This window comes from Mustela erminea, chromosome 6 (assembly GCF_009829155.1).
Source record: "Mustela erminea isolate mMusErm1 chromosome 6, mMusErm1.Pri, whole genome shotgun sequence".
NCBI classification, from domain to species: domain Eukaryota; kingdom Metazoa; phylum Chordata; class Mammalia; order Carnivora; family Mustelidae; genus Mustela; species Mustela erminea.
The window spans coordinates 45,445,964-45,573,745 of NC_045619.1; the positions used below are offsets into that span (position 1 = coordinate 45,445,964).

Genomic DNA, 127,782 nt, shown 5'->3' on the forward strand with positions numbered 1-127,782 from the left:
ATCCAAGTATCTTAAGTTTAATTAGCCTTGATATTCTTTTTCCATGGGACAAATCAGTGGCCTCCAGATTGAATCTCAGAGAGTCACTTAGAATCCAATTAAACCCTTCCATTGAGCAAGTTTGCTGACCACATCTTACCGGAAGTCATACCGCTTCCAGCATTAGAGAAGGATAAACAGGTCAGACATCCCAGACTTCTATGGCACAGAATAAACCAAAAGGATATAAATAGTACTTCTCCAGGAAGCTGTGATTTCCAAAACCAAGAGGAAAACTGTGAAAAAAAAAGCACGTCTAAAAATCTCCTGCCTCTCCTTTTTGTGCTTTTATCCTAGGCATGAGTGCTTTTTTTGGAGCCCATGGCCACAGCAGGAAAATGAGAGCAAAGGAGGAGGGGCCATGCATTAGCTCACAGACCTGGCCAAGTCCAAAGGTACATCTTAGCTTCAGGTGGAGCTAAATCCAGGAGCTTGACAATAGCATTAAGACATCATCTCTATCTCTTGCTCTTGGTCCTACATTCTCTGCCTGGTGGCTCCTAGAAATTCTAGACTCATAAATTACCACCTTCTAGTCATGGAAGAAAGACAGCAGCACGCCTCTTTCCCAAGAGTTCCAGAAGAGGCCAGGGTTTGACTTTAATTGGCCCACCTCAGGTCATGGCCCCTCCCTGTACCAGTCACCATAATATATCTCACTGACAAAGCCTTGGCCATAAGCCCATCCCCAGAACTGAGAGAGTCAGCTTTACCCAAGGAATGAACAGAGTGTCGTGGGGGTGTTCACAAGAGGAAAGGGAGAGCCACGGTTACTGGTAGAAGAGAGGCAAACAGCAGCTGGCCAGTGTAAGCAGAGCAACAACCATCCTCAAAGGCATAGTTGCAACATGGAAAATCCTCTGTCCAGGCTCCATAGGAGTCATGGGGACTTTTCCCCCTGTTCCCAGGCAGAAGCTCAAGAGGCAGACTCATCCTGGCAATTAGCTGTCAGCTGATCACCAATCCAACGTGCTGGAGTGGGCTATGCTGATGATCTGTACTTGCTGTAATCATTTGGCTGGGTGAATCAAATTATACTTTCCAATGCCACTTCAAATCAGGATTTCTGTGTCTGCACTGGTTTTCAGCAGTAAGTATTACCCTGCAAGTTATTTTCTTTGATATTGACTGTACGTAGGGAAAGGGAGGAATTTCAGCTTCTTTTAAACTGTGTTCCATGGGAAAGACCCAAAAGTTTTAGAGATTTGTGAGGAGGCTTAATTAGGATCCATTCCAACTTAATGGCTAGGCTTTCACACTGAAATGGATAGGGGAACATGTTCTGCCCTGGCAAGGTAGAGATTTTTCTTCCAAGTACCTATCTGACTAGGGAACCTCATTCTTTCATAATGCCATGTGCCGTGATCAATCAGATGTAATGATCAAACGGAAGTTTGCCTCGATCGATCCCAATAACAAATAACTGCTATAGTGGCAAACCTAATGTGTTCTTCACTTCAAATTCACTTGCCAATAATTGGCCTCATTAACGTCTGTGAAGTTAGCTGTTCACTAAAATTGGGCAAGCTGTACATTAGATGTGTTCAGTGGTTTTCAATCCTTTGGGAATAATAGACCTACTGAATCAGCATCTTGCTAGTTCCATGAAAATTAACAAGCTAAAAAGTAGGGACTGCAAGGGATCTGGATGGAGTGAAGGAGGCGCCAGGAAATTCCCACCACCTTCCTATTATTAATATTATCTTTCCTAACCTAAAAATGAGGGCTAGGTTTGCATCTGTTTTAAAGATCTGATTCTGACAGAAAATGAACTTGATTTCTCAGTGCCATGAGCTTTGAAATTACCCTACCCACATCTGTCAGATGTTTTCGTTGTTCAATTATAAAAACTGTATCCAGACTGGATTATGAGAATGCTGTTTGCAGGCATATCATGACCACAGATGCCCTTAGGTCAAACATCAGGCTCACTATGATCTTCCCCGAGAAGGAAATATACACCCAGCTGCTGCACCAGACCCAACCTTCTTGGGGAGAGGAAGAAATCACGGTAAGGGAAGCTTTCTGGGGTACCTGAAATATGCATCTGGGGAGATGGGAAGCAGCAAGAAGAATGGAAATAGACAACTGACTCACTTAGACTTCCATGGTCCACTCCCAACCAAATGGCTGGATGGCATGGTGAACACAAAAGTTCAGTGTACCAGGAGATGAGGGAGCTTTTTTGTCCTGAATTATCCTAAATGTCAGCACTACCCATCAGCACCAAGAATGCCTCATTTTCTACTTCTTTTTTACTTACGCAATTAGTATTTGTGATTCACAAGGGGAAAAAAATTGGCATGGCTTTTTATCCTTAAAAGTTGGCCATGGAAAGTGTAACATGATGTTGCTTTGTCAAAGGAAGCTTTCCGTATTTGCGGAAGACACAGGATATCATTGGATATCTGCTTCCCTGGTCAAATGATAATCCAGGTACCAGTTACGGCAGTTTCCTAATTTTTCATCTGACAGTTCTAATCCACCCACTCAATTTAGTAACTTGTTTAATCACAACATCTTTTAATAGTGTCCACCATGATCCAGCAAGACACTGTATTGCAATGGCCTCCTAACTGGTTTGACCCCACACTCCCATCACATCCCTCTTCAATTCACTTCCACACCACAGCCTGAGTAACCTCTTAAAAATGTAAATCAGGGGCGCCTGGGTGGCTCAGTGGGTTAAAGCCTCTGCCTTCGGCTCAGGTCATGATCCCAGGGTCCTGGGATCGAGCCCCGCATCAGGCTGTCCGCTCCGCGGAGAGCCTGCTTCCTCCTCTCTCTCTCTCTGCCTGCCTTTCTGCCTACTTGTGATCTCTGTCTGTCAAATAAATAAATAAAGTCTTTAAAAAAAAATGTAAATCAGATCTTGCCACTGTCTTGCTATGCCCCCTCCCCCCATTACTTTCCACCCCATTTAGAACATAACTGACCTCCAAGGGCTCCTGAGTGGGACAGTCTGCTAAGCAACACACTCTTGGTTTCTGCCTCAGGTCATGATCTCAGGATCATGAGATCAAGTCCCCTGTTGAACAATGTGCTCAGAGGAGAGTCTTCTTAGGATTCTCTCTCTCTCCCTCTGCCCTTCCCATTTGTGTCCTCTCTCTCTCTCTCTCTAATAAACAAATAAATAAATAAAAACTTAAAAATCAAAAACCCGATCCCCTCTGGAACCCTGTATTATCTCATCCTTGCCTCCCAGACTGCCCTCTTGTCCTTCCTCTGAAGCCTTTCCATGGCTATAATCTCACTGCCCCCTCTTCCAGAAACCCTCTTTCCATGGGTCTCTTCACGCCTGGCTTCTTCTCATCCTATGGTTCTTAGTCAAATGCCATCTGCTCAGAAAAGCTTTCCCTGACCACCTTACTCCTTCCCCCTGCCCATTGCTCCTTATCCCTCCAATTATTTTCTTCATAAAACTTGCCATGGTCTCAAATAATGTTTTTTTTTTCTCCTGTATCTGTCCACCAGAACATAAGTTCAAAATGGGCATAAACTTCTCTGCCTTATTTACCACTATATCCTCAGTGTCTAGAAAAGTATCTCAGATAGTTCCCGATATGGTCTAAGCCACTGAATAAATGTTTTGAGACCCCAAGTCATATTATAAAGCATCACTGTTTGAAGTTCCAGAACTAGTTTCTTTTGAACACACGTAAATCTTATATTAGAAGAAGTGTAATAGTCTCACTATTAATTCCCTTGCCTCTTCCCAGAATATGTCAATCTACACAAGAATCATTTCCCAAAATAAGAGAATGCCTCTGGAAATTGACGAAGGAGAAAAAGAAAAAAACAAAACAAAAACTCAGACACACTAGAAAACTCTGGGCTGCTTTCTTTTTCATTAAAAGTAAGACAAGGTTCATGAGAGTAAGCATCAGTGTTTGATTCTTTAGAAGTTGAAAATTAGATCAAATGAATTGGAGGACAACTACATCGAGTGTTAATGTTTTCTTTCTCGAATGAAGAAAATGAGATGATGTGAGCCATGACTCCATTTGAAAATGAAACGTTGTATTTCTATTTGCTCCCACGTTAAAGCACACTGTTTTTCATTTTAGACTTTTCATGTTGGTAAATGTTGCAATACTTTACATTCATTAGGCTGAGGCCCATTTACTACGTGCAAGCAAGACAAGCACAAATATATCATCCCTATCAAGCATCATTTCTAAATTACACAGTAAATAAATGAGACTAAACCAGAAACCCAAGTTCCACAACCTTTACCACTAGTGTAATAAATAAATAAATAACAACCTTGGGTCAAAGTTCCCTACTTTAAAACATGTAATTTATGGGGCACCTGGGTGGCTTAGTTGGTTAAGTGTCTGCCTTCGGCTCAGGTCATGATCCCAGGGTCCTGGGATCAAGTACGGCAACAGGCTCTCTACTCAGCAGAGAGTCTGCCTCTCCCTTCGTCTCTACCCCCTGCCTGCACTCTCTCTCTTTCTTTCTTACTCTTAAATAAATAAAATCTTAAAAAAAAAAAAGATGCTATTTGTGAACAATCTATTGAACTCTCATTATGCCAGATAAACTGATCATCCAAGAATGTATTGGATGCCTGATCCTAACTCATAACAGAAAAAATGCTCAAAAAAAAAAAAAAACCTGGACTAATCATATTCCGGCTGTCTTTTGCTAATTTGTGATGCATAAAAACCTGGTCTTACTAGAAATCTCTTGTCGATTTCTGATTAGCTTGTTATAGAATTTAGCAGCAAAGTCAAAATAAAGTAGCAATGCACAATGAGACAACAGTGAGCAAGTGTCTTCAAATTTATACTTGTCCTTGATTCTATTTCATTTAGCTTGAAGTCATGAGTCATAATGGAGACAAATGGTTACACAGAGCAGGTATCAAATATGATGAGAAGCTAGCTGTGATTATCTTGTTGTACGATTTCCATTTGGGGACTTTTTCTGCCAACACTTTTCCTACGATGGCCATTAAATTTTATAGGATTTTTCCCACCATTAGTTGTAATGGCATTTGTGTGTTAAATGCTCACAACAAATGAAAACCATGATTCCATTGTTTCACACGGTGAAAACCATCATTACTGATTTTCCAAATGGAGAACAAGTCTAAAAAGAATCAAGTAATTCCTCCACCGTGTATGATACCTACATAAGCTCTGTGGGAAAGCCTATTTACTTTGCAACTCTTCTATTTTTGAAACAACATAGATTTTGCACATATTAAAAGAAAAGAAAAGATGCCACTACAAGCCAAATCAGAAGATAGCTCAAACATTATTTTTGTTGAGGGCGTTTGTTTATAATTAATTATAATTCTTCTTTCAGTCCACTTAGCTGAAAACCTCCCCTTTCATGGGGCTGGAAGGGAAAAAACCTAATGGCTATTTACAGCTTTTTTGTAAGGGTGGGTAAAGCAAACCCAAATTACGTAAACAACATAGAAGGCAAACAATAAGAGTTTCTCAGCCAATTTCCTTCTTTGAGAAAATTCAGCAACTAGTTCTGGAAATTTCTGGATTTATTGTTCTGGGTTATTCTAGGTTAGTATTTATAAGTAGATAATTACTCAAGATCATCTAAATCTAGCGAACAAGATATAAAAAATTATGTATTGGGGGACCTATAAAATTACTGAAATGCGCAACTACTAGATCATTCTAGGTCCTCTTGGTTCAGCTAGCTCAACATTTCTCTAACACCAATAATTTTTCAAGGCACCATCTCTTTCATCTAAAATAGCATTGAAGTACTAGGTGTTATACTTAACTAATGAATCAAAAACTAATTATGTACTATACGGTGTCTAACTGAACATAATTTACAAAATTGCATTTTAAGTTGCATGACTCTCACTTTCTGTCTACCAAATCCCCTTCCAAAACTCAGTTGTTCCAAGAATCCTTCAGAAATGAAAGATCCTCCCTCAGGAGTTAAGGAACTTCTATTATAAACCTCTGATTTATTTTCATCTACCTCTCTCTGAGTCATATTTTTACTCTTTGTCATGTCTTCCCTGAGTATATGTAGTCCAAAAGTTTCTGACTCCAAATGGCCCCGTATGAGTATCAATTAGTTTGAAATTACATGCAATTTGTTATTAAAAGAACACCTTGGAAATTGCATAAGCAAATATTTTAGAGCTGTTAACTTAAAAACCATTTGGTCATCTTTTTCTTCTCTTCTTTCCCCCAGCCCCTCTTCCCCCCACCCAGCATTCTGTATGACGAAAGGAGCGTGAGAGGAACCGTGGTTGTTTTTGTTCAGAGAATCAGAAGAAACTTATTCACGCATTCAGTCGTTTTTTATTTGTTCACTTAATCACCTGATGATACCTCTTAGGGCAGAGATAACCAGACATGTGTGGTGTATCACTACCATTGGCCCAAATCTGCCCAAACTTTGGGCAAACCGGACAAGTCCTCAAGAGACCTGGCTTGGCTTGGAGCTGTGGGGGGAGACAGCTGTACTACTGGCAGCCCTTGATCACAAACCAAATCCTCTTTAGTGAAAAACCTTAGTTGTGATAAGTATTGGTTTCCCTTCTCTGACTACACACAAATCCACCAAGTTGAACTTCTCAGCGATCTAAAAGTGGGGTGCAGCAGGCTGTAAATGTTAGTGCATGCTGACTGTGCCTAGCACTTCAGCTCTCTGAGATCCATTTCCACAGCTCTGAAATCAAAGCTCTCTGATATTAGTGTTCTCTAAGAGAAATGGGCTAAACAATTGAGCATGATAATCTACTTTATTCCAGCATAAAATTCATAGTCTCAAGATTTTTTTGCCCACCGTTTAGTGTTTCCTAATGGCCCCTCTGGAAGCATTTTCTTCCAAAATTCTTTGGAAAGCATGTCACCCCTCAGTTTCTACATGGTCAATGTCCCCTATCTGTTCCATTTGTAAGATGTTCTCTTTTCTTACATTGTATAAATACTCAATTGAAAACCCATTCCAACTAGTGTGCTCACTAGTTTTCCCTTTTGAAACAGAATACTGAATCTTTTGTTAATGTGGTGGGAGGTTTCACACAATTCTGGGTTTATCTCAAATAATGCTGTGGAAACACTGGGGCTATAGAAACAGTTTCACTGCTATTTTCATTTTATCTAATGAACATAGGGGAAAAGCTCAGATCTGAGAAGGAAAAAGTAATAAGCTAGAATCAGAAGAGGGCTATTTGTTACCAATTTTAAAGAGCTGCAGTTTGGTTAAGGACACCAAGCAGGAAAGGTCAAATCTATTGAAGACGTTTAAACAGGTTACATTTCAAACAATGAGTGGTTATCTGTAGTCACTGGGTTCCTTATGATGTTTCACACATTAACATAGTAAATTACACGTAGATAGAGATATACAGAATTGCATGCTTACTAGCCAAGCCATGACACAACACAGAAAGTCATCAGTGTTATATGACATTGACTGAATTGCTGCTAAGCCCCCAAAAGATCACACTGGCAATGACACTGGTTCCAGGCATCAAATCCCCAGATACTGGTTCATTTTGTTCAAGGCATCACACACTGTGTTCAAATCACTGCGAAGGTCCTGCACCACATTTTCAATACTTCGGGTGTCTTTCAGAATTTCAATACTCTGTGTGTAGGGATTGAAGTACACGGAGAAGGGACGGGTAATTGACTTTGCAAAGTCCCTGCAAAATAAACGGAGATAGAAGGATATGCGATCAACTCTCACAGGTAGAAGAGACACAGAGAGAAGGAAGGAACAGAGCCAGAAGAAATAAAAAGTTATTTTCTGTAGATGGAAGAAAAACAAGTCTACCTCATCTTTTCTTTGGCTTCTTCAAAACTTTCTGAAACAAAGTAGGCTTCCTGGAAAGTGGTGATAAGGCATTCCTGTAAGCAAGTTGTCTTTGGGTCAAAGGCTTTCACACATGCCTTGTCAGAAAGAGCATGCTGCAAAACATACCACAAAACCTGTTAAACTCCGTAATGAGACTTCCAAAGTGCCATGATGTCGTGTTTCTACAACACAGATCAGTATTTTTACAGAATTGTTCAGTTGCTAGTCGGCCATGAAATATGGTACTCTCTCTTACACAGGGTAAATTGAGTGTTTGCGTTTTTGTTTGCTTTTGTTCAAGTCTGTTAGAAGCTGGGGGGGTGGGGATGAGATTATGGTATTACTTTATTTATTATCAGACAAATTCATAGGGAAGGACAGTTTGGAGCTATATCCCAAAAGAAATGGAATTTTAAAACTATGCTACGAATAGAAGCAAGGAGAGAACATAAATATGGCCCTCAATTTATTGCCATAAGCAATGTACTGAAATTTCACTCAAATGGCAGAAGTAATAATTACCTGCGTGGAAAGGTAATTGGGACTCTGACTGAACTATTTGTGGCCTCATTATGAGACATTTTAAGGCCAGGTACTGTGTATCAACAGAGTCTGGAGTGGGCTTGATATTTTAAGGATACTTGCAAAGCATTCATTTCCCTTCCAGCAAGCAGAGCAGAGCAAAATGCCGCAGATAAATATTGTCAGGTAGGCAAAAAGAACTCATATTAATAGTTATAGTTATGCTCAGACCAGGCGTTAGGAAAACAGGGAAGTCAGTGCAATTACTCTTTGAACCATCATTAGCTCCATTCAACTTACTACATGACTGGCACAGAGAACAGCAAGGAACAGTGAATGATTATCTCCTCGAGATCAGTTCAGCTAGGCTAAAAGTGAGTGGTCACTTCCTGCCACGTGCCACCTGCCTTTTTATAAGCCCTGGGTTAATGGTTCTCAACCCTCATGTGCGGAAGAATGACTGAGGGGCTTGTGAAAAAAAAAAAAATACAGATACCCGGCCTCAATTTTATTTAGCAGGTCTGGGTAAGTCCCAGAAATCTGCATGGTAGAGGCATCCAAGGTGATTCCAACCCCAGCGGTTGTGAAGTCTATTTTGAGAAATACTCCTCTAGATGTTGTGTTTTCCTGAAAGGTTCAATTAGCTGGGGGAGAGTGGCGGACTGAAAGAAGGGGCAGCAGGAATCTCCCTGATCTGAGAGAAAAGGGGCTTCACTCGAGATGTTGCTGCTGTCACGCTGGGTAACTGCGCCATGGTCTTTCACCTCTCTGTGCCTCTGTTTCCCTAACTGTAAAGGAGAGGCTTGGGCGGGATGATTCCTGAAGACATGGCATTCCAGCTTCTGGATTTCACCCTAAGTACTTTTCCACCTTCCAGTGTAAGAGGTGCATTGCTGAATTAACCAGAGAAATGCCACAAACCTTTCCCGTTCCATTTCTTGGTATATTCCCCAACAATTTCAAAATGCACGGCATGATTCGCACCCTTCCACGAATAAGGCTGCGGTTCCCTAAGTCTGAAAATGTAACTGCAAACCAAAAAACTGGCATGTCTGAGAAAGGGCACGCGGCCCTAGCCCACATGTGATTTGCATTCCCGCAAAGTTGTGTTATCCACATCGATGCATCCGTGCATCAGGGGACGTGGAGGGCCTCTGGGAATGAACACATTCTTTTTGGCCCACAGGACAGTTTCATTAGAAGTAGAAGGTCACTACACCTGCAAATGTGTTTGTGCTAGATTCAGTCCAGGGCAGTGAACATCAGGGGATTTGGATTCCACGTGACTAATAATTCTGTCTACATTTTATTTTATTTTTTTTTAAAGATTTTATTTATTTATTTGACAGAGAGATCACAGGTAGGCAGAGAAGCAGGCTCCCTGCTTAGCAGAGAGCCTGATGCGGGGCTCAATCCCAGGACCCTGAGATCATGACCTGAGCCAAAGGCAGAGGCTTAACCCACTGAGCCTCCCAGGTGCCCCCTGTCCACATTTTAAAAACAACTTCACAGTTTCGAGAAACAAATGTCTTTTTTGGAGAACTGGCTCTGCTCTGCAAAGAACAGGCTTCCTACCAACTTGCTGTGGTGCTCAGAATTAGAAGCGGCTTCCTTCGCAGCCGAGGAATCAGGGCGTGCTTGACTTCGGTGCGTTGTTCTAAGTGTGCGGTCCCCCACCAGCACATAGGAAAGGAAGGACAGTGACTGACTCAGTGTCCTTGATCTTTCTGTTTTCTCATCCTCACAATCAGGGACGTGGGCAGAGCAGCAGCCAGACAGACTGTGAGAACACTTAAACCACTGCTGATGAGAAGGAGGTAAAACTCATCTGCTTGGGTCTGAGATGCTTTGATGGGCCGTTAGCAGGCTTGGCAGCCACCATGTATAACAGAGGCCTCCCGAATGTGTGTCTACAGCAACAGGGACGGAAGTCAGTGCAGCTGTAGAAAGAACTGTCACGTGACATTCCACTGGATACTCAGATGAGCCTGTGTAGTCATTTTAACTAGTAAAGAGGAGGAGAGTGGACCAGGAAAGAGCCCAGAGGGCAGAACGCTCTGCCCCAGACTTCAAGGACAGTCAAGGACAGGCTTCAAGAAACCTGAGGCAAAGACCATCAGGCAATGCATTTCACACTTGCCGAATGTAATATTCCAAGGAGAAACTGGGAGCTGAGTGTTGCAAGCTCTCAACAAGGCAGTCTACCCTCGGGAGCCTGCTGGGTCCAACATGCTAACTACCTACTGGGGACCCTCCACCCATGGGGTGTGGGACCAACGCTGCTCGTCGGCTATTACAAAAGGGAATGATAGTGGTACCTGTATTAGCCTGGAGCATGACAAGAGCCTGGAGTTCGGGAGGCAACCGCCGAGTGAGGCCGACAAATGAGGGGGTGCTCACACCTGTGAGGGGTCGCATTTCCCCGACAGTGAGCTCTTCTGCGGGCTGCCTGCCAGGGACATCCATGCAGCCTGAATACTAGAGTGTGGCCTCAAGGCTAGGAAAGGTCCATGTCTCTACTGATGCCCCAGGGGGTGAAGCCCTGTTGAGCTCCTGTCATGTCTCTCTCTCCGCTGCCTCAACTTGAGGGAGCAGCCCTCCCTTCTGTGTCCACAGTGGATTCTCTATAAACATTGAGCCGCACTGCTTGATGTCCCCAGGGAACTCTGTGGTGACTCCTTCCCAAAGTGTTAACAGTCTGGTATCCTGAAGTCCACAGGAACTCATCCGGCTTCAGCAGACAGAGGCCTTCTAAGGCTAAGAGAATGTGGCCGATGGTCCTTTAGTCTTACATCACTTGAAAAGTGCAGGAGTGCTTGAGCGTCACCTGCCATCATCCAAAGTCTCTCTAAAAAGACTATTTTGGATTTACCCAGAGTGCTAAAGTCAAGTAGGCAGGACTGGGAGCTGTGATACCCGGGTCCTAAACACATTGTTCCAGAGGCATGATATCAGAGGAGTGAAACTTCCCCAGGTGGGGACAGAATTTCCTCTTTCAGAAACTGAAAAGACCGATCTACATGAATTCCAAAGCTCTCCTTGCAGTATCATTTGAAAAGGGCCTGCAGATACATTGCATTTCCCGGCCTCTCCTCCCTCTGCCCCAAGTGGCCCAGACTGGCCGTGGCCGCCTCTCCCACTGGCCTCAGCAAGGCCTTCCCATCCTTCCCAACAGAGGTGGCCATTAGCAATTAATCGGCTTCGGTGCACAAATTAAGGCTTATTTGTCATTCCAGCCTTTTAAATACAAAAATCTTTTTGCAACATCAAGTTGCCTAGAACCAGTTGTTATCTAAAGTTTCTGCATGACTTTGGGTAAGTTATCCCACCCTGTAAGTCTAGTCTAGTATTCGTCTTGGAAATGGGGGTATCTGTAAGCCAGGGTTGTGGTAAGAAACGAGGGGCGCCTGAGTGGCTCCGTCAGTTGAGTGGCTGACTCTTGATTTCAGCTCAGGTGGTTGAGATCGAGTGGCACATGGTGCTCTGCACTCCACGGGGAGTCTGCTTTTCTTCCCCCCCCCCACCCCGCCCAGTTGCTCTCTCTCTCTCAATAAGTAAGTCTTTAAAAAAAAAGGGGGGGGGATTAAAAGAGGTAATGCATACAAAGCACTTGGCTCATGGGAGTGCCTGGTTTACTAAGTGATCATGGACAGTTCAGCCTGGAGATGATGGCATTCAACCCCGCCTGTCACCACTGGTGTGGCTCTTCTCCCCCAGGGGTCCAGAACCCACAGAGAAAATAACATGGCCCCTGCTATGAGGCTTCCAGGTTTCAGACTACAACAGTGCCTCCCCTAAGTTCAATTTAAAATCTTCCTTCCTCCCAACCACCTGCCTTTGCAGGCACTGAGTTACTACCTCAACTATTCTCCATGGAAATCCTGTGATCATCACCCTCTATATTAGGACTGGTTTAAGTTGGGAAAAAAGTCAAGTGTGAAGTCAGGTTTAGAGGTAATTTGGGCCCTAGATTCTAAATAAGAATTTGCAAACACTCCCATGTTCACATTGTAATCTTCTTTTCTCCATCATAACAGAAAATATATACATTTATATATGTACATATGCATGCATGTAGATAATATTTTTTGAACTTCCCTCAAATGTCCCTCCTAGTAACCAAGTACAAAGTGACATCCACACTGCTATTGCTCAATCTGGTGATAATGGCATCACACCTTTTTTTTTTTTAAATCAGTGATGTTGCAAGTTTCATCAATTTGAATAAGCTGCAGGCATAAGGGGAAAAAACTCCCTCTTCAAACAATCTCTTTATAAAAGCTAAAGACCTGTTTCCAACTCCCCATGCTCCAGAGTTTGCTCTGTCTTTACTAACAGTGCTGGTTTCAGGAAAAGGTGGGTGGTGGGGAGGGAGTTATGAGCCATCTGTGCAGGGAAAAAGTGGGAGAGCTCTGCAGTGGTGAGTCCTAACTCTAGCCATACCGCTGACAGGATCCACAGGTGCCTCCAGCCTCTTCTATACGGCCTAGTGGGAATTCTAGCCACTGGGCGGAGCTGCCGCAAATGGCTATAAACATGAATGATTGTAATAAACACAAGTCTGTTCTCTGAATGCTAATTAGTCTATTAAAAAGACAGTATGATAAAGTCAGTGTGCAAGGAGGTCCTAAAACAAGAGCTGAAAAAATAATAATAATTAAAAAATTTAAAACTATCAGCTTTGTCAAAACCTGAAAAGCAGAATAGATGGATTGGTATGTACTGTTTCAGCAACTACTACGGGGTAGGTGCTAAGGCTGTTTTCAAAAAAATCTAATCCATGCCCTTAAGGAAATAGAGAACTAGACTTTACCTTTACCCATAAAAAAAGGAGAAATTGCCTTTTTGCTTTTTAGACGTATTAACGTTTTAGGATAAGACTCAGCCGTTTCATCAGTTAGCAATCATTTCCTACCACCACCAGGAACAAACGTCACTGTTGCTTGCCTATGACGCTTGAATTCGACAGCGACGTCTATCAACCACTTTCTTAGAATCTCCCTACTAGAGACTCCAAGTTCCTTGAAACATTAGAACTTTAATTGTAGCTTTGTTGAATAAAGTGAATAAATAAATGAGTGCATAATAAATTTAAAAATGAGACATAATATAGTAGGGTCAATTCTGAGATAGAAAAAGTGTGAAAGACCTATGCTATGGATAAACACCAATCAATCATCCTACTTTCAACCTTTTTTTAAAGTCAGACTTCCAAATGAGTTAGCTCATTATCAGCTGCTCCCCAGAGTGATGAAGGTATGGTAGAGGCCCTACCAAAACACACTTTTAGAATTCCCAAAAATATATCACAGAACAGAGAAGAGAGAGGGCAGCCACTGATGAGGTTAAAAGAAGTCTTTGTGCTATCAGATGTAGCTTGTACAAGCTTTTCCATATTTAGGTTCTCTCTCCAAAGACTGTCAAAAAACAAGCATTCTAATCATTGAAAAAATAAGAGGGAAAATGAAAGTTATCCTCCGAACTATACATACACCCCTTGGGAGTACTTGGTCAGCTCTGAAGTACAACACCTACACCCAGGAAAATTTAGCCTCTTAAAGCAAATTTTAAAAAGTGTTCTGTTCAAGGAAAGAAGGTGCATTATGGATATTTATGTAAAAGTAATAAAGATTACACCAAAACCTCCCACAGCTTAGCTGGGACCTACATTTAGGCTACAGCTGGAAACAAGAGATCTTCCACTGCAAAAGGTAACTACTTTCGAAATTGTTAAGTGTGTTTTACACAGGAATTTTTATAGTGCTCTCACTAAAGCTATCTCCCTATCCTGAGTTCAGAATTATCCTGTGTCCGTTCAATTAGAAGTTAGACAAAAGTACTCAGAAGCTGTGAGAGAGTTCTGGACATTTGCAGAGATTGTAGCGGAGATTAGGAGAGGGAAGGAGGTATGGGAAGCATCTTGTGTTTTGTATTCTCCGTGAGTCACCAGGAGATACTTCTCATAGCAAGAATTTCTGAATTGTAAAAATGGTCCAAAGTAGCAATCACTGGGAAGTTGGAGTGGAGAAGTTTGAGAATGGAAGAATGCTAATGACCAGAGGTGATGGACCAGAACAAGATTCACGGCAGACAATGCCCTTTGGTGTACGTAGCCCTGGCTGATTTCCATTTCCAGACATTTCTGTCCACACCAATAGGAACAAAAACAACACACTCAACCCAATGCTGCCTATACATGCCCCATTAACCCGATTAGAGGACCCTGTCGAAAGTCAGGGCAATGAGAGAGATTTGTTTCTTTTGTTTCTGGCATCATTTATAAACCTTCTGAGAATGTAAATAGATGTAGCTCAAGAGCTAAATCATTTTCTAATTCTTTTCTCATGGAAATCAAGAAGCATTCTACAGAAGGCATGGGTCTTCCAGGGATATGACATCATGCTATTGCTGTGGGCTTTGGCCGCTGTACTGAAATCAACTCCAAGTGGCTTTTTTGTTGCTGTACAGAACTTTGTTTAAAAAAAAAAAAATCAACACATTACATCAGGCTTTTGTCATGTGAAATGTTATCATCTATTCCAGCTACATGGAGCTCCAGCAGCAACCCAAACAGGCCAGAATTTGACAAGAGCACACATGCTGCTGTCCACTCAACTGTTCTGTGCATCTCATCCACTCCTCATTCATCTTTTCCACTCCTCAGGAGTCAGCGTGGGCAGCAAGGCCCTTGTCCGGAGCCTTCCCCGGCATGACCCAGTAAGTGCCAGGCCCATGTGTCACACTTGGCATTATCCGACTGGCTGCTTAGCCCTTGCACTAGAAAGTAAACCCTCTGATAACAGGGACCCCAGGAAGTACAGCCTACTGGTTAAGGGCTGGGATCCTGCAGGGTAGACCACCTGGCCTTGGGTCCAGCTCCAACATGCATTAGCTGTGTGATCTTGGGCAAGCTCCTTAATCTTTGTGCTTCCGTTTTCTCATCTATGATAATAATACTGATTATCTCATAGGGTTGTTATGAGAAATAAGTGCATTAATATGTTTAAAGCACCTACAATACTAATTGAGGTCTGCTTAAGTGTCCACTTAAGTGTTCTTCTTCTCCTTCTCCTTCTCCTCCCACTCCTCCCCCTCCTCCTCCTCTTCTTTCTCCTCCCTCTCCTCCTCCTCCTCCTCTACTCCTCCTTCTTCATTATTTATATCCCCAGTGACTGGCACAGTACATGGCACATAGTAGGTACTCAACCAAATGTTTGAGGAATTAATGAATGCCTGAATGGAATCATAAAGTGAACACTCAATAAGACAACAGTTAACACTGTACCTTTCAAGAATATAAACAACCAAAAAGTTCCAATAGTCATCTATTTGCCAACTATATTATATAAGGATAAACAAGGCCCAAATAACAACCTCCGCTTAGTCAATAATCCTGATCTTAGTCTCAGTAATCAAAGAAAGATTAATCTATGTTTAGTACCATTTCCAGATTATACATCATACTGCATTCTAAATTCACCAAAACTTGTTACCTTCCCATGGTATGCACAGCAATTCTTAAGTAACCAGGATATTTAAATTATCAAATGATCCAGGCCCCAACACTTCTGAATAAATGACCAATTTACTGCATTTTAACCAACTGAGCCACCCAGCATCCCTTTATTGTCTTTTAAGACCAAAAAAAAAAAAAAAAAAAAATAGCATTCCTTAGGCATTACTATACCTATTAGCTACCTTTCTGAATGTAGGTTCATTTAGATTTTTTTTTCCAAATTGTATGTGTCCACAAATGTTTTAATACACATTAATTTTGAAGAGGCTAAAATAATCTCAAATTTCTCTTGGAGGAGTAAATTCTAGGGTATCCATGGGAGCCACGGGGATAACAGAAGTGAAAATACCCAAGATATCCTTGCAAGGAAATTTCAATCAGGAGGATCACTGCTAACTTGGCTGCCCACTTTTCAGCACTCAGTTTAGGCCAGTCATATGTTATCCAACATTTGAGCATACATTCGTCCTTCCTGTTGGTCTGTGCACATGGCTGCTCGACCATCTGAGTCACACCACAAACCTAGAAAGGCATGACCCATTTTCAGAAGTGCAAAAAGTTAGGTCAGTACCCACATCTGAGGTGCCAAATCCTCTGTATTAAATATTTATGGGGTACCTACGAGTAGAACTGCTCAGACAAACAAATCAATATTTCCATGACCTTGAACCAGTTTGCCTGGGAAGGATGTTTTCATTCACAGCTTCATACCTTTAATTCTCCAATGGAGGAAAGGAGTCCTGCTCCATATGCCCGCAGTTGCCCTTCTTGCTTGCAAAGGCCAAACTCGATTGTGAAAAAATAACACTGAAAAATAAAAAAAAAAAAAAAAAGAAAAGAAAAAGACATGGACATACATCCAGAGAACTAGTCAATGTTGTTCTTCTATAGAATAAAATGGCACCCAAAATAAAATGGTGCACTGGGCATAGTTTCTTCAACAGTGTCAATTTAAACACATTTGAATTAAGAATATTCATTGAAATCTATTCCCTTGCTTAATAATCCCTCCCTAGGCTAAATGTGTATGGAAAACGTATTCATTACTAAGAGATTTATGCTTAGCAGATTCAGAAACCCCATAAGTCAAATCATATTCCCAGCAATAATTTTTTAAAAATCACAGACTTAGAAATAAATGAATATGTCACAGTCATAACACTGTAAGAATATGCTACTGTTGGGGCACCTGGGTGGCTCAGTCTCTTAAGTGTCTGACTCTTGGTTTTGGCTCAGATCTTGATCTCATGGGTCATGGGATCAAGCAGCACACAGGGCTCCATGCTCAGCAGGAGTCTGCTTGGACATTCTCTCTCTCTGCCGCTCCTCCCATGCACACTCTCTATCTCTCTAAAATAAATTAATTAATCTTAAAAAAAAAAATAGAACATGTTACTGTTTACCAAGTTGTGTTTCAGCTAACATAAAAAAGTTCATGGAAATGTGGAAAAATAACTTGGAACCCAGTAATTCCAAACTGATTTTTGCAGTTTGTTTATTCATTCAGCAAGCATTTGGTGAGTACCTACCAGGTGCCAATGCTAGGCAAAGAATTGTGGTAAAGAAACAAGAGAGAGACCAAAAGAGCAAGTACACACTTACCAAGTTACCCAACCAAAATTTTAGTATGATTTTTTTAGCAAGATCTTACATGTATATTTACATATGTTACACACATAGATACACGTATATGTGTGTATATGTAAAAAAAAATATATATATATATATATATGTATACATATAGTAAGAACCACTTCATTGACTGAGTTTTGCCAGCATCAACTACTACAGCTTTCCCAAGACACTGAAGTCTATAACTGTTTCTGTTGATTTTAGGAAACCAACCTAGACAGACAGAAACCTCTGCACAACCAAAAATCTCAGGATGCTCTTGAGAGAGGCTGAAATCACACTACTCTTGCCCAAGAGAAAAGTGAGAAGTTGACAATGAGCGAGCGAACTGCATCAGATTAACACTGTCCTGCATGAGTGACGACAGAGCACTGACAGTGTTGAGAAGGAAGAATTTACACACCCCTGGAAAGTGGAAAATGGTAATTATATCTGGCCCACGGCAGTTTGCTCTATTTTCATTTGGAGGTTGAGATGTCCCCTGGTTCAGAAGGGTTTTGTACTTTTTAGGTGTGAGGAGGATCTGGGAGGTCGAGTGGGATGACCCCGAAGGACTGGTTTTTGCAGGTCGTGGCGCTCAACCTCTCGAGGAAAACTTCCTTTCCTGATTCACCTTCGCAGAGGGCTAAAATTAGAGTCCTTCCTACCCCCATCAGTACCCGCAATGCCCGTCAGCTCTCCCGCTTACCCTGCTCTGAATGTTCTCTCTTTTCCATCATGCCCTCTTTTTGACATGGTCTTTAATTTCCGTATGTATGTTCCCCATAGTCATGTGTCTCCCCACCCTAAACTCTGTGCTTTGTAGGACAGCACCCCTGACCTCCACCGACGAGATGTCAGCAGCAGCCCCCACCCTGCTTGCAACAGCTAAAAAGGTCTCTAGACATTAAAAAATGTTCCCAGGGGACCAACTCTCTTCTGCCTCAGAACCACTGATACAGAATTTTGTCTGAAACATACCAAGGGTGCAATAAATAGTTGGTGAATAACTAGCAAATGAGAGAATTATCTCTAAGTCAGGTTTGCTGTGTGGCAGTGTGACCAGGAAGAAAGACAGGAAGGGACCTGAGCTCTAGTCTCAGCCCTGCTTCTTTTTTTTTTTTTTCTATTAATTAACACATAGTGTATTACTAGTTTCAGGTGTCAAGTTTAGTGATTCATCAGTTGGGTAGAGCACCCAGGGCTCATTAAATCCCATGTCCCCCTTAATGTCCACCACCAGCCACACTCAAGTTTATTCCGTACAGTTAAGAATTTCATGGTTTGTCTCCCTCTCTGATTTTGCCTTATTTTATTTTTCCCTCCCTTCCCCTATGTTTATCTGTTTTGTTTCTTAAATTCCACGTATGAGTGAAATCATACGATATTTGTCTTTCTCTGACTGACTTGTTTCACTTAGCCTAATGCCCTCTAGTTCCAGGTTATTGCAAATGGTAAGATTTCATTCTTTTTGATGGCTGAGGAATGTTCCATTGTGTGTGTGTGTGTGTGTGTGTGTGTGTGTGTGTGTGTGTGTGTGTATACCATATCTTCTTTATCCATATATCTGTTGACAGATATCTGGGCTCGTTCCATGATTTGACTATTGTGGACATTGCTGCTATAAACACTGGGATGCAGTTGCCCCTTCAAATCACTATGTTTGTATCCTTTGGGTAAATACCTACTAGTGCAATTTGCTGGGTCATAGGGTAGCTCTATTTCTAACTTTTTGAGGAACCTCCCTACTGTATTCCAGAGTGGCTGCACCAGTCTGTGTTCCCACCAGCAGTGCAAGAGGCTTCTCCTTTCTCTGCATCCTCATCAACATCTGTCAATTCCTGCCTTGTTAATTTTAGCCATTCCGACTGGTGTGAGGTGGTATCTCACTGTGGTTTTGATTTGTATTTCCCTGATGCCCAGGGATGTGGAGCATTTTTTCATGTGTCTGTTGGCCATCTAGATGTCTTCTTTAGAGAAATGTCTCTTCATGTCTTCTTTGGCCCCACTTTTAATTAGCTCTGTGACCATAACCTCTCTGGCATGTAGTTTTTCTACCCATGACATCCATCCATTCATTCATTCATTCTATAAACACTCCTTGAGCACCTATTATATTCCAGAATTTGCTTTAGCTGCTAAGGATATGCAATGCACACAGCAACAAAGTCCTTAATCCCATGAAGCCTATTTGCTACTAGGATGATATATAACAACAACAAAAATCGATATACGGGATAGTTACAGGTGGGATATACTATATAAATAATAAATCCACATAATGTGTCTGGTATTAAGCAGCAGAGATGACTGCTTTAGACAAAGTGGTCAAGGAAGGCCTCTCTGAGGGAGTGATATTTAAGCCGGAATCCACTTGAAAAGCAGCCCTTTGTGCAAGATATTCGAGAAAGAGCATTCCCAGCTGAGGAGGCAGGTGCAAAGGCAGGAACAGATTTGTATTTCTAAGGGCAGTGGGAAGTCATGGGAGGGGTTTCAGGCAACAGACAGACATGTTCTGATTTCATTTCAGAAGATTGTGCCGATGCTGGGTACAGAACAGGCCGTTGGTGGGGCAAGAGTAGAAGCAGAGAGATCAGTGAGGAGGCAGAGGCAGCCAAGGAGCTAGGAGGTGAATGACTTGGAAAAGGACTTGGGCCAGGGGGTGCAGGGCTTGGGGAGAAGTCAGTATCACAGAGACCTCAGCAGAAGAACCAAAATAAGAGATCTGAGTATGTGTCGAAAAGTTAAAATACAGCCCTCAAGTCTGTCTCCCCATCCCAAATTTTGATATATATATATAATGTTTTTATTTTTTAAAGTAGGCTCCATGGTCAGTGAGGAGCCCAACACGAGGCTTGAATCACAACACTGAGATCAAGACCTGAGCTGAAATCAAGAGTCGGAGGCTTAACCAACAGAGGCCCTCAGGCACACCCATCCTCCAAAACAGTCTTGCACAATCCTGGGCACAATGAAGAGAAGTGATTGTATTGTCATAGAACAAGAGTTCTGGAAGTTCAACCTCCCATTTCACCAAAAGGAAAATTCAAGTTTAAGGAGATAAAGTGATTTACCCCAGGACAGGTCTAGATGGTGACATTTAAGAGATCCAGAGCTCCAAATTTGAAAGAGCTCGACCTCTGTCACATTGGAAAGTTTCTAGATAAAAGATTAATAGATGCGTGGTTCTCCCTTACCACCAAAATGGAGAAATAAAAGTCTAAAAGAGGAAAACTAGAGTTTCATGGCAACTTCTTAGTGTGTTTTTGGTTGATTTCCCTAATATATATTCCATTTATAGTGCATGAGGTAAAACCCTTGGAGGCTTAACATATAAATACAGAAGAGTTTGTAAAAAAAAAAAAAAAAAAAAGAGAGAGAGAGAGAGAAAGAAAAAAAAATAAAGAAAGAGGGAGAGAGAGAGCACGCTGTCATGTTCAAAAGCCTCCAAAATAGCCATACGGAGCCAGCTACAGGAGCATTCAGGTCAGCCTAGTAAGGGCATTTTTACTTTTCCTTATGCTACATCAGTACATACAGAATGATCTAAATCAAAACAGGCTGAGAGAGCCTCTAAGAATGTCTGGGGAGCCACACGCACGGTCTTCACATAGATCTGGCATCCCTAACCTATTTTAAAACAGGAATTTAAAGGTCTGCATCAACTCAACTAAAGGTTCAAAGTTACATCTATCAGTGTGTCTTTGGTCCACGTGTTTCTAGAATCAGGGCAAGCTCAGAGGGAAGAGCCACTGTGAATCTTCCTTCGCATTATTCAGAGTGCTCTCTGGCCCCATACCTGGTCTGGGAGTCCTTCCAGAAACTTTGACTTTACAAAGCTCCATCTGTTCTTTTACTCTCTGTTGTCCTCAACCAAGGAAAGCCTACATGCTAACTTCTACAGCCTCTTCCCCCGAGAGAATTAGACCTTTGGCTTTAAGACGGTTTTCCATTTGCAGCTCCATGTGTGGCTAACAGATAAAGAGAAATGGCAAAATGTACCTGAACCTCAGATGTTGGCAAAATTTTAATTATGGACGTGCTCAGGACAATTCTTTTCTGTTTTCAAGACTAGTGGAGATCTCACAAGACTGTGCCCTGGGAGTGATCACTGACGGAGAAGCCAGGACAGATGCATCTTTCTTCTGCCTGGTTTTGAAAGCAAAGCCTGCTTAGAGTTGGACTGGCTGACCCCTTGGAGACCTTTTGGAATTCAAGGATAACTAATTGCATCCCCAAATTTTAAGAAAATACAATTTGTTTTCTTTAGAGCATTCTCCAGATGTGGATCTATAATATGTTCCCTAGAGATTTGCCAAATAAATATCCTACCTATTAGTAAAACAAAACGAAAACAACAACCACAAAAAAAAAAAAAAAAAAAAAAAAAAAAACAGGAACATTACAAGAACACCTGTAAAAAGAGAATTGCAGATTCTTGGCCACTAATGTCTTTCAAACAGAAACAAATAACACTGAGATTATCACCTCCCAATTAAGAGGTACCTTTCATCAAAGCCGATGTTCATGAATTCCAAATTTTACATACCACTAATATATGTAATTATTTCTAAATATTTTACTTGAATATAATTACATATAATCATTAGCTGAAAACCAAAACATGAGTGATAGAGCGGACCTCTTCCACAGAAGAAAAGCAGAATAATTTACATACATGCAAGTCATTAAGCAGAAAAAAATTCTGACTGACAATCTGAAATCCAAACACTGCTATGGAACAGAGCTACAGAATGTACCAGGCAGAGCAGGTGCTTAGGAAAATGAGATAGGGCACCCAATGCTGCCATCTTCAGGTCACTACTGGTAGTACACCACTCTCTCAACAGATGAGGTCTAGCCACACGGGCTATGAACTTGAGGGAACCAAGTTCATAGACACTGGACAGACCAGCAAATACACACTGGCCTGGCATGGTGACTTCCAAAATCAAATGCTGCAACATATTTTTGCTGTCTGGTGTTAGGCACCTGAAGCTTTTGCTAAGGCACATATTCCAATCAGAGAGAAATACAACTTTTTCAAAGAACTCTTTTTTTTTTAATGATTTTATTTACTTATTTGAGAGAGAGCGAAATCACAGAGGGAGAAACAGACTTCCAGCTGAGCAGGGAGCCCAATGCGGGACTCGATCTCAGGACCTGAGATTATGACCTCAGCAGTAGGGAGATGCTTAACCGACTGAGCCATCCAGGAACCCCTCAAAGAACTCTTGATGAAAAAGACATTTAGTATTCCAATTGCCTTCCTAAAGGGCCCTTTTGCCTCCCACTTCCCCCCACCACCTGCATCCCTTGAAATAATTATATCTCCTCTTCCTGAGAGTCATTCTGTATTCTTAAATTGGATTGAAAGAGTGCCCACAAACTTCTAGAAAGAAGCCCAGTTGTCTACTTCTTTCACTTTCTCCAGGAAAGTGGTTTCCACACCTCACTTAGTAAGTGCCTGAAGGAGGGAGTAAATGATATATTTTCTCTACCACTTTGACTAAAAATCTGATCTTTACATATAGGTAGTATATATTTTTAAATAATCACATATATCCTTCCACATATAGAATTCAGTTATCCACATATCCAGGACACAAGCACAAAGCTAGCAAAGAAAGTTTAGAAAAGCCCTGAGATGTGTTAAACATAGCAAAAAGTTCCATGCTAAATTCGAATTGCTTTACATCTAAAAGAATCTCAGGCCCTCACTGAAATCTTATTTATCCTTATCTTGTACACAGTCCAAAGTTTACTTATGTAGTGTTAAGCCCATACCCTAACATAACAGGAGAACATGAAAAAAATACATAAAATTCAGACCAAACAAATCAGAAAACACAAAAATATAAAATTTGACACTTGAGCAGACAAACCTAAACATTTCCATACTCGAAGTTATCACTAAGCAGTTTAGCAATGATGCTAAAACATCAAGATAACAGGAAACTTAGCCAGATGTCCCAGTTTAATGATGCATTCTCATGGATTTCACTTTACTACGAACTCATGATCTTACTGTAACTTGAGATAGAGCAGTTATTACTACATGTTCCCATTTTATAGATGGGAAGACTGAGACTCAACATTCCAGTGATTTTCCTAGATTCCACAACTTGTAGTAGGCAGGGCTAGGAATTAAGCTCATTTCCTAACTTCAAATCCACAGTTCTTTCTCCATCAACAAAGCACACTTATGAATGTAGGGTGCCGGTCAGTCAGTCACAGGGGCAAAGCAGTTCCTGCTGTTGAAATAATGAAATCCCAGAGTGGGTGTAGACCTATAACTCCGCCCTCCCCAGGTTCCCCACTCCCATGCTGCCCCAGCTTCTAGGTTCCATCCTCACACCCTCCCTACACCATCATCACCACTGCTCTATAACCTGGCACATAATACTCAGTGCCTGACGGAGTGCCTGGGTGACTCAGTGGGTTAAGCCTCTGCCTTCAGCTCAGGTCATGATCTCAGGGTACTGGGATCAAGCCCCGAATCGGGCTCTCTGCTCAGCAGGGAGCCTGCCTCCCCCTCCCACGCCTTCTCTCTGCCTGCTTCTCTGCCTACTTGTGGTTTCTGTCTGTCAAATAAATAAATGAAATTTTTAAAAAAAATACTCAGTGCCTGACTATAGAGCTGGGACCTCAGAACCCCATTCTTGTACAAGTGTTGCATGCATCTGTTCTATTTGGTGTCTGGATCCTAACAAATGAATAAAGGAAGAATGCTCTTCAAAGATGTTCTAACATCAGGGTCTGCACCTCTAATAGGTGCAAAAAAAAATTCTTTTTAAGCCCCCAATTCACAGTGCTTTCTCTAACATCTCTCCATCTTAGCTCAAACAAGTAGCACATCAAAATACACACTTGAGGACTGCTTGAAAGGTGGAACCATTCCAGGTCTCCTCAAATTCACCCCTCTCCCACCCAGTCCCCGCTACTGGGGTTTGAATTTTAGTTCCATCAACCTTTCAGTTTATAAGCAGCAGCAGGTAACTTCTCTCCTTTGGCCCCAATTCCCTTCATCTCAATTAAATTGCAAATGACAACAGGATTGGGACTGGAATGAGGTGTGATAGCTAAACCAGAAGCTTTGGGACAGAAATGTCAAGACAATACAAATCACCATCGGCGATCAGAAGTGAACACAGGGACTGCACTGTTTCAGCCACAGAAGAGGCTCAAGTCCCTGAAATGTGTCCCCCGCCCCAATCACCAGATCTCTGTTTCTGTTGTTTCTTTGACCATTTAGTCTGCAGACACTCCCCAGAGTAGCACAGAAAGCCACATCCCACTAGGAGGCTGTGACTACCGCAGGGCGGTGTCCCCAGAGCAAGGTGTCTGGAGTGGGGAAGGGCTCTGGGACGGAGCTTCAAGAGACAGCAGAAAGGCGGATTTCACGTGCTTTGATATTTGGCCCCAACTAGTCCTGTGTAAAACACAACTGTAAGAGACACTCAGAACTGAGAGCTAGAACCCATCCGTTGGTCAGCTGCAGTCCTGGGGTTACAGGCACATCTCAAAGCCCCTCCAGCAGAAGGAAGCCGCTGCTCCCATGTTCACAGACCTGGGGGGGCAAAGGTGGGCAGCGCAGTGGCTGTGCAGATTCCAAAGACTACTGTCCTGATGCCTTGTGTGATGGTAGCTACACCCTGATCTCTGCACATCTCTGTGGCTCTTGGCAAGCCACAACCTACTCCAGACACACTTTCTGAATTGATATTTACTCAATTTTCCTGTGCTAAACTCCAGGTGAGACTCCAAAAATAGAGAAAGATGTGATCCCGGTGCTCGAGAAATGTGCAATATGGCTGGGGAGACCAGATTAATATAAAAATAATAATTAAAGAAAACCTGCTGTTTTTTCTCTTGCTGCAAACTCACTCTGTCTTGAAACTAACTGCACTGTGCTTATCTGTCTCAGAGCACAAAGAACATGAAGTCTGTACTGGACTTTGAAGGATTAATAGAATCTTAGAAGGGCTTTGGGAAGTGTGGAAGTTAGCAGAAAGAGTCGTATCAAGAGGCTGGGTCGGGGGGGTGACTTCTGGGGACCCAAAATGAGCATCAAAGGAAGGTAGAGGTGAGTCAAATTATGGAATGTACTAGATCATAGGATCCACTTGAACTGACAGAGATGGCTTCTTTCGCCAGGGGTTCTCCTCAAATCACGACAGACAAAAACAAGTAGAGAAAAAGAGGACAGTTGAGATTTGAGTAGCATCTTGTCAGCTAGAAAACAGTGATCCTGAGTTGTGGAAACGGCGTATATTGTCTTAGGTTAAGAACTGCCATTGAATGAATTAAAATGTAAAAACCTAAGCTCTGAGGAAACATTATAGCAAACCTTGTGGAAAATTGATCATCAAATATAAGAGGAACATCCGTAGGGGGAAGAAAAGCGTCAGCAGAAAACAACTTTTATTGAAGAAACATCGACACAGGCGATTTCAGCAGCTCTGCTTTCATTGGGATTTTTTCTGTGCGTTTCTTAACTACTGCTTCCCATATCTTTCTGGTTGCTTCCACGAACAATTGGATGATTTTGTTTAAGAGCCCTCTGGCCATTTCAGTTTTATTGTCCGTCCTTCAGCTTATCTCTGAGCATTTTCAACTTCCAAGAAGGCCACCTTACTTATCACTTAACATTTACTCATTTTTACATCAGGCTTTAATGGTTTTGTTTTGTTTTTGTTTTTGTTTTTTTAATTTTAACAAAGGAGAAGAAGTAGGAAAAAAAAAAAAAAAAGATGTATCATGGACTAACAGGAATGGTCAGCATTCACTTAACATCAGAGCCACCAGAGCAATTGGACCAGCCCTGATACCCTGGCAAAACTCAGTCTAAGACTCTATCCCCAGAACTAAATATCAGGTCACAGTGGCCATGTCCTGGCCCAATTACAGACCTTCACCAATGATACTCCTTCTCCATATGGCAGAAAAAGACCCTCCCCAACCCAGCCCCTGCCTCCTCCAGCCTCGTCTCTGAACCTTCTTCCTCCCTATTGTCCATCCCTCAGGGAACAATATGCTGCTGTGCAGGTGGGCCATGTTCTCTTCAGCTCCCCATCTAAGCCTTTGCACGCTGCCTTCCCCCTGCATGGAATGCTCTGGTCATTGTCCAGCACCCCTGCCTAATTCCTGCTGGGTGTAGGCGGCTCTCTTCTCTCTCCCAGTGTGGCACGGGCAGGTCTGCATGGAAATCGCCAGTCTTCTTGCCGTCCTCTCCACCAGGCTCTGACTGATTTGTTTTGGTTGTTCTTATTGTTTAATATCTGATCGCTAGCATCATGCCTGACATGTAGCAGGTTCTCAGCCAGTTTTGAAGAAGGAAGGAAATGGTTAAACGAGAAGAGTTTCCCAGTGGCCCGAGCAACAGAGTAAGTGCCAATCTTCCAAGCAGTAACTACTACCATCAGCAAATTCACCAATATTATAGACTTTTCTATAAAGATGAAAACCCTTCTAACAGTGGCCATCACATCAATTTTCACTTATAGCGTCAGAAGTGGACCTGTCCCCTGACCTCTCTTCAACAACAGCCAATGGCCCCCCAAGTCAGCAAGGATGGGAGGAGCTGTCCTACTCGCAGGCCTTCGGGAGCTGGCCAAGTCTGAACCCGGCGGCCAGCTGGAGACTCGCCAGGAAAAACGCAGACTGTGCTTTGTCAGAATAGAGAGAGTCCGACTGTGACAGACCCGGGCCCTGAGGGCCCTCACGGCCCAGGCTGCTCAGAAGTAGAAGCCATGAGAGATTTCTACTGGCATCACTGCCCAGACCTTCCTTTAGCAGATGCTGACACATGAGATCCGACAGACAGTATTTTCTCCCAGAGATGAATTTGTGAGATTGACCACCCATCCAACGCTATTTTCCACGAAGTTCTGGTGGCTCTTTAAAAGGTATTATGAATACAAACTAGGCTTCTCTTTAATGCCCTCTGGACCTACAGGTATTCTGAGTTTCACAAATCAAAAGCTGGCTTTATATTCAGCAGCATTACTCCTTGGACCCTAGGTGTAGTACACGAGTCTCAATACATCTCCACAACAAAGCCGTTCACATAGTTTGGCTCTCTTTTTAAAGCAATTCCATCTTTTTTTCCAAACGACTATCTACTGAACTTATCATACAACTAGCTACCTTGAAACTTCACCTTGAGGACAGACAGACACACAGACACACATGCACGCACCCGAATTATTTTCATACCAGCTGCACAGATCAGCATTCCATTTATATATATCCGCACAGAAGACCTATTTAAGGAAACGCTATAGGTTTGGAAGGGTCCAAGAACTGACTTTTATAACCTAAGCAATTCTGAGCTCCTTGAAGGAGAAGAAAACTGATGAGCACATTCTGAGCCATTCATCCTATGGCATGTCCTAAAATGTTCTGCATCAAATCACACATTCTCCCCAGATGTGGTGATTTTAAAGGTCAGCTCTCGGAGGCTGGTATGAAAAATGAGGTTTTTACCGACTCCCCAGTAAGCTGTGGGCAGCCTTTCGAGGGTCATTTTATTTTTATCCCTGCATTACTAAAAGCAACACCCTCCCAGACATTAGGGCTAAGAGCTTGCTCTTGCTCAACTATTTCTTTACGGGCAAAGCCCCGAAATCCTAGAGATGATTCTATGTCTGAAAACTGACCAGAAAAGTATGTTTAGTGGGGAGAGCCATTCTCACCCCTCCATTGCACCAAGCCGTCTTCTATTTTAGGTTTTTATTTCTGAAGTTATGTTTCTTTTCTAGTCACTAACCGTCAGCACTACCATCATCATCTCTCACACTCAGAGTCGACACCAACCATCTGTATGTGTAAATGGGGCTGAGAAGATTTACCTGTGAATTGGGGTCCCTGTCACAGTGAGGGTCTACAGGTAATTGAACCTCCACATAGCATTTCAGCTCAATTGAGCTCCCCTCTCTCTAGTAATAACCACTGCCCGTTACTGAAAGCTACTGTCTACCATGGCACTAAGCACATTACATCGTGCTCACAACAACTCCGAGAGGCAGGCACTGTGACGGTAATGTAATACGGTAGCTTGAGCACTTTGACGCTGGAGTGAAAGATCAAGCTTCAAGGGCAGACTCTGCCATTTACTTGACCTTAGGGAAGTTATTTAGCCTTTCTGAGTCTTGGGTTGTCCATAAAATGGAGAAAATAAAATGAATAACTAACGTATCTTCAATTCTTACTATTTGCCAGGGCTCAATCCACCATTTTACAGCTGAGAAAACCGACACTTGGGTTCAATAACTTGGGCAAGTAGGGGTGATAGAGCTGGATTAGAATCAGTTGGGCCCAACCGCCCAAGTCAGTGACGTTTGCCCACAATTTCACACTGTGTGCCGCTCTTGTCGGTGACGGAACGCTACAGGCCCCTAGAATTGATGTTCTTAAGAGCCGGGCATGGCATATGCCAGGAAAGCTGTCTAGCTTGCCTGCTGCCATCCTTCCATGGCTTGCACTGGGCTAAGAGCCTTCAACTCCTCAGTGGCCCCAGAATCACACAAGAAACACAGCACACGCCTGTCGAGAGCCAGAGAAGAGCGCACGGTCATAACTAGTCATTATAGGAAGCCATGTCTTCTCAGTCCTGCAAGGGACAAAGGGTACTGCTAATAGCCTGGCTCGGGAGACCTGAGATACAATCCATTAGGCAAGGACATAAAATACATTGTGCCCGGAGCACCAATTCCTCTGTTCCTTTGCCTTCCTCTAGTCAGTAGATTCCCCTAATCATAAAGGTGGGGGGCAGGCAGGTGGCCGAAAGATGAACTTTTACTTCTCAGTTCAGGATCAGGTACCCCTCCGAACAGAACAGCAAGCCTGCTCTAGCCAATTGTCTCCTTGGGTAAAAGCAGTCAGACTCCCGGAGACTCTGGTCTTTTTGAGAGATGCTAGGAATCCTGATGTTCGTGTGCTAGCCTCCGATGTGTAAATTCACACCCCTTTTTAAATTTAATTAAAGGGGGGACGCCTGGGTGGCTCAGTTGGTTGGACGACTGCCTTCGGCTCAGGTCATGATCCCGGAGTCCCGGGATCGAGTCCCACATCAGGCTCCCAGCTCCATGGGGAGTCTGCTTCTCCCTCTGACCTTCTCGCTCATGCTCTCTCTCACTGTTTCTCTCTCAAATAAATAAATAAAATCTTTAAAAAAAAAAAAATTTAATTAAAGGGCAGGCTGTATATCTATATATTCCGCCCCCACACTTCACTCCCTGCCCCATCCCCCTCCACACTACCCCCAACCCCACTACCCCACATTAGCCTGAATCCTGATTCTGTAACAATAACTTGCCTCCAGGACACTAAGCACATGTCTCTGCTGCCTCACCTGGTCACACCTTGCTCTGGCATCCTAAACTGAGAAACATTTGGGTGCACTAGATGGGGACTCGAAAAGTCTCGTAGCTCAGACCCTAGCACTATTTTACTGGACAGTCTTAGACAAGTCATTTCACTTATCTGAACCTCATTCATCTGTATAATGGGGATTCCTTTCCTCATCAAATTTTAATTGAGCGCCCGTTGTGTGGACGCCAGACACTGTGTTCAGGGGTAAAGGAGTCCCGCCCAACCTGAATTCTCATTGTGAGACTCAAATGGATACACACGTCCAATGCTCAAGCAATGCAAGAGCTGTAACTCAGACGAAGCTTCCCTGCTCTGAGGCGATGAAGACCACAGATGTCTTCATGGCTGACTTGTCCCATCTCAGAGCTCTGGCTCTATCTACACAGTCATCTCCACAGAGAAATTACCTTCTGGGTAGGCAACTGTGGGCTTAATCACAGGTCAGCGGTTCCTGAAACCCAATCAGAGGAGCTTTTTGATATGCAGACAATCCACTAAGACGCAGAAGCTTCCTAAAGTACTAGTATCTCTTCCATCAGTAACCATTTACAACAGCAAATAAAAAATTATCTGACTGCTGGGAAAGTCTTCCCCTCAGAAACCACCCCTGATCATCCCCAACCTGAAGTAAGTGCCCTCCGTTCCTTCTCTTTGAACTTATCAAGTTATATCAAATCCCTGTTCACTGTGTGTATCCCTCACTAGACTCTAAGTCCCCAAGGAGCAGGACCATGTCTGCCTGCTTCCCGGTAGAACCGCCACTGCCTGACACATAATAGATGTTCAGTAAATGTTTACTGAATCAATAAACGAATGGGCCACAATTGATTCTGTCAGAGTCGTGGACAGTAGTAGGGATACAGCAAGGTCACACCTTGGTTAAAACACCTTTGCAAAGAAGCGGAATCCAATGTCCCTTTTCTCACCAATTAGAGCTTTGGCTTTTATCTTGGAGGAACTAAGTCTTCTTCGTTTGAGTTGGGGGAGGAAAAGGTGAACAGCCCAAAAAAAGGTTTGGGGAGTGCTGAACAGTTAAATCTTTCTAAAGTATGCCATTTTAAGGCATCTCCCCATGTTTTATCACAGCGAACCTTTAAACCTTGCTAATTAGACACCGACATAGGACCCCTGTGTACAAACATCCAAAATGCATCCAGAGTAGAGCAAACGACATCTTTTGGAACTCTTCCAGTAGCTTCTGTGCATACTTTTATGTTAATGCAACGGTCTTACAGCCAAAACAGCCAGACTGCAAACACCTGGCATGCACTCTCAGAAACTTGAACTCATCGGGAGGAGCAGCCAAGATGTGAAACCCCAAATTTATTGCTTTCTTTAGTTATTAAGGGAGTGCAGCATGTATCAATGAGCAGCATCACTCCTAATCTGCTTGCAAAGTTTAATCAGGAATTCATATTTCATGTGCTTTCACGGGCACAACAATATTTATTCATTTGTTCTCCGAAGCTGCTGCCTGCAAGCAGCCCTTCTCGTTGTGCGCTCAGGGGAGGTGTGCTATTAACTCCGGGGAGGCCTCCTCCATCTCCAGGGAGAAGCCTGACATCTTTTAGGGCAGGCCTGACCATTATTATTTATGCTTAAAACGTTTTACGTTGCAAAAAAAAAAAAAAAAACGTTTTACGTTGCAAAGTGGCACGCTACCTCCATCTAAAACCCCTTTGTGATATACACTGCACAGTCTGCATTTCGGAAGGGAAAACCTGAGTTGTTGCAAGGTAGAGAATTACTCAAGGTCACACGGGGGTCCTTTCTGCCCTTGAGTCCTACCGATATGGCCACCTTGATATCTAAGTGTACAGTCACGTCAAATATGCTAGCTAGCAGGAACTGAATGCCCAGCCCTGGGTTAAGCAGCTTTGCAATGCATTAGTCCTCAACAGCTCTGCAAGACTCAGCCATATTTCTAGTCTCACTTTAAAAGATGAAGAAACGAGGGCACAGAAAGTTTAACTTATCCAACGTTGCCCAGCAAACCAGTGATGGAGCCTGGATGTGATCTGACCCTCAAGCTTGCACCCTGAATTACCGACCGAGAGGACAGCCTCGCTAGCAGGTCCCTAAGGTGCACTGGCTCAAGGAAAACCACATAGTGTTGTACGGGGTGGGGTTCACTCTATTTTATTCCAGCTTTCCCTTGTGCTCCCTACCAGAATGCTTCTCTGAGATGGAGCACTAAGGGGAAGGATACTGATGACTTTACACAAAAAGAATAATAGGAGGGATGAATATGGATTAGATAAAAGTAGCCCTTACTGATAGGGAAAACCTAATGCAGAGTCAGAAAATGAAAATTAAAATATGGAGGGAGGGGCGCCTGGGTGGCTCAGTTAAGCGTCTGCCTTCAGCTCAGGTCATGATCCCAGGGTCCTGGGATCAAGCCCCCACATCAGGCTCCTCGCTCAGCAGGGAGCCTGCTTCTCCCTCTCCCTCTGCTTGCCTGCCTGCGACTCCCCCTGCTTGCGCTCTGTTTCTCACTATCTCTCCCTGTGTGTCAAATAAATAAAACATTTTTTAAAAAAATATGGAAGGAAACCAATTTTTAGTTAAAAAGTTAAACCTGCTAACTTTTTTCTTCGACATAAAGGAAAAAGGAAAAGCCAACAAAGCTCATTAGCGACAGAGGATGTCTACCAAAATACTCTGCAACTTACCTGAGTGAAAAGTCATAAGCCCCATATTTCCAGAGTACTTCCAATTTATTCTTGCTTCTGGAGATGTAAAAGATACAATCTCTCCTGACAGCACAGGTGTTTGATAAATGGAGGAACACCTTGTTGCTCCTTTTTCCAAAGGCACGACTCCCTTTCCTAAGTTCTTATTTGGCGTGGCAAAATGACTTCGGAAAAACCAGAAGTCTACATACCCAGAGTTAACGGCGGTGATCGCTGCTCTGATATTACAAATGATCTGTAGACTCTCTCCCTTCCTTATCCATTTTTTAACATTCTTTTTCCTACAGTGAATATATGTCACTTTTGTCAGAAGGAAGAGAAACAAAGAGTTTTTGTAAAGACTTTTTCATAAAGGAGTCCCCAAGTCACCCTGCCTCAGCCCTCCCTTCATCGCCAAGGGAATGATTGTTTATGGACACTATAAAGGACAGACTGGCAGGCCCTGAAAACAGCGATGAAGCCCCGTGGGTGATTTATTCCCCTCCACCCTTCTAGCATTTCTTACACCCACTGCGGATTTAAACCCTCAAATGACAGCATTTCCTTCTCTGAGAAACCTTTCCCCACTAGGAAATCCACTCATCGGAAATATTCCAGAAATGCCCATCTTTACAGTGACAAACATATAAAACTCTAAGCAAATTACAAGATTTCTATGAAGGAAACAAAGAGATTTTTAATCACCATGTGTTCAGTCTCACGTCGTGTTTCCATTCATTGTGGTGGCTCATAATGTACAGTAATACATTTTACATCTACTAAATGCGTTCTGGGTTTTTATATCACAGTTCAGAAGAATAGCTTCGAAAATCCTTTTGACTCTTTTATTTGAAAACTACATTTGTGGAATGGGGTAATTAAATTCCTATAGTTCGATATAATATTACCTCTGCTATTCTAGCTCATAAAAAAAAAAAATCCCAACCATCTTCTTCCTGCTTTTGCTAGAAATAGAATTACACCACAGATATTTCTGTTAATACAAGTCTAAGACTTTGAGAGCCTACTCCATTGTAGTTAAACCAGAAAACTCCCTCTTTTGTACATCTTTATGAAAATTAAAATGACTGCAGAAGTCTTCTGTGCTTGATGAATGCATACTAGCTTACTTTGAGGAGAAAAAGAAAGAAGGGTTCAATGTCAGGGTTTTTGAATCACAGGAAGAAGTTTTCTCTAGATGAAGAGCTGGAGGATTTAGGGCCTTAAAATGACTCTAAAATTAGGAAATCAAGAATACAGAACCTGGGTGCCTGGGTGGGTCAGTGGGTTAAGACACTGCTTTCAGCTCAGGTCATGATCCCAGGGTCCTGGGATCGAGTCCCACATCGGGCTCTCTGCTCAGCAGGGAGCCTGCTTCCTCCTCTTTCTCTCTGCCTGCCTCTCTGCCTACATGTAATCTCTCTCTGTCAAATAAATAAATAAAAATCTTTAAAAAAAAAAAAAAAAGAACACAGAACCTTTGGTGCAGTGGGATTTCTTGGGTAAAGGTAGGATCAAGTACCCTCCTATCTGAGTATGACATAGATAACTGCATGGCGTATATGTCACAGAAGTATTTCATTTCATTTGCTCCTCTTTCAGTTTCAGGTGGCAGGAGAATACCCTCACTTTAAAGAAGACATTGGAGGCATGAAGTGGTGATGTAATTTGTCCCGGAATACAAGTTTAGGAAGTAACCAAGCTGGTATTCTTAGCAAGAAGACAAGAGAGAGGGGTGCCTGGGTGGCTCAGTCTGCTAAGTCTGCCTTCAGCTCAGGTCATGATCCCAGGGTCCTGCGATCGAGTCCCACATTGGGCTCCCTGCTCAGCGGGGAGCTGTCTTCTCCCTCTCCCATCTGCTTATGTTCTCTTTCACTATCTCTCTCACCATCTGTCTGTCTCTCTCTCTCTCTCAAATAAATAAATAAAATATTAAAAGAAGGAGAAAGAGAAGACAAGAGAGAACAAATGTTGGCAAAGAGGTGAAGAAAACAGGACTCTTTAGCCCTGTTAAGAATGTAAATTTGTACAGCCACTATGGAAAGTCATATGGAGTTTCCTTATGATTGAACAGTCCTATTTCTGAATACATATCCAAAAGGAATGAAAATAGGCTATTAAAAAAGATGTCTGGTTCTCACTTTCGCAGCACAGGTACTAAAAATTGGAACGATAAAGAGAAGATTAGCATGGCCCCTGCACAAGGATGACACGTGAAAAAGATATCTATGCCTCCATGCTTCCTGCAGCATATTCAAAATAGCCAAGATACAGAAACAACGTAAGTGCCCATCGATGGATAAATGCGCAGCAACGTGGTATGCAACGGAACATGACTCAGCCCTGAGGAAGAAGAAAATTCTGCCATTTGCGAGAACATGGATGGACCTGGAAGGCATTATTCTAAGTGAAATAAGTCAGAGAAAGATGAAAACAGTAAGATCTCACTTACATATGGAATATAAAAAAGTGAAACTCATAGGAACAGAGACTAGAGTGGTGGTTACCGGAGGCTAAGGAGTGAGAGAGGGGAAGTGGGCTTGCTGGAAGGTACAAATCTCCAGATAGAAGACGAAAAAGTTCTGGGATCTTAATGTCCAGCATGAACATTAAAGAGTTAAGAATACTGAATTACATACTTGGAAGTCACTAAGAGAATACATCATCACAAAAAAGAGATGGTAATTATGTGATATGACACAGGCATCAGCTAACTACTCATTCATATTGTGATATAGAAGTATATCAAGTCAGCACATTATACACCTTAAACTTCCACAATGTTCTATGTCAATCATATCTCAATAAAGCTGGAAAAAGAAAAAAAAAAAACTGACACTCAGCCCCACAGAGACTAACTTCGAGTTCAGGCCCTTTCCATCACCTCATACCACACCACACACTGCCCATCAGACACCCCAAAAGCAGCTTCATCGAGTGCTGAGGGACTCTAGCTACTGGCTTGCGGTGCTCCTACCCAGATAAAATTAAGAGGGCTCTGCACTAACTCAGCCCACAGACAAAATGAACTGCTACAGAAGCAGCTCTATGTGTACGAGTCTCCAAATATCTAAAGTCAGTTGTTGGGCTGCAGTTATGCGATGGCTCTCTGAAGCCCCTAGGATACAGTTTTAAATGATAAATGAAAGATTGGGGTTGCAAAAATATACAACTATTCTAGATTGCAAATCAATTTGTTTTTAACATAGCGAACAATGTAGAGCTCACTGGTTTTTTTGTTTTTTGGGTTTTTTTAAGATTTTATTTATTTGAGAAAGAGATAGTGAGAGGGAATACAAGCAGGGGGAGTGGGAGAGGAGAAGCAGACTTCCTGTGGTGCAGGGAGCCCGATGTAGGGCTCAATCCCAGAACCCTGGGATCATGATCTGAGCTGAAGTCAGACAATGACTGAGCCACCCAGGCGTCCCTAGAGCTCACTTTTTAATTCCAAAATACAGTGGTGTCCTCATGGTAATATAAATAGATGGCAACCCCCTCATAATGGCAAGGATGAATATATAACATACACAGAGAGAAAATAACCTTCCCAGTTCCCAGAAGAGAGCTATAGTCAGAAGGAAGCGTGCCCAGGCAAAAGAACAACAAGGGAAAACACTCAAAAAGTTAAGTTTTATGGGGCCAGCCAAAGAAATACAGTGTTCCTATAAGGTGTTACAATTTTTCTATATGCATAGACATGGAAGTGAAAGTAATGAGTTGGAATAGATACTATTAGCTTTTAATTAAGTTACTCTTAGAAATAACACACACACTGGTCATCTGCCCAAACATCTCAATTAAGAATGTGTAAAAGTGCATTCCTTCCAGCTTTTTGTCAGCTCTGTATCAAATGATCCAAACAGCTAAACTAGTTCAAAGACTCTACATGGAAGAAATAAGCCTGGGGCTTATTTCCAGCTTTCCATGGAGATACTGAAATGGTCATTTTTAATGTCATCCATTTTCAGAAACAACTAGAACTGGGCATAAGTCTCTTAAAAGCATACATAAGTCTCCCCCTCCCAGCCAGGTAGTCAAAGACTAGATACCAGGAAACAAGCTAATGTCCTCCCGCAGGTAGGAAAATATTAATTAGCAATTCATAAACTAAGGTTACCTTTACAAGTGCACTTCTAGTATGAATTACAGCCGATTATGAGTTTAAGACCGACTATACATTTCATTACCACTCTCAGCATGAGAAAGTCCTGATTGTAACTGGAAATTCAAACACATTTGATTCATGACCATCAAAAGCTCCGATCAATGAGAACTCTTTTACTTGGAACAAATAAGTTATTTCTTTTGATAAAGTACAAACAGAACCTTATATTATTAATTTCCTGACAATCCTATTCTGGGGAGAAAAAATTAAGTTGGTGACCAATTCTCTGTTCACAATGAATTCTACCCTTTCAAAAATCATTCTAGACCTGTATCTCCTAAACTTTGATCCTTGGAATATTAAAAGCTTAGGATGCTAATATGCATTCCATAAAGAGACTTCTGTGGGGCAGCTGGGTGGTTCAGTGGGTTAAGTCACTGCCTTTGGCTCAGGTCATGATCTCATGGTCCTGGGATCAAGCCCTGCATCAGACTCTCTGCTCAGTAGGGAGCCTGCTCCTTGCCCCCCTGCCCCCCCTCACCTACCTCTCTGCCTACTTGTGATCTCTGTCAAATAGATAAATAAAATCTTAAAGAGAGAGAGAGAGATGTCTGCAACCATATAATGTATTTCCTTAATTCTCAAGTTCACTGTTTTCACATTTTAACATTTCCAAAATGGTGCTTCATCTTACAATGTTAAAAACTGTTAACTAAATCTGTTTTCCTCTTAGAAGAAAAAAAAAACTATTAAATTAAGGGTATATTTTATAACCAATGACCTCTTAAAATGGATGAATTGTGGTAAGTTTGGAGAAATAATTTTTTTATTATTTCTGTAAAGATTCACATTACCACATTAAAGTCTCTGAAAAGTCCTACACTCTACAAAGCTGTTTTCTTTGTTTGACTCAATGTCTCCCAAACATATTTACCCATAGATCCCTTATTTTCTAGAACTCATAATAACATTTCCTGAGACTAATGTTCTAGGAACACATTCTGGGAAAGACCGCTGATTCTTTTATTACCCTTGGCCAAGACTCTTTGCTCATCAGCTTTCCAAGACCCAGTGACAGGAACCTTCAATCAAAAGTGAAGGTAAACGTGTTTCAGGGTCGACAGAACTGAATGGATGACCCAAAACTCTGCAGAGAGAACATTCCAACTAGGCCAGAGGCCGATTTATTCTGCTTGGAAACATCTGTGGTGTATTCATCCTGATTGCTTTCTCCACAAATGATGCACAGCTTTGTCTGTTTCGAATGCCTTTATGACGTGAGAAATGAATAGACAGAATTGAAGCCATCTGCGTGATAACATGGGAAGCACCATAGGATGAGATGCACTGTTGGGTGAGAGACATCCCTGCACTTTGCCCAACGTTTGGAGGGAAGAGAAATCAATATTTTTCCAGAACCAGTTTCTAAATTTACTTCATCAGCAAGTTACTGTTTGTGCACTCCCATAAAATTGAATAAAATAAGTCATATGGTCACAGAGCTGGCAGCAGGTGAGTTTGAGCACAGACACTCAAAATGGAACCAATGACATGGCTCTAACTGATGTAAGCGCCCATCTTTAGGCCCATACTAAGACTTAAAGAAACGCATCTCCTACCACACAATATTTATCTGCAAATACCCTATTTATCTAGTTTGTAGGAAAAAGTATTGAAATATGGAAATAGGACTGGAAGATTACCATGTGCCTTTTGAAAGACGGACTCAAGCACTGTCTAACAGGCCCACCTGTCTAAAAGGCCAACTGATTCTCTTGGACTAGCAGCATTGACATTGCATGGGATCTTGTCAGAAACGCCAGATCTCAGGACCCATTCCAGACCTATTTGATCAGAATCTGCCTCTTTGCAAGACCCGTAGGTTATTTCATAGACATTATGGTTTGAGCAGCATTTTCTGACTTCCCGATTATGACTCATCGGGGCCCGGATGTTGTGAAGCTAGATGTTCACTTGCAAAGATGGCTAAATGGCAAGTTATTTTTGTCCACTAAGACATGCAAATGCTTTCTGTCCAATAAGGAAAGACACCCTTATGAGGGGGGGTGCTGCCCTGTAGAATATAAACCATTTTGCACCTATTCCAGAATTCTCTTTTAGGGAAGACATGATCTCAGCCCCCCAATTTATCATCCTGCTTTTCCCTCATTAATGAGTTAAATAAACCTTTGACACGTGCTCCGCACACATGCATGACAAGCATGCTTGTAACTGTTGACAGTTTAATTCAAACCTAATCATCTCTTGACAGAGGAGGAATACTTATCTCCAGTGAACACCGCAACAACCACCCTTTCTTGGGAAAAATCATCAGCAAACAGTAATTAAGAACATCCGCTCTGACAGAGAGATGAATCTAGCATGGGTTTGTCCCTCAAGGATGGTAGGTTTAATGTATAATCTAACTTCAGATACAAGGGCTGGCAACTGAGAGCCTATAGCTCTGTTCCGCCTTGCAGACATGGTGTGCAGCTGAAGAACATTTTGTTTTGTTTTTAATTTTTGGATCTGAAGGCCTTTAGGTGTAATGTGTATTCTCCGGTTCTCCACAGGCTCCTATCCTCCTTATTATCGTATATCAGGCTGTTTCACACATGTTTGCTACCTAGCTGGCCCCTGAAGGCATAGAAGTTTACACCCCTTAAAGAAGGCACTAATCTATTAAATCCACTTAAGCCAGCACTACGGTGGGAAATGGCTTGCCTCAAAATCATAGCACACTCGAAGGAGCCCTTATTGGGAATATTTTTGCATATCTATCATATGCAGACCCTGGACAGCTATGACAAGTATAAAAAGAGTGCAGCTGCCAAAACCAGTGGCCTTATTCATTATCCACCGGAGGGCAAATTATTTACAGGTATAACAATGCATTTGAAATACATTTACTAAGCATCATCATCAATTTCTCCAGATACAGAAGAGTTTCATTTAAATGGCTCTCCAAGCACAGAAACCACTGCTCGCAGAAACAGCAGAGATAGCTTCATTCTCAACACTGAGCATTACGGAAATGTCAAAACAAATATCATGCAGAAATACAGCAAGAAGCAGCACTCTAGTGATTGGCAATAGCCGGGTCCCTCTGAAACCAAACCCAGGAGTCCAAAAGCGGCTCTGACAAGACAGAGTGTAGTGGGGCCAATCCGTCCTAGTGGACGTTGCTTTCTTCCTTGGATGGACTTGTTGACAGCACATCACAGAAAGTTCTCAAGCATCTGCCTTCACAGGCGTGACTCTCCGTTTTATAAGCACTTAAATTCACTCAACAAGCAAAAGCAAGCACTATCTAAACAGAGTCATTAATAATATAAATCTCACCTAGAGGAAAAGAATAATACCGCCTGTCTCATTGCGCTGCCTAAATACTGATTTCCCCGGTTTTCCATTTGTCCTCTCTATGGATTTTTCTCCTTTGGTACATCTCGTCTCTCATTTTACTCCAGGACTTCTTCAGGGGACTTAATGGGAACAACTTTGAGGAAATCAGCTAGTAACACCTCCATTTCTCATCTGGACAGCTATGAGGCCTCGCCAACCATCACCATCCCGCTCCACGGGCCTTTCCACACTTCCCAGCAAGACCTTAGTTAGCCCCTGATCTCTTAGTCTTTGTACCTGGGTCACTAAACTGGGCGTTTAGCTACAGTATATGGCTTGAGGGTCATTAATATACAGTTATCCGATAGGTTATTTATCTCAGGGTTTACTTTGCAATTGTCTAGCTGGAATCTGAGTTTTCTTTCAAAACCACCTTCCAGTAGTTTTCCATTCACTTTGTTTTTCGCCGAGAGACGGGATGTGGTTTCAGAATTCAAGAGGAGTTTCAGTAGCATTTCAGGGAAAATCTCCCTGGCCTCCTCACCCTGTGAGTTTCCCTTCCAGACTCCCTACATCACACAGAATAAAGCTTTCCAAACTTCTCTTCGGCCGCAAACTGCTTTTCAAAGAAAATGGGCAGTCTCTAACACCGGAAGGAACTAGCGGAACCGGAACTGCAAAGGAACGAGAGAGGAACCGGAACTGCAAAGGAACGAGAGAGGAACCGGAACTGCAAAGCCTGGGAGAGGCAGGAACTCTCCGGGAGTGGGGGTGGGAATCGCTCAGATACTGCGGGCCAAAGAGGAATGAGCGGATCCGGCAAAACTGTGATGAGCACCACCACCACCCCACCTCTCCCCTGCGTTTAAAAGAGATTCAGAATCTTTTGTCTTAAGGTCTTTCGCAAGTTCATACACACTTGGGTTTGTTTGTTTGTTTGCTTGCTTGCTTGTTTGTTTTAACTGCCAAAGCTACTGTAAGATTCCAGGTAGGCTGGCTCCCCTGGGGGACACTTGATCCTCCTTAACCTGTCACCAGTTACTTTTTTGGTTTTGTTTTTGTTTTTTTAAGATTTTATTTATTTATTTGACAGAGAGAGAGAGAGAGATCACAAGGAGAGAGGCAGGCAGAGAGGGAGGGGAAGCAGATTCCCCGCCGAGCAGAGAGCCGGTTGCGGGGCTTGATCCCAGGACCCCAAGATCATGACCCCAGCCGAAGACAGAGGCTCAACCCACTGAACCACCCAAGAGCTCCACCAGTTACTTCTTACATACAAATGAATCTGTCTGCTGGCCCCTGCTCCCAATTCTGGATCCCAGACTCCACCACTGAACTCAGAACTCAAACACATTCCTAAGGTTCACCTTAAATCCACTTCTGCATAGCTCTCTTAATAAAAGCTGGGGGTGCCTGGGTGGCTCAGTTGGTTGGGCATCTGACTCTGGATTTTGGCTCAGGTCATGATCTCAGGGTCACAGAATCAAACCCCATACCAAGCTCCATGCTCAACTCAGAGTCTGCATGAGATTCTCTCTCCTCCTCTGCCTCTGCCCCTCCCCCTGCTTGCACTCTCTTAATTAATTAGTTAACTAAATCTTAAAAAGAAAAAAGCTGACACTGACTCTAGGTTTTCCATATTTTTGTGTACAGGGTCATGTGTTCCTTGATGCAAGTACTACCTTTTTGTCCTTTTTCTATTCCTACCTCATGGTACCTAGTGCTCTTTATCCATTTAAAGACTAACCATTGATTGGTTTTTCAGAGATGCAGGTATATTCCAGGAAGAAGGCAATGAAAAAACTGAGAGAGAGAGAGACATGATTAATGACCTAATGATCTCTAAGAGATGGAAGCATTTTTGGCTGTTGGAGCTAGGGCAATCCATAGCCAATGGTACTGGAATTATGCTAAGGAATTTAAGTTCCAAAAGAAAACTTACTCATACTACAAATGTACTGGTTCTAGCAGAACAGGTTTCAAGGTACAAGTGTTTTCCATTCACTTTGTTTTTCGCTGAGAGAAAAACAAAGAATAGAAACAAAGAATAACCCACCCCCCCCAAAGTTGTCCTGCCCTCACCCCTAGAATATATTCTCTTTCCAGATATAGTTAAGAATATGGACCTTGGGGTGCCTGGGTGGCTCAGTGGGTTAAAGCCTCTGCCTTCGGCTCAGGTCATGATGCCAGGGTCCTGGGATCGAGCCCCGAATTGGGCTCTCTGTTCCACGGGGAACCTGCTTCTTCCTCTCTCTCTCTCTCTGTGCCTGCCTCTCTGCCTACTTGTGATCTCTATCTGTCAAATAAATAAATAAAAATCTTAAAAAAAAAAAAAAGAAAAGAAAAGAAAGAAAATGGACCTTGAAATGGGGAGGTAATTGTGAATTATCCAAGGGCGAGGGGTCCTAATCTAATCGCGTAAGTCCTCAAAAGCAAAAAACCTTTCCCAACTTTAGCCAGTGAAGAAAGATGTGACAATGGAAGAAAGATCAGAGACATGCAACACGGGTGGCTTGAAAACAGAGGAAGAGGGCCACGAGTCAAGGAATGCAGGCCTCTAGACGCTGAGAGAAGCAAAGAAACAGATTCCCCCTGAGGGGCCTCCAGAGAGGAACCCAGCCCTGCTCACACCTTAATTGTAGCTCAGACTTCTAAGCTTATGAAACTGTAAATAACAAATTTGTGATGTTTTAAGTCACCTATAATTTGTTAATGGTAGTGACAGAAAATTAATACAAAAGGCAATCCTCGTTTTCAGCATGGTCCTGTAAAGTGGTGAGTGGGAATTTACCGCCAGACCCCCAAACCAGAGAGCTGTCTTACTCTGGCTGAAACTGTCCCTTCAGGCCCCTTTCCCCCTTTGCAACTTGGCTGACTTGGTCATCTTTCAAGACTCTGCACCAACTTTCTCTCCTGTGAAAAGTCTTAGTTTTACCGATATAGGCTATACATTTCCCAGATGTGAGGCCCATGTTATATTCTTGGTGAATGTTAGTTTAAATGATGGACTTAAGTATCATTTGATGGAGTGTAAAAATAAGGCCCAGTAAAACTACTTTCTTGTCACTGCTTTTACGAAAGGAATAAGATCCCTTGCTAGGATCCGCCTACATTCACACCCTTGAAGTCTTACCTTATTCCTTCTCCTCCTCTCTTTGGACACACACACACACACACACACACACACACACACACACACAGCCTGGCAGAGTTGAATCCCAGTTGGTGACTGTTCAGAGTCAGATAAGTAAGGAATACATGCATCCCTGATGACGAGTACAAGCTGTAAGGGGTCAAAGACTGAAACCAGAAAGTTGCAAGGGAAATTTCTAAGGCATGGAAAAGGTTCTTACAATGTGGAGATTAAAGACAGAGTTAAGGTTTGAGAATGAAATAACAGAACTCAGCAGTGTGCTGGTTTTAAAATGTGTCTACAAATACTCCGACACTCCTTTCTTCAAAAGGTGGAGACTAATTTCCCTCCCCTTGAATATGGGCTAGAGGGAGTCCCTTCTCATGAACACAGTATGGATGACATGAACAGCGTGTGATCACGTCACAGGAAGTCATTACGACTTCCTTCCCTCCATCTCTCTCTTCTCTTCCCCACCCCCGACCCCCTCATTACTTGCTCTAGAGGAAGTGATCAGCCAATGGCCACATGAGTGAACTGTCTTGGCAGAAGATTCCTAAATCTTCAGACAACTGCAGACCCAGCTTACATCTTTTTTTTTTTAAGATTTTTATTTCTTTATTTGACAGAGAGAGAGAGAGAGAGGAGAAAGCAAGCACAAGCAGAGAGAGCAGCAAGCAGGGAAGAAGGAGGTTCCCTGCTGAGCAAGGAGCCTGATATGGGGCTCGATCTCTGGACCCTGGGATCATGACCTGAGCCAAAGGCAGAAGCTTAACGGACCGAGCCACCCAGGTGGCCCACTCCGCAACCAGCCCACATCTTGACAGAAACCACTGGGTGAGTCCCAGAGCCAGAACCACTCAGCTAACTTGCTTTCAAATTTCCAAACACAGAAACTATGAGATAATAAATGTTCGCTGTTTCCAGCCACTAAGTTTTAGAGTTATTTATTATGCAGTAATAGATAGCCAATATACATGAGACACAATCCCTCGGGCAGAGGTTGCAAATTGGAAGTCAAGATCCTGGTTCAGTCTGCAAATATATTTTCCTCAGCTCATCATGTTTTTTATGAGCCAAAATTTAAAAATCATTTAAATTCATTTGGAAATCTAGATTTCCAGTCTCTCTCAAAGATGTGGAAATCTGGCAACACAAAGGCCTGAGCTCTGGTCTGGCAGCTGTGAGGGAGAACTGAGGACTGGCCTTCTGCTATAGGCTCTCCCAAGCTCCCCGGAGCCCCCACTAACCCCAACCCCGTTAGCTATTCATCTCTGTGCCGCCAACACTAACAGCATGGCTTTTGTACTGCTCTTTCTCTTGTATTAGAAAAACATTTCTCATTTCTTATACCTCTGAAAAAACTAGGAAGCAAAAGATAAACTGAAAGGGCTTATGTGTCTTAAGAAATCTGGGAGAACAGGGGTGCCCAGGCGGCTCAATTGATTAAGCATCTGACTTTGGCTCAGGTCATGATCTCGGGGTCCTGAGAGCGAGCCTCACCTTAGGCTCTCTGCTCAGCAGGAAGCCTGCTTCTCCTTATCTCCCCCTCACTCATACGTGCTCTCTCTCTCATATAAATAAATAAAATCTTTAAAAATTAAAAAAGAAAGACAGATGTCTAGGAGAACACTTATTTCTCAGTGGGAGAGAAGACTCTCCCTGCATGCCTAATGTGCCATGACTGAACGTCTGTGTCAAATACACACAACTTAAGATTCTAGAAGCTTTGTTCATTTAGGCAAATGGACTGGCCCCCATAAATGTGTTGGGTGAAGCAGCTCTTTCTCACCTGAGCTCTTTGAAATGGGGTGAAGGTAAGGATGATGAGTTTGCTAGACATGGCTTTGAGCATCTTAAAAGAAGCCACCAACAGGATACTTCTCCTCTCATACTGTTTGTTGTTGAGAACATGAGCGCTATCAAGTCTTCCAGTGTTGTACTAACAATAGTTGCTTAGCTTCACATTCTTATAGCTGATTCACATCGTGTCGGACCACATCTGGATTGACTAATCAGAAATAACCTCAAGCACAACCCCTGCTTTTCCATAAATGCATATATTATTTTTCCTGTTGTCTCTAGAAAATAAACACTGAACTAGAACAAGAGTCAACGAATTTCAGCACACAAGCTAAATCTGGCCCACTGCCGGCTCTAATAAATAAAGTTTTATTGGAACACAGCCACACTCGTTCATTTCCGTGTTGTCCGCGGCTGCTTTTGCCCCATGGCGACTGAACTAAGTGTTACGACAGAGACTTTATGACCTGCAAGCCTAAATTTCACCATCTAGAGACACCTACATGGCTCAGTCAATTAAGCCTCTGCCTTCAGCTCAGGTCATGATCCCAGGGTCCTGGGATGGAACCCCCAATTGGGCTCCCTGCTCAGTGGGGAGTCTGTTTCTCCCTCTGCCTGCCGCTCCCCCTGATGGCATACACACTCACTCTCTCTCTCTCTCTGACAAATTAATAAATAAAATCCTCAAAAAAAAAATTAATATGTAGCTGATCTTTGAACAAGAAGGATAAAACACAAATATTTTGATAGTTAATAAGCTAAGAACACATTTTTCTTCAAAGGAACACAACATGGGAAACAGTGAAGTCACCACACCCTCTCCAGAATATTTGCCTTCTAATTCCTTGTCAATAACTCTAAAGCTTGCTTTACCTTACAAAGAGACATAAATAAGACAGTGTTTTAAATTGAAAATGAACTCACGGTGGCTAGTTTCTGAACATCTTCATCAGATGCTCCCAGAGAGGCCAGGCCTATTTCTTGTGAAAACTGAGCAAACTTAGGATCCGCAAGTAGTGGAACATGTCCCAGGAGTTCGTGACAGGTGTCTCTGACAAGAAAAACATTGTAAAAAAGTATTATACGAAAGGCTTTAAACTATCACCGGTAGAACAAGCTTAAAATCCTAACTGTAACCCTGATATTATAATTAATCACTGTGACCAAATTTCATCAAGTCTAAGACTTCTTTTATCACAGCTCTGAAACCCAGACGCAACTTACAATCCACGGCATCTTCAAGTATATGATATCCAATATTTGTAATAAATAATAGCAACAACTATTTTCAAGGGCTTACCATATGTCAACCACATGGTAAGTTGGGTTTTTTTTTTTTTTTTTTAAGATTTTATAAGACAGAGCATGGTCGGGGAGGAGAGGAACAAGCAGACTCCCTGCTGAGCAGGGAGCCCAATGCAGGGCTCGACCCCAGGACCCTGGGATCATGACCCAAGCTGAAGGCAGATAACCAACCAGCCGAGACACCCAGGCACCGCACTGTAAGTGTTTTATGACATACACTATCCCTCGTAATCCTCAAGAGAAACTTAGGAAATTAATGTACTTTAATAGTGCACGATCCTATAAGAAGGGGTGGGCAATCTACAGTCACAGGACAAATCAGGCCCACCACCCGTTTATAAGTAAAGTTCATCGGAATACAGCCATAGCCCTTTTATTTATGTACTATCTAGGGCTCTTTTTAACTAAAACCGCAGGGTTGAATAGCTGTGACTAAGACCATATGGCCGGCAGAGCCTAAAATATTTATTAGCTCGCCCTGCGGTGATCAAGCCAAAATTTGAATCCAGCTTATGGTGATTTGAAACTGTCGCTTTTAATGCTGAAGTTGCACAGCCTGCCGTGTTACACTTTGCAGACACTGGCAAACAACGGAGGATCATATCATCATCATCAAAGCGCCTTTCCCACCAAAGAGTTATCTGCCCATAACACAAGCAACTCCCTCGAACCTGCCCAGTGGAAAACCTTTCCAGTCCTCTGCTTTGGTTAGCCTGAACTAGGAAACAACAGACGCTTAGATCTGCTCTCATTTGCCCGTGCTTCTATTTGGAGCCAAATGATGAGGCAAAGACAGGTATGTGTCACAGGGAAGTGAGGCAGATGCCTTCCTGAGTCATTGCCATGAATCACAAAGTGTTCCCTGATCCCGAGCTATATTGGAATGAATCCTCCTATGATTCTCTGGGAATGGATCAAGAAGCTGCAATATTTTATTTTCCTGGCAAAAAGTGATTAGCCAGGTAGTATTTGAAAGATGTTTCCTAACTTCACCTGGGCTCCTCTCAAGTGTTTCACTTCAAGTAGATGCTAGAATATACATGCCAGGGGCTGCCACTATGATTAAAAGTATGAAGTATGCTGGGTGGTTCTGTGGTTGAAGCAAGTCAATGGCGGTCAAAGGCACAAGATCGATGCCCACATACAACAGATGGTATTACTCAGTCTAAACATCTTGTTCCCACCACTCAAACCACATCCCCAGCCTTGGCCAGCCACTTCACAGGTACATCGGGTGGAACGGGTAGCCAAATGAGAACGTGGAGACAGGACGCTAAAAGAAATTCCCAACGTATTCCCTGTCATCTGCATGCCAATAGCTTTCTTTTTACACAAGACTGAATGCATGGAAGAGAACACATGCTTGTTGCTCTCCAATCCTATTGCTTAAGGCAGAGATTCAGACTCATTGAACTTTAGGGTATAAAGAGAATTTAAATATTATCTGAGTCCTTCATATTAAAGATAGGAAGAAAGAAAGACAGAAAGCTAACATATTCTGAGTTCTTATTATGTGCTGGGTACTGTACTAAATGTTCTCATATCATATCAGTAATTTATCCTTATCTACAAAGAAGTCTCACGACTCCTGTTTGATAGATGAGGAAACGATAATTCAGTAAATGTAAGCATCTTTCCAAGGTCACACTCTTAAGAGACAGACAAGATTCGAAATCAATTTCCTCCAACTTAAAGCTGTGCTCTTCCTCTCCATTGTTTTAACTAGCAGATGTGGAGAAACGGGAAGGGAAAGGTCAGGGTGTGCCGCTTACATTGTAGGGAGAGCGTTTAATGAAGCTGGTCAGCACAAGTGAAAATGTAGTCAGTACGTTACAAGTCTCTTTTCCTGCTACTCAGTGGCCCTCAATCTTCTAAATTACTTGAGCAGCATTTTTAAAAATACCAGTGACCGGGTCCCATGTAAAACCAAATCAATCTGACTCTTGGGGACAGACCAGAGCATCTGTATTGTTTCCAGAGCTCTGAGGGTGCTAATAAGACACAGCCAAGGTAGAGACCCACTGTCATAACAGATGATACTAGGAGCTCTCCTAGCAGGCTTCCAACAGCAAGGAATTGGAACGAAACCAAAGGTGATTTTGTAATTTTGAGCTGCCCAAATTTAATTCCACTGAAATTACATCAGAATCCTGGGGCATAATGAAAGGTGGTGAAAGAGAGTTTACTAGATAGCTAATTACTCCTCCGTGAGCATTTGATTCAGTGAAAGCATCTAATACTCTATGCTGGGAGTGGACCCCATCGATGTACTCCTGTGATGAGTTTTTTAAAAAGCCGTGCAGTGCGCACTGATGTTGGGATCAGGATCAAGTGGCCCACCATGGATAAATTTGAATACCTCCATTGTAGCCTATAATGTAAATACTAAAGCACCCCTACCCATCCAGGCAGAAAATATGACACTGATCATTCCAAAATTAGACCAGATGTCAAACTTTAGGGAAACACTGAAGACGGCGTAAAGAAAGTAGGTAAGCAGAAACTAAAATAACAAGTAGTGTGACCAAAACATATAGAACGCTTGCTATGAGCCAGACAGTGTGCTAAGGGCTTCGCTGTGCGAGCGCGAGACAGGTCATGGCTACCGTGGCAGTGCATTCAGGGTGCAATACTGGATTTACTTTTGAACTTGTCAAATCCTTGTGGAAGGCTGCCGCACACAGCCTTATATCTACCTAGGTACTAAATGAATTTGAAAACATACAGGTAGAAGGAAAAGAGAGAAGGTGGCAGTCAAAAAGGAAAAAAGAAAGAAAATACTAAGATCCAAAGACATGAAGGGGTCCATTCTCTGGAATAAAAAAGACAGTTATCACCTAGATTTTAAGTCAAGATGTCATTATCTGAAACCTGTAACTCAAAGCCAACGTAAGAAGGTTTAATAGCATCCCAATGATAAGGTAATGCAACTATTCGTGGAAGAGGATGAAAGAAAGGAATTTGAAAGAATGAAATCATGCAATATGGCAGAATATACTGCTTCATTAAGAATGAAAGTCTCAGGGTGCCCGGATGGCTCAGGCAGTTAAGCATCCAACTCGATTTTGGCTCACATCTTGAATTCAGGGCAATGAAATCAAACCCCATTCCCAGCTCCAGAGTTCAGTAGGGAATCTGCTTGAGGTTCTCTCTCCTCTCTCTCTCTCTCTGCCCCTTCCCTCACTTCTGCCCATGCTTGCACTCTCTCTCTCTCTAAAATAAAGAGATAAATCAAAAAAAAAAAAAAAAAAAAAAAAGAGGGCACCTGGATGGTTCAGTGGGTTAAGCCTCTGCCTTCCGCTCAGGTCATAATCTCAAGGTCCTGGGATCAAGCCCCTCATCAGGCTCCTGCTCGGCAGGGAGCCTGCTTCCCTCTACCACCCTCTCTCCGCCTGTCTCTCTGCCTACTTGAGATCTCTGTCAAATAAATAAATAAAATCTTAAAAAAAAAAAAATAATGAAAGCCTGAAGCCAGGTGTCTAATAAAATTACCGATGGAACAGGAGGGATGCCTTTCACCCTGTTATAAGTAGAAATGATAGCATCTCACTAGTTTGTGTCCGCTTCTCAGCTCCATGTCCCTGCAGAGACCCTAAAAACCACCAATCAGGCTCAGCGAGTGTGTGTGCACAGCGTGGGCAGTGAGCCCGCCTCTCATGGAGCCAAGGCTTTAAGCGCCTATATTTCAAGACCAGAAGCAAGGTTATCGTCTTTTATGACTGGTGAAGCCGTCTCAGAAATAAACTCTATCCCAGAGTCTTTGGCTTAGACATGGGGTGTAGACAAAGGAAACTGAAGTGCCAAGAAACCCTTCAACCAAACAGCATAGAAAGATGTTTAATGTTACTAACAAAAGCAATTACTTAACTTCAGTAAGTCTCAATAGTTTCTCTGACACCGAAGGATTTAGAAGCTGGAGTTGACTCTGACTCAGAGACTGAAAGAGGCTCCAGACTTTTGGGAATCTGAAGGAAAAAGGCTATCTTTTCTCCAACCTTTGTATCAGTCAGGTTCTGGTGGGCTGAAATCACGCGGTTTCGCCCTATTTCACAAAGCACAGCTGTTATTATGTCCCGCATATAGAGTAGTTCACAATCCTTCTGTGGGCTGTGTCGTCCACAGCTGGGACCCCTGAGTACCTAATTATGAACAGGTTTCCGAGGTGAGTCCACAACTATTGCCTTATCACACCAGATCGCTCTTAAAAGATTCAATTATTTGGCTATAATTGCACCTGTCAGCACATGCTGCCTCCAATCTCTACATCGGCAAACTTTTCTCTTTTTAACTCGCATCCCTTTGATGCATTTTCGCCTGAATAATGCTTTCAGAAGCCTTTTCACAAAAGCGCTCTGTTCACTGGAAATGTAGGACCTTTCAAAACTGTTAACACTGTAAAACATCATGTCTCCTTTTGAGGGGGAAAAAAAAAAAGAAAGAAAGAGAAAGAAAAGCGAGAGCTGATATCAGACTCTAAACTTTTGCTGCTCTAAATTGGAATCTTTTCTGATAAGCCCCGTTAGGAGGATTTTAAAGCCTGCTGAAATGGGCCCACAGAAGGGCCTGGGCAAAATGCCTGCGGGGAAATCTTAAATCATTCTAAGAAAGTTGCGATCATCTTGCTGTGGGGAAATAAGGGTCCTGGTTGTTAAGTTCACATTCAAAATGAGTCTGGCATTTTTTCTCCTCTTATCAGTTTTCAAAGCTGACTCCTCACGCTACATGTTGAACAACTCCGTTTTACTTCTGCTGTAAATTAAAGCCTTTAAGAAGCAGTGAGCCAGCATCCGACATTGGCTTCTTATCCCAAATCAGTGCATCTGTCTTTTAAATCATATTGCTATAGGTTTTGTTTGTTCTAAATGACACAGAAGCCAACACAGTAGCTAAATCATGAAGAGAAGGAAAGCAAGACGAGCGGCAGGGGTGGGGAGTTCGCAGGGGTGAAAAGAAGCAGGAGGAAAAGCTGGGAGGCAAAATCGGGTATCTCTTTTAGCTTTCACACAACATTTGGTGGGTGAGTGCAAGTATCTGGGATAACACTCCGGGACGCACTGAGAAGGGGGTGACTTGGTTTGTTTTCACTGCACCAAGGAGATGATAACGGTAATTAATTTCGTATCGAGGCAATTCTTCTACAGCGCTTGCCTTGAACCCATATACAGAGTTCCTTTGGTTTAGATTTAAAATAGCATACTGCAAAATCTGGCCCAGATAAAATTCTAGGCAGCCCTTATGATCACTCCCTCTTCTATCTCTATCGCCGTGCAGATAAATAGATATGTGGCCCTCTTTCTAAGAAGCAGAGCACTTAGATATCGTCCTGGAGGGAATCTTCTTGATTTTTTTCCCTCTAGGAATCATACGGAAGGCCACCAGTGTTACATTCCTTCACTATAATTCTTTTGAGACTGACAGAAGATACTGTAGTGATCTTTCTTGAAATTTCCTTCAAGAAGCATTTATCGTATGCCTATTCTGTACCAAGCACTATGTTAGGAAACAATACTTAAAAGTAAATAAGACATAATCCTAGAATAACTCTTAGCAGAGTCATGTTATGGTTCCATAAAAGGGCAAACAGCAAATACTAACTTTCCTGATCCAGGGAGAGACATACTTTCTAGCTCTTACAAGTCCTATAAAAGGGCTGCAAGGGAAACCGTGGCTATGTCTCTAGTTCCCCTATCATCTCAGATAGTTCTTATTTCTGGAATAAATAAGAGATTTTTAATTATTTCCCTGACGCCTCCCAAATCGCACTAAAGATTAAGGGTGCAATATAACAGAATGGTTAAAAGTCTATCTGAAGTCAGATCCAAGTCCATGTTCCATATTCTGCACAGGCAAAGGACTTAGACAAGTTCTATGCAAAAGGACTTTCTTTATCGATGGAAATATTTTATCTCTGCATTGTCCATTGTGGTAGCCCTTTGGCCCAGGTGGCTCCCGGACACTGGAAATGTGGCTTGCGCTACTGAGGAACTACAGTTATAGTGAATTTGATTTTAATTAATAAATTTAAATAGCCACATCTCTACCATATTGGACAGCACAGATGTCTTGTTTTCTCATCTTTGGAATGGAAATTACATGGGTCCCTATCACATGGAGTTCTTTTTTTTTTTTTTTTTTTTTTTTTTTTTGAAGAAATTAGATTTTATCTTTTTTTTTTTTTTTAAGATTTTATTTATTTATTTGACAGAGAGAGAGACAGCAAGAGAGGGAACAAAAGCAGAAGAGGGAGAGGGAGAAGCAGGCTTCCTGCTGAGCAGGGAGCCCAAGGCAGGGCTCGACCTCAGGGCTCCAGGATCATGACCTGAGCTGAAGGCATATACTTAATGACCGAGCCACCCGGGGCCCCTTTCATGGAGTTCTTAAACAATGTAGTAAGATAACACATTGAAAACATCAGTTCCCAACGAGTTATGTATTATTCATCATATTACATTAAATTATACTTACACCAACATCTATTTTGTACTTGAAAAGGTTGCCCTTTTGGAAGATATTTTCTCACTTAAACAAGAACTTGTAATCTTCTCCAGGACAGATGTCATGCCATGGTCATCTTTGGATGCCTGACACATAATAGATGCCCAATTTAACTGTCATTTAACCCAACCAAACAGAGCAGGGATGATGGGACTCCATGGCTCCATAAAGAGGTAAATCCAAGTGCATCCCATGTATAGTTTTCCTAATTTCCGATAGCATCAGGGCATCAGACTAGGTCTGGGTTTTGCTATATCCTAGTTGTGTGACCATAAGGAAATTACCTGACTGCCTTGAACTATGGATTTGCCGCCTGTTAAATGGTGACAGTCCTGCCTACCTCTTAAAGATGAGTGGAACCATGCCAGCCCAACAGAACATGTGTGGGAGAGGTCGGATCCCTCCTTCCTTCTCTTTTGCGGTATCTTTTATACCTGTCAACAGACGTAATTCTCTGCCCAGCAGTGAAGATGTCTGACCAGTGGTTGCTTCTTCCTTGCCTAAAATTCAGTCACTTTAAATTTCTTCTTCTAAACTTGCAATTGAAAAATACAAATATTCCCAGAAAAAAAAAAAATTCTCCCAGGTCATCTCGGTCTTCCACACCTGAAGGCACAGAAATGGGCTCCCCCTGACTACACGGCACTGAGGGAATGAGAACTGTGGTTCGGGTGCGGCATTAATTTCTAGATGACGAGCACCACACAAGGAAGGCAAACCTTGGAGGGTGGAGGTGAGAAAGGGATCCTGCTTTGAATCTGCAAATATATACGTATTTATATCCGAAAGCTTTACCCCCAGTCACGGTGGGTAACAGCCTAGAAGAACAGAAAGAGCCCCAGCAGGCACTTAGATATAAGCTTGGTTTCAAAATGCATAGGTTTTAAATAATGTATAGTGCTTTTTTTTTTTCCATAGAATATCTATTGTTAGAGTGCTTGGGGCTCTTGAGACAAAAGGCCCTGTAAAAAGTCTTAGGGGTTATTTCTGTTTTTAGGCACCTCACAAAACAAGACACAATTTTATGATTGAAAACTCAGGAGTCCAGGTCTAGCAACATACGTGGCCTTGTAACTAGGCTGGAATTTTATGAGGTCCATCAGCCTCCTCATGAATTTAAGAGGAACCAAGAAAGAGTGGACCTATTTGGTATTTATATAAAGCTTTTTTTCTCTCTGCAAAGATCAAAGCATTATTTCATTATCCCTCACACAGAGAGGTTAAGTGGCTTGCCAACAGTCACACTGAGAGCTGATAGCAGGGCCTGGATTTCCAGCAAGCAGCGCACAGGTCCTTCTGCCTGAGGACACAAACACAGCAGCCTCCTATCTGCATTTCTACCCTGGAGAGAGGAGCTAGCCTCTTTTTCCCAGTGAAAGAGGAGATGCCTCCTCTTGATAAATAGGGCAGGTTCCGCCCCTGTGAAGATCAAAGGAGAAGGAGGGCTTCTAACGAAGACTGGTAGGGGGACCAAACGCTAGATGGGACCTGCATAGCTCTAAACCACCTGAGAGACACAGACAGGGCTTAGGGTTCTAGCAAAGCAAGGGCCACCCAATTAAAGGAAGGGTGTTACTGTTGACTCTCTTACATAACATTTATAAATGAGAAAAACCAAGAAAGAAGCTATTCAACTTCACATGTTACAGGTTTTGAGTTTTCCTGTTTAACGGTAATAACCTTTAACATGGTTAAACATGGAATAGTGGCTAATCTCACAGTCACGGACACAGACTACTTGAGTTTAAATCCTGACTTCCTTGTTCTCCACCAGCTGGGTGCCCTTGGGCAAGTTGCTTAACCTTTCTGGGCCTCAGTTTCCTCATCCATAAACTCAGAATAATAACAGCAACAACCCCTCAGAGCGTTGTTGTATTAAATGAGTTCAATCCATATACAACACTGAAAATCCTGCCTCGTCCATAAGAGTCAATAAATACATACGTGTTGTTAAGAGAAAAGAAAAAATACTGTTGTTACTTCTGCTCTACCGATATTGTTGCTGAAGTTATCTGTTAGTCTAGAAGGGACGACAATACTGTAGGTCTTAGGGCCTCTGTCTAACGTCTTAACTGGCCCGGGTAGAGCTCAAAACAAATGTCTCCTGAGGGGGACGATGGCTGCTGTGTTGAGGGTGTGAGCTCTGGGTTAAAACTCAGGAAAAGGAAGCCAGATGGGATTGGCTCTCTGAGACCATGCTGTCCTCTGAGACTCGCTAATCCTTACGTTTCTCTGCAATCCCGAATGGCAGCAATGAGAATAGAGCGCAGAGGAGGCCAGGTGGCTAGGCAGGGAAATCGAGGCTGCGACCCCCTGTCCTCTGGGAAGGAGCAAGTTGAAGCTAAACTGAGCTCATAGGAATGAAGGTTAAACTCTCTAAAGTTCTGGTTTATCTTCCCAGTGCCGCAGTAAGTCCTTACCCAGACTGGCCTTCAGCCAGGCCAAATATTAAAAACACCTGAGGGGCACCTGGGTGGCTCAGTCGTTAAGCATCTGCCTTTGGCTCAGGTCATGATCTGGGAGTCCTAGAATCAAGCCCCACACCGGGTTCCCTGCTCATCGGGGAGCCTGCTTCTCCCTCTCCCTCTGCCCCTGCTTGTGTTCCCTCTCTCGCTGTGTCTCTCTGTCAAATAAATAAATAAAATCGTTTTTAAAAAATAATTAAATTTTTTTTAAAAAAGTAAAAACACCCAAGACAGTCAGGGCTTACGTCAGACAAATCCTCATGCCCAGAACCTCTCAGATGGTAGCAAGAAGGGAAAACTGAGACTGGAAAAATCCTCTTTTTCCTCACATTACAGACCTAGTGAGAGGCATCTGTTAGATCACGAGAGGGGCAGCCAAATTTTCTTATAAATGTGGAAGCCTACATCTTTACCTGCTGATATTATTACTTAACAAATGAGGATTCATGTCTGAGCCACAAGAAAATAAATGACATCTTCTGCCAGTTTTAGGGAGGGTTCTGTTCTAATAAGCAAGGGCTAAACATAAAATCCATTTACTTAGAAACAGATGAAAAATACTGTCAGAAATAATTCACTTTTATTTTTCTTGTAAAATTAAAATGCAGCACCAATTATAAGAAAAAATCACCTGAAGGCAAAGCCTTTTTTTAAACTTTAAACAGTTATATTTAAAAATAACATTAATTGCCCCTAAAATGTTCAACGGCAACAAGAAAGAATTTCTCGATTGCAAACGCATTCAGTGGTATTATGGCAACAGACGTTGCAATATTAGTCAATGGTGTCACAAATTATTTCCTAATGGTGGAAGTTTGCCCTTTGATTTGAAAAGTGACATACCAGGAAAGAGCAGAAGAAAATAAACCCCCATCACTCTGTGCTGAATGATCGATCATGCCGACAGAGCTCAGAGTCAGGGACTCCCTGACTGAAGAAGCTTATGCTATGTTGAGCCAAGTGTATTTTTGTTACTAGTATGTTAAGCCCAACATTGGAAAATAAAATAGAATGAATATTTTTAAACATTTTCACTGAAACATTGTTTAAAGGGATTCCTGGTGCAGAATCACATTATTACTCTGGCAAGGGTTCTTCTGGAAAGACAGATATTGTACAGGCTTGACCTCAAAAAACTGACCTCAAAGAATGTAGGTTTCTATTTAGAATTCCTGGTTGCTTCTCCCTGAGCAATAGACAATGGGGGAAAGCCTGTGCTATGGATGTGTATTTCACCATTGCCCTGGGCAAACTTTAAAGTTTCAAAGCACACCCAGTGCAGAACCATGAGGAATCTGGCCACCTCCGTCCAGAAATCTAGATCACAATAGATTTGGCCTATATTGAGAAGAACAAAACCAGATTATATAGGAAAATATATATATATAATATATTTATATATAAAATATATAATACTTATACATATATAATTATTATATTGTTATTATATTTATAAATATATAATATATGCTAAAATATATTTTTATATATGATATTATATATATCTCATATATATTATATATATATATAATATATATGATGAATGCCTTAGAAAATAGGGTCTGCTTGCCCTACCCTTCTTCATTCCTAAGATGTCAGTCAATCCACACAGCTTCTGAAGGAAAGCATAAAATTTGGCCCCCAGAGAATAGAACAGTTTTCTTCAGCTATACATCTCATTAACAAGCTCTGTGTTTCTAAGATACCACTGGGCATTGGGACCATCGAAGGCCCTGGAAATCATATACACAAGTACATGTGCACAGGCAAATTAAGCTGGCAGGTGCTCAACCTCCACCTTGCACAAAACACATTCAAGAAATCTGTAGGAACTATGAAGAATAGAGACCACAAATCCCTTCAGAGGAAAGGCCCAGGGGAAAAAAAAGGCAAAAGACTTAAAGCACAAATAGGGAGAGGGGAACATAGACCACATCTGAAAATCCAAAACACCTTCTGGAAACCAGAAGCCTGACGTCAGAGACCAAACCAGAGAGGGAGGGACAGGTCCCTCCCTACAACTTGCTTCTCTTCCCAGTATGCCTCCTAAATTGACTCACCACCAGTCCAGCAAGAAGCTTTGACAGACAAATCCAGAGATTCCACTACCTCTCTGGTGGTCCATACTCCTCTCTGGGGGAGGGTTACCCACTCATACCAGATGTGGACGACACACCCATGCACATGGCTGCCCCTGGGGGGCCTGCATCAGTGTCAATCTCAGCGAACTTCTTAATGCAGTAATTTAGGTATTAGTTCAAATAGAATTTAGAACATGTTACAGAATGACATTCTTGTGAAAGCTAGGGCCATGAGCTTCCCTGCCTTTTAAGTGGGACAATATTTAGGATTAGTTACCCAAAGGGGAGAAAATATACTTTTTTAGCACCCTGAAAAGTGCAGTTTCATTCCTTCTCTCTCTCCTTCTCTCGTTCTTTCCTTCCTTCCCTCCCTGACTCTTTTTCTCTCGTTTGACTAAGGGGGAGGTGGGGACAACTTGCACATTTCCTTTTGTCCCTCTTCTTCAGGTTCACAGTGAATAATCACCTTCTTATTCTGAAACCATCTTTCTCCCAAAACAAAAGAGAGGAGCAGAATAGGTTTCCCCTTACTGGGCACATGGAAGAGAGGACTCCCAGCCCTCTCAGCTGCAGTGGCTGCCCCTAAACCCACCCGCAAAGGTTCAGGATTTTACCTGAAGACACTGAATGTGCAAAAATGCCTTAATCCTGGAGAGGTGTCCAGATCAGTCCCTGAAATCCGAGTAAAGCTACTGGGGCGGGTGGAGGGCACTCCCCAGTACAGGGCTGTAGCCTTTCAGAAAGAGGTCTGACCACCCCAGCCTGCAGGCCCAGGACTTCCAATAACTCCACAGCACTTAGTCCTCTGTACTCCCTCCCTCCACGGATCCCAGGTTGGGTCTCTGAGTAGACCCTGAGCCTGACACATCCTGGTGGCAGTGCCATTCACGGCTTCACCCGCCAAGGACTCAGTTCTCACCTTATGTGCCAGGTTTAGGGATCCCCTGCAACCTCGGTCTGATCTCCTTGTTTCTGCATTGCCTTTGTTAACTGACTTTGGGTTCATTATAGTCCTATGAAGGAGACTGAGACATGAACAGATAATAACTACTCTGCATTGTAAGTACTAACATAGAAGGCAAAGTGTTACAGGAACACCAAGCTCCGCCCAGACAAATTTCCACAGAGAAGGCTGTGACTGAGCTCTAACCCTAGAGAATTAAGAGGATTTTACTGGAGTCACTCCAGGCCAAATGAACTCCCTGCACAAAAGGGTGAAGGCATGAACCAGGAGGATCACTGGGATGGTGAGAAGTTCGGTGTGGCTGGGGCATGCGGTTTTGGAGGAGGCAAAAGAGAAGCAGAAGATATGGTTTGATGAGATCAGACTTTATTCTCTATTTGCAACAAAAAACAAGTTAAACAAGGGAATTCTATACTGCATTTGTGTTTCAGAAAGGAAACAGGGTCTACAGACTGCTTCAAAGAGAAAATAAAGCAGTAATTAGGGGCACCTGGATGGCTCTGTCGAGGCCTGGGGTCCTGGGATAGAGCCCCATATTGGGCTTCCTGCTCAGCAGGGAGACTGCTTCTCTCTCTTTCCTTCCCTGACCCACTCCCCATCTCTGTCCCCCTGCTTGTGGGCTCTCTCTCTCTCTCCCTCTCTCTCTTAAATAAATAAATAAAATCTTTAGAAAAAAAAGAAAGAAAACAATAATTGGTAGACAGACCAACAACGTTAACATGACCCATCAAATTTCTTCTAGAACAGTGATTCTCCCTGGGAGCAGTGTTGCCCCCCTCAGGGGACATTTGGCAATATGTGCAGACATCTGTGGTTAAGTGGAAGGGTGCTCTTGACATCTAGTGGCTAGGGGCCAGACATGCTCTTAATCATCCTACAATGCACAAGACAGCCCCCACAACAAAGAATTAGCTGGCCCAAAATATCAATAGGGCTGAGGAAGAGAAATCCTCTTCTAAAAGATGAGGTGGCCAGAGGGTGTGAGAAGACACAGCCACTGTGGATTTCCCCAAGAGGCAGAGAGGAGACGTGGAGATGGTGGACCTTCTCAAATGACCCTTCTGCTACCATTCATGGGCCAGGTCATGTTCACACACCTAGGCGACTTGGAACTCTGTATCTTTCCCTCTCATTCCTCAGAGTGAGAAGGACTCATTTTTATTATTATTTCTGGAACATTATTATATTTTATATATATATATATATAATATTATATATTCTGGAATAATAATTGTAAGGGCCTATTTAGCCAGAGCGATTCCATCCGGTTAAACAGTGATTTTGTTGTTTATGCAGTAAAACTTAAACTGACCCTGCCCACCCCCACAGGGGAACCTACTTAAAAGCAAGTCCAGGAAACCAGTAAAATATGGTCACCAGTCCCAGATAACAGAGCCCAAATATAAGGGTGGGTCAGGTCAGGTAGAGATAACAGAACCCAGATGCAGAGATGAGTCTGGCCAGGAGGAGACATCCAATCAGTGGGGTGCACATACTGTCTCCCTAGCTACCAAGAAGTGTGGGCCTTGTGTTTTGGGTGCCTTTTGGGCGCCCAAAATTCTGACCAAGGTGATAGGCTAATTCAAATAGCTACTATGGGGTGAACTGTGATTCAGTTGACCACCCGTGTATGACCAACCATGACTGTGCAGCTTTCTCTGTGTGTTGCAATCTTATTGGCCATCTGTGTGTGGCCAGGCCCAACCACATGGCCTTTGCTCTATAAAAATTAGTCTGTCGGGCGCCTGGGTGGCTCAGTGGGTTAAGCAGCTGTCTTCAGCTCAGGTCATGATCTCAGGGTCCTGGGATCGAGTCCTGCATGGGGCTCTCTGCTCAGCAAGGAGCCTGCTTCTCTCTCTCTCTCTCTCTCTCTCTCTCTCTCTCTGCCTCTCCATCTACTTCTGATCTCTGTCAAAAAAATAAAATCTTAAAAAAAAAAAAAAACAAAGTTAGTCTGTAAGGCAGGGAGGGGTCGCCCTCTCTGTAAGAGGTCGGTTTGATTCTCTATGCTTGGTGCAAAATAAAACTTTGCTTGACCTTCGCTTTGTATCAGTCTCGCTCCTTTGATTACGGACCTAACAATAATATTATTACTTCTGGAATAACCTTGAATTTGACCCAATTGATTTACATAAAGGAAATTATTTACACACTTCAATACTCCATTAGGGGCAAAGTTGCATGTGATCACAGTTGATCAAAGCAGACAGCCATGCAACAACAAAGTGCAGAATCACAGCCCTGGCCTCGGGCGCCGAGGAAGGGAGGAAAGATGGCTCTCCACTTCTAGAAAAATCAGTGGCCTTTCAGTCTAGGTAGAAACACATGGAAAAGCAAGTCCTCCCACCAAGAAAACCAAGAATCATTGACTCTCCACAACTTTCACTGCTGTCCGCTGGGCCAGAAAACTTTCTCCGGGGAACCAATCCAATCTGCCAGCGCTTTTTAAATTAAAGTCTCACTCTCTGCCAAGTTTAGGGAATACAAGAGTCTTTCAAATGTAAATTGTGAATAACAGGCCAAAGACACATTTAAAACCCAATATTTGTTGAAAGCTAGGATCTCAAAATACATTCTCCCCAGACTGAAAAGGAAAATAAAATTCTTTTTTGCAGATAATGTCTTTTTGGGGCTTTCCCTCTCATTTCAACCGGTGTCAGGCATCTTCGAGGGCTCACCTATGTCCCATTAGCGCTGCCTCCAGGACAACAGTTCAGCAATTGAAGGCAGTTACTTGGAAGCAGAGTACAAGCACCAAACACAGGGGCCAAGTTGAACTTCGCAAATTGAAGAATCTGCCCTCTCCTTGGTTTTCAATTGAGGAAATGGGACTTCATTACAAAGACAATGCCTGGAAAAGTGCTTGGGCAGGAAACAGCACTCCCAGCATGGGGTCCCATCCATTCAATGCTGCAGGTGGGAAGGGATTTCAGAGGAGGTGATACATCTGGATTAAAGGGCTCTTTACAGAGAATTGTGTCTGCATAGTGTATTTCTGGAAGGTGCTGGGGAAACTGGCAGCAGTGGTCACCTCTGGGGAAGTGAAGTGGGTGTAAGGGAGCAGGGAAGGTTGTTCATGGTACGTTTGGAATTCGGAATCATGTACGTGTATTACCTACTCATAAAATAATAATTTTAAAAAACGAATGAAACTTACACACACACAAAACAGATGAATGCCATAAAATCCGCTCTCCCAAAAAAAGAGTCTGTTCAAAAAAACCCAAGTAGGTGAATCCCATGTTTTCACCCTCTGACTTAAGCCTCGTCGTGTCTGGGTAGCGATGGGAGTTGTTGGGCTGGCAGAAAGGGCTACTTAAGATGGCGAAAGTTCCCACCACAAGACCTGAGCTCGGACAGGAGAACAAAGGCCCAAGCAGGAATCTGAGACCCCCGCCCCGGGCTCCAGTGGACCAATGGGACCCCAACGAGCAGGCGAGATACCCGAATAAGGGAAACTTGCCAAAAGACCCCTGAGCTCCCCTCAAGACCCCTTAAAAGCCCCCTCCTCCCTGCCTTGGGCGCGACTTCCGCCACTCTGCTTTCCAGAGTCACGGAACCTCGCCCGAGGGTGCCCATCTTCTCCCACCGCAACTTTCCTGGATCCCCTTCTCCTGAGCCCTGAAACTTCGCCGGAGAGTGTTTTTAATAAATCTTGCCTTGCACCCACTTCACCTGGTGTTGTGTTTATCTCGCCGAAAAAACTTTACAGGAGTCATGGAAGAGGAAAACACTCACATCTATAGTGGAAGCTTTAAATTCACTTCTGAACTCCCGACACTTATTTCTACTATCAGGGACTTTTCCAGGACACCCTATCCTTGAGCACCTCAAAAATAACACGTCCCAAACCCAAATCCTCCTCTTCTCTTTCCTCCTTTCTACCCTCTTCTCTCCAACACTGATCCTGCTCCAATAGCCTCAGTCATTATTAGAAAGAAAGAAAGAAAGAAAGAAAGAAAGAAAGAAAGAAAGAAAGAAAGAAAGAAAAAAAAACCAAACTACCACTCGGCTTCTCAATCTAAAACCTCAGTGTTACTGATGAGGGAGCAGGAGGCTGGCTGAGGACAAAGCAAAAGCTGGCGCCTTGCACCCCCTCTTCACCCTTTCCCCTCCATAAGTGTAGCATCCCTCAGGCAGCCCTGACTGCCATGAACAATAAGCAAATAGTTAACTTGCAGAGCTCACAATCCTGCTAGACAGGAGTCTCCCTTGGCTTACAAATGTCCTAAATCTCACTAACAAAGACGATTGATAGCAGGATTGTGACACCCCACCAAAAAGTCTCCCAACTATCTTAATGTTAATGGCTGGTCTAAAGACAACATTGATCCAGCAGCAAGGGCAAGGCCTCCGGCAGGCCTGGAACATCCTGGCACCTTGTAGGCCTCCTTTAGCATATGAAAACTCCACTGAAACCTCCCTTCCCCTCACCTTCCCCCAACAGTAGGGTATATAACATGCCTACCCTCACAACCCGGGGCGGCCGCATCTCTGCCTGCCCACGGGTCCTGTCCCCGTGCTCTAATAAACCACCTTTTTGCACCAGAGACGTCTTAAGAATTCTTTCTTTAGCCGTCGGCTCCGAACCTCACCCCACCTAGGTTCAAGAACTTCATCATTACCTTGAGGACCCTCTCCTCACCCTCGTTATAGTCACCAAATATTGTTAATTCCATCACGATGCTGTTTTCAAATAGATGACCTCTTGTCCTATCTCACTGACCTTTTCTTTTCTAGTTCAAGAAACTATGAACTACATTCCTTCACTGGAACAGGAACACCTGCTGGTTTTCCAAATAGTTCATTTTTTTTTAAGATTTTATTTATTTATTTGAGAGAGAGAGAGACACAAGTAGGCAGAGAGAGGAGGAAGCAGACTCCCCGCTGAGCAGAGAGCTTGATTCAGGGCTCGATCCCAGGACCCCAGGATCATGACCTGAGCTGAAGGCAGAGGCTTTAACCCACTGAGCCACCCAGGTGCCCCTAGCTCATTCTTTACGCTTCCCTACCCACCAAACCCCGCCCCTCCCCGTCCTCTTTCTCGGACACAATTATCCCATCATGCTTCAGAACCTTGGATAGCTCCCTAGTGCCTCCGGAATTTAGCCCACATGTCCTAGTTCGACAAATGATCCCTTACACTGTGGCCTGAAGAAAACATGCCGCCCCTAACACGTACCCTATGCTCTGGCCACTCTGGTGTCACCAGCCTTGCTCATTTATGCCTCTTTCGAGCCTCCAAACTTTCACTTGCTGTTTCCTTAACTTGAAAGCTTTCCCCTTCCTCCCCGCCCTGCCTTAGGCAAAAACAGTTTCCTATTCTCCCCCTTCCAGACCCCTACTCAGTTTATACCCTCTCTGAAAAGCCTTTTCAGGACTCCTTCCTCCTCTGTACTTCTCTAACACCCTCGTCATCACCCCAACCACACTCTTTCGTAATTATTTATGTTTCTTTCTCCCCTGCCAGAATGTGAGCTACTTTAAGAAACAGCTGCTATATTTTATTCATCTTCGAATCCACTGCACCTCCCTGCTAACACTGCCCATAAATGTTTGCTGAATGAATTGGCTGAAAGTACTTTGGTAAGAATGTAACACATTATCCCAAAATTTTATAGACCTCTGTGGCTAAAATCTCATTTCTTTGCCCTCTCTCTCTGCATACCTATTGGCACGCTATCACAGGTCCCCGGGGGGCCAGTTATTCAAAAGGAACTAACAAAGTGCCTGCTATTTGTAAACAGGGCCATTTGTAAACCCTCTGAGCTAGATTTAGAGATTGCCTTTCTAACGCTGACAATGCTCCTTTGAGTACTCACTCCACTATAAGAAGCATTTCTTTTCTGAATGTCTTGAGTCCTATAAGTAACCTTTGTTTACCCTGAAAACACTTTCCAGGAAGCTGAAAGTAGCCAAAAAAAAAAGCAATGTAGTGACCTGGCAGGGACCTATCTGGTCAGTGAGCTTCTGGCCTCCCTAACAGGAGAAGGGGAGATTCAGGGACTCTACTTCCACCACCAGAGGCTACTCAACCACTTGAACTTCCAAGGACTCTCTGCTCCCCAGGGAAGATCGTGGAAGTCCATTAATACAAAATTATTCTAAGTAAGCATCACAAGGGAAGTGATAACCCCAGTGTCCTGAAGAACAGTAGGTAACAAATTCGGGTATGATTAGTGGTAGAGACTCATTCAGATGGAGCCCAGGGGGGCAGAGATCCAATGATAACTTCCAGCTTCAGAGTCTTTGGCTCTTGCTCTACCAGGAATATTCCACCAGGAGGTATTTACATTGAGGTCTCTGCTTGAATGTGACCTCCCAAGAGGTTTCCCTGATGACTCAATCCAAAAGAGCACCGTCCATTACTGGTCATTTCCTCACCCTGCTTTATCTGTCTTTCCAGCATCTTGAGCACATCCAAGCACTGGTAACTGATATCATCTTGCCTATGTGTTTGTATACTTCCCACTGTCTCCCACTCCCACTCATTCACCCCGAAGAGCAGAGACTTGTCTTGTTCCTAGACCAACCAAGCACATAGTAATCTCCCCATAAAGGTTCATTCATTTTCTCTAAAAAAGCATACAAAGAAATATTCAAGTAGCTGATGATTTCAGCAAAAACGTAAGACCCAAGTTAAAATGTTTAAAGCTAGCAAGGCTAAATACATGTGATAGACGGATGAGGAGAAAAGCAAATGACAGGTTTGCTGAGGAAGGAGTGGTTGTGCATGGGGATGGCAAGGGAGTATTTCCCAGAGAAGATGAGATGCATGTCGAGCTCAAAGGCACTGGCAAGTTCAGTAAGCTTAAGAAAGCAGGCCAGTGTTTCACCCTGGGAGACGATACAGTCCTTGTGTGATAAGGCCAAATGATTAACACATGAGGGTTCACAGCTTATCCAACACTTGGCCACCCACTGTCTAGGAGAGAAAGGATAAAAGCCCCTGAGGTAGATTCTCTCCAGGAAAGCTGATAGAGTCAAAGAAGAATCACAAATCCCATATATATCTAGAAGTGATGGGTGGGACTAGAGGAGTGTTCAAGAAACAAAGACGGCAGGAAGAGCAGAGCACAACGTTCTTGGTTTGGGGGAGGGATGAGAAACAATAAGGGAGAAGAAATCAGTAATGAGCCTTGAGAAGTGCCTTGTTGGGCCTGTATGAACGCCCTTAACTCACGAGAGAGGGTGTGAGTCCTGGCTGTGCCAACGTTGACTTATCCCTTTGTGCCTGCCTCTCCTCATCAGTAAAACCGGAAATAATAAATAATTTACACAAGGGGACTACCGTGGGGATTAAGTGTGTTGATAAGAACAGCCCCCTGGCATGTCAGGCTTGTCCTTATCGTTAGGATTTTGGGAGCCCTGATTCTTTAAACTCAACATTGATTTAATGGTCTCTATGGATCGTAGCTTTATACAAATTACCCGTTTTAAGGAGCGATAGCATCAACAGCTTGGCCAAAGCAAAAGGTTCTGTGTTGGGATAAAGTTAGAGAGACAAACCAAAGTGAGCGTACTGGAGGACTGTGTCCCCCGCTGAGGAATCCAATCTTTCAGTGAGCACTGGCCTCTTTGGGTGAGCACGCTAGCCCTTGGATGAAATTATTTTGCAGGTAAAAGAGGGCCTGAGTAGCTTTCAAGTAGAGTGAGCATGGGCCGCTTAACAGAGCGGTGGGCCCCATCCAGCCTAGGAATGCCATGTGGGTACTCACGGTTCTGGGGTGTAGAGGGGGTCTGAGCCATGCCGGACGTACTGGGTACAGTGGAACACCCTGTAGGCCAGTCCCGCCAGAAAGTCTCGTGGACTCAGGTATCCAGCCACCGGCCTCACAGTGAAGCCCGATCTTTCTGAAATGACAACGGAAAGAGCCAACTAAACATTAACTGAACAGGACTTGAGGGCCCAAGCAGGGTGTCCTATTATTTATACGGACATCCTAGAAACAAAGTAATCAAGGTCTTTAAAACCCTTGACAGTTGAATGACATCTACGGTTAATAGCTATCACGTTTGTGGCTTCTGATTACTAAAATATACTCCGGCATGATGGTTTCCAGGGGAACAAGACATTCATTAAAATGGAAAGAAAGGTGAAAAAAAAGATGTTAAAGATTTAAATTCAGAAGCTGAATTAGGATAAGAAAGCTCAAATTCACAGGACAAGATTACAATTAAAGTGATGTTTACCACATATTACCTGGTATCTTTCTCAAAGACACACCCATGCTGTCTGTCTATGTAAAGTTCACCCACAGCTAAATCAGCCCCCTCACAAGCCTTGTGGAATCAGTTCACACTATGGCTTTCTATTGTCAACACCCGCTACCTCCCTCATTCCACGTTGCTGTTTTCTGTGATATTATGAAAACAATCATATTAATTACTATCATTTGAAGAGGTACACTAAAGCTCTATATGCTTTATTGGCTTCTGGGAGGAGGAGACAAAAGAAGCAGAACTCAACACGATGTATGAAGCTGCCCTATACAGCTAACCCAATTAGGCTGGGGGTCATCAGTGTTCTTGGTTTAAGGGCTACCTAACGCTTGCTTGTGGTGACAGCCCAGGAAATTTACAACAGAAGAGCTACCCTTATCTCTGACACCAGCATCGTGAAGGCTCCCATTCTGAACACCTCGTCTCATTAGGAGAGCATCTCAGAATGGTTAGAATGGTTTTAAAAGGCAAGGACCAATTAAGCTTATAAATCCCATCCTGGGATTTCTGGTATCTATGTGAAAAATATTCCTGTTCTCAGGCCTCCTCAGACCCATAATTCTAACAATATTATGCTCATTCTAAAAGCTTTTACTTTGGATTGTTCCCTACTGAATATCAAAAAGATAAGTGTACTTTCTTCTTTTTCTATTTTATGTCAATTAAACCAGTATATCCCACATGAGGGACCTGAGGGGTGATACATAGAGAAATGTTCTTTATTTGAATTTATATATCTTATTTTTACATAATTTTTTTAAAAAATATGTAACTAACACATCAAGAACTTTGAATGTGTGGATATCATTGCTTAAGAAGTTTCCTTTTTAAATACATTAGGCATTTAAAAGTGAGTCAGTCAAAAAATAATAAAATTAAATTAAAAAAAAAAAAACCACGCACATTTACTTGCTATGTGCCAATGAATGATGCAGACTGAGCTCCCCGTGTCCAGCTCACAGAGGTCTTGAAAAATAACAGCAAGAACAATAGCAGCAATAATCAAGACTCTGCTATGCTTAAAATGTGTCAAGAAATAACTTTAGGGGGTGCCTGGGTGACTCAGTGTATTGAGTCTCCAACTCTTGCTTTGGACTCAGGTCATGAACGCACAGGTCATGAGACAGAGCCTTGCCTTGTTATGCGAGGAATCTGCTTGAGATTCTCTCCCTCTGCCTTTCTTCTAACTCCTTGCACACACATGCTCTCACACTCTCTCAATAAATAAATCAAATATTTTAATAAATAAATAAATAAAAGATATAGGGTCACCTGCATGGCTCAGTCAGTTAAGTGTCTGCCTTAGGCTCAGTAATGATCCCAGGGTCCTGGGATTGAGCCCCTCATTGGACTCCCTGCTCGGCGGGAAGCCTGCTTCTCCCTCTCCTTCTCCCTGATGCTCCCCTTACTAGTGTTCTCTCTCTCTCTCTGTCAAACAAATAAATAAAATCTTTAAAAAGTTAAAAATTAAAAAAGGAAATTAATGGGGCACCTGGGTGGCTCAGTGGGTTAAGCCTCTGCCTTCGGCTCAGATCATGATCTCAGGGTCCCCGGACAGAGCCCCACATTGGGCTCTTGGCTCAGCAGAGAGCCTACCTCTCCCTCTCTCTCTCTGTCTGCCTCTCTGCCTACTTGTGATCTCTGTCTGCCAAATAGATAAATAAAATCTTTAAAAAAAAAAAAAAGGAAATTAAGATTTTTTAAAGAAATAACTTTAGGGCTTCTAGGTATATCAATATCAGTTAGTGTCCCAACCACATTTTGAGGTAGATAAAATGACAATCTCCATTTGCAGAGAAGAAACTGAGGCACAGAGAGGTTATGAGAACTCATCTGAGGTCACACAGCCAAGACCTGGCAGAGTGGGGACCCAGCACAGGCATTCTGCAGCCAGAGTCCACGCTATACCATATGGCCTCTCATAAAAATATTAAGTTGGGAGACAGATGTGGCAAAAATTATGGGATGGTATTCTAATTACTGGGGTTTTGGAAACAACGCAGTAAAAATCAATTCCCATATATGAGTAATCAAGCCCATGGTAAATCTATAATATGCACATAACTGTGGAAAATAAAAAGGGACACGCCAGAGGCAAGGCCGTTAGGGAGAACATAAGCCACTTAAACAACATAAGGCATTATGTAATTAGGCACTAATTAAGCAACACTGATTAGTGGTCTCAGTCTTTTTCCTGTTGTAAGAAATATCATGGATGGTGTTTACACACATGGGGCTCTCCCATTGCGCTGGACGTGGTTCCATATACCTGCTCTCAGACCCTGCCTCCTTCTCCCCTGATACACCCATGATCTCAGAGGAACTCTGAGAGGGAAAGATTGTGGGGACTGTTAGGATCAGGATTCAGAGAGGAGACAGGACTTGCTCTGAGTCTTAAAGAATAGGTAGAATTTGATAGGTGGAGGAGGGAGGATTTTTCTAGCAAGGGAGAGAACCACAGAACCTGGGCACAGGTATGGAGAGCCCACAGGGAGAATGGAGGGTTTGCACGGCGAAATCGTCGAAGCACACCATCTGGGAAAGTCCGGTTGGAGCCTTGAGTTGAGGCTGAGCAGTTCAGAACAGGATCATATAAACCAGAGATCAGCAAACTATGGCCCATAGTCCAAATCCAGTTTGTTGTGTGTACCCCATGAGCTAAAAATACTTTTTAGATTTTTTTTTTAACGGTCACACTTAAATAGTTATTGAAGTACTGACAGAAGAGCCTCCATTTGTCTCTTGGCCCACAAGAACAAAAAAAAAAAAAAAAAAAAAGTCTAACCCCAGTAAAAATCAAAGGGGAACCACTGGTAGCTTCTGAGCAGAGATGTCTGGAAGGAAGTGATACTTTAGGAAGCTTCATCTGGAAGCAGAGGACAAAAGAGTGGAGGGGAGAAAATACGGACATGAAAGTTGTAGAACAGGGACCTCAGTCTGGGTGGTGGCAGTTGGCAGGCTGACGATGAGTAGCAAAGCTAGAAGTGGCCCCACGTGGAGGCTGCAGCAAGCTGAGGCATAGCCTCCGAAGATGCCCGTGACCTCACAGCCTGAACCCTGGACTATGCAGCAAAATGGGCTTTGCAGGTGTGATTAAGTTAAGGATTTTCAGATGGGGGCGATTATCCCGGATTACGCAGGAGATGTCGGAGATAATCATGAGGATCCTCATAAAAGGGACACAGGAGGGTCAGAATCCGAGGAGGAGACGTGACAAAGGAAGCAAGAGGACGGAGCCACGTAAGGAAAAGGCCAGGAGCCTAGGAAGGCAGGTAGACTCCAGAAGCTGAAAGAGGCAAGGAAACAGAACCCTCCGGAAGGAATGCAGCCCAGCCAAGACCTTGGTATTAAACTTCCCATCTCCAGCACAGTAAGATAATACATTTCTCTTATTTTAAGTCACGAAGTTTGTGGTGTTGTCTTATAGCAGCAATAGGAACCTAAAACAAAGACTGATTACCTAGTGGAGAGGGTGGGGAGGAATTCAGAGGGGCTCCTGAGAGGTGGGCCTGAGGAGTCTAGAGAATGAAGTGTTACAGATGGGAGGGTAGACAGGCGAGGAAGGCAGTTCCGGGAAAGAAGAAGGGCAGCAAAGGTTTTGCTTTTACAACTGCTACACTTGAGACGGGGGTAGAAGAAAGAATGGAGAACCCGGAACTCAACCCCAGGGAAGCTCAGAGGAGGAAGCAGGGCCACCAAGAAACCGGGCTTCCTGCTGCCACTCCTACAAGTTTCCCCCGTTGCTATCCCAGGAGAGCCAGTGAGGAGAGTGACCACACAAGGACATGAACTTGAGCTGACACTGTGTCTCATCTAGTTGCCTACTGTATCAGGCATGAGAATAGCCCCTGGCGTATCACGTATATATAAAAATATTTCTTTGATTAACTGACTGGTTTCCCCCAAAGGAAAGTCACTAGTGTTCAACATTATCCATGATATTTCTTATGCAATACTAATTTTTAACAAAGCAAATAAAATGTCACCTTCGAGGTCATTCCATTCCCACGTAGCCCCACAGAGTAGTTCCTGGATCAGAAAGAGCTCAAAGCTGAACTTGCCAATAACCTTTGGGGTTTACCACCTAGAACAGCCAACCACGAGAGAGCCCACCAAAGCCCCTGAGCGGTGTGAACAGCGGAGTCCCTCTCCCTGCCCACGGTCTCTGCTCTGCTTCCTGCAGGTGGCCCTGGGGAGTCAATGGTTCAGTGCTCCTCTCTTTAAATCAAAGGGAGTGTTTCTTTTTTTTTGTAGAAAGGGCCGTTTCTGCACCATGTGTCCTTGGGAGGCAAGCAAGGATGCTGGCTAGGAAGGCAAGAGACAGCCTGTGTGAAGACCTACCTTTCAGAAACACGGAGACATCTTGGAGTTGAGGCACATTGTCCTCCCGGTAGCCACAGTATTTAGTCAGCAGAGGGAAGTTTTTCAAATACTCCCGACAAGCATGAGTGGGGTAGAGCTTGGAGAGCTCGCGGAACACGACGCCCCACGTCTTCGTTTCTTCCTCTGTGTACTCCACCCTGGGGATGGGCTGGCCGCTGGGCGGGAGAGAAGACCAGTGAATGACTCTAGCTCTGGAACAGAGTTAAACATCTCATTGCATACCTACCATTAGTCAAGTTCTTGTAAAGTGGGACATTGAGTGTCTAAAAGGATCCCATGCAGAATTATTTTTTAAATAAATGGTAACTTTTAATTTTGTATATTTGGACTTCCATACAAATGATTTGGTTAAGTTACATCTTCACACAACCCTATGGAAATTTGACAAGACTTATGTACTTACACTGAGATCAGTAATGAATAAGAGCTCTGGGTTGGAAGAAACTGGTTTGGGTACAAAGCTATGCTCTGGAAGCCTTTTCTGTAGTCACCTACTGAAGTCAATAAACAGATGTTGCCTCTAGAAAATGAAATTGCCTGTGGGTTCTCTCTGTCCTTGTGGGGAAACCGCCCCAATCTCCAAGTGTAATTTTGAGATTTTTCGTTCAGTGAGTAAAATGTCTGGGAACTATGAAAAACAAACAAAAAAAAACTATACTAAATTCTTGGGGTGCCTCGCTGGCTCAGTAAATAGAGCATGTGACTCTTGAATTCAGGGTTGTGAATTTGAGCTCCACATTGGGTGTGGAGGGTATATAAATATAAAATCTTTAAAAAAAAAAAAAAAAAGCTGGGGTGCCTGAGTGTCTCAGTTAAGCCACTGCCTTCAGCTCAGGTCATGATCCCAGGGTCCTGGGATCGAGTCCCACATCAGGCTCCCTGCTTGGCGGAGAGCCTGCTTCTCTCTCTCCCTCTGCCTTTCCCTCCACCTGATGGTATTTATTTGACAGACAGAGAGAACACAATCTTTAAAAATAAATAAATAAACTGTACTGAATTCTAAAGTGAGAACTTTGCACAATGCACAATAGGGGAATTCATTACCCATCATGCTGGGAGGGTCATACATTAAGCTTTCTCACTTTAGCAGAGGGGTCAGAAAACCTCTTCTGCAAAGGTTCAGAAAGCAAACTAAATATCTTAAGTTTTTGTGTGCCACCTGGTCTCTGTCACAACTGTTGAATTCTGCCATTATTTCTCAAAGACAGCCAGAAATGAACATGTAAACAAATGAACATCGTTGTATCCTCATCACAGCTGCATTACAAAAACAGACAGTTGGCTAGAGCTGACCTACAAGCCACAGTGTGCGGACTCCTAGGTCAGAATAGTGAGAGGTGGCTCGAGACTGGAAAGGGTATGGAGAGCTTCCTGGAGGAGGCTGAGCCTCATGGGCCAGGTAGGATCTGCAAGTTCCTGGACAGAAAGGTGATGGAGGGAATGTTGTTTTAATAGCAACCAGCAGCCATGAGCAGGAAACAGCTTGGGGCGTGGGGGGGAGGTGCGGGGGGGACGGGGATGGACAGTAGAACAAAGGCAGTATGGACATGTGCTTTTGCAAGCTATTGTTTGACAGACCTGAATCTGAATTTAGCCTCTGACTAAGAAACCTATTTTAAAAGTGAAATTAGGGTTTTGAAAAACCTCTCAAGACATCCTCAACAGCCACCTGCAGCACTCCTCCCCTCCCCCGCTGCCTACCCTGGCCATGCGGCAGAAGTTCCTTCGGCAGATATGTACATACAACATATGGAAGTCCAAATAGACACACATGAAACTAGGAATGCTACCTCGGCCATCTACAGAACCCAGCCTGCAGCAGGCAGCCGCCACAGGAACCCAAGAGCGGGCACCAACTGCCACTCACGGCTGCAGCAGCTGCAGGACCCCTTCAACAAGCTGGGACCACCCGGAGTACCCCCCTCCCGCCGCCCCACACCCACCCCCCCCAGCGCCCCGCCTCCACGCCTTCCCCCACCAAGGCAGTGGAAAAGGGAAAATGGACATTAACAAGATTAAGCTAACACACAGATCCCCCACCCTCCCCCAACCATCTCTATACTTCAGGGTGCTTGTGCCAAAATGCTTTCTGTTTAAACTTGAAGTCCAAATGTGGTTCCTACTGCCCCAAATTATTTTTATTTAAAAAAAAAATAGAACTGTAGTATATGAGGGATAAGGGAAGAACACACTTAAGAAAGAAAAAGAAATTAGCATTTGCTTTCTCTAAGTACCAAGAGTGGGGCTCACGCAAACCAAATTAGAAAGAGATTAGCCTTGTTTAAATTTGGCTGTTGATAACAAATAAAAAATTACAACCTGGCAAATATTTGCTGAGAAGATCAAGACTGCTAAGGCTTAGCATCTGTGATAAGTTTAGAATGAAAGCTTGAAATGGGAAGATAAAAATAGAAAGGATGCAAGGAAATAAATATATAAACGGTCTGCCTCCAGTTCCAGAAAATTCAACGAAATCAATTGGAGTCAGGTAAGCCAATAAAGCTAATAAGAGCTGGGCACGAGCATGAGGCAGGAAGGCGATGAGGCTGAAACAGTAAATGAAATATTGAGAAGCCATTTGAAAAGAATCGTTAGGTCAAACTTTTCCCCTGGATATGAATCTGCAAAACCTTCGGCATTTCAGAGGGGAGCTGAATATAGCCAAGAGCAAGCAACAGAAGGAAAGCGAGTGTGAGCTGGAATGGGAGCAAAGAGCTTTACAGATCTGTTACTTAATAACGAATTTCCAGCATGGTCAGGGTACATTTTCATCCCCACCACTCCCCTACCCACCCTACCTGCCCTACTCCCCCACCCCCCCACCCCCCATCCCGCAACCCTTGTCTGTCCTGCCTGAGTGGCTCACTGGCCTGGTCTCTGAGTCTCCACGCCTGTGTATGTGACTGCTACCCTGATAGCAGGTAAGTCTGACTCTGGCCGTCTGGAGCTTTCTCGTTCCACTCCAGCCACTAGCCCCGGGTCACTCTTGAAGGCAGATGTTTAAAAGTCAACTTCATCACAAAGTAAATGCTAACTTTATCCATTTTATTTCTCTGATTAATAGCCAAAATACCAAGATTGAAGAAAAAAATAAGAAATTTCCTATTTTTCTCTGCAGCTAATAAGATTATATAATAAAAACCCATCTTTGAGAGTTCACTATGGGCCATTTTTCTAAGGCTTTTTAAGTATTGTTTTTATAAATAAATCCACTTGATTCTCACAACTCTGTGAGGTACACACTATTATTATCCCCATTTACACATGAAGAAACTGAGGCTCAGAGAAATTAAGGTGTGTGCCTAAAATCATGGGGCCAGGCTTAAAACCCAGTCAGTCTGGATCAAGACTGGTTGTAGTCTTAATTGTTTGGTGTATACCAAAGAAATAAATTACGTATTCCAGAAACCAACCTATTTTCATATATCAAGCCGAATAAGGCTTATAGGTATGTGTATTTATACATAGAAAATCTCATATAACCACATGTAATCATGGTACTTGCTGCATTTGTAGATCATGGAAAGTTCTTCCATATTTACTCACTTATTAATTTCTCTCAGTAAGATCAGAGATAGTGGTTGGGGCACTAGGAATGTATGTATGCTTTTTTTGTTGTTGTTGTTGTTTTTAAGAATTTATTTATTTATTTGACAGAGAGAGATCACAAGTAGGCAGAGAGGCAGGCAGAGAGAGAGAGGAGGAAGCAGGCTCCCCGCCGAGCAGAGAGCCCGATGCGGGACTCGATCCCAGGACCCCGGGATCACGACCCGAGCCGAAGGCAGTGGCCTAACCCACTGAGCCATCCAGGCGCCCCTGCATGTATGTTTTTAAAACATTGATATTTGACATTTGGAAACATAAAAATTGTGGTCATGGGAAAAACAGAATGCATTGCCCTTCTTTGCCCTTGTCATGGATTAAGGTGTTTTGGTGTGAATTGTATATGAGAAGAATGACAGGAGGGTCATTCTTCAGCATCCTAAAACTCTCCTCTGGCCCCAAATCAAAGTCACTCAAGTACTTCACATTCTAGAGAAAGCCCCCAGCAGCTAGAGTCAGCCAGGTTATTAAGAGTCAGCAGAGCAAAGGGTGCCTGAGTGGCTCAGTGGGTTAAGCCTCTGCCTTCAGCTCAAGTCATGATCTCAGGGTCCTGGGATTGAGCCCCGCATCGGGCTCTCTGCTCAGCAGGGAGCCTGCTTCCCCCTCTCTCTCTGCCTGCTGCTCTGCCTACTTGTGATCTCTCTCTCTCTCTCTCTGTGTGTCAAATAAATAAATAAAATTTTTTTAAAAAGAGTCAGCAGAGCAACTCCTGGGTGGCTCAGTTGGTTAAGCAGCCAACTCTTGATTTCAGCTTAGGCCAGTGAGATCAAGCCCTGTCTCAGTCTCCACACTCAGTGGGGAGTCTGCTTGAGGATTCTCTCTCTCCATGTCCCTCTGCCTTTCCCCCTGCTCATGTACATGCTCTCTCTCTCTCTCTCAAATAAATAAACCTTAAAAATTTAAAAAAAAAAAAAAAAAAGGAGACTGCAGGAATGGCCCTACCACTACATAAGTTCTCTCAGGGGTACCTGGCTAGAATATGTGACTCTTGTGCTCAGGGTTGTAAATCAAGCCCCACCCTAGGTGTAGAGATTACTTCAAGATAAAATATCTTAAAAAATAAATTCTGTCCAACCACCCTTTCTACCCACCACAAACTCCTCCACTAGTCTAACAAAATAAGAGAGGCACAGGATTTCAGGGAAGGCCAGTGTTTAAGGGAGAGGGCAGGTTCTTTCCCCTCCCCACAGTGAGGAGAGTAGACTGCACCATGACAATCATTTAGGAGAACTGCCCAGGAGAAGTGGGGCCTGACATCACATTTCCAACCTGGACCACAGCTGAGCAGCAGCACCCCGGACCCTCCTGCTATGGCCACCAGACTAAAGCAGGAGAAAGACATGAGGGTATCAGGAAGCTAGGAATATAGTGCTCTGAGATAGAAAGTAGAAGTAGAAGAGGAAGTCGGACAGGTGTCCTCTGACATTTGAGGTTCACATGAATATGAAGTCAGATGCCTTGTAAACTCTAGAGATTTCTGTGGAATCCAATATGATGTGCCTGGGAGGAAAAGGGAACTGTTCTGCTCAGCTCTCAGGAGACAGAAGGGGCTCCCATCACTTCCATCACTCTGGCTCTGTGAGGGGTTCCCAAGCTCTATAGTGTGCACAACCTAGAGAAAGGGTCAGTGGCATGACCACTGCCAAGGCCACAGGGATGCAGGGTGCATGTCTATAGAGAGACAGAGGGAAGGGTGCTGGCCTAAGAAGCTATAAAAAACACTCTGCAGAGACCCTTTCCACAGAGACCAGCCCATCAGAGAGAATCTGTCTAAGCCAGCGTGAGTGTGGCCTGCAGTCTGCCCATCACCGATATTCTAACAACCCTGTAAAAAGCTCTCAGCCGCCTTCCTCCCTCCTCTCGGCTTCCAACTCCAGGGAAGCGAGGTCATGGAAGAGAGAAGGGAGGAGGTCTCAGAGCCAGCACACACACACATCTTACACACAGACGCATTCCCTCCAAATAACAGAGGGCGGGGCCGGAGGATACACTTCGCATCAAATTTGAGATTAATCTTTTTTTTAAATGAATGGGACGAGGCCTTAAATACCCAAATGAGACTACACTAATAATTGAAAATGACAGCAAATTAGATGTTGCTAAGGAACTTGCTTCCCAGCAGGAAAGTAGAATTCAACACAATGCAGTTGAAAGCAGCGAGTGGGAAAAATAAAACCATTTTGCCGTTGGAATAAACCCCAACAACATGAGACTTCTCAACAAACTAATGACATGTAAATATTATAATTAGATCTTTAGGGAGTCTCCTCCATTTATATGGAATTAGTTGGGATTCCAGAATTCTCAATAACCACCAAAATTATTATTCACAGATCCCTAAATCACTGGAGGGAAACAGATGCGACTTTCAGTAGCTTCTACTCACTGCAGACTCAGCCCTCGTGCCAAAGAATGGTAAACTAAGGCTTTAGAAACTCGACAGGGAACCAGCGTTCGGTGAAGATGGAACTGGAAAAAGCATGACAGTGGTCACCACAGAAATCGAGGCTTGACAATGGGAAAAGTCCCTGATGCAGTAGGTTACTCAGAGAGGACGAAGAACTTTCTTGAGAAATACTGAAAGCTGTGGGAGGCGTTTTTCTGCCTGTGAAGTGGAATGCTACTCTTCCTGGAGGCAGGGGGATGATCCTGAAAAACCTGTCCTGTCCCCCCCAGATGGACATTGCAGGGGCAAAGGTACCTTTATAGTTCTAAGTTCCGAGCTTGTTCAAGTTGTTTAACAAACATGTTGTGGATCCTGACATCCAAGGACACGTACCCCACTAAGGCTGAAATTGTGGGAGTTCTTTCTTTAGCCACATGAAGAAGCAGTAACCCTTTCATTTCATTTTATTTAACGATTTCTTTGATCTTCTCCTCCAGCAGGTCCAACCACAAGGCTGGACTTTTCTTCTACCTTTTTTTTTTTCCCCTAATTTGGGAGATTGGAAAATATTTGATTACAGTGGCACATCCTGGCTGTCTGCTGGAGGCCTTGCTGCTAGAATTTCACAGGTGAGATGCAGTTTCTTTGTTTGCATTATGGTTAGAAGAACCCCAGCGCTGGGAAGCAGTTCACATAGTCCGTGGAGGACAATGTGACAGGCTGCCGTTGACAGTATTTACATGGAGATGGCAAGACTACTGGCTGCAGCACAAGGCGGACTGTGTTCTTTTAAACAGTTGGGTCTCCTCAGAGGCAAGACCCAACCAGAGCAGAAGGTAAACAGAGAATCCGTTAAGGGGGTGGGTGAATCTGATAGAAGCAGTTAGGAATGAACTCATTTTTTATTTGATTTCATTACATGTTCCTCGGGCCAGGAGATGCCTCACTTAGTCAACAGCTGTTTATCTGCCTGGGATAGACTGTCCCTCTCAGCTCTGCCTCATCTTTTCTTCCTTCCCTACCTTAGGCAGTTCTCTCTTGATTGACACTTCCACCTGGGGGTTTGCAGAAGGGAAATGAGAACAGATGAAATGTAAAACCCCATCAACTTTGCAACTCATTAGCAATTAGCAGCTCCTCTAAGGGTCTGGACAGGGCCTTTGGAGAAAGAGCATGGAAACGTGAAGGCAGGAGGTCTCTATCTTTGTTCCTTCTTGACTTATGACACATGCACGTCCTGCCTCCCCAATGCGCATACCCAGAATTCTGCGTAATTTTCAGGGAGCTATCTGTAATTCATCCTCTTTCCTTGCCATGCAAGGAAACATAAGAAAATAGAAGAGGAGATTGACATTATTCTAACATCATAAGAATAGTCTTTATTTCAATCCAATGTTATTTTTTAAAGATTTTATTTATTTGAGAGAGGGAGAGCATGAGCAGAAGGGAGAGGCAGAGGGAGAGGGAGAAGCAGACTGCCCACTGAGCAGAGGGCTAGGTGCGGAGCTCCATCCCAGGACCCCAAGATCATGACCTGAGCTGAAGGCAGATGCTTAACGAATTGGAGACACTGAGGTGCCCCCCCCCACCATGTGATACTTTTTAAAGAAATATTCATCATTCACTAAATTTACTATCGATTGTTACCAAGCCTTTGTTCCACGTCTCACAACTGAAGTGACATACTAGTACACAGAAATTTCCATCAGTACTTGTAACCTCATGTAACTGGTGACCACAATGCCACCTAGTACCGTGCCAGTTGGTCCCACCTTCATGAAACAGTATCACCTGCAACCAGGTGTCTCGAGCAGAGAGCTGTCTGGTCAGTGGGAGTTCAGCAGGAAGATGGCTGACACCTCTGAGACTAGAAACTATGTTGACACAAGCCAGGATAAACAAAACAAAACCTAAGTGAAGTCCATGGATTCCATTAAAGTTTAACCAGAAAGCAAATGCCATTTTTTCTACTGATTTCCAAAAGTCAATGAGAAAAGTGTAAGTCTCCTGCATTTGATAAAGTTACACTTCAGAATTCAGACCATAAAGGACAGTCAATATCTTTATGATGAAATAGTGTCAATAATCCAGGCGGGGCAGGGCACAGGGAGTAATAGATCCAAAATATTAGTCTGCTAAATCTATTCCCCCATTACCAGGTACGTTCCTTCAAGGCAGGGGATTTTTGTTTGCTCGTTCATTTTTATATCCCTGCTACCCAGACCAGAGTCTGGAATATATAGGTGTCCAACAAATATTATTTGTCAAATAAGTAAATCAATCCAGCTGAAACAAGCCACATATTTAAAGGTTAAGAAGAGGGGTGCCTGAGTGGCTCAGTGGGTTGAGCCTCTGCCTTCGGCTCAGGTCATGATCCCAGGGTCCTGGGATCAAACCCCACATCGGGCTCTCTGCTCCACAGGGAGTCTGCTTCCTCCTCTCTCTCTGCCTGCCTCTCTGCCTACTTGTGACCCCTCTCTCCATCAAATAAATAAATAAAATCTTTTAAAAATAAACAAATAAAGGTTAAGAAGAATTATAGTGGTGTATCACAAAGCCAGACAGATATACATTTGTCTTACTTCATCCCTGCTTCATATTTTAATTGCTATGAAAGAAGCAAGTCCAAAGACTTTGAAATATTAGTAAGTTTTCTGGTAGCTCCTGATTATCCTCATGTACTACATACTTTATATGTAAGTGTTTCTTTTTTTCTAATTTTCTTAATTCAGTCTTCCTAGGCATATCCTATACTTGTAGCCACAGTTTTCATGAGGAAAGAAAGCAGCATATGCAAACCCAAAGGGACATAAAAGCCAAACTTGGCTGAACACAAAGATGTTTCCTTTGCTGGACTTCTTACGGAATGAACTTGCAAAGATGTTTCCAAAGCTACAGAGCATGATGATCAAATGCAATTTTTCAAAAAGGAAACTCACAAATCAGTACAGTGACATAACAGCCGTCTGAGCTATATCCAGATTTCAAACCGTTGAGTTGTCTGACATAAATAACGTGGCTCGTTGAGGGTCATTTGGTAAGGAGATCGGGCAGACCGAGACAGCTATGCCACACCACAGGGTAGACGTAAAGGCACAAACTCATTTTCAGCTAGTCCCCTAGGCCAGTCAGGTAAAGAGCATTTGTGATCACATATTTTATTTGCTTTTGCAAATGAGTTTTGCACACATGAATTTTCGCAAATGAGTCTTTGGGCCCTAAGGAACTTTCAGATGGTAGCAAACAAAAACGTTAGTTTGTTTTGTTCACATTGTTAATATTGGTGCTGCCTTTACAGAAGACATAATGAAAATAAACTAGTACACCTTGGGAGCCTCAGGGAGAGTGAAAATTTAACTCCTGGAAATTATTTGTTTTTATTTGTCCCGTGCACCCCAGGATAGGGCTTCCCACTATTTTCTCACCTTGCAGAAAGCCCTCTTCACATTCTAGAGGAGTGATTTTCTTCCACAAAAACCATCATGAAATTAACTATGAACAGCCACAACAATGGGTCTCACATCCATCGCTACGTGCATGTTCAACACACAAAAGGAAGGGGAACTCAAAAAAATGCAATCCAGAAATGAGCTGAAATGCAATAGCAGCCAACAATCTCAGGGCATGGATATGGAGAGACCCAGGCTGGGGGCTCCAAGGCCTCCAGATTTAATCCCACCCATCTTGCTCCCTGGCCAACAGGGACTGGATGTTGCTAACTACTGGACCCCTGCAATGTCTTATATAAAGTGGTGGGTGAGGGAGTGTGGTTACCCTACAGGTCATGGCCCTAAGGAAATTAATAATAGCATCCATCCATTCATCTACCTGTAACAATAGCAATATAAACAATAACAATATAATAGCACCTCACCTGGAGAATGTCATATACTGCTCACCTTACAGAGTGATTAAATAACTATTAGTCTCCCTATTTTATGGTGAAGGAAACTGAGGCTCACGCACAGTAATCTAAGATCAAACAGCTGGTAAGAGGCACTGCTGGGACTCGGATTACAGAGGGCAAGCTCTAGAGACCCCCACTCTTAACCAACACACCTCAGTGCAAGGTACTGAGTACTAATGTGTATGAAGCATTGAGTTTGGCCTCCATTTCCACATTTGAAACTCAGGGAAATAAGACAACCACACAACACTGCAAAGATCAGGTGATGTCATCGGCAAACCCGCCCCCCCACCCCACCCCCCTACCCCTGCCATGCCTAACACCTAACGCTACTCAGTTTAGCTGGATCCCTTCCTCCAGGCGTCCAGGAATGAATGCAATTTCATCCCTTCCCTGCAGGGTCGGGAATCGGCCTGGAGATGACAAAACAGTGCTCTTCTGTGTGAATCCATTCACCTCTCAGACAGAACTTGTGGAAAGTAATTTCAGCCCTTCACATTCATGGAAATCATTTTAAAGTAAAATGCCCCTACCTCATTCCCTGAGAACGGCGTTAGAACCTGGTGCAACCCCTATCCTTGTCAGGAAGTGACACAGGGCCATACTGTGCTAATGTTTTCCCCAGCTGTAGGAGCCGCGTTATAATCAGACAACATCCTACTGAGGCATTCACGCACATCTAAAAAACCCGCCAAGCTCCAAAAATGAAAAAGAGAAACCTTTTCCAAATCAATTTTCCCTTTTGTCTTTCTTTCCATTCTCAGGCTCGCTTCCTTTCAGCCACTGAGCTGAACTTCAGGTAAAAAGAAACATTTGGCATGAAAATGATTCTTCCATAAAGCCTGACATCTTTTAAATACTTTGAAGAACTGTGCATTTCAAATATGCTGAGAACTCTGTAGAGAACAGAGTAGCTTTTATAAAACCCGGTCATTTAATTCTGTTGCTCTCGTTTTTTAACTTGAGGATGATACCACCTATGTAAAAGGGAAGTTGCTATGTGGATTGAAAAAAAGGGCAGGTGGGTGGCGGGGGAGGGGGTGGCCTCTTGAGTGGAAAAAGATACTCAGGTTCTATGGAAGAGGCCCTCTTGAAAACCCTAATGTGACCTTCCTCAGAAACCATTCCAGTCATCTGGGAAATGACCCCAGCACAACAAATATTTGGTTTTGTTCTACTTTTCAATTTACCGCTCCATTTCAGAGAAATTAAAGCATCAACAACTGGTGTTTATGCAGGAGTCACAAAAAGCCAGCCACATATATCTCAGTTTCATTCAAAACCTGGGAAAGCAAATCAATGGGGGATAATGGAATGGGATAAAATTAGCTCCGTCGGGGAGAAAACATATTCGCCTTCTAAGGTGCGTCTTCTCAAAAAGGCGGAAGAGGCAAAAAAAAAAAATTAAATCTCGGTCCCATCTCACAAGAGCCCACAATTCATCAAGGTGCCCATCTGCCAATGAAACCGATACGAAAAGTAGAATTAAAGACAAAAACTTGCAACCTTCCAGTTAAGTGTTCTTCCCTGGGAAGAAAGCGTAACTTGCCCCTTTCATCCTTCCTGCACCTTCTGTTTGTGATGTTTCCAATTAAGATTCGCCTACCTAAAAATAGGTAATGTGGCACTCACAACTCCTGTTAGTAATGTATTTCTTTTCACTTTTCGCTTCTGAAACCAAGCAGGATCCATAAATCATGCCTCTTCTCGCATGAAATGAGAAATCCGAAGGTCAACGGAAATTTCTCGGAAGGTGGAGAGGTGGAGCCACCCCAGTTACAGTTCTGCAAGTTGCAATAATTGCACATGCCTCCTAGGAAAGACTTGGTGTCCGTAATCCTGCAGCTCAAACGAAAGCTAACTGGTCACAAGAACCTGGGAGTCGGGAAGGCCTCCACGCGGTGCCCACGGATGGGCGGGCACAGGCAGCATCCGCTACCCAGGATCGGTCCTACTCACCGTCTGGAGCCTACCTTTGTTTGCCGCCGGATCATCTGCCTCCTTCCTCTTCTTTGCAAAACTAGAGTGACTCCCACAGAGTCCTGTAGCACAAGTCTTGTAAACAAGACCTCCTGCTGGCGTGGAAGGCAAATCCATTCCCTATGATGTGTCTATTCAGTGTCTTAGAGTGCGTGGCACTTCTGTCCCAGAGAGCTTCCTGTGGACATGGAGCATCTGGGGCTGTGGGTCGGGGGAGAGGAGGGTGGCAAAAAAAAAGGCTTTCCTCTGCTTTGATAGGGAAAGGAAGTTAGAACCCTCTCCGCTCTGTGCAGAATGAGAGGCTTCTCTCTCTCTCTCTCTCTCTCTCTCTCTGATGGAACGGAGTAGAATATTCACAAGCTCCCCCAAATTGAATGAGCCTGCTGGGTTGGCGATTGCACTTTTCAAATATGCCAGTCCGCATTCGGGACTGTTTTGTTTTAGGGTCTCTGTTTAACTGTGTACTTACGCTCAGAGCAAATGAATCACAAAAGGGTGCGATTCTGTTAAATCAAAAAATCAAGAAATGAATAGTCTAGTGACTAGAAAAAGCCAGAGAGGGACAAATCCCTGGCAGTCGTTTTTCAAGCGTCAGCCCAGCTGTGTTTATTTCCATCCATCATTTATCCCACGGGGGTCAGGCCCTGACAGGCAGGACAAGAAGCAGGCAGAACCGGGCAGAGCCAGGCAGAATGACTGAGCAGGCTGGGGCATGGCTCTGCCCCACCGAGCCCCCCCCAACACGCCTGCCGGGGAAGTGCCAGAGACTCGAACCCTGCTGAGTTGAGTCCTGGCTTTCTAAAGCCTGGAGTGAACTAAATACAGACAAGAACCATGCATTTCAAATATGCGGAGATTCTGTGAAGGGAATGACTTTTTAAAATGCCGAGTCTCCGTTCTGTGACTGCTCTTTTCAACCGGTGTACAATACTGCCTATGTCAAAAGGAAGGGCCACAAAAGACAAAAGACCAGACGTGGCTTCTTGGGCAAAGAGAGAGAGAGAGTCTTCAAGAGAAACACAGGACAGCCCCGGAAGTGACCTTACCCAGAAACTATTCTGGTCATTTGGGAAATGAACCGAGGCCGATAGTATTTGCTTTCGTTCCCCTCTTCGACTGCTCCATTTCAGAGACATTAAAGCATCCACCGCAGGTGTTCCTGCAGGTAACGTGGTCAGCTCTGTCGCCTTCAGTAAGTTTCCTGATGTCTCTGCAGCTCAGTTTCCTTGTTTTCAAAATGAGTCCAAGAACGGCACTTATCCCAAAGGCTCTTTGTGAGCTTAAATGAGCGAACATGAGCAAAGTGTTGAACACACTGCACAGCACAAGGCAGGCATTTAACCAAAGGAGGCTAAAACTACCCAAATATGCCAGCTGAGAGGTCCCTACCATGATATTTCTACCACCCTCAGCCCTTCAGGGACTGATCCAACACAGTCCAGCGGCAACCCACACCCTCTAACCTTCACTGAGACTTCCTGGCCTGCGAAGGCCTTGGAGAGGGCCGCTTTGTTAACTGAGAAGCAAGCTGTATGCATGAGTTACAGGAAACTGAAAAGTGTACACACACACATGCATACGTGTACACACACACATATGTTTTGGAAAAGCTCCTTTAACCCAGCCCACCATGGAGCCTGAAATTTCATAATTCATTCACTCCTTAAGGTTCTTTATTCATTTTACATGAGCTCAACAAATGATTATACGGAACTGAGGAACCATTAGCTACTTAACACATGATAATAAGAATCATATCTATCATAGATTCAACCCCAGCTTGCACCAGCCAGCATCTGGGCCCTATAATCACTGCTAGTCTTCCCAACCACACATGGTAGAAACATACTGTGCCCATTTTAAGGTAAGGGCACTGAGACTCAGCAGCTCCTAGGTGGCTCAGTTGGTTGAGGGTCTGACTCTTGATTTCAGTTTAGGTCATGATCTCAGGATCATGAGATTGAACCCTGCATTAGGAAGGAGTCTGCTTGAGATTTTCTCTCCTTCTCCCTCTGTCCCTCTTCCCTCCCTGCCCATGCTCTCTCTCTCTCTCTCTCCATCTAAAATAAATAAATAAACCTTAACTTAAAAAAAAAGAGCACTGAGACTCAGAGACGCTGGGTCAATGCTCATGGCTACAGAGCAGGAATTCAAACCCAATGCTATCTAGCTCCAAAGTCTATACATTCTGCCACATGTTCTGCCACACCTCTGCTTCCATAAGGATTACTTCTACAGACAACACCTTAGCGCCCATTGTGGTAGAGCTGATAGAGAGGGTTTTGAAGAAAAATTGAACACAACTTAAAAGTATAACGTAGCCAACCTCCAAAACCGTCCCCAGGAAAGCCTGCCTCCTGGCTTTCATCCCCACGTGTAGTGCCTTTCCACAGTATAGCAGGGTTGGCTATGAAACCAATAGAGTCTATCAGGAGGGATGGTATGCCACTTCTGAGGCTAGGTTATAAAAGGCAGGCTAGGTTCTACCTTGCTTTCTTTGGGACCACTTGATCTGGGGGAAGCCAGATGCCATATCTTAAGGACACCTGGCAGCCTTATTGGAGGGGCCCATTTTGTAAGAAAATTTGGCCTCCTGCCAATAGCCATGTACATGACCGTATTGGAAACAGTTCTTCCAGCCCTAGCCTTTTCTCGTCAACCTGTTGACTCCAGCCTCATGAGAGACCCTGGCCCAAGACCAAACAACTAAGCCATTCCCTAAATCCTGACCCTCAGAAGTTTTGTGAGAGTTGGGCACCTGGGTGGCTCAGTTGGTTGGACGACTGTCTTCAGCTCAGGTCATGATCCTGGAGCCCCAGGACTGAGTCACACTTAGGGCTCCTGGCTCAGCAGGGGGTCTCCTTCTCCCTCTGACCCTTCCCCCTCTCATGCTCTCTCTCTCTCCCCCATTTGCTCTCTCAAATAAATAAATAAAATCTTTAAAAAAAAAAAAAAACTTCGTGAGATAAGAAATGCTTGTTGTTCTAAGCTGCTCAATTTTGGAATAATTTATAACACAAAGATAATTACCTAAAACAGTGTAAAAATCAGACAATTTTAGGACTTAAAGAGTCTTGGTGAAGGGGAGTGGAGAAGGATATTAACCAAAAGTTAATAAAAAGATCTGGAAGGGCGCCTGGGTGGTTCAGTTAGATACATATTCAAATCTTGATTTTGGTTCAGGCCATGATCTCAGGGTTGTAAGATGGAGCCCCACATTGGGCTCCACGCTCAGTGGAATTCTGCTTGAGTCTTTCCCTCTGCCCCTCCCCCAGCTCACACGCACACATGTGCTCTCTCCAAAATAAATAAATAAAATCTTAAAAAAAAAAAAAGATGTGGAGCATGAGGGTAGACAAAAAGGAGAGACAGCTGAAGTCAGAATAATTATAATAATATTAGTTGTAGGGTTAGGTTGTGTACCTGAGACCTTTCTTGTTTCTTGAGAAAGGCTTGTACCGCTATATATTTTCCTCTCAGGACTGCCTTTGTTGTGTCCCACAGATTTTGAACCGTTGTATTTTCATTATCATTTGTTTCCATGATTTTTTTCAATTCTTCTTTAATTTCCCGGTTGACCCATTCATTCTTTAGAAGGATGCTGTTTAGTCTCCATGTATTTGGGTTCTTTCTTACGTAGCATTTCCTAGGCAGTGTTCTAAGTGTTGTTATTATGTTAGCTCACTTAATTCTTATAACAATCCTATAAAGCAGTAGTAGAGTTATTCCCATTGTACAGATACGGAAACGGAGGCACAGAAGGCAAATCATTTGCAGGAGTCATTCAGCTGGCAAGTGTTTAAGGTTGGAATTCATCCCAGGCAATCCAGTCCAGCTTCTGTCCTCTTAAACACACCACGCCCTGCCTCTCAGATTGAAAGAAAAACTGGATAAAGCAACCAAGACCTTCAAGTGGGCCAGGGGCTGAGTAAACCCCAGGCTTTTGGTCTAGATTCTTTGACTATATTTTGAGAGAGAGAAGGATAAATTATACTGAGTAGCAATGCTCTATTGATTTCATTGACTCCTCCAAATACTCCCAGGGGAAAGGCAGAGGAGCTATACTATTATCCCCATTCCACAGAAGAGAAAACTGAGGCCGAGAGACGGATTCAAGTGGTTCCCCCTGAATCTGAAGTCAGAGGAGTTTCCTTAGCAAGTTGGGGAATTTTCCAACTTCAAGCAAATTCTGGTCTTTTGAAACTCCCTTGTTTAACTTATTCATTGACATCGCATTGACCTATTTACATTTCAGATTCCATGGACTAAAATAACTAATAAATCAGAGGAAGCAGCCCCGTGAGAAGGACATGAGGTTCATGTACCACCTCAATTTCAGTCAGAAGAAAGTACATTCATAGCAAAACACAATCACAATAATATTCAAAATCAATTGAAGCAAACAAGAGTGGCATAATTAAAGTCAGAGCTCAGGGCCTCTTTCCAAGAGAGTAAGATGGATTGAAATAACTACCACCACCCTCACCAAAAATATAATTAAATATGTATGCATATTGTTGAGGAATAATCATTATAATAGCCTTCAAAGAAAAATGTGTTTATTTCTAGCCAATTGGAAAAAAAAAATGTATTACTGATTCTTCTTCTCCAATAATATAGCAATTGTGAACCCTACAGAAATGCAGCAAAGCAAATGCCAAGGTTAAAATATGAAGGTGCCAATGACAGAAAGCTGGGTGGTTGCAGACAAACCTAACAGCCACCCCCTCCCCCTCATCATTTTCTGTTCCTCCACCCCCCATCTGACCCCCACACCCTTGCGTAGTCTCTGAACTGTCTGTACGTGTGCTCCACATCGCCTAATCACAGGCGACTTCTTTTTTTTTTTTTTTAATTTTATTTATTTATCTGACAGACAGAGATCACAAGTAGGCAGAGAGGCAGAGAGAGAGGAGGAAGCAGGCTCCCTGCTGAGCAGAGAGCCCGATGTGGGGCTCGATCCCAGGAACCTGGGATCATGACCTGAGCCGAAGGCAGAGGCTTTAACCCACCGAGCCACCCAGGCGCCCCACACAGGCGACTTCTTCCTCTGCTTCTCTAAGAATTTCTGTTATTTGGGTCTGGGCAGACAGGGTGGGATACACACCCTCTTCCCTGCGAGTTCAGAATCAGTGCCCTCTCAAGCCAGGGCAGGCATTCGGGGGTCTTCTATGGAGAACGTATTTGCACTAAGGAAGGTTTCCTCTGCCATTATTGAGGCAATCAGGCCTCCCCGACACGTGGCCAGACGCGTCTGCGGGCATCGCAGGGCCCCTGGGTAATCAATCCTGTTTCTCAGCCGCGCTGTCAATCAGAACCGCGCCTGAGTGCCCCCTATCGACAGCTCTCAGCGTGCGGCCGCCTCCCCCGCGCCCGCTCCTCCTTCAGGTTCACGGTAATACAGACCTCCAGCCTGCTGTTTTTTCATCAGAGACTGGAATTTTTTCATTTTCTCGGCTTGTGTTGATTCTTCCCCCCTGCCTTCTCCTTTCAAGACTATCATAGAAAAATACAGTATTCAACACGAATCCCCCGGAGGGCCTCTTGGCCATGGTTTCAATATCTATCAGTCTTCCATTCCTTCCCCTCTGTCCTTACCTTCAGACACCTCAGACCGCAGCCTGCCCATCTCTAGAACAACCCCAAACATCTGGACTTCAGCTTCGTCTCTCTTTCCAACCATTTTTTGACCTGCTCGGGGTCCAGAAAGCCTTAACAAATTATTAGCAGGAAGCTGAATTGTTCTCCATGTGTCAGAATGATCCCTCGTTTTAGCACCAAATTGTGTGCGCAGGGACCTCACATGCCAAATTTTTCAGGACCGCCTTAATTTCCAATAATCTTCTTCTCCGACCGGGGGTTCCAAGCATGGGTTTGGAAAATCTGAGTGCAGCATGCCGCCAGAAGCCAGTCTAATGAGCTTATTTTAAGTAATTATTGTGTACATCTTTCCCTTTGCTCTCTCAGAAAGCCCTCGGTACTAGAAAAATGCCTATTTTGATCAGAAATTGCATCTTTATTCTCTGTGAACGAAAAGAACACCTGACTTACTTCATGGCACCCTGGAGACGACAGGGACAGGCCCACTTGGGATTTGCTAATACCTGTGCCCCGCACCCACCAGCCCCTAACACAAGCTTGACCTCCTGCTCTCCGTGCGCTTGTGTGAGCCCACACATGTGCACACATACATGAATAGCTAGCCCTTAACCATTCTCAAACTCACTCAGAGAGAAGCCACTGCAGCAATGGCATAGAAGACAATAAGGAACGACTCTTTTCTCTCTACTTTCCACAGTCCCTAGGTTTGTGCTTTCCCAAGGTAGCCACCCCAGCTAGGTACCTTCCTCCCTCTGTCAACTTACAAGAAACACCAAGGCAACTGACAATCTGTTATCTGTATTTTGGCAGTTTCACACACACACACACACACACACACACACACACACACACACACACACGGGTTATGTGATTGCTTTCTATGAAATATTTCCGTAAAGAAGGATGTTGGTCTGCCACAAAAGCTTCGGTATGGGCAACAGTCTTTAAATGGGGAACCGAAGAAGTTTTCATTTCATCCAAGGATGACTTCGAGGGACATTTGTTAAAGTGGCAGCTAAACCATGGTATTAACATAGCTAAAGAGTTCGATAACAGGTCAGCTGGAAACTGAAGACAGCCTGTGGAAAAGGGGCAGGGGAAGATGTAATGATATGGAGTGACACGATCACAAATTGCCTGCCAGGCCCTGCACTGGGCACAGCACATGTCTTCTCTTGGGCAATCCCTGCTACGACCCCAGGAGACGGGCCGTACATGTGCTGAGATGCTCTTTCTGGATGAAGAAACAGGCCCAGTGAGGTTGATCACACTGGATTCCAGACTCTCTTTGGGAAACAACCTCTTCTTTCACTCTTTAGCCACCAAATCGCAATCGGGTTAATGTTTAGCCTCTCCGGGGTCATTACAATAGGGAATTTTTGTAAATCCCACGAGAGTGGTTTCTCCCTGTAAATGATGAATTGACAGTCTTCCTGCCTACCTCAGCCTCTTGAACATCCAGTTACTGAGTCAGAGCCTTTGAACCAAAGCACTCCACAGCTCTGTAAACTGGGACCAATCCTGGAACACTCCAGCCGCTCCAGTGCCTTCTGTGTATAAAATCTCCACCATCTGGGGCACCTGGGTGGCTCAGTCAGTTATGCATCTGCCTTCAGCTCAGGACTTGACCCCAAAGTCCCAGGATCAAGCCCCATGTCAGGCTCCTGCTCCACAGAGAGTCTGCTTCTCCCTCTCCTCGTCCCCGCCCCCCCAGCACACACGTGCTCTCTCACTTGTTCACTCTTTCTCTCAAATAAATAGATAAAATCTTTTAAAAAATAAATAGGGGCGCCTGGGTGGGCTAAACCTCCTTGGCTCAGGTTATGATCTCAGGGTCCTGGGATTGAGCCCTGCATTGGTCTCTGTGCTCAGCAGGGAGCCTACTTCCCCCTCTCTCTCTGCCTGCCTCTCTGCCTACCTGTGATCTCTCTGTCAAATAAATAAATAAAATCTTTAAATCTATAAATAAATTAATTAATAAAATAAAATCTCCACCATTTCCAGCTGAGAATCCTGTGGGTCTGTCTCCTCTCCAACAGTGTTTGAATGGAACAGACCCAGGGGTGCCCATTCCAGCCTCCCATGACTCTCCAACCTCTTTTCCAGTCACAATGTTCAGAGCCATCTTCTCAGCACCCTCAGCCTCTGGAACCAACCAACACCATCTTTTGAGCTTAGCTTCATTACTGGCCACCAACCATGAGCTCCCAGATTGGTCAGAATTATTCCCTTGAGGTGGAGGCCACCATTGAAGGCCTGGTCAGCACGCACCTGCAGGCCTCCCACACATACCTCTCTCCGGGCTTCTATTTCTACCATGCTGGTGTGGCTCTGGAAAGCGTGAGCCACCTCCTCCTCAAACTGGCTGAGAAGAAGCACCAGGGTGCCCAGTACCTCTTATAGAGGTAAAAATGCGGCAGCCAGGTCCTCCTCCAGGACGCACGGAAGCCATCCCATGGAATCTTCTGGGGTTCTGGAGAAGAACCTGAAGCAGGCCCTTCTGGATCTGCCTGCTCAGGTTCTGCCCACACAGACCTGCAGATCTGTGATTGCTGGGGAACCACTTCCTATATGAGCAGGTGAAACTCAGCAAGGAGATGGCAACCACCTGGCTAACTCCGCAGGCTGGCGGCCCCCAGGCTGGGCTGGGTGGGTGTGTCTTCCAAAGGCTCACCCTTTGAGAGGCCCCTCTGGCCTCCCCCTGGTCCCAGGACTCCTGCCTGAGCCTCTCCCTGAGACAACGTTTTAGCCACCCTGGAGCCTTCTCCTGAGTGGTGGACCAAACAGAAACAATAAAGCTTTTTGCAAGAAAAAAAAAATCTCCATTTCCATCCACAAATTTATTCTTTTGCTTTCCACAGACACTGCACCCCGGTTTTCCTCTTTAGCTAAGGGAAGGTGGCAAATGCAAACTCCTGTTAATGCTTTGAGAACTTTACCCTCCATAATTTTCATTATATGCTCTTTCCCTCTTCTGCCCTTATCAGGAAGTTTTCTTTAGAACCAAAAGACTCCCTATGTTCAATGCCCTTTGAGAGCGCTTGACTCAGATATACCAATTCAATTAGTGTCACCACAATATCAGCTTGCCTTGTCCTGCTTCTGGGCTCGCTCTCTCTCTCAGGAAGAGATAAGTAACCTTTGAGATAGTTCCTTGATTACCATGCTAACAAAATTCTTTAAAGACACACATACCTAGGGGTGCCTGGGTGGCTCAGTGAGTTAAAACTCTGCCTTCAGCTCAGCTCATGATCTCAGGGTCCTGGGATCAAGCCCCACATCAGGCTCTCTGATCAGCAGGGAGTCTGCTTCCCCCTCTCTCTCTGCCTGCCTCTCTGCCTACTTGTGATCTCTCTCTCTGTGTGTCAAATAAATAAATAAAATCGTAAAAAAAAAAAAAAAAAGACACACATACCTACACACATAGATTTTTCACATAGGTATCATACATGTACCATCTGTGCATAAAATACATATTTATCCATCTGTTCTACCTAAAGAAAAAAGCTCTGCCAAGCACTGAGCTTTTATCATGTCATGGGCAGGTGATGCCCCAAACACCAGTCCTGCCTACACCCCTTCCAAGGACCCGTGTTATGACCTGATTCCCCGGGGGCCAGTCTGTGAACCAAGGGGAGCCAAGCTGAAGGCTCACAATCAATGATCAGACCCTGATGTGAAACAGTGAGCCCAGCCCGTAAGGATCCTTTCTTGGTAATCTGACTGGGAAACAATGGGAGAAGGGTCTCATGAGTTATGGTGCTGAGGGAGGGAAGGGGGCTTGGGCCGGGATAAGCCTCAGGCACACGGACATTATGAGGGCGTAGAAAGCCACAGGAGGCTAAAGGCAATCAAGAAGCTGCCTGGAACAGAGGAAGACAAAAATGGAGTAGACAACATGTGGGAAAAGCACATGGCAAGTGGTCCTGGTGTTTAGGATCATAAATACAGGAGAGAAAGAACGAAGGACGCTTGAGGCTTGGGAGGAGGAAAGAAAAAGGACCCAAAGCATGAAAGGAACTTAGAAATGAGCAAACAGCTGATGCAATCAGAGGTGTGATGTGGGATTCTTTGACTTGGCATTAAGCCTTTGTGTGTTATACTCCCTTAAAAAAAAAGAGGAAGAGAAAAAAGCAGAAGCGGACATGCTTTCTAAAACACACGAGATGTCTGAAACTCTCACCAAGGACAAGCCTGCCCCACAGGACAGTCCAGCTTCTCACCTGGTCACAACTAAAATAAGAAAGAACATTTCCTATGGGGTATAGATTTACATTTTGCTCTGAAGACAAGGTTCATATTGCTGATCACATACCAGACAAAGGAAAGGCAGCACCATGATGGTCTACATGTTTTCTTAATGTGAACAGAATAAACAGAGGCCTACGACCCATTCCTGCATCGACACATGACATTATGGCCGATCTCAAACATCCTGTCACACGGCATGCACCAGGCACCATCCTAACCCCAGTCCGGAGGTTCTCCGACTTCATCCCACCAGGGATCTGGGATTAGGCATGAAACTCTCCCATAAGCCCTCCAGCTTACAGGGGACTTCCCTTTCCATGTAAAACACACATATTTCTTTTCTATTAAGGCTGCTTCCATGAACCCTCGTACCATTTCTGCGTACCCTCCTACTTTCCCCTGGCAAGCTGGACATTGAAGGGGTTACTGACAAGGCAAATCGCAAGTACAATTCAAACGCAATTTCCAGACCCTGCAGAGTATATACAAAAATGGCCCCATGCCTTGGTAGAGCAGCAAACACAATGGTGAAAATGGAGCGCCTGGCATGTGGCCTGCTGGTCTCATTCTGCTACAATTACACCCGCAAGTGAAAAATCAGTGTTGGCATTTAAACCCCACCAAGTTGGGGAGGGTTTAAAATGGTTCGCGTCTGCCTTCTGCAAAAGTTAAAGTGAAGACAAGGCTGGTCGGTCTCACACGGCACGGGCTTCCCCTAATTAGCCAGCCGCAAGTCGCAGAGAAGAGTTACACAGGTACTTACTATTTATAACCCATGGCCACATCCACAAAATACTTTCTTCTCTGTCGATAGACATTGTCCTTAAATCCCTTAAACAGAAAAGAGATTAAGTTATTTAACAAAGTGCCGAAAAATCGACCGCAGTAGTCCTGAAAGAAAATCGCCATGGTGTTTATTGAGTGTCGGAGTCAAATGTGAATTTTATCCTTGGATGACCATCTTGATGGCATAGGCAGAAGCGAACTGGGCTTACAGTAAAACCTCATTTCATTTGGGCTGCACTAATTTGGGATGCATGGGAATTCAGGCTACAGTGAATGGTATCTTCGGTTCTCAAGTATCATTTATGTGTAATTGATGTTAATCACAAGCTAATCTTATCCTGTTCATTAAAACAGGTCCCTTTAACATGGTTATTCAGTAAGTTAACCTAAATGTAATTGCTTTGGGTACACAGCCAATAAATGCACATTTGTTAAAAATTCTATCATTCAGAATAATCACTGAATCCCCCAAATTAGCATAGATTAAAGAGGTTTTGCTGTTTTTTATGAGTAGAGACACATAATGCAAAATCGGTTATAAGGGATTCATGCACAGGAGAGCAAGTGAGCTCCATTCCACTCTGAGGCCCCCTCAATCCTGTTTAGTTTTTAGGAACTTCAAGACTTCTGTCCATCATCATGCACTTGGGAAGTTAAACATCCTGTCTGTCATTGTTTTGTCAAGTACAATTACTTCTGAGAGGAATTTTCCAGAATTTCAAAATTTTTTTTCCAGATTTTCAACAATCTCTCCTCTTGTCAACAGACCTTCCACTTTCCTTTCTTTCAGGTACCTTCAATCCATTCTTTCTGGGCTGGTTTCTTCAAACTGCTGGAAACCCAGAAGGAATTGTTTCCATGTAACGTCTTACGTCTGTAACCCTGCGACCTCAAAGGTAACCAGGAAGCAGCGGCCACTCTGAGAATGGAGGCCAAGTGAGACGGGTCTCTGGGGTCACGGGCTCTGTGAGGAGAGCGGAGACAGGCCCATGAAGGCCCAGGTTACCTCTGCTCTGGCTTGCCTGCTTCTGCAAAGTCTTTGAGGTTCAAGAGGAACCTCAAACACAGAGAAAATCACCCTGTTCTCTTGTATGGTTGATGGAGAACTGGCCTTAAGGACTGTCTGCTGGGCTGAGGTAAAGAACTTCCACAGTCAAAGGCCTTTCTCTTGTAAGAGCATCACTGTTAGCGGGACACAGAGAGAGCAGCCCGAGATCACCCAGACACCCTGCAGAAATGAGGTATACCGACCAGAGAAGCTAGCACTTTCTTCTGCTATGAATTGGTAGTTTTCAAACTGGTGTTCACATGCAGGCTTACGAGGCCTTAAATTCTGTCTACACAAAATGTTGTGACCAAGCTACCGCATTCACAGATGGGTCTGTGACCTAAAAAAAGTTCTGCTCTAGAGGAGAAAGTACAAGTTTCAAGTTTCAAGTTCCTAGGAGTACCAAACAGAAGAGTTCCAAGCACCTGTACGACTCAGAAGGAAAGCAGGCCATGACGAAAGACAGAGTCATGTGAAAACACAGCACCTGTTCCCCAGCTCCCGCCAAACCAGACACCATCCTGCAAGAATAGTTACCGCCTGGGCTTCCTGAAGATTCTCAACTGCCTCTCCTTGGCAAACACCTGCACCTTTTCCAGGCATGCGAGAGAGTGATTTACTCATCATGCCTCATTAGCCTAGTATGGCTGTGATTATGCAAATATCGTTGGCGAGCCAGAGCTGCCAGGATTGAACTGTGGACTAGCAAAATAAAACAGGGACGCTGGCTACACCAGTGATCACAGAGACAGCATTCCTTGGCCATGGATTCTGGACTGAAGGCCGGGATAAGGTTACCAGATAACAGAGAGGACCCCCAAGCAATGGGGGGGGGCATACTTACACTAAGAAATGATTCCTTGTTTACCTAAGATTCGCATTAACTGGGCAAAAAAAAAAAAAAAAAAAAAAAAAAAAAAAAAAAAAATATATATATATATATATATATATATATATATTTTTTTTTTCCCCCTAAATCTGGCAAGGCTAATCCCCACAGAGTATCTGCAGCACACTCATGCTTCCTCCAATTTAAATCCAGGGGAACTGAAGAGCCCCCCAGCACCCTAAAACACTCAGCCAAGTGTGCAGTGGCACTCAAGTAGCTATCCCAAACAGTTCGGCCCTGCTGAAATATTAGAATCCTCCAGGGAGTTTTAAAGAATACTCCAAAACTAGACACATGCCCAGAGGTTACTATCTAAGCACTCAGAGGTGAGACCCTGGCCTCAGTATTTTTTTTTTTAATTCCCCACAGATTATTTGAATAGAAAGTTAAGGTCGAGCATCACTGAGCCAGAACATTTGTTCTCAAACACTAGGGCTCACCAAAATCTGGCTCACCAGTCCTTTTAAATGCAGATTCCAGGGTCCATCCTGACAGTTCTGATTCAGGGGGCTTCCAATGAGCCCAAGGACCTGCATTTTTAACAAGCACTTTGTGGCTGGGCCTTGAACCGCACTTTGAGAGACCACCTCACTCTAGATCCTCGCTGCTCAAGGGGTAGCAGACCTCCAGAGCCAGCCTCAACTGGGAGCTCACTAGGCATACAGAACCCCACTCCGCACTTTGAAAAGATCTTCCTGGTGGTTTGTCTGGCAAAGTCAGACAGACGCTGACCTAGATAGATGGTTAACCCCTTCCAGCAAGCCTCGGCACCCTGCCTCTCCCATTCCGGTTCCTTCTGAGCCATCTAAGTACAAGGACACCAGCCTGACACAGTAATCCCTAGCTCAGAACGTGGAGTAGTCCCAGGCACCAAAAGTCCTTAGCCCTCTTTCTCCATGCTCACCAAATAATAACTTTCAAAAAATACCCACTTACCAATACCAGATTTTGCATCATGAACATTTGGTGTGCTTATAAAAGAAGTACATGGGGTTAAAAAAAAAAAAATGGTGAGTGAGGTTAGAGATTGCTAAGCACTTGGAATTATTTCAACTGACTACACAGAAAATAAGAGAAGGTATCATAAGGTGGGTACAATTAGGAGTAATGGGTCAGAAATAAACACAGGGAAATTTACACTGGGTATTGGAATCCATTTTTCCACAAGGTCAGTGGTTCCTATGGTTGTTCCTCTAAACAAAGCAGACCCTCTTTCTCCTGGTTGAGTAATTTAAGAACTAGACTAAGGGGAACATTTGGAAATAGGAGGTTAAGCAAGAAATCCTTTACTATCCAGGCATTGATCTGAATGATTTACTACAGCATTTCCATTCCTGGGATTAGGCATTTACTCTTGCCAAAATGCTTTCCAGTTGTTTTATTAACGAGGCCTTTCAAATGCCCCTTGGAGGTCAATAAGGATTTTATTTCCACTTTTTGCATGAAGAATTTGAGGCGTGGAGGTAGGGGGACTTGCCCAAGGTCATCCTGCAAGTTAACAGCTGGTATCTGGAAAGTCCTATTACTGCTAATCTCTTAAATCAGGCTTCTGTGCTAAGTCTGACTCCTCTGAACACTGGGCTGGCTTGGGGGGCAGTGGGGAGATAATAAGTGGATGACCCTTTAAGGCACTTAGAGTGTTCAGAAACCTTCCATGTGACTTACTGTGAATTATTCTTAAATTTTGGATTGGCAACTGTAACACACCGTGTCTGAGTAAATTCAGCTTCTTGAAAATAATGCCATTGAGTTAGGTCTATGGGACCATTTGCTTTAGTGGTATGTTATGAATTGGTCTGAATTGGTATATTATGCCAAATGACTAATTCGATTGAAAATTTTCCTCTTTTGGAGGTTGTCACGGTTTTCTCTACAGGAGTGGTTCTCAAACATCCGTGTGAGCTTGTGGAAACAAACTCGCGGGTAATGTTGGGGCAGCTGAGCCTGGGACCACACTTGGAGAATCACTGTGTAAGGTAATAGTCACACTTCAGGTTTCTAGATTTCCTCCATTTAAATAAAATGATTATCTGCAAATCATTACCCTCAGAGCACAAAGCCCTTCTATAAGCATGGCCAATCTGCTTGGGTTTCACCCTTTCATCTGCCCATTTGTAGAAAGGGGCACTGGGGGTAAAAAAAAAAAAGTGCTTGTAACAAATGATTATATTGCTTACTTCTCGCAGACTCTTAACTGTACTTCATTCTGACCATAAAGAACTTCCAAGTCTCTTGTGTTAAATAAAAACTGATGTAAAGGGGAAGGGAGGAAATAATGGGAAATGCTTCCCTACGTATCATATTTCTTTAAAGGTGGTCGTTTTTATTGGAAGAGAAGAGAGATCGTGGTCAATAGATTCAGGGTAGATGTGGGAAGAGATGTGTTTTCCATCACGACCTTATTCTAAAACTCTCTGCCTTTCCATTGAGACTGAATGAAGTCCACCGCATTACTCTACTCCTAACTACCTCCAGTCAAGGAAAATAGCAAGGGGAATTTTATTCTCTCACTGAGCCCCATAATGCCTAGTCCTCCCTCATTTCTCAAAGGGGTGATCAATTTCAGTTCATCGTTTTTCCAAGGGTCACCATCTGCAAGTATATTTCACGCTGTCTAATGCTACAGAAATATTCTCCGGGGTTTAGAATCTCCTCTATCCAACCCTTTTAAGAACAAATGTTACATGGAAATGCCATCCTTCTAACCTACTTCCAGCCAATGCACATGTATAGGAAAGCTTCATCATTGGAAAGCCTGGCTCTGTGTGATGGGGAATCAATAATAAATTGCTCTACAATGAGGCACACAATATGGTACGCTGCCTGGCACACGCACGGAGCTGGGCCAGCATGTATGGAATGGATTTGACTGGACACTTACTGGGTGGTCGGCATCCAGCTCGGAACCATACATGAGAACTCTGTGAGAGCATCTGTCTAACTCAGAGATCTTCCGTGGGAACCAGGGCACATCCTCTAGTTCTGTTGAAAACAGAGTGTGGGTTCAAAAGTATGAGCTCACAGATTGTATTTTCCTTTTTGCAACATTTGTCAGATTGCTAAATCACCCGACAAGGAAAGGCTGGCCTTGCCTTCTTCCTCCGTCCAAATGTTCTCCGGTGGATTCAGCGTCACGATTGTAGTTTGAAATTTCAGCAACTGAATGAGCTCGTTGAATTCGGTTTTGCCACACTCGCAGTCCACGAAGATTTCAACCTCTGAACTTCTTCGCCGGGATTTCCTGGACTCAATATGAACCATGTTGACATGTTTTTCCTGTGGAAATATAAGCAACATCTCTAAATTACCTTCATGGCACAATAAAAAGGACTCCAAGGGCTCTTCTTGTTCAGCTCTTAAGAACAGGTGCCAACTGCCCACAATGGAGAAAAAGACAATCTTCTTGTTCTTTGGTTACTGAGACAGGGAAATATTTCCAACCAGTTCCTCTATTCATAGGAGTAAAGACTGTATGTACGTTTTCCTGTCTCTTTTTTTTTTTTTAAAGAGAGTATATAAAAGCATATAAAAGACCCTATAAGATGTATTATAATTATGAGAATCATCATTTCCCTGCACGTCCACATCCCATTGGGGATGTGCATAGTTACATGGGGGAAATATTAGCTTATCGCATCGTCGTATCATCCCCAAATTTACATTTTTATTTTCATATGTTTCCAAAAAACATAGCTAAAACTCAACACCCTGATTTAATAGTGGTTTCCACTACAATAAAGTTTAAAAATAACCTTTGAAAAAATAAGTAAATAGTACAAATGGCAGGCAAATGAAGCAGATATCGGGCAGGTGGTCTGCAAAGGACTGATAGCTGGGAGACAGAAGCCAAAGAAAAGGAAGAAAAGCAGCCAAGAAATTATCTCTACAGGCACAAACACGAGCAAAAAAAAAAAAAAAAAAAAAAAAAACCAACAATCAAAAAACACACCTCAGTGGGACCACTCATTAACTGTTCTGTTTCAACAACATCCAGACTAGCTTCATGCAAGGATACATCATTGCAACCATCACCCCCCAATGGGTTTCAGGAGTAAAAGTCTCCTTACACTAAGGTGTTTGGTGGGGGGGAGGGGAGAGGCAGCAATTTAATATTTAAACATTAGGCTTAAACTTTCCCCTGAGTTAACTGAAGATCAAATTCTTATCTCCACCCTGACCCAACCCTGAATAAGCCCATATCTCTCCATCATACTGGCTGATATCCTGTGATTATCAATTCACATTCCTAATACAATCCTGGATGGTCTTGGAATTTTCAGCAGAGGAGCCGGAGAGGTAGATTCCAGGGCCAGAGTAACATCAAATCCAACAGGCTCCTCCTCTGGATAGAGAAACCAGCCCTGTGACCGGGAAACTAGATGCTCCATGTCTGTTTTTATTAAACTTTACAGTCACACCGTATTTTCTAAATTAGCTGATAATAAAGGTAAGACTAATATTAAGGTCAAGAGTCTTCACACCCATTGTATCACTTTGGGCTTTTAATGTCCATCGGTTGAAGCAGAGTACATATTTTTAGACAAGGGAATGAAGTCCAGATGGGTTAAGTAGTTTAGCTAAGACCCCATGACTAGCTGATGGCCAAGAGAAAACTCTGGGCTGCTAACTCCTTCTCCAGGGATTCCAGCCTGCCTTGGAGCACCGAGCAGAGACAGCACTGGTGGATATAATTATGTGTAAAATATTTCCCCGGATTTCCATTACCACTGTTTATGGTGCCTGATCCTTTCTTCCAGGTCAAGAGAGAACAGGGAAATATTTGCCAAATCAGGCTGCTAATTCCCTCTCCCTGGTCATCAAAGAGACCTCACAATAGAGGCCTCATCTCTGTACATTTTACAAGGCACTTTCACTCATATTCCTGCATCACAACTACCTCGTTAGGTGGGAATTATGATCGCTATTTTACAAATGAAGAAATGGAAGCTAGGAAGCAGCTAGTGATTAGCCAAGCCAGGAGAACACAGCTCTGACTCCTGTGACTGCAATTCCAATCCTCTTCCCGCTGCACCGGCTGCCCCAGGCACCGCGCAGAGAAAGGCTCCCTATCTGACAGCTCAAATCAGCACCCGGAGCCCCCAAACAAAATGCATCTGTAAGGGACAACGCTTGCTGTAGGGTAAGGTAGACATCAGGTTCGCCCTGGCCAGAGGGCAACAGTTTTTCTGGGGTTCTTTAACCTCACCCTCAACCGGGCTCTTTCTTCAGGGTTCAAGCCACCAAACTGGACCTGGAAAAAAGGCTCCTGCATTTCTATAAACTAAAGAGAGAGAGCTAGCCCTGCCTTCTATAGGAGGAGACTCATCTCCGCAAAGACATGTCTAGTTCATGTAACAGTGAGGCTCATGGGAGTACCAAATGCCTCTACTCGCGCATCTCGGCAGATGTAATAAATGAGCTTTCAGACGTGTGCACAATTCAGATGTTAACACATCAAATCGGGCTGCAGTCTCTTGATATCTAAAGATACCCTCCTTGGCTCCTTTTGCCAAACAAAAAGGGGTGAGGCTCCCAGTTTTTAATTACTGACTTTCTTATCTGGTGATAGTCTGTGGAATTACTAGCAGGTTCACTTGGAATTAATAAAACACAGTAGACACAAATCTGCTTATTTCACCACTTGGCAGACAAACTTCCCTTATAAAGCTTCATGAAATATGCTTTCTTTGGAACTTTGAACACATTATCCAGAAATGGTCTCAGTAACGTTTCACGGCAGAGGACAGGTTTCTCATCCGGCACCCGGTCACTTGTAAGGTTTGGTAATGATGTTTACATTCACCTGGAAGAGGTTCAGCACTTTGACCAATCCGCCAACTTCGTTTTTCAGTGAGAATACAACAGCCGTCTTGCCACCTTCGGGACTGGTTTCACTTTTGCTGTTTCCCTTGCTGCCTTTTTTATCATCTTTTTTGCCAGAGTTAGCTTTATTTAACTTCAAGAAGGTAGAAACACACACACACAACAAACATTAGTTAGGATCCCAGAGTTCTCGTAGCTAGATTTTCAGTCAAATAGTCCATTCATATGCTAGAAGCCTCAGTAATCATATAAACTCAAAGAGAGGTTGCCACATCACTTATAACTCTCGATCATAAATACCAGTCTAATTTACTCTGGGACACTATTTTCCAGGGTTCCAAGGTAGCCAGTGGTTGAAATTAAAGGGGGGGAGGGATCAGATTTGCTTCACTTTATTTAATAGCAACAAAAATCTGACCATCATAAAGTCTCATATATGACTACTTCCTGTTTTACTTTCTAGGTTTGTTTTACAGCATGAAATTTGGTCTGTTAGCCTAGTTGCATAATAAGGAAACTCTATTAATTATTGAACATAACAAAAATAAGATGCAACATATTGTTCACAACAATGATTTTAGCTTCAATTAAATCTTAAAAACAAAATATTCACTTCATTCTGAAATATGTCAGGACACTCCCTGAAATTGACAACCCTCCTTTCTGCAGTTAGATCCACATTGTCGTGACTCTATCTGCAGAAGTTCAACCCCGGGGAGTATTCCATGAAGGCCATCCGTGTCAGCAGAAGATTCCTGAAAAGTGTCTGTTAAAATCCAGCCCCAAATAGAAGAAAAAAGAGAGGGAAGGAAGGGAGGAAGGGAAAAAAGGAGAAAGAGAGGGGAGGCATAGAGTGGGGGTAGAAGGAAAAGAGAAAAAGAAAACTAGCTAAGGAGCTAGAGTAAAATCTGAGAAACTGAAAAGGATTAACACTTCAGTAACCACTCAAATTACTATAATACAGAACTAAGTGATGACTATTAGTCCTATTGGTTGAAAACAAAAAGGGCAGATTTCAGAAACTTGGATCACACTGTCAGAAATACCAAATTAAAAAGCTTGAAACCTTCAGTTAAAAGACATAGTGAAGTTAAGGTGTACTTTTTTTGTGTTCTTTATATGCAAATAAAGACTTGAGCAAACAGAGAAGCTTCTCCCTGGCTAATAGTAGCACCGTGCAATCAGACCCAGTCTACCACTTCCTCATGAAACTGAGAAAAAGACATGTGATATGGGACACAGCGAAAAGGGACTCACCACTGTCTTCCTCGGATGCCCCCACTGGCTTTATTTTCACGTGTGTCACATTTTCCTATTGCCTCACTCACTAGATCTTTATATCATGGAAATGAATATTTTATTAGTTATGACTTGAAGAAGACAATGCAGACATTGGCGTTTGACATTACGTTTGGTCATCAAAAGCTCAAAGGTCGCTGCACTCCCAGCATCTGCCTTCTTCCCACCACACAGCACACAGCTCTTCTATATTTAAGTAGAATTTTTTATATGAAAGGGTCATCTATTAGCTGTAACTCTGAGTTCTTTGTTTTCCTTCTAGCCATTCATTATGACTTCAAAATTCCTCAGTGTAATATCTCATCCAAATATGCATGATGTTTAGATATTCAAAAAAATCTATTTACATTTTTGGACTCATTTCTGAAAATTGATTTAAGATTTTTTTTTATTTTAATTTAACAGAGAGAGATCACAAGTAGGCAGAGAGGCAGGCAGAGAGAGAGAGAGGAGGAAGCAGGCTCCCTGCTGAGCAGAGAGCCCGATGCGGGACTCGATCCCAGGACCCTGAGATCATGACCTGAGCCGAAGGCAGCGGCTTAACCCACTGAGCCACCCAGGCGCCCCTGAAAATTGATTTAAACAGTTCTACAAAACTTGCCCTGATTACTCTTCAACATTTTCAGCAATAATAATACACCAGTACAATATAACCTTCTGGCACATGTTTGGAACTATGATATTAAAATAGAACTTTCTGTGCTACAGACTGAATTGTAATTGGTTTGGTGAACTCTGTTACAGCAATGAAAGAGCATTATTTTTCTTGACTAGGAATCTGAATTTTTTTGTTGTTCACTGTCTTTTTCATTAAATCCCATCATTATTAGCTCAATTTTTTTGTAGGAACTAAAATCCTACAAAATGTTAACTTTTTTCCTGTTAGTATTTAAATTAAAAAACTGCCTTAAATACTAAAACAAGTTATGTATTGCTGTCATTACTCTAGTAATTAAAATGAAAAATGGAGTAATGAGGAAAACAGGAAAACTTTTTAAAGGAACCAATCATTCTTTTATCCCAATAATCAGTACCTATAGACAAGATAAAAATATTACCTCTGTGTTTAAAGAACAGGCTTTGTAACTAGGAAAGGGTATAAGAGACACAATCATCTTGCAGGAACCATAGAAATCTATTTAATTTCTTCTCCCTGTTCCTACTCACAATAAGTGGATTTTCGAAATCCTACACACTTTTTTTGGTTATAGATGTTAAGACAATGGTTCATACAACCTCTTGCTCTTGGTGTTTAGGAACTCCTTTTACTTTCTACTTATAAACTTTGAGGAAAGGAAGTTTAGAACAAAGTGAACAGGACACCCACTTTACTTTATGGAGAGAGAAGGAAGACTGAAGGCAGACAGGAGGCAGGGTATACAGACAGATGCTAGAGAAACAAGTTGAGGTGTGCGTGTGCTTACTCTACGTCAGGTGTCCACAGGGCAAGGATAAGACTGTCGCTACCTTAGAAGGCACTCCTCTATAGTGCCAGCTACTCAGTACTCACTGTTAAGCTGCCAAGGAGCTGATGCTCTTCGGGTACCGCTGAATCCAGAGAAAACCCTCTCCTTGCCCAGTATTTACTGGAAAACATCATCATTGCCGGCTGCATGGATCCCGGTGTAATTTTCTTTTTCTCCAGCAGGGGGTACTAACGGGGCAGCAGCCGCGCTCGCGGAGACTGAGAGAGGAAGGGAGGGAAAGGAATATCAGCACGCTCCAGGCTCTGTCCAAAACCCTGGTGCTGAAGAAAGAGCAATGGGAATCGTCCTCTCCCCAGGCTCCTTTATATGAGTGACTGGGGACTGATGGAAAGCTGATTAGAAAGAAATTCATTTCTGGCTGCCGATGGCCACGATCAGATTACAGACCTGAAGCCTGGGGTTATCTGTGCTTCTGGTGCAGTCTGTTTCATAGGTCGAATAGACGCTTGGGCGTGGGTGGTGAGAACAATACATAATGGGGTGTTAAACGTAAAAGAAAACATCTGTCCCCTGATATTAGCTCTCATCTCTCAGACCTGCTACTGGGAAGCTAATCTCAGCTTTTAGGTGACTATGAGTTCAAAGGTTCTGTGCTTTCTTCCCAAAAGGAGGAAAATTAGAAAGATCAGCGTTACTGAATCCTTAAGCCATTTTGTTTTGTGTTAATCAGTGCTTTCTGCTCTGATGTGTTACGATTGGATGTGTGTGACGGCTTTCATAAAAGGCACTGCTTCCCAATCCTGTGATGCCGCTATGTGGTGATGTTCAGGCAATTGTACTGTAAAGGAAATGTAAGGCTTTGATTTAGCCACTGTATAGATATAGTTGAGACACTAACCTTAGAATCCTCCTCACTACGTGGAAGGAAAAGGAAACTAAATGCCTATATATCAGTCATTCCTTTGATATTACTGATGGTTACTGAATTTTTCCTCTCCACTCATAACTAGATCAAACCCAACAATTTGAAATGCATAGATCAAGTGAAGTACTTACTATTCAAAACTTTAGTAAGTGATAAAAATCACCATGTCATAGGAAAATTTTACCAGTCTCCCAAAAGATGGATGACTCTTGACCAAATGTGCTTGTTTGACTGCAAAACTAAACAAAACCTGGAGCTGGCACTGCTCTTCTGTACAGAAAATAAGATGAAATTTTTTCAAAACCAAAATGGATGACTTAATGTTAACTGGATGTTAATTGTTTCTGGAATCTTGAGGGGACATAAACATCTAATTTTGGAAATACTATTTGGCAAGAATTTCCTCTAAAAATCAGCTCTGATGAACAATAGGGAGGTGAAGGTTGGTTTTTGTGGGGTTTTTTGTTTTTTTAAGATTTTATTTTTAAGAAATCTCTACATCCGGGGTGCCTAGGTGACTCAGTGGGTTAAGGCTTCTGCTTTCGGCTCGGGTCATGGTCCCGGGGTTCTGGGATTGAGCCCCGCATCGGGCTCTCTGCTCAGCGGGGAGCCTGCTTCCCTCTCTCTATGCCTGCCTCTCTGCCTGCTTGTGATCTCTGTCAAATAAATAAAATCTTTAAAAAAAAAAAAAAGAAATCTCTACATCCAACTTGGGGCTCAAACTTACATCCCCAAGATCAAGAGTCACTTGCTCTATGGGCTGAGCCAGGCAGGTGCCTCCAGGAAGGTGAAGTTTAAATACACTGATTGAGGTTTAGAATATAGGATTTTAAGATTGTCTAATGCTGTACTAAACCATTTAGTAAGGGGCACCTGGATGGCTCAGTGGGCTAAGCTTCTACCTTCGGCTCAGGTCATGATCTCAGGGTCCTGGGATGGAGCCCCACATCAGGCTCTCTGCTCAACAGGGAGCCTGCTTCCCCTTCTCTCTGGCTGCTGCTTTGCCTACTTGTGATCTCTCTCTCTTTCTCTCTCTCTCTCTGTCAAATAAATAAATAAAATTGAATAAAAATAAAAATAAAACATTTAGCAAAACCATGCTACTTCTTTCTATTAAAAGATAAAATAAATACATACATTGCTTGAAGTAATGATAATAACAATAACTAATATTACTGAGTGCTTAGTATTTGCCAATCTCTATTCTAAGAAAATTTTTAGGTAAAAACATGATTGATCATCACAATAACACTTGCAAGACAGTAACTATTATTTTCATTTTATATAAAGAGACACTGAGGCACGAAGAATTTAGGTAACTTGCCAAAGTGTTCGCGCAATTAAAGAAGCAGGATTTAAAACTCAGGCAGTCTGGCTCCAAACTCCATGTTCTCAACTATTACATTCTACAACCTCTTAAGTATTCTAAACAAGGAAACATAAGTAGGCTAAAGGGACCACACACAGATAATTTCAGCTAGAATAGGGTTTGGGATGATGTGTAATTCAACAAAATTCGTTAAGTGGTCATCTTGTGTTAGGCATTGAAACTGAGTCCTGGCAATGCAAAGATGAATGAGATACAGTGTCTCCCTTCAAGGAAATCACAGACAAGCTGCAGGAAGCACACATGCAAATAAACAAGTGAAACAAAATATATCGACTTATCTACAGAAGACACTAGAAACACAAGACACAGAGTGCTCAAGGCTACCTTATGAGAGTCAGGAGAGGCTTCTAGGAGGCATTGCCTGAGCTGAATATTTAAAAGTGAGCTTGTTCTGGGTATTTACTCTAGAGAAATGAGCTTATATTCAAACAAAAACCTGTACACACATACATAAGGTCAAATACTGGAAACAGACCAAATGTCCTTCAGTGGGTGAATGGATACACAAATTGGGATATTCACAAAATGTGATATAAAAGCAGTAAAAAGAACCAACTATTAACATATACAACCTAAATGAATCTCAAAGGCATTATGCCAAGTGAAAGAAGCCAGGCTTAAAAGGTCATGTACACTTATAGGACACTCTCAAAAAGATAAAACAATAGTGATGGAGAACTAACTGATCAGTAGTTGCCAGGGTTTGTGGATGGGGGAGGGTGTGACTTCAAAGGGATAGCAAGAGGGTGTTTGAGGGGCAATATTTTATATCCTGATTATGGTGGTGGTTACACTGATTTATCCATGTCAAAATTCACAGAACTGTACAACAAATTGATTTTACTATACACTTATTTAAAAATAAAAATTTAAGGGCCGCCTGGCTCAGTAAGTTAAGTATCTGCCTTCCAGCTCATGTCATGGTCCCAGATCCCAGGGTCCTGGGATTGAGCCCCTGCTTCAGGTTCCCTCCTCAGTGGAGAGCCTACTTCTCCCTCTCCCCCGACCCCACCACTCGTGCTTTCTCTCTCTCTCTCTCTCAAATAAAGAAATAAAATCTTTTTAAAATTAAATAAATAAAATAAAAGTTTAAAAGCTTCCCAAAAGTGTTTGTGTTTGTTAAGCAAAATGGAAAGGGAGACAGAAAGAAGGCTACTCTAGGTAGAATATAAGAAAATATACAGAGAACTGTTGTTCAACAATGCTGCCATATGGATTTGGGGCAAGGGTACCCGGTGAGAAAGAAGGCTGAGGAGGAAAGCAGGATCAAATCCTGCTAAACCCGAATGGCTTTGTACTTTATCACCTTCTGCTGCGGGTGGAAGAAAACAATTGGAAGGGGTTCATGCAAGTCAATAATATAACCTCATTGGTATTTGGAAAAGCAGTAGCTTGGAGGAGGACTACGAGACTGAAAGCATACACCACTTAGGACTTGAAATATGTAGCCAGGAGATGATGACCAAGATTAAGGCAATGGCATTAAGGATGCCATGAAAAAAACAAGAGGTGTCAAGGGGTAAGATCCATAGAACATCTCTACTTGGATGTGGGAGCAGGAAAAAAGATGCCAGAACAACTTCGAAGTTTCTGACTTGTGGAACTGGGTAAATGATAGATGCCATACATTAAACTAGACCACACATAAGTACTAGCAATTTAGGAGGAAATTCCTAAAAGTTAGGTTTTATACAGATTGCATGTGAATGGCCAAGTGAAGATGTCCAATGTCCATATATGTCCACTTAGATATATGGGTTTTAATGTAGAAATGAGACCTAAGCTGGATATAGAGGTTAAGGTATTGCCAAATAACTGAATTTATGTGAGTATAGCCTTACTCATGGAGAGTAGGTTGTCTGAGAAGAAGAATCCTGACCAAATGTAAGAAACAATTTAAAATAAGTCCAAAAAAGGAAAATAAAAAAGTTCAGAGAGGTAGGGGGAAAAATATCAAAAGAAGATAAGTTTCCAGAAGACGAATATAAAATTTGAAAGACAGGATAAAGACTGATTATTTGGAAATTTAAATGGTAGGATTTAAAAAATTATATTTGAAGAGGAAGCATTTATTATTGTTGTATTGGGACTATAGCCTATGAAAGTGAAACATTAGTGGGATTTAGTCTAGGCAAAACAACTACTTGGAGGAAAAATGATAAAAGCTGGAACTCGATGGTGGCAGTTATGAGAAGAAAAAGGAATGTCGAAATGAGAATCAGCAAGGAGTTAGAGGCTCACTGAATATGACTCCAGAAAAAGAAGGCAAAGTCATATATAAGCAAAAGATTAAACTATCAATCTCCCAAAACTGGAAATAGTGGCATTTCCACTATTTCCAAAGAAGGAATAAGTTTTGGGATAAAAGAGGAATTTTAGGGACAGGGAATTTGAGTTGACTGCAGTACTGTACTATCAAGTTACTTTATTTTTTTTTATTGATGCATTTTTTTAAATTTTCAGCTATTGTGACAAGTGTTGTATCATATATTTCTTTACTATATTTTTATTTTTTTAATTTAATTTGATTTTGTTTATATTCAACCAATTAACATACAGTATTTTTTAGTTTCACAGGTAGAGGTCAGTGACTCATCAGCTGGATACAACACCCAGTGCTCACGACATCACATGCCTTCCTCCTCAAGGCCCATCACCCAGTTACCCCATGCCCGAACCCCATATCAAGTAACTTTACATAGCGTACAATTATAAATGTGGGACTGGAGTTTAGGAAATAGATCATAGCTGGGAATAGAAAGTTTAAAGTAAATCAGTGAACATTAGCTGACAAATAAAAAAAATAAATAAGAGGAAAGAAAGACTGAAACACTTGTGCACGGTTGGGGAAACTGTAAACTGGTACAGCAGCCATGGAAAGCACTATGGCAGTTCCCCAAAAAGGTGAAAACAGAATCACCATATGATCTAGCAGCCCCATTTCTGGATGCATGTACACACACACACACACACACACACACACACACACACTTGCCAAATAGTTGAAAGCAGGGTCTCAAAGAGATAGTTGTATACCCATGTTCATAGAAGCATGATTCACAATAGCCAAAAGGCTGAAGCAATCCAAGCGTCCATTGATAGATGAGGGGATAAGCAAAATTTGATATACACATACAATGGCATATTATTCAGCCATAAAAAAGGAAATTCTGACACATGCTACAACATGGATGAACTTTGAGGATATAATGCTAGGTGAAATAAGACAGTCACAAAGAGACAAATCCTATATGATTCCACTTACATGAGTCATCTTGAATAGTCAGTCTCAAGTAGAATGTTGGTTACCAAGGGCTGAAGGGAAAAACAATGAGGTATAGAGGGACAATGGGATACAGAGTTTCAGTTTTACAAGATAGAAACTTCGGAAGATTGGTTGCACAGCAATGTGAATATGCTCAACACTACTGAACCATGCACTTAAAAACGGTAAAGATGAAGGTGGTAAATTTTATCTAATTTTTTACTTAAATTTTACAATTAAAAAAATTAAGAATAAATAAATAAAAACCAAGAGAACCCAGGAACTAAATTCATTGAAGACACTCACAATTAAAGGTAGAGAGAAGCCATCAGGTGACAAGACGATAAAAGGAAGCGAAGCATGAAGGCTTAGGAAAGAGATAAGAAAGATTTGTGGTCAGTAGTTTCGAATCCAGCAGAGTAGAGGAAGGAAATGAGGAAGAGAGGAAGACCATGAGATCTGGCTAAGAAACTGTCGTTGCTGACCTTAAAAAGTGCAGTTTTAGCCAAAGAGGAACATAAGACCTAGATTATGGAGTTAGAAAGACGGGGTGCTCAAGGGCAGGCCCAGGTCTAGATCATCTATATACAATATCAAAAGACTCTTCCTGAGAATGTACTTAACCACTTCTGACCCTTCCAGAAATCCAACTAGAGTGGTAGTGTAAGATTTCCTTTACTTTTTTAAGGCACAAAAGAAGAGCATAAAATCAAGAAACAATCGCAAGAGAAATTCAAAGCCGAAAGGAGATGAGGAGCGATCAGACTTTGCAGACAGCAGAAAGCCAAACCTGAAGCTATCGAAGACTAAGAAGCAACTCAGTTGATATTGTAGAATCCCCAAAAGGTTTAAACACCTCTAGAAGTGGGAGTAAATGGAGGAGACCGACAAAGAGTGGTTGGAAGTCTGTTCATGAAGCAGTTAATTTCAAAACTTAGTAAAATTATAGTCATCAAATCAAGATGCTATAGGGACAGCAAGAGGGACTTAAGTCCTGTAAAGCTACTGGTCTGAGGCAAGAGTTAAAAGTTTCCATTCAGGGTGCCTAGGTGGCTCAGTGGGTTAAAGCCTCTGCCTTTGGCTCAGGTCATGATCACAGGGTCCTGGGATCAAGCTCTGCCTTGGGCTCTCTGCTCAGCAGGGAGCTTGCTTCCCTGCCACCTGCCCGGCCCACCGCCTGCCTCTCTGCCTACTTGTGATCTCTGTCTGCCAAATAAATAAATAAAATCTTTGGGGGAAAAAAAAGTTTCCATTCACTTGGAGACAAATACCTCCTTCTAGGAAAGAGAACAAATGAGAGATAACAGCTGTTTGGAAGTAATAGTTGTCAGATCAAAATTAGAAATAACAATTTAAAGCCTGCTTGCAAAGTATTTCTATTTTCCAGGAGCCCTAAAGAACATTGACAATGAAGAAAAGCATCCTGTGACTGTCGTGGGTCCACTAAAAAGTAAGGACCACAAGATAATGACCATGGGACTGAAGGACACTTCTCCACTCCCAGCCTCTCACCCTTTGGAAAACTGCCTTTATAAGCCTAGCTCACTACCCCTTTGGGGAGTGAAATTCCTCTTCTTGTTGGCTCCTTTGTATGCAAGCTCTCTCTAATAAACCCTGCCTCCTTTCTTTCTCTTGAGTTCGGTGTTCATTTATGTGACAGAGAGACTCAAGAACCTGGTGTTGGGGATCTGGTAACAAAATCAGTGTGGTACTGCAAAAGGACAGACACATAAATAACTGGAATCAAATTTAGAGTCCATAAATAAACCCTTACGTTTATGGTCAACTGCTTTTCAACTGAAGTGCCAAGACAATTCAATGGGGGGAAAGACAATCTTTTTAACAAACGATTCTGTGAAAACTTTGGATATCCACAGAAAGAGCAGTAAGTTGATTCCTACCTTACATCATACACAAAAGTTAACTCAAAATGGATCACAGATCTAAACGTAAGAGCTGAAACTATAAAACTCTTAGAAGAAAATGCTGGACTATATCTTAATAACCTTGTGTTAGGCAATTGTTTCTCAAATATGATACCAAAAGTATAAGCAACCAAAGAAAAAATAGATAAAATTTTGTAAATGAAAAACATTTTCTTTAAGATTTTATTGATTGATTGATTGATTGAATGGAGAGAGAGAGCATACACAAGAGTGGGCAAGGAGCAGAGGGAAGGGAGAGGGAGGGAGAAAGAATGGCAAGGAGACGCCACACCCAGCAGAGAGCCTCATACAGGGCTCAATTTCACCACTCTGAAATCACGACCTTACCAGAAATCAAGAGTCCAATCCTCAACCAGCTGAGCCACCCAGGCATTCCCAAAACTTTTATTCTTCAAAGAACACCATCAATAAAATTAAAAGACTAAAAAAAAAAAAAAATTAAAAGACAACCCATGGTTTGGAAGAAAATATTTGCAAATCAAGTATCTCATAGGAGACAGTATCCCAAATCTATAAGAAATTCCTACAAATCAACAATGAAAAAACAAACCAATTTTTAAATGGGCAAAGGATCTGAATAGACCATTTCTCCAAAGAATATATGGCTAATATGCACATGAAAAAAAGTTTAATATCATTAACCATTAGAGAAATGCAAATCAAAAAAGCTTAATGAGACATGGTTTTATAAACCACTAGGATGGCTAAAATAGAAAACACGCAAGTGTTAGAAATGGAAAAACTGGAGCCCTCATACATTGTTGGTGGGATTGAAAAACGATAGAGCCATTTTGAAAAAGTTCGGTAGTTTTTCAAAATGTTAAAACATAGTTACTATATGACCCAGCAGTTTTATTCCTAGGTATAAGTGCAATGGCGTAGTCACTTGGGAAAAATGTTTGATAGCTCCTCCAAACCTTAAACCTAAAGTTACCATATGACTCAGCAATCCCACTCGTAGGTATACACCTAGAAAAATGAAAATATATGTCCCCACAAAAACCCGTACATGATTGTTCATAGCAACATTATCCATAATAGCCAAGAGCGGGAACAACTCAAATATCAACTGACAAAAAGATAAAACAAAACATGGTATGTCCATAAATGGCAACACAAAACAATGAAGTACTGATATGTGTAATAACACAAATGAATTTTGAAAACGCTATGCTCAGTGAAAAAAGCCAGTCACAAAAGACCACATATTTTATGGTTCCATTTACATGCAATATCTACAAGAGGCCAAAAGAGAGGGGGGAAAAGAGACAAAGAGACACACAGAAAGTAGATGAGTGGTTGCTAAGGGTTGAAAGGAAGGGGTTTTTTTTGGTGGGGGGAGTAGGAATGACTACTAAGGGGTTTCTTTTCAAGGTAATGAAATATTCTAAAATTACATACTGGTGATGGCTACACAACTTTGTGAATATAGGAGAAAACACTGGACTGTATACTTTAAGAAGGTGATTTTTATAGCCTATGCATTATATGTTAATAAAGCTTTTTCTTAAAGGCACTTAAAACCCTATTCTTTTCCTCCCCTATTCTATAGGGCCAATCCACTTCCCTTCCCGTCCTCAGTAAATGAGGGGAGCTTATTCTCTGGGGTAAAATAGAGGCCTCTGAACTGACAGGCACCAGACAGAGTTGAGAATAGGGGTATCATCCTGAAAGGAGACAGATGAAATGAACATATGCGCTGGACACAGAGACTCACAAACCTCAGGAGGCTCACCACCAGGCATTTATCTACCCTCCAGTCAGGCAAAGGAAAAAACCTAGAGAATCTCAACAAAACAGAGCCATCAGATCACCCTACAGTGAAGCCCACAAGTGAAAAAAAAAAAAAAAAAAAAGAATTAGGTTCCAAAGGAACATGAAAGTTGGGGTTAAACTGTCTGAGCTAATTGCTTTAACCTAATCAATATTATGATATCAACTATATCAGAAGGTAGAAAGATAAAGAAGTTTGCATGTTTATAGTAGGGGTTGGGGAGGGGGGAAGACGGAATAAATCCACATCTTCCAAGATGGGGAGTCAGTGGATAATGCTTAAAACTGAGAACTAAAGTAGGAGCAACGCAACCATATTACAGCATCGAGAGATACAGAAGTGAATACCAAAAGAATCAGCTGAAAGCTGAAAATCTTGCCACTGGGGAAGAGGAATTGGAGTAAAGGAAAAAGTTTCTCATAACAACACATCTTGTGAAAACCATGTGCATGTGTGACATTGATTACAAAAATTTAAAAAGTCTAAGAATAATGTTACTGCATCAAAAAATAAATAAATAAGTTATACTGCATCAAAATAGGACATTGGTTTTGGATACAACTGAGTTTAAATCTTAGCTTGGCCACTTACCTATACTTGAAGACATGTTACCTTACTTCTCAGCTTCCATTTCTGTCATATAGGGTGATTAATATTTACATTTTAAAGGACTGTTATGTCGATTAAATTGAATGTGTTTAGAGTGCTTACCACAGTGTCTGACAGATATTAGATGCTCAAAATGTCAGTTATTTCTTCCCTATCCCTCACTGGTTCTGAAACAAGAGTGATATAAACTTGGGCACTGGTTTGGAATCTTTGGAAGAAATTTTAGAGATGTGGACACCTATGTTTTCATGGGGCAGCTGTTCTTATAGTCACGGTAAGAAGGCAGCCAACAGTCTTAAGATGAGCCAACAGAGTTGGTTTGGACCAAGTGGTTAAAAGAGCCCACATGTCAGAAAGTGGAAAATAAAGTGGGAACATATAAAATGAGATAGTCTCAAATAAAAAGACCTCCAAATACAAGATCTTACCAAGTGAAGAGGGACATGTAATCATGAATGGTCATGGAAGTAAACAATTGAGAGATGAGACAGGATCTACAAAACTAAGTAAGTTTTATGTTAAGGATATCAATGAGTCTTGAATATAGGTATTTGTCCTCCTTGAAGACAGTTGTAAAAACAGGAGAAATAATATAAGCCATCCGTTAATCACCTGAAAATAGAAGTGGGTCCTGAGATGCTTTTGACTCTCAGGACAAAGATTTGGAAAAGGTGGTATAGACTAAGGGAACCAAGGACTATACCTAGTTCACAGTTGGAGGACAGAACTTCCTACTCTATCAACTTCCCCCACTACACACACATACTTCAATTTTGTAGGCAAAAGGTAAGAGAGAACCTGAGGACTTCCTACTTCTCCCTCACCATTCACCCCCATCACTCTGGCCAAATGAAAAGCCAACCAGGAATAGAAAGGCATCAAGAGAAAAAGAAGCTTTAGACACACAAAGAAATGTGTTGGGAAAAATGATAAAAAGAAATAAATAAACTGAAAGTAAGGAAGAGCTCTCCTAGCCACTCCCCAGGATGGATGAAGAAAGCAGGTATGAAGTTACTAAAGAAAAAAATGGAATGGCAGGTGGGTGTCTGGGTGGCTCAGTTAGACATCTGCCTTCAGCTCAGGTCATGATCCTGGGATCCTGGAATTGAGCCCAAGGTTGGGTTCCTTGCTCAGAGGGGAGTCTGCTTCTCCCTCTCTCTCTGTCCCTAACCCTGCTTGTGCTCTCTCTCTCTCGCTCTCTCAAATAAACAAATAAAATCTTAAAAAGAAAAGAAAGGAAAAGAACAGAAATGGAATGGGAAAGCATGGAGATAACTGAAAGAGAATCAATAGTGACTATGTCAAAATTGGAAATCAACAAAAGTCTGATCTCTTTCCCTTAAATAACTTGTTGTTTGGGGTTTAAGCCATCATTCCACTGTATCAAGTTTATGTCACATGATGTATGCCTTTTGTGTTTCAATTCATGTTGAACAAAGCAAAAGAAAAGGCTGAACTTTATAGCACAAAACCAACCTAATAATCAGTTTGGTTGGATTTTTTTCCCATTGACTTTGACTCCTAGATCTTACAGAGTGAACTTCAGGTTCTGTGGCAGAAATTGTTCCTTGTCAGTACCATCCATTCCTAGTTCCTCCAACTGAACCATATGAATACCATGCCAGTATAAATTTATACTGCAACTAAGGTAGTTCCTTGGTTTAGTAGTAATTTATCAATAAAAGGAAATGAGATAAGTCTTAGGAAGCTCAACCAGGCCCATACACACCACCATTTTCTTTTCAAGGTCTTCACAAACAAACATTATATACATAGCATGAAACAGCCATCTATCTGGTACTTTAAATATCTATAGAAGGATTAAAAAAAATAAGCCAGCAGTCTGAAAAAACAGTCATAGATTCAACTGAAATCTTACAAAACCTCACTCTAACCTTTGAGTCTTCATAAAATTGATATCATGATAGTCAACATGAGTGATGCTCTTGTGCTCACATGAAGAAAATTTCCAAATACCCCACAAGTGCCCTCCACCACTTCAACTCATATTACACCAGATGAAGGGGTTGATAACACAATGGAAATGTGTTTATTCCTATTGGGTACCCCTGAATACCACAGAAACTATCATTTTGAGGGGAGAAAAATATAAACAAGATAAAGTTCTATTTAAACTTTGTGAAGAGTTTGTCTAAACCCACCAGATATCTAAACAATATAATCTGAAATTAAATCACAAAAGACAATTTGCTATCAGTCTGACTGAACTGACCTAATGCTGAAAAATAACCTAAAACAGCAGCCCACCACCTTAGGCATCAGTTTGTTCCCTGATAAAATGTTCACTGTTAAATAGACACTGTAATTTCCCATACTACTAAAAATGCTTACGGCAGACAGGCCTTGTGATTGTTTTTAATTCTTATGATTGCTGTATTTGCTACATTGAGGGTTGACTTGAGAGTTCGCAGACTTCTTTAATAAGCAAAATATGAGTGCTCGCTTCGGCAGCACATATAATAAGCAAAATATGAGAAATATCATACACTGGTGTTCTTACTACATTTTTGTAACAACTTTCACAAAGGGAGATTGCTAAGATGAACACATTTATGCACAATTTGAACAAGAGGACAGAACTGAAGCACAGAGGAGATAGTGCTTTATTTTGGAGTCAGTGAGGCAGGGACTCAGATGAAACCAGAACACATAGTTCAAGATTTAAACTCAACATAACCTCAGTCAGTGGGAAACACACCATATGGTGCCCCAAGGCTATTCCTGTAGGAAGGTATGTTTTGGGGAAAAAAAGCACAGACCTTTAAGATTAAAAAAGGCAGCCTGTGGCAATCTCTATTTGGTTGTCATCAGTTAACAATGATAACATTTATCAATGCTTAATCATGCCATATTAAATAATACACCATATTAATACACCCTATTAATATACCATATTAAACACCATATTAAACGTTGTGTAAATGTTGTTTTCCGTTTACTCCTCACTGCTGGGGTATTATCATCACCTACAGATGAGAAACAGAGGGCTCAGAGACAATAGTTATGGTCACAAAACTAGGAAGCATCTGGGCCAGGTCTCAAATCGATGACCACCAGACTTCAAAACCTGCGCTCTTACCCAGGTAGCTTAACTTTTTGGTTGCCCATTCCTAAGGACAGTGGGCATTCTCTAGTATAAACAATTCAATCACTTTGACTGAATCTTTTTTCTGATGTCTGACTCCGAGAGCTTACAGGATAAACCCTATGTCTGCAGCATAAACCTTATGAAGCAGGAGGTAACAAAAGCATCCACGACCTACTCTAAGCCACCTTGAGCTCCTTGAAGAAAAAAATGCCTCAATCAAGCTATACTATTTGTCCAGAAGTACCACCTATCAATTCATACTTTGTCTTTACATAGGTATGTAACTCTAAATTATGACTAAGGAACTTTGAATTGGTGATAAATAACAAGAAAAATAGGGTATGCTGGGGAGAAGCAAGATGGCAGAGAAGTTGGAGACCTAAATTTCATTAGGTCCCAGGCATTCATCTAGATAGTTATCAAACCATTCTGAACACCTACAAACTCAACAAGAGATCGAAGAAAAGAATAGCAGCAATTCTAGGAACAGAAAAGTGACCACTTCCTGGAATGTAGGATGTGCAGAGAAATGAATCCAAGGTGACAAAGGGGAAGATAGACTGTGGGGGGAGGGGCTAGCTCCCAGCAAGTGGTAGAGTAGCAGAGCACAAAATCGGAACTTTTAGAAGTCTGCTCCACTGAGGGAGGTAGCTCCAGAAGCTAAGTGGGGGTGGAGCCCTTCCAGGGACAGTGTGGTCTCAGGTCCCTTGCATCACAGAAAGACTGGGGGTGCCTGAGTGTGGCAGAGCACCCAGGCAGTGGAGTAGGGAAACAGTTACAGAGACAGAGCTGAGGAGTGGGCTCTCAGCTTGGGGTTACCTTAAACTATGATCCAAGGCACAGTTGGACCACTGTTCTTCAAGCAGGGACCCCACAAGTGACAGATCTGGGGAGACTCACCTTCTTCCCCAGAGGGCAGTGGCACAGGAGCTCACAGCAGGAATCTGCTGGGTTTGGAGACTCCAGACAGTGCCAGAGATAGAAACGTTCCATCACAGACCAGGTGAACACGGAGCATGGCCAGAGACCAGGGGCATGGGAGTGATTGAGTGCTTTTCTCCGAGGGCACACTAAGGAGTGGGGCCCCGAGCTCCCAGCTCCTCTGGGCTGGAGATAGGGAGGCCGCCATTTTCATTCCATTCTCCAAAGCAGTATGGAAAGCATTCAGGGAATAAAAGCTCCAAGAGCAAACGTGAACAGATTTCTTAGCCTGGCCCCTGGCAAGGGTGGTGCAATTCCACCTCAGGCAAAGACATTTGCGAATCACTGCAACAGGCCCCCCTCTCAGAAGATCAACAAGAACATCCAGCCAAGATCAAGTTTAGTGCTCAATGAGAACTGCAAAACTTAAGAGCCATGGGAATACTGCACATAGAATTCATGGCTTTTTGCCCATGATTCTTTAGTCTTTCAAAGTAAATATTTTAAAAATTTTTTTTCTTATTCTTTTTTAGTTTTTCCTCTTTCCTATTTTAACCTTTTTGAACTATTTAATGTTATCCATACCTTTTTAAAAATCTTTTTTTAAATTTTCATTGTTATAGTCATATTCTATCCCTTCATTGTATTTAACTTTATAATTTGTATACATATAAGTTTTTCTTTCTTTAAATTTTTGGGATACAGTTTCTTCTAACAGATCAAAATATACCCTAAATATAGATTGTGGCTTTGTTCTAGTCTCCAGACTGATCACATTCTCTCCTTTTTTTTCACCCATCTTTCAATGAACTTATCAAATCTTTTTTAATTTTGGGGGTGCCTGGATAGTTTAGTGGGTTAAGCCTCTGCCTTCAGCTCAGATCATGGTCTCAGGGTCCTGGTATCAAGACCTGCATCAGGCTCTCTGCTCAGCAAGGAGCCTGCTCCACCCACTCTGCATCCCTCTCTGCCTACTTGTGATCTCTCTTTCTCTGTCAAATAAATAAAATCTTTTTTAAAAATCTTCTTAAATTTTCATCTTTACAGTCATATTCCATCCCTACTTCGTGTTTGCCCATATTTTTGTATATATATAAATTTTTCTTTCTTTAAAATTTTGGAAGGCAGTGGTGCCTGGATGGCTCAGTTGTTAAGCATCTGCTAGCAGCTTAGGTGATGATCCCAGGGTCCTGGGGTCAAGCCCCACATTGGGCTCCCTGCTCAATGGGAAGCCTGCCTCTCCCTCTCCCACTCCCATTCCCCGTTTATGTTCCCTCTCTCACTGTATCTCTGTCAAATAACTAAAATCCTTATTTTAAAAAAATTGGAGGGAGGCAGTTTCTAATAAACCAAAATACACCCAAAACCAAGTGTGTGGCTCTGTTTTATTCACCAGTCTAAAAAATATATATACATATATATATATGTATATGTATATTTTTTTCCCCTTTCCTTTTCTTCTCCCCCCAGTTTTAGGTCTCTTCTGATTTGGTTTGTGTATATTTTTCTGGGGTTGCTGCTATCCTATTAGTATTTTGTTCTCTCATTCATCTATTCTTAATTTGGATAAAATAACAAGGTGGAAAAACTAACCTCAAAAAAAAAAAAAAAAAGAACAAGAGCCAGAACCAATGACTAGGGACCTAATCAATATGGACATTAGTAAGATGTCAGAACTAGAGTTCAGAATGACAGTTATAAAGATGCTAGCTGGGCTTGAAAAAACCATAGACGATACTAGAGAATCCCTTTCTGGAGAAATAAAAGAACTAAAATATAACCAAGTTGAAATCAAAAAAGCTATTAATGAGGTGTATTCAAAACTGAAGGCTCTTATTGCTGGGATAAATGAGGCAGAAGAGAGAATTAGTGATATAGAAGACCGAATGATGGAGAATGAAGAAGCTGAGAAAAAGAGAGATAAACAACGACTGGACAATGAGGGAAGAATTTGAAAGATAAGTGATACCATAAGACAAAACAATATTAGAATAATTGGGTTCCCAGAAGAAGAAAGAGGGGGGCGGAAGGTATACTGGAATAAATTATAGCAGAGAACTTCCCTAATTTGGGGGAAGGGAACAAGTATCAAAATCCAGAAGGCACAGAGAAGTCCCCTCAAAAATCAATAAAAATAGATCCACACCCCATCTTCTAATAGTAAAACTTAAATTCTCAGTGACAAAGAGAAAATCCTGAAAGCCGCCTGGGACAAAGAGGTATGTAACATACAATGGCAGAAATATTAGATTGGCAGTAGACCTATCCACAGAGACCTGGCAGGGACGGGCTTGATATATTCATAGCACTAAATGAGAAAAACATGCAGCCAAGAATACTATATCCAGCTAGGCTATCATTGAAAATAAAAGGAAAAATAAAAAGCTTCCAGTACAAACAAAAATTAAAAGAATTTGCAAACACCAAACCAGCCCTACAAGAAATATTGAAAGGGTTCCTCTAAGCAAAGAGAGAGCCTAAAAGTAACAGACCAGAAAGGAACAGAGACAATATACAGTATCAGTCACCTTACAGGCAATACAGTGGCACTAAATGCATATCTTTCAATAGTTACCCTGAATGTAAATGGGCTAAATGCCCCAATCAAAAGACACAGGGTATCAGAATGGATAAAAAACCAAGACCCATTGATATACTATCTATAAGAAACTCATTTCAGACCCAAAGACACCTCCAAATTTAAAGTGAGGGAGTGGAAAATAATTTACCATGCTAATGGACAGAAAAAGAAAGATGAGGTGGCAAAGCTTATATCAGATAAATCAGATTTTAAGCCAAAAGCTATAAGAGAGGAGAGAAAAAAAAAAAGAGAGAGAGAGAGAGAGGAGGAAGGACACTATATCATACTTAAAGGGTCTGTCCAACAAGAAGATCTAACAATTTTAAATATCTATGCCTCTAACATGGGAACAGCCAACCACATAAACCAATTAATAACAAAATTTTAAAAAAACCACATAAACAGTAACAAAATAATAGTAGGGGACTTTAACACCCCCCTCACTGAAATGGACATATCATCCAAGTAAAAGATCAACAAGGAAATAAAGGCCTTAAATGACACACTGGGCCAGATGGATGTCACAGATATATTCAGAACATTCCATCCCAAAGCAACAGAATACACACTCTTCTCTAGTGCACATGGAACATTCACCAGAATAGATCACACCCTGGGTCACAAATCAGGTCTCAACCAGTACCAAAAGTTTGGGATCATTCCCTGCATATTGTCAGACCACAATGCTCTGATGCTAGAACTCAATCACAAGAGGAAATTTGGAAAGAACCCAAATACATGGACTAAAGAATGAATGGCTCAACCAGAAAATTAAAGAAGAATTGAAAAAATTCATGGAAACAAATGATAATGAAAACACAACTGTTCCAAATCTATGAGACACAGCAAAGACAGTCCTGAGAGGAAAATACATAGTGACACAAGTCTTTTCAAGAAACAAGAAAGATCTCAAACACACAATCTAAGCCTATACCTAAAGGAGATGGAGAAAGAACAGCAAAGAAAGCCTAAGCCCAGCAGGAGAAAAGAAATCATAAAGATCAGAGCAGAAATCAATGAAATAGAAACCAAAAAATCCAGTAAAACAAATCAATGAAACTAGGAGCTGGTTCTTCAAAAGAATTAATAAGATTGATAAACCCCTGGCCAGATTTATCAAAAAGAAAAGAGAAAGGACCCAAATAAATAAAATCATGAATGAGAGAGGAGAGATCACAACCAACACCAAAGAAATACAAACAATTATAAGAACATATTATGAGCAACTATATGCCAGCAAATTTAACAATCTGGAAGAAATGGATGCATCCCTAGAGATGTATAAACTACCAAAACTGAACCAGGAAGACACAGAAAACATGAACAGACCCACAACCAGTAAGGAGATTGAAGCAGTCATCAAAAATCTCCCAAAAAACAAGAGCCCAGGGCCAGATGGCTTCCCAGGGGAATTCTACCAAACATTTAAAGAAGAATTAATACATGTTCTTCTGAAACTGTTCCAAAAAATAGAAATGGAAGGAAAACTTCCAAACTCATTTTGAGGCCAGCATTACCTTGATCCCCCAAAACAGACAAAGACGCCATCAAAAAAGAGAATTACAGACCAATATCCTTGATGAACACAGATGCGAAAATTCTCACCCAAAATACTAGCCAATAGGATCCAACAGTACATTAAAAGGATTATTCACCATGGCCAAGTGGGATTTATTTCAGGGCTGCAAGGCTGGTTCAACATCCATAAGTCATTCAATGTGATACAATACATTAATAAAAGAAAGGACAAGAACCATATGATACTCTCAATAGATGCTGAAAAAGCATTTGACAAAGTACAGCATCCTTTCTTAATTAAAACTCTTCAAAGCATAGGGACAGAGTGTACATACCTCAATATCATCAAAGCCATCTATGAAAAACCCACAGCGAATATCATTCTCAATGGAGGAAAAATTGACAGCTTTTCCACTAAGGTCAGGAACACGGCAGGAATGTCACCATTTATATTCAACATAGTACTAGAAGTCCTAGCCTCAGCAATCAGACAACAAAAAGAAATAAAAGGCATCCAAATCGGCAAAGAAGAAGTTAAACTACCACTCTTTGCAGATGATATACTTTACGTGGAAAAACCCCAAAGATTCCACTCCAAATTTCATAGAACTTGTACAGGAATTCAGTAAAGTGTCAGGATATAAAATCAATGCACAGAAATCAGTTGCATTTCTTTACACCAACAACAGGATAGAAGAAAGGGAAATCAAGGAGTCAATCCCATTTATAATTGCACCCCAAACCATAAGACACCTAGGAATAAACCTAACCAAAGAGGCAAAGAACCTGTACTCAGAAAACTATATAAAGTACTCATGGAAGAAATTGAGGAAGACACAAAGAAATGGAAAAATGTTCCATGCTCATGGATTGGAAGAACAAATACTGTGAAAGAAGTATCTATGCTACCTAAAGCAATCTACACATTTAATGCAATCCCTATCAAAATACCATGAATTTTTTTCAAAGAAATGTAACAAATAATTCTAAAATTTATATGGAACCAGAAAAGACCTTGAATGGCCAGAGGAATGTTGAAAAAGAAAGCCAATGTTGGTGGCATCACAATTCCAGACTTCAAGCTCTATTACAAGGTTGTCATCCTCAGACAGTATGGTCCTGGCACAAAAACAGACATATAGATCAATGGAACAGAACAAGAGAGCCCAGAAACAGACCCTCAACTCTGTGGTCAACTAATCTTTGACAAAGCAGAAAAGAATGTCCAGTGGAAAAAAAGTCTCTTCAACAAATGGTGTTGGGAAAATTCGACAGCCACATGCAGAAGAATGAAACTGGACCATTTTCTTACACCACACACAAAATTCGACTCAAAATGGATGAAAGACCTCAATGTGAGACAGGAATCCATCAAAATCCTTGAGGAGAACACAGGCAGCAACCTCTTCGACCTCAGCTGCAGCAACTTCTTCCTAGGAACATCACCAAAGGCAAGGAAAACAAGGGCAAAAATGAACTATTGGGACTTCAACAAGATCAAAAGTTTTGCACAGCAAAGGAAACAGTTAACAAAACCAAAAGACAACTGACAGAATGGGAGAAGATATTTTCAAACAACATATCAGATAAAGGGCTGGTATCCAAAATCTATGAAGAACTTACCAAACTCAATACCCAAAGAATAAATAATCCAATCAAGAAATGGGCAGAGGCCATGAACAGACATTTCTGCAAAGAAGACATCCAGATGGCCAACAGACACATGAAAAAGTGCTCCACATCACTCGGCATCAGGGAAATACAAATCAAAACCACAATGAGATAACCACCTCACACCAGTCAGAATGGCTAAAATTAACAAGTCAGGAAATGACAGATGCTGGCGAGGATGCAGAGAAAGGGGAACCCTCCTACACTGTTGGTGGGAATGCAAGCTGGTACAGCCACTCTGGTAAATAGCATGAAGATTCCTTGAGAAGTTGAAAATAGAGCTACCCTACAACCAGCAATTGCACTACTGGGTATTTACCCTAAAGATACAAACATTGTGATCCAAAGGGACACATGCACCTGAATGTTTATAGCAGCAATGTCCACAACAGCCAAACTATGGAAAGAACCTAGATGTCCATCAACAGATGAATGGATAAAGATGATGTTGTATATATGGGCGCCTGGGTGGCTCAGTGGGTTAAGCCGCTGCCTTCGGCTCAGGTCATGATCTCAGGGTCCTGGGATCGAGTCCCGCATCGGGCTCTCTGCTCAGCAGGGAGCCTGCTTCCTCCTCTCTCTCTCTTTGCCTGCCTCTCTGCCTACTTGTGATGTCTCTCTGTCAAATAAATAAATAAAATCTTTAAAAAAAAAAAAAAGATGTTGTATATATATACAATGGAATACGATGCAGCCATCAAAAGAAATGAAATCCTGCCATTTGCAATGACGTGGATGGAACTACAGGGTATTGGGCTGAGCAAAATAAGCCAATCAGAGAAAGACAATTAACATATGCTTTCCCGATATGAGGAATTTGAGAGGCAAAGTGGGGAGTTTGGGGAGTAGGGAAGGAAAATATGAAACATGATGGGATCAGGAGGGAGATAAACCACAAGAGACTCTTAATCTCACAAAACAAACTGAGGGTTGCCAGGGGGAGGGGGTATGGAGACGGTTGTTGGGTTATGGACACTGGGGAGAGTACGTGGTATGGTCAGTGCTGTGAAGTGTGTAAGCCTGACGATTCACAGACCTGTACCCTCTGGGGCTAATAATACATTATATGTTAATTTAAAAATTTAAAAATTAAAGAAAAAAGACACGGCATATATATTCAATGGAATATTACTCAACCATGAAAATAAAATCATAAAAAGAAATCTTACTTTTGCAAAAACATGGAAGGAGCTACAGTATAATGCTAAGCAAAATAAGTCAGAGAAAGACAAATACCTTATGATCTCATATATGGAATTTAAGAAACAAAATGGAATACTACTCAGCCATCAAAAAATGAAATCTTGGGGCAACTGGGTGGCTCAGCCATTGAGTGTCTGCCTTCTGCTCAGGTCATGATCCTGGGGTCCTGGGATCGAGTCCCACCTTGGGCTCCTCGATCAGCAGGAAGCCTGCTTCTTCCTCTCCCACTTCCCCTGCTAATGTTCCCACCCTCGCTGTCTCTCTGTCAAATACATAAATAAAATCTTAAAAAAAAAAAAAAAGAAAGAAATCTTGCTATTTGCTACAATGTGGGTGGAACTGGAGGGTATTATGCTGAGTGGAATTAAGTCAGAGAAAATTATGATATGATTTCACTCATATGTGGAACTTGAACAAAATTTTTAAAAAACAGAGGATCATAGGGGAAGAGAGGAAAAAATAAAACAAGATGAAGTCAGGGAGACAAACCACAAGAGACTCTTAATCTTAGGAAACAAACTGAGGGTTGCTGGAGGGGAAGGGTGAGGGCATGCAGTGCCTGGGTGATGGACATTAAGAAGGGCACATGATGAAATGAGCACTGGGTATTATAGAAGACTGATGACCTCTGAAACGAATAATATATTATATGTCTATTAATTGAATTTAAATTTAAAAAATGAAAATAAAAAAAGAGTAAAGGTTAAAAGACAATCCAAGAAACAGACTCATAACTATGAGAACGGATGGTTACCAGAGGGGAGGTGGTGGGTAGATGGGGGAAATAAGTGATGAAATAAAGCAATTTAAAAGATAAATAAAATAGGGGCACCTGGGTGGTTCAGTTGGTTGGGCACCTGCCTTCACCTCAGGTCATGATCCCAGCGTCCTGGGATCAAGTCCTGCATCGGGCTTCCTGCTCCTCAAAAGCCTGCTTCTCCCTCTCTCTTTGCCTGCTATTCCTGCTTGTGCTCTTTCTCTCTGTGTCAAATAAATAAAATCTTTGAGAAAAAAGGGGAAAAAATTAAATAGACTTTTTAAAAAATTCTCCTTTTCCGTAAGTTCTTTGAAAAGATTAAGAAGGGAACTAGGGTCTCGTGTCTGGAATGAGACATTTCCTTGGTCCCTGTTAGGCCCAAGGGAATAGATTAGGGAAAGCACCCTGCTGAGGCTGTGATGGCCCTAACTTCCCATCACTTGAATTCAATCTGCTGGCTACCAGCTTATGCATTATTCCCTAAGAAAAGATGTACCTATGCCAAGGCTAACCTACCCATTCCATAAGTTCTAGTTTATGAAGCTAGGGTTTCTTTTGTCACCCTTCCTAGTTATGAAATATCTATGGAAAAGGATTCTGCTCCCCTCTATTCTCACCCACCAGTAAAATTTTGGCACGAGTCATACTAAACACCAAAGTTTAAAGGCTGACTGGAAAACCAGGTAACAGGACGTGAAGGAAGCTACCGCGAGCCAGAAGCCTGGATTTCCCCTCCTTTAGGAAGTCCATCAGCCTTTATACAGAATCCTTAAAAGCTCTGTAAACCAAAAGGAGGTAAGGATTTGTCCCAAAGTTATTCAGAAGTTGAATTGAGCAATTTAACAAAATTCAGTTTTTAAACTTCTTTTACACCCTGATAGGTGTAAAAGAATGTATCTTGAATTTTTTCCTCCTTCTGGAAGAGGATATAGGAGCATCTATGTGTTTCTAATAGCTTGTCTATTAGGAGCACAAAAAGTAAAAGTACTTAAACAATTTCACTCAGAAAACGTAACAATTTGGTCTTCACGTTGTCTATTTCGGTTAGATGCTGCTAACTGCTAATGACTTCCTAGTCAGCAAATACTCCATTTGGCTCATTTAACACTTGACTCAGCTAACGAAAGCATGTGGCCCAAATTTCCTCTGGGTGTATCCTGCATAGTTGTGCCCAACAGTGACAGCAGCATGCAGTGTAATTGCTGAGCACTGAGAAGCACCTTGATGGCTTCTCCACTGGAGAGCAATTTTCTTTACAAAGTGATCCTGTAACACTCATCAAAGAGATTCTAGTCCCTTGTACAATCGGGCCATACAACATTTAAAACAATCTACAAACAGTCCTATTTGTGTTTTTAAGGCAGTCTACTAACCCACTGGGTCTCATGCCCCAAATCAGACTAGTGTGGTCTTGGAAACATCTATTTATTGACTATCACAGCAAAAGCCCATCTCTGAGGTTAATACATCTTCTTAATTAAAAAAGCTGAACCACAAACGTATTGGTCATTGATCACAGCTAAGCTTATTGGAATGTTCTTTCATTCTGTTTTCTTTCCCACATAGATAAGAAGCAATATACCATATAGATATTTGAAAAGGAATAATAGCTGGCTCCCTACTATTCTAACATTCCAATTCTTAATTTAAGCAAATATGATATTTCTGATTCCTGATAGTTGTTAGAGAAAAAGATCGTGATTGTAATCAGCTTTTCTTTACAGTGAGTTTGTAAATAGTGTAATTTCCCATGGGCTCAAAGTGCTTTGGATATCTAAAAAGTTACAGAAGTATGTCCAGTCTAATTGCCCTACCCTACCCTACCTTTGCTAAGAGCAACACAATGTTTTTCTGTCAAGATGGATAACCTAAAAAACAGGACTCTGTTTACAAGACAGAAAAATATTTGTAATCAGAACAATACTCAAATAACCACAAGTTAAATCCCCATATTATAAGAACCCAAGAGGAGAACAGGTCACAGACATTGCATTATTCATACGGCAGTGTATTCACTTTAGAAGTACAGATAAGAACAGATGTTTGGTATCAGGTAATGACATTAGATACTGATGGAAACCTCAGATTTCATTTTAAATTTAATCCTGTTTCATGTTTAGAAACGAAGTAATACTGGAAGTTTCTCTTCAAAACATACAATGGAAAAGGAAGTCTACCTAAAATAGGCCATGACAACCATCATTACTTTATACTAAAAATGGTGGCCCAAACCAGGGCAGATCCACCTTAGAAAATCAAGAAACTACTTTTTTAAAACTCAGGGA

At 42.5% G+C, this 127,782-nt stretch overlaps 1 protein-coding gene, 1 long non-coding RNA gene and 1 other non-coding gene across 4 annotated transcripts; 2 read left to right on the forward strand and 1 right to left on the reverse strand.

Moving 5' to 3' along the window:
* Positions 1 to 6,318: 6,318 nt before the first annotated feature.
* Positions 6,319 to 104,245, reverse strand: TPH2 (tryptophan hydroxylase 2). Its single transcript, XM_032347012.1, has 11 exons — positions 103,912 to 104,245; positions 101,083 to 101,235; positions 98,372 to 98,555; positions 98,161 to 98,261; positions 93,320 to 93,387; positions 70,787 to 70,983; positions 65,941 to 66,076; positions 45,837 to 45,963; positions 16,586 to 16,681; positions 7,816 to 7,949; positions 6,319 to 7,684 (listed from the first exon to the last, which is right to left on the reverse strand). The coding sequence occupies exons 1-11, from the start codon at positions 104,014 to 104,016 to the stop codon at positions 7,510 to 7,512; spliced, it is 1,476 nt and encodes a 491-aa protein (XP_032202903.1). The 5' UTR covers positions 104,017 to 104,245; the 3' UTR covers positions 6,319 to 7,509.
* Positions 34,666 to 34,773, forward strand: LOC116594581. Its single transcript, XR_004287294.1, has one exon. It is a non-coding gene; the product is annotated as a U6 spliceosomal RNA (small nuclear RNA).
* LOC116593132 lies at positions 72,829 to 81,648 on the forward strand. Of its 2 annotated transcripts, none has more exons than XR_004286768.1 (3): positions 72,829 to 73,316; positions 76,765 to 77,446; positions 81,489 to 81,648. It is a non-coding gene; the product is annotated as an uncharacterized LOC116593132 (long non-coding RNA). The 2 variants fall into 2 exon arrangements; XR_004286769.1 differs by lacking the exon at positions 72,829 to 73,316 and adding an exon at positions 73,672 to 73,749.
* Positions 104,246 to 127,782: the final 23,537 nt, after the last annotated feature.

Bases quoted from the DNA above. Each gene is read 5' to 3' on its own strand.
- TPH2 (XM_032347012.1), bottom strand. From the start codon at position 104,016: ATGCAGCCGGCAATGATGATGTTTTCCAGTAAATACTGGGCAAGGAGA. The intron at 93,388-98,160 runs GTAAGTGTCCAG...TTTCTGTTTAAG, and splicing joins AGCTGGATGCCGACCACCCA to GGATTTAAGGACAATGTCTA. The intron at 70,984-93,319 runs GTAAGTACCTGT...TCTCCCGCCCAG, and splicing joins GTGGCCATGGGTTATAAATA to CGGCCAGCCCATCCCCAGGG.